The sequence below is a fragment of the Haematobia irritans genome, chromosome 2, assembly GCF_050003625.1.
Source record: "Haematobia irritans isolate KBUSLIRL chromosome 2, ASM5000362v1, whole genome shotgun sequence".
Classification (NCBI taxonomy): Eukaryota; Metazoa; Arthropoda; class Insecta; order Diptera; family Muscidae; genus Haematobia; species Haematobia irritans.
In genome coordinates, this window is record NC_134398.1 from 89,047,299 (window position 1) to 89,191,477 (window position 144,179).

At 35.8% G+C, this 144,179-nt stretch overlaps 4 protein-coding genes and 13 long non-coding RNA genes across 19 annotated transcripts; 9 read left to right on the forward strand and 8 right to left on the reverse strand.

Annotated features, from left to right (window-relative positions):
- Window positions 1-17,247: 17,247 nt before the first annotated feature.
- On the forward strand, window positions 17,248-18,523 carry LOC142223191 (uncharacterized). Its single transcript, XR_012718615.1, has 2 exons — window positions 17,248-18,254; window positions 18,323-18,523. It is a non-coding gene; the product is annotated as an uncharacterized LOC142223191 (long non-coding RNA).
- Window positions 18,524-21,161: 2,638 nt separating this feature from the next.
- Window positions 21,162-23,031, reverse strand: LOC142225710 (TBC1 domain family member 20). Its single transcript, XM_075295550.1, has 4 exons — window positions 22,860-23,031; window positions 22,014-22,795; window positions 21,847-21,956; window positions 21,162-21,790 (listed from the first exon to the last, which is right to left on the reverse strand). Exons 1-4 carry the CDS (start codon window positions 22,915-22,917, stop codon window positions 21,580-21,582), a joined length of 1,161 nt encoding a protein of 386 aa, XP_075151665.1. The 5' UTR covers window positions 22,918-23,031; the 3' UTR covers window positions 21,162-21,579.
- Window positions 23,032-23,758: 727 nt separating this feature from the next.
- On the reverse strand, window positions 23,759-25,019 carry LOC142225711 (uncharacterized). 2 transcript variants are annotated; one of them, XR_012719374.1, is made up of 4 exons: window positions 24,819-25,019; window positions 24,526-24,713; window positions 24,363-24,461; window positions 23,759-24,297 (listed from the first exon to the last, which is right to left on the reverse strand). It is a non-coding gene; the product is annotated as an uncharacterized LOC142225711 (long non-coding RNA). The 2 variants fall into 2 exon arrangements; XR_012719373.1 differs by having other exon boundaries at window positions 24,526-25,019.
- Window positions 25,020-28,831: 3,812 nt separating this feature from the next.
- LOC142223192 (uncharacterized) lies at window positions 28,832-29,306 on the reverse strand. Its single transcript, XR_012718616.1, has 2 exons — window positions 29,087-29,306; window positions 28,832-29,027 (listed from the first exon to the last, which is right to left on the reverse strand). It is a non-coding gene; the product is annotated as an uncharacterized LOC142223192 (long non-coding RNA).
- Window positions 29,307-37,797: 8,491 nt separating this feature from the next.
- Window positions 37,798-38,232, forward strand: LOC142223193 (uncharacterized). Its single transcript, XR_012718617.1, has 2 exons — window positions 37,798-37,982; window positions 38,039-38,232. It is a non-coding gene; the product is annotated as an uncharacterized LOC142223193 (long non-coding RNA).
- Window positions 38,233-38,846: 614 nt separating this feature from the next.
- On the reverse strand, window positions 38,847-40,857 carry LOC142223194 (uncharacterized). Its single transcript, XR_012718618.1, has 2 exons — window positions 39,629-40,857; window positions 38,847-39,542 (listed from the first exon to the last, which is right to left on the reverse strand). It is a non-coding gene; the product is annotated as an uncharacterized LOC142223194 (long non-coding RNA).
- A 6,821-nt stretch (window positions 40,858-47,678) lies between these two features.
- On the reverse strand, window positions 47,679-49,608 carry LOC142225712 (uncharacterized). 2 transcript variants are annotated; one of them, XR_012719376.1, is made up of 5 exons: window positions 49,327-49,608; window positions 48,674-49,093; window positions 48,516-48,612; window positions 48,141-48,398; window positions 47,679-47,886 (listed from the first exon to the last, which is right to left on the reverse strand). It is a non-coding gene; the product is annotated as an uncharacterized LOC142225712 (long non-coding RNA). The 2 variants fall into 2 exon arrangements; XR_012719375.1 differs by lacking the exon at window positions 47,679-47,886 and having other exon boundaries at window positions 48,371-48,612.
- A 6,968-nt stretch (window positions 49,609-56,576) lies between these two features.
- Window positions 56,577-57,409, forward strand: LOC142223196 (uncharacterized). Its single transcript, XR_012718619.1, has 2 exons — window positions 56,577-57,122; window positions 57,190-57,409. It is a non-coding gene; the product is annotated as an uncharacterized LOC142223196 (long non-coding RNA).
- A 2,896-nt stretch (window positions 57,410-60,305) lies between these two features.
- LOC142225713 (uncharacterized) lies at window positions 60,306-61,921 on the forward strand. The gene has a single exon (XM_075295551.1). The coding sequence runs from the start codon at window positions 60,423-60,425 to the stop codon at window positions 61,788-61,790; it is 1,368 nt and encodes a 455-aa protein (XP_075151666.1). The 5' UTR covers window positions 60,306-60,422; the 3' UTR covers window positions 61,791-61,921.
- Window positions 61,922-68,300: 6,379 nt separating this feature from the next.
- On the forward strand, window positions 68,301-69,239 carry LOC142224742 (uncharacterized). Its single transcript, XM_075294528.1, has one exon. The coding sequence runs from the start codon at window positions 68,301-68,303 to the stop codon at window positions 69,237-69,239; it is 939 nt and encodes a 312-aa protein (XP_075150643.1).
- Window positions 69,240-93,701: 24,462 nt separating this feature from the next.
- On the reverse strand, window positions 93,702-95,145 carry BckdhB (Branched chain keto acid dehydrogenase E1 subunit beta). Its single transcript, XM_075295552.1, has 3 exons — window positions 94,305-95,145; window positions 94,149-94,241; window positions 93,702-94,070 (listed from the first exon to the last, which is right to left on the reverse strand). The coding sequence occupies exons 1-3, from the start codon at window positions 95,082-95,084 to the stop codon at window positions 93,843-93,845; spliced, it is 1,101 nt and encodes a 366-aa protein (XP_075151667.1). The 5' UTR covers window positions 95,085-95,145; the 3' UTR covers window positions 93,702-93,842.
- Window positions 95,146-95,200: 55 nt separating this feature from the next.
- Window positions 95,201-96,188, forward strand: LOC142225715 (uncharacterized). Its single transcript, XR_012719377.1, has 3 exons — window positions 95,201-95,604; window positions 95,669-95,774; window positions 95,840-96,188. It is a non-coding gene; the product is annotated as an uncharacterized LOC142225715 (long non-coding RNA).
- Window positions 96,189-103,547: 7,359 nt separating this feature from the next.
- Window positions 103,548-103,984, reverse strand: LOC142225716 (uncharacterized). Its single transcript, XR_012719378.1, has 2 exons — window positions 103,825-103,984; window positions 103,548-103,757 (listed from the first exon to the last, which is right to left on the reverse strand). It is a non-coding gene; the product is annotated as an uncharacterized LOC142225716 (long non-coding RNA).
- Window positions 103,985-105,774: 1,790 nt separating this feature from the next.
- On the reverse strand, window positions 105,775-107,144 carry LOC142225717 (uncharacterized). The gene is made up of 4 exons (XR_012719379.1): window positions 106,814-107,144; window positions 106,531-106,696; window positions 106,361-106,466; window positions 105,775-106,295 (listed from the first exon to the last, which is right to left on the reverse strand). It is a non-coding gene; the product is annotated as an uncharacterized LOC142225717 (long non-coding RNA).
- A 1,495-nt stretch (window positions 107,145-108,639) lies between these two features.
- Window positions 108,640-108,990, forward strand: LOC142225719 (uncharacterized). The gene is made up of 2 exons (XR_012719380.1): window positions 108,640-108,734; window positions 108,802-108,990. It is a non-coding gene; the product is annotated as an uncharacterized LOC142225719 (long non-coding RNA).
- Window positions 108,991-138,223: 29,233 nt separating this feature from the next.
- LOC142223201 (uncharacterized) lies at window positions 138,224-139,253 on the forward strand. The gene is made up of 2 exons (XR_012718620.1): window positions 138,224-139,003; window positions 139,071-139,253. It is a non-coding gene; the product is annotated as an uncharacterized LOC142223201 (long non-coding RNA).
- Window positions 139,254-142,258: 3,005 nt separating this feature from the next.
- On the forward strand, window positions 142,259-143,301 carry LOC142223202 (uncharacterized). The gene is made up of 3 exons (XR_012718621.1): window positions 142,259-142,566; window positions 142,631-142,737; window positions 142,803-143,301. It is a non-coding gene; the product is annotated as an uncharacterized LOC142223202 (long non-coding RNA).
- Window positions 143,302-144,179: the final 878 nt, after the last annotated feature.

Below are 144,179 nucleotides of genomic sequence, written 5' to 3' on the forward strand. Positions count from 1 at the left end.
ACTTGAATCGACGCTTGTTCTAAGACAAATATCTATCATCCTCTCCAGAGTCTTAAGTAGGAATGATGATAAGCAGAAATCCTTCGCATTCGAGTAAGAGGCTTTTCCCGCTTTAGGTATGAAAACGACTTTTGATTCTCTCCACTTTCGTGGAATATATGCTAAGTTGATACATCCTATATATATCGCCGACAACCAGGGGATAATTCTGTCAGCCACCACTTTTAACTCCGCCAGAGTAATTCCATCAGGTCCGGGGGATTTGAATGATCCAAAGCTATTTAACGCCCATTTTATTCTAGATTCTGATACAATTTCCTCGATAGGAAACGACCGCTGAGCCACTGTGGCACCGCCAGTGCATGGTTCAACCGTCTGATTTCCGGGAAAATGTGTGTCCAATAGTACCTCCAGAGTCTTCTCACTGGACGTTGTCCAATTGCCCTCCGATGTTTTAATGAAACCTGGAAGCCTCGGACGTATTCTCAATGCTGCTGCAGTAATCATTCCAAGAGTTATGCTGAGCCTTTCTCAGTTCTCGCTTGTATCCTCTCAGATTCTTCTTGTAAGAGTCCCAATCCACAGGAGCTCTGGTGGACTTTGCTTTGTTAAAGAGCTTCCTGCACGATTTCCTCATATTACCTAACTCCGTAGACCACCATGGTGGTCGATTTTTCCCCCTTGGCTTCCCTTTAGGGCATGTTGCTTCCAGTGAAATGTTGAAGGCCTTAGTAATCCTCTCCACTGCGTGTTCGATAACTTGCACAGTGCTCATATTTGTATCTGGTATTTCCGGTATCATCATATTGAACGATTCCCTATACCTATTCCAGTCAGCTTTCCTAACATTTGGCGGAAATATGGTCTTGGTGGTATGAACATCAAATTTGAAACTGATGTAGCGATGATCTGAGAAGCTGTGTTCACTTAAAACATGCCACTCAGATATCATTTCATTCAGTTCTTGCGAGGCCAAGGTGATGTCCAAAACCTCTTGCCTGTTTTTAGTGACAAAGGTTGGGGCATCTCCCTTGTTGCAAACTACCAGATTAGTACGCAAAATAAACTATTAGCGACTCTCCCCTTGCATTAGTATCACTACTTCCCCATATACTATGATGCGCATTCGCATCGCATCCCATAATGAGTTTCGTCTTTGTTTTCAGTGACTCCTCAACTAAGGTCTTAACGGCACATGGAGGCATCTCCCTGTCATGTCCCATATAGACCGAAGATACCCAATATTTGCATTTGGCTATTTCTAAATTGGCAACGACAGTGTCTGCATTGCACATTGAAGGAAGCAGAAACATGTTATGCGCTTTACAGACTATCAGTTATTCCGAACGGAATGTCGGTGTTTGTAAAGAATCTTACAGTGTGTCGGATCGGTACGACATGTCGGCGATGACGAAATAATCGGTAAATGTGTTATCGATCCCATAAACATGCAGCAGTATCGATTATGCCTTCGGACCTGACTTATAATGTGCACAATATATGGGATATGTAAAGCGCATTAAGCTCGTTTTTAGCAATTATAAAGGCTCGAATTACATCATCACCAGTATACTGCAATAGTTTGATCCATATTTTGTTCCTATAAACATATGGTTCTTGAATAAGAACTATGTCTATGTCCCCTTTCATCAGAAGAACTTTTAAGGCAGCACATGCAGCCTTACAATGATGAAGATTTATCTGGAGGATCCGTAGGACCATCGAGATTTTCAACAACCTTCACATCAGCCGCTTCAATCGAGTCATCAAGAATGTCCTCTTCAGAGATATCGATGACTCTCGCAATAACCATAGGTTCAACTTTGGTGAGTTCTGAGGAAGTAGAAGCCTCCTCACGCATACGGTATCTATCCATGCCTTCAACCTTGGTATCTCCCTCGACTTCGCAAGAGGATCCGCTTACTTCTGATTCAGACAGAGGCTTGTCCATTTCTGAATCCTTTAGCTGATCGTTTTTATACACCTTTATTTGGATATAATGAAAGCCATGACATACACGGCCCTGAGACTTTGCTAGATGTGGCAAAGACTGAGTGTTCAATATAAACACTGCATGCCGTCTTGGCCCATCCACTTCATCCAAACGGCCAACCTTCCAATCAGCTTTTGGAAGTTCTGGATTGCATTGTTTCAGTCTATTTAAAATAGATTCAGGGTCAGGAGGGTTTGCAGGTATCCACGCATGTGCTCTTGGTCTAGCCGGTATGTCTTTCTTCTCGACTAACTCTAGAGCAGCTCCTTCCCAAACTTCACCAATTAGTATCAGAGCAGCTTTAAAACATTCTATAGACCTCTGGTCCTCAAATGCGACTAGCTTAAATCGTCCTTGATACCAACCAGCCTCTTGGTGTCGAGGTTCTGGGCCGGGAAACTTTTCCAGCACCTGTGAGTAGATGCCAGACAAAGCATTCTCAATTTCCCCCCATTTTTGCTTTGGAACCATACCGTCCAATGCTCCTTTATTTATGATAGCCATCACAAGGCTATCTTTAGCAACTGAGGCAAACGATCGTTGATCCCTTTTGGAGGATGGCAGCTCATCCGGTGATCGTTCCCTTTTTCCAGCCTCAAGAATTCCTTGAACCCATTTTAAGGAATCGCTTTGTTTAGCCGACAACGTGCTTGGGTCGACTGATCCTAATTTCTTTAGGATAAACAAAGCATTTCTGCGTTCCTTGAATCTCTTTCGTGAGGGATTACCTCCTTTTGATGCCGTTACCTTGGAAAAGGTTCGACTTGTCAAATTGTCGCCACCTGTCGACCCGTCTACAGGTCGCACATAAAACTCCTATTCCCCAAAAAAATAATTGTGTTCAAACTTGTCTATTTTATTTTTTTACTACTACTCGTCACTCTATATTCACTTATGCACAATTTCTGCCTTGTATGACAAAAATTCTTCTGGGTGTTCACTGCGAATGTTCGATTCAGAAAGACCAGGTATTCATGCTCTCACCGCATGGTCGGCCTACCTCCGTTTCTCTCAAATCAACGTCAATTATCAGACCATAATCGAAAATACAACACTGTTGTGTCATATCGATTTGCCAATCCTATTTTATAAGGGTCAGAGAATAAAAAGGCGTTCGATAATGCAAAAAGAAAAACAATAAGGAACGTTACTATCTTCGATTTGCGGAAAAAAAAAAATAAAACAATAAATAAAATAATAAGCTGGTAAATTTTCCAACAGTGGATGTCACAGGTATCCAGTGCTAAAAGAAAACGGCCCTATATTTTTGATTACAGAGTTGCTATAAACGATTGGGCAAAGTACGCAAGAGTCAGTCAATTATAATAAACTGCGTTAAAAGTTGTCGCCAACTGGAAAAAAATGTATGCCTCACAAAATTGTTTTTATTTATTTATAGAAACATAAAATAAAAAATTATTCAAATTTTTGGATTTTAAACACAATGAATATTTTCTAAAGGCGTTAAATATTTGCGTGCAGGCCTAGTTGATTATCATCTGGTACACACAAATATAATTTTTGTGTAGTGTCACACTTAAAAGATGTTCTGTGTTCTTACACCGTCACAGACCTGAAAAATTTACACGAACATTTGTTCTGTGTAGGCTTATTGTACGACGATCGTATGCAAATTTATAAGAATTTTATAGAAAATTCAATGTGTTTTGTATATATTTTGTACATTTTATTGAACAAAATCACTTATATATGGCACAAAACTCGATTTAAAAAATCCATTACTTGTGTATAAATTTAGGGGTTGTTTTTAGTCAGCTGTTTTTAGTGTGTTCGAAAATGTATTGTTTTATTTTTAAGGCCGGTACTATGTTCATTCTTGCGAAAAATTTTTATAGAAACCATTATTTCGCACATAGAAAGCGGTGTTTATTTAGGTAACTTGAAGCGCTATTTTACAGGGAGCGATATTGAATTAAGTTGGTGGTTGCTGTTTGTTATTACAAAATTAACATTTTATTTTCCTTGGGCAATTGATCTGCTGCTCCTTTGATCCTTTGTATAGTTTCGGAACAAAAATATAATCCGTGTTTGTGTTATAAACCCACACAAATAGTTTTAATAAATAAATTATTTCTTAATTCACATTACAAATGGCGCCATGCTATAAACGTCAGTTTTTCAACTCGAAAAAAACAAAGTACCACAAATGGAAAAATTTCGCTAGTTTTTCGCATTTTTTAATTTTCTATGGAGTTTCAACGCTAAAACCGAACAGAGTACCGGCCTTTAAGGCCGGTACTATGTTCATTCTTGCGAAAAATTTTTATAGAAACCATTATTTCGCACATAGAAAGCGGCGTTTTTTAGGTAGCTTGGAGCGCTATTTTACAGGGAGCGATATTGGATTAAGTTGGTGGTGTTGCTTGTTTTTACAAAATAACATTTTATTTTTCCTTGGGCAATTGATATGCTATTCCTTTGATCCTTTGTATAGTTTCGGAACAAAAATATGGTCCGTGTTTGATTTATAAACCCGCAGAAATAGTTTTTAATAAATAAGTTATTTCTTAATTCACATTGCAAATGGCGCCGTGCTATAAACGTCAGTTTTTCAACACGAAAAAATAAAGTATCACAAATGGAAAAAATTTCGCAAATTTTTCGCATTTTTTGGTTTTGTATGGAGTTTCAACGCGAAAACCGAACAGAGTACCGGCCTTTAGAAGTGAACAAAAAAGTTTAATGGACAACGGCTAACGCAGTCAAAATCTTTCTATCCCAATAAACACAAGATGAGCGTTTTTCAAATGCAACAACTTTTCAGTTTGAGGGTAAATATAATTTTCAACATAAATTCAACTTGACTTGAAATAGCTCATCTTCAATACATCTTCAAATTGTTTGCGAATTACTTCCAATTTGCCAAAATGTTAACGAAATCTTTGAAAAGGTGTTGAAGATAATATGAGAAAACTTTGACAAAACACTACCCTAAAATGCAACGAAAAAACCATGTGGTTTTCAATACTTCTTTGTGCAACGAAGTTCGTGGTCAATTGCAAGAAATAAAAAAAAATGGAAAATTTTAGACAAATAACCAAATAGTTTATAAAAATAGGTAAGTGAAAATAAAAAATGAAATAAAACCTTAAGGAAGTCACTAAATGTATATCTCTTTGCAGAAAACTAAAATTATGGATTCTACGTTCTTGAAAACATTAAAAAGCTGACCGATGAAAAAATGGTGGACAATTAACTGGAACTGCTTCAAATAGTTTATAATAATTGGTACGTCAATATGAAAAATTAAATCAATACTTTAGAGAAGTCACTAAATTTAAATCTCTTTGCAGAAAACTAAAATCTTTGGATGCTACATTCTTGCAAACATTAAGAAGCTGACCAATGAAAAATGAGTGGCTTATCGACATGAAAAATTTTCCAGAAACATTACAAGTGCAACCAATTAAAATGGTTAAAAACAACAAATTGTTGAAATCAACAACTTCTGGATGAAAATGTGCATCACATCGTCAGTTTAATTCATATGCTATTATCAGTTTAAAATGGATATTTTGTGAATTCCTTCTGCTGGAAATCAATTCTAACACGCGGTCCAGTACGTTCCTAATTTCAAATTACCCGCATGTTAATAAATTGTAATGCTGTTTTATGACACCAAAAGGAAGGAAATCGAATTATCAATGCATAAGTGTTTACTAATAATGTTTAAGATATTTAAAGTTTTGTTGTTTTTTTTTTTTTTTTTTTTTTTGTTCCTATTTGTTGATATGTTTAATAAGATTATTATTTAACAATTGGTATTGTAGTGTATTATGTAGTGTAGTGTATTATTATATATTTTATTTTGATAAAAATGAATAAATTATACAAAATTCATAGAATTTTGGCTTTGACTTTCAATTTGAAGTGGGGATATCATTCATACAAATTTAGGTTGAAAAGTATTTGCAACGATGTTAATTTTGAATTTGACTCGCATCGAAAAGTGTTTGACAAATTATTGAGTAGCGATGCATTTCAATTTGAGGATAACACTTGAGATATTATTGCTAATGTGTTGAATTTCACTGTTGAGGGTAATGTCTGTTTTTTGTTGAGAACGCGATTTTCTCAACAATTTCTCAACTTGAATATTACCCTAATCCTTTGAAAAAATGTTTGAAAAATTGTTGAAATTTAGCATTTTTCAAACGTTTGTGTTTATTGGGATTGATGATAATATTATTGCAAATATTTTAGAAGTAACAAGTATACAGCAGTAAGTTCGGCCGGCCGAATCTTAAATACCCACCATTTTCGGCACATCTCTTTATTTTCCTAGAATACCTCTACATTTCCAATTTCAGGCAAATTGGGTAAAAACTACGGATTCTAGAAGCCCAAGAAGTAAAATCGGGAAATCGGTTTATATGGGGGCTATATGAAAACATGGAACGGTACTCACCATTTTCGACGCACGTCTTTATGGTCCTAGAATACCTCTAGATCTCCAATTTTTTTATAAGCCCAAGACCCGAAATCGAAGTTCCATTTCATCCTCATCGCTACCACAGACTCGTAAGTGACACTGCCATAAATAACTAAGTAATAGATGACCCATCGGAGTCAAACGCAGTCTGACAGTTCCCAAAATGATGAATAAACGAAGAAAATAGGGGGAATTACAAATTCTCTCTTAGATTCGTTTTTACAATTTTCCTATTTTATCCACAATTTGGACATGTTTGATACACCAGATGATTTATAATCAAGTTAAATATTCAAAAGTTCATATTTGAACAAAAAATTGCGACTAAAACCGCGAAAATACAAAATTTAATTTTGAGCAAATTTTCTCTTTACGAAAAACACAAAACGAAATGTCAGAAAATTTATTTGGGCTTCTTCAACATTTTCTGGTCGGAGAGCGATGGGTCATCTATATTTTAAAGAGTCTATGGACACTGCAAGGCATATTAATTAAAGGTAAAGTCACGAGCAAACGTGTGTACACCCCATGATATTTAGAAAGTCAAACTAAAATGGCAGGTCACTTAAGTTGACATTTTGTGTATGTGTAGTGTTGTTGTATTGTAATATTTATGTACACAAAGAATGTAAACAAACATACTAAACGTAAACAAAGCCTTTGACAAGATGAATGTCGATAGTAGTCACCTGATTGCATGACTTTACCTCTTTAATATGCCTTGGGACACTGCAACAATCGCCAACTGTGATAGTATTTTGCCAACACTATTCGCATGAAAGTATTTTGCCATCACTAGGGCTGTTTTCTTTTTGCACTGGATAGAACTTTTGTATGGCAATCGTTGCACTGGTGTTCTATCCAGTGCAATTATCAGTGCAAGTCGCACCAGAGTCACCATTATATGCGAATTTTGTAGTTGTCAAAATATGAATTGGCAACTAACTAAAATACTGGGGAGGAACACATCTCAAGTGAATGTCACATACTGAAAAGAAGAAGAAACATAGGCAAATGTAAATAAACAAAACAGAAGTATTTGTTTAAATTTTGTTTCACTGCAACAAAAACAGGAATATGTATCGAATTATGTAGAAATATCTAGTGGCCCAACTTTAAATGTAGCGTCTCTAACAACTTCCAATAAAGGAACTCTCACGGAAGTGACGATTTCATTTGGACATTTCGTCAAAGGCCTTCTCTGTATTTCGTGAGACTCACAATAATTATGGAGTTCGAAAAAATTTAACCGCGACTTAAATTTTTACAAAAACACCTTAAATGGCATGAGAATCAGTGAAATGTGTTTTATTTTCCTACAAATCAAAGTTTAAATTGCATGGCTCGGGTGGTGGAAGTTTAGTACGAAGGTCCAAAGAAAAGTCTTAATCCAAGAAATAAAAACAGTTCCTTCAATAATGGTGGGGGTAATATTACGGTCTGGGGGTCGTTTTTTGGACATGTTATGGCTCCGATTTATAGAGTATAGAGGGCACTATGCTTTTGGAAATCTTCAAAAACAGTTTGTCCCATGTAATATTACCATAACAATCACGGGAAATACCGTCTACATGGATTATTCAGTGCGATCATTATCTCCAGCACTCGTATAGTGTGCTAAAACAACTTATTTCTAATGAAAAAGTGTGTGTACTTGTACTCTATGTTTCGAATTCAGGCCAATGTCGTTTCTATGTTTAATAAAAAAATAATGTATTATACTCTTCATTGTGGACTAAATTCATTGATACCATCGCAAGTTTGTTGCGAGCTATATAAAGGTTGATATTCCCATATGCATGAATTTGAATCTGCACCGATTTAGACAAAATTGTATACACTTCAACAAAATCTATGTACTTAATATTTGAATCTAACTTTATGGGACGAAACATAATTTTAGTAAAAAAAAAAAAATAATAATAATAAGAAAATCTGAAGTCTGGCGGGGCAGACTATAATATACACAACTTTGTATTTAGATCCACATTTTGATAAAATCTCAATCCTTCAATTTTGTTGAGTGCTTTGTATAAAGGTTTATGTTGCTATTTACCTCACTCGATTTGGACAATGTATATTGTAATACTTCTATAAAGAGTGCGACGCAGGGTATACATTTTTAGGCAATTTCGCAAAATTGAATTTATAATCGGTCGAAAGATTTATATTAGAGGTTTTTTAAGAATCAGTGACCATCAGCACGAAATAACATTATATGAAAATTTACTATAGAAATACATTTTCAATAAATATGCTAAATTTTGAGAAAATTTTCTATAGAAATAAAATTTTGACAAATTTTTTTATAGAAAAACAAGTAAGGAAAGTCTATAGTCGGACAGGGCCGACTATATTATACCCTGCACCACTTTGTGATCTACATTTTCGACACCATCTGAATTCCTTCAAATTTTTTGAGTGGTATATATAAAGATTTATGTTCCCATATACATGCATTTAAATCTGAACCGACAATATATTTAAGACCAAAATTCTATTGACTTAAAATTTATGTCGGCTAATGCCCTGGTGTGGAACACAATGTTAGTAAAAAACATGTAAGTAAAGTCTAAAGTCGAGCTGGGCCGACTATATTATACCCTTCACCACTATGTATACCAACATTTGTGTTACCACCTTAACTACTTCAAATTTGCTGGGAGCTATGCAAAGGTTTGCATTTCCAGATACAAATACTTATAATGAAGAGAATATTTGTACAAAAACACTAGAATTAAAATCGACTATCACCATGGGATGAAACACAATGTTAGTAAAAAATATGGGAAATATGAAGCGAGAGAAATTTTAATGCAAGTGTACAAAAGGACATTTATGATTTATCAGGCGATACATATGTATACCAAATATAGGAAAATTTTAGTAATATTTGCAATTTTTGCTACTTACCAGTGGCGATTTTAAAAGGATATTGGTAGATCTCGCCAAGATATGTGGTCAAGTGTGGGTTGTAACATATTATTTGGTCAAGTCGAGCGACTTGGAGCCTTATTTAAAAATCAACTGTTCTGTGGAAATTCTGGCACTACAGGATATGACTAAGATATGAGGAAATCATCACAGAGTTTTGTCTAAAGTGTGGGAATTTTGGTCATATTTGTAATAACTGGAAACACGAATATATGGGGGTTTTATCTAAATCTGAACCAAATCAGATCAAACTTAACACACTTAAATATCTAAAATATTAAAGATTTTAACCAAATTTAACACACATAACGACACCTAAATCTGAATCGATTTCAATCAAATTTACCAAGCATTGCTAGAATGTTAATTCTACTCTCTGTGCAAAACTTCACGAAAATCGGTAGTAAACTTTGGCCTCTGTTGTCATATGAGTCTAAATCGGACGAAAGATATATATGGGTGCTATATCTAAATTTGAACCGATTTCAATCAAATTTTGCACTCGTGACTATATGGCCAAACGTTATGTTTGAGCAAAATTTCAACCAAATCAGGGTAAAACTCAGGCTGAATCCATATAAGTGCATATCGGACGAAAGATATATATGGAAGCTATATCTAAATCTGAACCGATTTCAATAAAATTTGGCACATTTGACTATACTACCAATTGTACTCCTAGTGCAAAATTTCTACCAAATTTGGGTTAAAATCTGGCTTCTAGGGCCGTATAAGTGGACGAAAGATGTATATGGGAGCTATATCTAAATCTGAACCGATTTCTTCCAAAATCAATAGGGTTCTATTCTGACCCAAAACACATACTTGTGCCAAATTTGAAGTCGATTGGGCTTAAATTGCGACCTAGACTTTGATTACAAAAATGTGTTCACGGACAGACGGACATGGCTATATCGACTCAGGAGCCCACCCTAAGCATTTTTGCCAAAGACACCATGTGTCTATCTCGTCTCCTTCTGGGTGTTGCAAACATATGCACTAACTTATAATACCCTGTTCAACAGTGTGGCGCAGGGTATACAAATTTTATAAATTATTGTTCATTAGGCCGTGAACTACAAAAATATAACTGCAGACATCTACTGCTGTTTTTAGCAGACTTTTTCTATGAGTATACTGGAAGTCGTGTCTGAATTTGGAAAATAAAGTTGTTAACTCGTTTTAAAGGATTTTAATAGCATATGGAGAACAAAAGCTGAAAAAATGAAAACTTAAAATTCGCTTCCTAGAAAGAAGTACACAAAACCGAAATTTAAAAAAAAATGTGTCTTAAAAATATCCTTACTAGTATTCTCCGCTTCTTTGGCTCGGATTTAAAAAACAAAGGAAAAAAGGAAAGGGAAAAAGTAAATTTTTAAAGTAAAGACAAAATCTTTGTAACAGGACATGCCTTTTTTTGAGTGTATACTGCATAATTTTCATAAATAAGGAAATTCGGTTCATCTCCCAAACCTATACCAATGATACCCTTGCTTATGTTTACTAATTCGCATGGGGTGGTTTAGGGTATGATATAGTCGGCCCCGCCCAATACCGATATGGACCAATTTTTGTATGGTTGTTAGAAACCACATACTAACACCACGTACCAAATTTCAACCGGATCGGATGAATTTTGCCCCTCCAAGAGTCTCCGAAGGTCAAATCTGGGGATCGGTTTATATGGGGGCTATACGTAAAGTAATGCGATATGGCCCTTTTCCAATAAGATACGACCTATATCAATAACAACTTCTTGTGCCAAGTTTCAAGTCGATAGCTTGTTTCGAACGGAAGTTGGCGTGATTTCAACAGACGGACCGACCATCATCGGGTCGTACTTTTTCCAAAATGAGGCCGGTCAGGCAGTTACTGTGAATGGTGTTCGCTATCGTAAGATGATAACGAACTTTGTATGGCCCGAATTTGCCACACAGCTAACGAAACAATGGCTCTTTTGCGCAACAAATTTAATGTCCGTGTTATCTCACGTAATGGCAATGTCAATTGACAGCCAAGATCATGTGATTTGACACCGTTGGACTTTTTTCTTTGTGGTTATTTGAAAGAAAAGGTGTACGTCGATAAGCCAGCAACAATTCAATAGCTAAAGGACGAGATAATTCGGCACATTAACGGCATAGAACCTCAATTATGCCCCAGCGTCATCGAAAATTTGGACCATCGAGGTCGCGGCGTCTATTTGGCCTATAGTTTGTTCCATACATAATTGAGTAATACGAATATATCATAATAAAATAAAATTACAATAATGTCCTAAATAGTTTGTGTTTTATTCAAAATCAACATCAACCTTGAAAATTTAACCACCCTATTCTTTATGGGGTCTTAGAGCAATTTTTCGATCTGTTACAAAAGGAATGACAAACTTAAAAAACCACCATTTTATGGTGGAGGGTATAAAAATAGCATTTGGAATAGTATATAATAATAAAATTGCCTTCTTCATCATTATTTAGAAAATATTCACCAAGACAGTATGATTTTGGTTTGGATTTTGCGGTAAAATTTAAAATTTTCATGAATTTTTTAGATATTTACGCTTCATTTGTGTATAATTTTTCTATTCTTTAGTTAACCCTCTAATGCCCAATCCCGCCTTTAGGCGGGCTTCAATAAATAAGGAAGCTTTTAGTAAAACACACCTTAACACAATAAAAATGGGTAAAATAAAAAGAAAACAGTTGGAACTGTTCAAGAGGCTTTGCAGCATATACTGAATTTTACCTATAAAATTTTCTTGTTTAGTTTTCTTGCTTTTGTGTCGTTAACATTAAATATTTATTCAGATGGCCAAAAAATTGGGGCATGAATAAAGTTAAGTTAATTTGCTGAAGAAATAATAATTCCGATAACTAAAATAAACCTAATTTTTTTAATGGTTACATTTTCTTAATAAATTTTAAAATAATAAAAACTTTTGTCTTACACTTTTCGACATTTTTTATTTTCACGGCGAAAGCTTAGGGAAACCTTGAAAATAAAAAATGTAAAAACAAGTGTAATGAAACTTAGTTTTTATTGATGGAACCATGAACGCCTAAATGTCTTTTAACATATTTAAAAATTTTGAAAGAAAATCTTCACTCCAGCGCCTCTAAAATGGGATTTCGTGATAAAGACTCCTTGTTCCAACAAGCAAACACCTCAAACACACGGCCTGGGATGTGAAAATATGGCTCCTTCACAACACTAAATATCTCAAAACGCAACCACAAAGCCCAGGTAGCAACCCCATTGAAAACTAGGATCTCATTTGGAACCGTGGATCGGACAAAACCAAATTTCATCTTGGACAGCCCTTAAAAAAAGTTTTACAAGAAGAATGGGGCAAAATCTCTCAAGAAACGTGTCGATGCCAAGACGACTGGAAGCCATTTGCGCTAACAAAGGGTACTATTCCAAATACTAAGTGGACCAAAATAATGTATCATACAATGTGATTACTGATACGACGAATACTTTTGTGAGCTTTTTTTGTAGTTTTTTGATTTAATGATTAAAAATAATACAATAAAATTAATTTCACGATTTTTGTTTACGTTTTGCTGTTATGTATATCCATGGAAACATTTTAATAAAACTTTTTCATATAAATGTTAAGCGGTTTGCGATTTCAAGATATAAAAAAGAATATTTTTGTGAGTCACTGTATATGTTTGTCTAAAACAGCAAGAAATCCCTTTCTCAACTAAATATGCAAATAAACTAGCGATATTTGTTTGTGGCTGGTGGTGGTGATGTTTTTCTCTGCCTACAATTATTGGTATTTCGTTCCAAAGAAAAACTTATAAACCAAGGTGGCTATTAAACCCAAGACAAAAGGCATCAGCCATGACTTCATTACGATTCCTCGTTCTTTTGCTCAGTATTCCATGTGGGTTCGGATTTTTCTGGAACATTTGTACGCTCTTCAGCAACTAGTTAACCGATTTTGTATTGTTGCATCATTTCACGGGCATATGAACTGTGACCAACTTCTTCGAAATTTTCTGTAGCATATTTACCAGCTTGTTCGATCAAGACTTCTTCACCACCAGGATGCTCATTGAGAAAAGGGGTCACGTCATACACGTTGTTGGGGATTATGAACCAATTCTTTTCTTTTGTAATATTTTTGGCAACTTCGGCGTGGGTAAATTATATTACATTTTGCGATATGTGTTTAATTAAATAATTTGTGGTATTAAGTTGAATTATATTTCCTGTATATTCTCTCCCTCTTGTCTGTAATTCTACGTTAACTAGGCTTTTGTGATTTTGATGCAATTGGCATATCCATTTCTATACCACACATGCTTGTGGTATTAGCCACTTGTAAATCCACCACTTGAGCAAATTCCCATATTTCCACGCGTTTGGTTGATAAACATGACGCACTGAATCTGTTTCCACGCACGTAGCTGTTGCCAGCAGTCATTTGTTTTTGAAAGGCTAGCAGCAAATCCTTTAAAATTAATAATCACTCCTTCGTTTTTGGTACACTTATTTCTATAAATTGATTATTAAATGTATACCCCCTATTTTTATTTGTAAACAATAACTTTGATTTTGACATTTGACGACCAAGTGTTGCCAATCAAAATCGAAAATTGAACTGGTTGGACGTTTTGCGTTTTCTTTTTGCACTGGTTATCAGTGCAATAAGAAAACAGACCTACTATTGTTATAATTTATTTAAATAAAAATGATAATGAAGTGCTGAAAACAGTGAAAAAATCTCCTAGAGAAGCCGAAGGTGACATAAAAACTGCAGACTATGGCGAAAATCGTATGCGGGAAGTTTCTACAGGCTCAATCCTCACCAAAGCTGAACCGCGGATTGTTACGAGAGTCACCGAGATCTGTGAAGAGGAAGCCCTTGATGATTCAATTGAAGCGGCTGATGTGACGGTGGTTGAAAATTTGGATGGTTCTATGGTTCCTCCAGATAAATCTTCACCATTGTAAGGCCGCTTGTGCTGCCTTAAAAGTTCTCCTGATGAGGAGGAGAGAGAATATAGTTCTTATTCAAGAACCATACATATATAAGAACAAGATCTGTGAATTAAGCACTCCGGGTTTCAAACTTTTGCATAATACCGGTAACGATATAAATCGAGCATGTATAATTGCTAAAAACGAACTAAACTTGTTTCTGCTTCCTTCATTGAGCAATGCAGACACTGTCGTAGCCAGTCTAGAGATATCCAAATGCAAATACTGTGTATCTTCGGTCTACATGGGACATGATAGGGAGATGCCTACCTGTGCCGTTAAGACCTTAGTTGAGGAGTCACTAAAAACAAAGACAAAACTCATTATGGGATGTGATGCAAATCCATATCATATTATTTGGGGAAGTAGTGATACTAATGCAAGGGGAGAGTCGCTAATAAAGTTTATTTTGCATACTAACCTGGTAGTTTGCAATAAGGGAGATGCACCAACCTTCGTCACCAGAAACAGGCAAGAGGTTTTGGACGTCACGTTGACCTCTCCGGAACTGAATGATAAGATATCTGAGTGGCAAGTTTTGAGGGAACATAGCTTCTCAGATCATCGCTACATCAGTTTCAGATTGGCTGTTCGTGCTTCAAAGACCATATTTCCGCCAAATGTTAGGAAAGCTGATTGGAATAGGTATAGGGAATCGTTCAATTTGATGATACCGGAAATGCCAGAGACAAATATGAGCACTGTGCAAGATATCGAACACGCAGTGGAGCGGATTACTAAGGCCTTTAACATGTCACTGAAAGCTGCTTGCCCTAGAGGAAAGCCAAGGGGAAAAAATCGGCCGCGATGGTGGACTAAGGAGTTAAGTAATATGAGGAAATCCTGCAGGAAGCTCTTTAACAAAGCAAAGTCCACAAGAGCTCCGGAGGATTGGGACACTTACAAGATAAATCTGAGAGCATATAAACGAGAACTGAGAAGGTCTCAACAAAACTGTTGGGATGATTACTGTAGCAGTATTGAGAATACGTCAGAGGCTTCCAGACTACGGAAGGTTCTAGCATCCACCAACTCCGCTCCAGGTTTCATTAAAACATCGGAGGGCAATTGGACAACGTCCAGTGAGGAGACGCTGGAGGTACTATTGGACACACATTTTCCTGGAAATCAGACGGATGAACCAGGTTCTGGCGGTGCCACAGTGGCTCAGCGGTCGTTTCCTATCGAGGAAATTGTATCGGAATCTAGAATAAAATGGGCTTTAAATAGCTTTGGACCATTCAAATCCCCCGGACCTGATGGAATTACTCTGGAATTATCCCCTGTTTGACGGTGATATATAAACGATGTGTAAACTTATCATATATTCCAGAAAAGTGGAGAGAAACAAAAGTCGTTTTCATACCTAAAGCGGGAAAAGCCTCTCACTCGAGTACGAAGGATTTCCGACCAATCAACTTATCCTCATTCCTGCTTAAGACCCTGGAGAGGATGATAGACATGTATCTTAGAACTAGCGTGGATTCAAGATAGCTCTCGAAACGATAGCATGCATACTCGAAGGGCAGGTCTACTGAGAACGCATTGCATGAACTAGTCAGCTTTATTGAAAGCTCGCTATCTGTCAAAGAATACACAATCGTGGCGTTTGTAGACATCGAAGGGACGTTCAATAATGTCCATCCGAGCTCGATATTAAATGGACTGACAACTCTGAATGTTGATCCAGGTATACTTAGGCTGTTAGACGAACTTTTAATAAAGAGACGTATTTCAGCCACACTAGGACAAGCAAACATACAAAGGTATGTGAACAGAGGCACTCCCCAAGGAGGAGTTCTATCACCTCTTCTTTGGAATGTTGCTATAAACAACCTTCTGGTTTCCCTAGAAAAAGAAAGGATAAAAGTGGTGGCATACGCAGATTATGTGGCGCTAGCAGACAGGGGAAAATTCCCATCCACAATCAGAGATATTATTCACAGGGCCCTCCGGATGACTGAGAAATGGGCGAAAGATAATGGTCTTTGGGTAAATCCTGCAAAGACAGAACTAGTCATGTACTGCACAGATCGCAAAACTCCCACGGTTAGGCCCATTTCCTTTGGGGGTATTGAAATTCCCTTTGGTGAGTGTGCAAAATACCTTGGCGTTATTTTGGACAGGAAGCTGAACTTTAAGCTTAATGTTAAAGAAAGGGCGAGAAAAGCAACGGTACCTTTGTACTCGTGCAAAAAGGCAATAGGAAAAAAGTGGGGACTAAAACCAAAAATTGTACATTGGCTATACACGGCAGTGGTTAGACCTATAATGGTATATGGTGTTGTAGTATGTGGCCGGCACTTCAGAAACCGACTTGTTTAGATAAAGTTCAGCGTATGGCGAGCTTATGTATCTCAGGCGCATTTAGTAAGACAGGAACAGACTCCCTTAATGTCATGCTGCATCTATTGCCTTTAGACATTTTGGCCAAACAGTCAGCTGCAACAACGGCTGTGCGGTTGCGCGAGCTATCGCTATGGTCGGAAAAAATGTACGGTCACAGTTCGGTCCTCAAAGTAATGCCAGATGTGTCTACACCCTGGCAAAACCACTTTTCGACAAAAAAGTTTGAAACTCTAATTCCCAACAGTGAGGCGTGGTGTACACAGACCCCGGGGAATAAAAGATATATAGATTTCTATACTGATGGCTCCAAATTGAATGGACAAGTGGGGTTCGGAGTATATTCTAAAGATCTGGAAATTCGAATAGCGAAAAGATTACCTAATCACTGTAGTGTTTTTCACGCTGAAATATTGGCAATAAGAGAGGTGGTGAATTGGCTGAGAAGTAATGTTCCAACAAATATTGGCATTGATATATACTCAGACAGTCAACCTGCAATAAAATCCTTGGACTCTGTGTTCCTTAACTCGAAAACGGCCATAGACTGCCGCAAATCTCTCAACGAGATGGCTGAGCAGTACAATATTCACCTAATATGGGTGCCTGGCCATAGGAACATACCGGGGAACTGCGAAGCAGATGAGTTAGCAAGGCTAGGAACTACCTTACATATTCCAGGGGAACTAGAATCTGTTGGTATGCCTCTGGCCACCTGCAAGCTCTTACTGCGTGAGAAGGCCGTTATGATGGCCAATATTCGATGGAAGAATTGCAAGGTTGTAACGACACCAAGCAAATATGGCCCCATTTAAACTTAAACCGCGCAATAGATATGCTAGTGTTCTCAAGGCGTCAGATAGCACTCCTGATATCTGCTATAACGGGTCGCTGCCTGATAGGCGAATTTGCAAAAACTATAGGTGCTAAGTATAATGACTATTGTATAAGCTGTCATGATGTGGAGGAAAAGGAATCAATTAAACACCTCTTGTGTGAGTGTCCTGCTTTTTGTGTAAGGCGTAAGCGAATTTTAGGAGCATATAGCTTTAGATTACTGGCGGACCTGGAAAACGTTAACTTAAACAGTTTGTTAATGTTTTTGGAGCAATCTGGTTGGTTCAACAAAAGTAAATAATAGAGAAGGTTCAGTGGTTAAGACTAGAAGTGCCCATATGTAATAGGTACTTTTAGTTAAATGTGGTATCACAATGGACTGAATAGTCTAAGTGAGCCTGAAATTTAATCGGGCTGCCACTTTAACCTAACCTAACCTACCCTGCTAGCATTTCAAAGTTCCATTTCATCCTCATCGCTACCACAGACTCGTAAGTGACACTGCAACAATCGCCAACTGTGATAGTATTTTGTCATCATTATTCGCATGAAAGTATTTTGCCATCACTATTGTTACAAGAGCCACGTTATATTTTGTGAAACACCAAGCACAACTAGCTTCTTATAATTTATTTAAATAAAAATGATAATGAAGTGCTGAAAACATAGTTATTTCGCTTAAAATTGTGAAAGGTATATTGGTGAACATTTTTTGACTTTCCAAATGGAATAAAGTGATAGTTTTTCAAATATTTTTCCAGACACGCTGCCTCCATTGGGAATAAAAGCACTGGCTGATAGACGCTACAACATGTAACTTGCAACTTGTAACTCAACATCAATATTTTATTAATGCATAAAAATATGTAAAATGTGATGTGATAGTCGTATAAATGTTATATTTATGAGAATTTATAAATGATTAATAAACATCTAAACAATCGTGTTTTACTTGACCACAATGATTCTTTTACAACTATCTTAAATGCACTTTGTCTGATTGTTTGAAGGAGCTCTTATTGGCGCTTTTCCGAGGAGTTTTGGATATCGTACACGACTGTTTTCGACGTAGTGGGGATTCTCAGAAGCGCCTCCAAATTCAAAAAAATGTTGGCGGGGCTAAGAACTGTGTGTATAAATTTCATATTATATACACATAGCCCATAAAGTCTGCGTTCATCATATTATTTATACAATGTACAAAAAACATACCATAAATGCGAAAAAGTAGACACATTTTTCCATATATATTTCATTTGAACTCTTAAATACGAAAGCAAAACTTCTATATAAACGGGATAGCCTCGTTGGTTTAGAACTTCACTTAGTCTGTTTGGCATAGAATCTACCAATTTTTCTGTTTACTCTCCTGTTATTTGGGCCCGCTCCATTTACATTGTCCTGCGTAACGTTTTCTTGGTGGAAATATTGTGTTGCCGTATCCTTTTCTCCAGTGGATCACACAGGCCTTTTATTAGTATTTGTCCATCGTCAATTCAAAAAATATCAATTGACCCCCTCCAGAAGCCGCCATTCACCCCCACTCCATAACACTGCCTCCGCCATGCTTCACCGTGCCAACAAGGTTTTATTTTTCAAGCGCAGTTCCTGCGTCCTTTCACACAATTTGACGTCCCTTGATTCCAAATATACAAAACCTGCTTTCGTCTGAAAATACAACTTGTTTCCAGAATTTTGGGGCTTGTTTATGTATTTTTGAGCAAATTCTATGCGTTTTTGTCTGTTAACAAACGATATGTTTGGTTTTCGATAGTCAACCCAGCAGCGGTATCCAGCTTTTTGCAATACTTTTCTTGCTGTTTCTGCAGAAACACTTTTTTTAAATGGCACTTTAACATTTTCCACAATTTAGGAAGAGGTTATCCTGGGATTAGCCTTCACCATATTAAAAAATTGTACGCTCTTCCCGTATTGATAACACTTTCGGGCGACCAGACCTGGGTTTTGATGTTAAAATGCCGGCTTCTTTACATTTGTTTATAACTCTTTGTACAGATAAACATGATCTAACTACAGTTTTACTAATAATTCGAAAATTTTTATCTTTTTGGCATAATTTAATCATTATTTTGCTTTCGTCAATGCTAATTTTTTTACTCTTAAATTCCCTTTTTAATTTTTCTACTTTTGTGAATTAAATGAGGAAACGATCTCGCTAATCGATCAAATATAACAAAAATAAAAAATTAAAGAAAACTGAAAAGAAAACTCAAAAATGTAGCGGTACAATTTGAATAAATATAGTGAACGCAGACTTTATGGTAGCAGTTTGCAAACGTTCATTCGATTACATGGCGCTGTCATTAATATCAGAAGAAGAATCTTCATTTTGTTGCATATTTATGAAATAACGGATACAAATAATAAATTAACCATACAAATTTTTTGCTTTGTTATAACAATATTGTTTGTTTTTATACAAATAAATTACTGAATTGAAGTGAACGCAGACTTTGTGGGCTATGTGTATATTTGTGGTTCGGAAAATAGAGGTTGAGAAAAATTTTGCGTTTTGCGAATTCGTAAACCGGAACATGGGGATATATTCCATTTGAACGCCTCTATCAGCCGAAATCGTCCATTGAGCCTGCAAAAAGGTGACATTCTAACAGTGCACACCATTTCAAACCCATGTACTTACACCAATAACAATGTGCACTTTTATTCCTTATTTGTCGCCGAATTATTTTGTATTCATCTCATCCTCCAATTAGGAAGGAATTCGGAGGAATGTAAAAAGAGATAAGATATAATGCAATACAATTTACTTTTTACTTTGAAATCTTCAAAATCATATGTGTTTTTCTACATTCTATTTTTTGCCGCTAACTTCATTTTGTTCAGCTTCGTTTTTTGCTGTTGGCAATGTTAGAGAAATTGCATCAAATTTCGCTCAAATGCCGTGATCCAAACTTTTAATCGTATCAGCAATTTTCTCGATACGAATATGAATTCTATATCGAATGCCGCGATTAGCCCCCAGGCATGTATATGTTTACATTTTCATCTGCAAATTATATGATTTGCAGACTTTGATTTTCCAGCAAGCGATTTCAAAAAATCTTGTTTCACGGGAAATCAAGAACAAACTAAAAATTTCAAAGTGGAAGGTGAAATATGTGAAGGGAAATCCAGAACATACCCGAATAAAACTCGACTCCCGTGATTCTGATAATGTAGATTTCGATTTAAAAAAAATCGATATCGAATTCCCACAGGTCAAAACACACAAATGCCTTTAGAACAATAACAGAACAGCAGGAACTTAACAGCTGAAGTTTTTTAACTAAAGTTAAGCAGAGAAGATATCTGTAACTTACAATCTGTTAATTGACAATTAGAAACTAACGAAGCTACATCAAAATGGAATAAGTTATGCAAACCAAGTCATTCTTTATCGAAATAAACCGCATAAGGGCAACAAGAAAATCTTATATTTCGAAGTAGTGATTGAATTGTTTTGTTAATACTAATTTCCAATGTTAACAAAAAATAGAAAAATTATTTCCATCAAATTGAATGTAGAATATTGAATATATATGGATTTCGCGCCCCAGAAATAAGTTAACAAACACAGTCTTGAAATCTATTATAATATTTATGATGACCTTTTCATTGCAAAAATTAATGCTATTCTCAAAACGTGCTAGGTACGTACATAGACTTAAACAAAACTATCGAATTAAGATTCGTACTTAAGAGCCAACACAGATATTTATATCTACCACATAAAATTAGAGGATTAAACGGATCGGCTATTATTATATAAATTCTTAGTATTTTAAAACTAATATGGTAAGTTATTATACGCTTTCCGTTTAACAATTTAATCTTAAATGCTTATGATGGGAGTTTTTATAAGATGTGCAAAGAAAAAACGAGTTATTGTTGAACAGCTCTTCCAAATAAACTAAAACAATGAAAACCCAATAATCACACCGCAAAGAGGCGCATCAGCATGTCGAAGGGAAACTGAAGGCACCCGATTTAACATTTCTCAACTGATACCGGTAGATAAAGCTTGATTTTTGTAGCAGTAAGCACAAAATCCAACTAGAATTGAAAATGCAGTTGTAACTATGAACGCCTTCGGTGTTAACATTTGCCGAATCCAGTGATTAAGCAAAAAGTTCTCCTTACTATGCGATTGCGGAAATTGTTTTCGCCGTTTCATCGCAAGTTCTTCTTCACGTTTTCTTTGTTGTTTCCTAAATAGATGACAATTAATTTGATTTAAAATAGGTAAAGCTCTTTTTTTACTTACTCCAATTTAATTAATTTTTCTACTTCTTTCTCAATAACCGTAAGGGAATATTTGTCATAGAGATTACTCGATGTTTTCAAGAGATCTTCTATTGGCATATCGTCTGGCAGCTAAAATTATAAATCATTCCTGCATTTAATTTGCATAATATAAACTTCAAGGTTTACCTTTGAAAGAAGGCAATGTATTGAAGCCATATCACAATCCTCTGCGAGTATAGCTTGCTCTCTGTATAGTATTATAGCAGCGGTTACAAAAATTGGTGAATATATTGGTGATGCTAAGAAGTAATCATATAACCTAACCACAGATTTGTACGAGTTTAGGCTGTGACCGAACCAAGTCAAATACCATGGCAACGCGAAGAGTGTGCCCACAGAAGACCTTTGTAGGAACTGGAATAGCGCAGAATTTTCGAAATTTACTATGGGCCAAATAAACATAAGTCTCTTTTGTGTAGAATCCATGGTTTCCTGCATGCATTCACAAAAGTGAGTAGTTGAAAGTTCCTCCATTACGGCAAATGCAACCTCCTCACCAACAACTAAAAGGAAAGTCACAGCAACATCATGATATCCTTGGTAGTACCGTAAATATGGATATTTGTTTATAACTCTTAAGATTAAAACTGTCAACTGATCCTGTAGAGCAATACGTTGCTCATATGGTATACCAGGAGGGAATCTCTTCAGCGAGCGGTTGACATCTAGAACTACTTGATTATATTCTGGGTGGGTTTGAAGGTCGCTCAATTTAGGCGCTGGCTCCAAAGTGGAAACATCAACGCCCGCAAGGAGCGGCCATAAAGTTCTACGCAAGTCATCCGATACAAGACCATGATCATTCCTTGCAAGATTTCTTAAGACGTCTAACTGAATTTTTCCTTCCCCTTCATCAAGTAACTGTTGAATTTTTTCTCTTTTCCTTTTTTCTTCATAGCTTTCAGGATCTAGAAAAAACAGGGCGTATGATTCTGATACCATCCCAATAGCAATAGCTATTTATTTACATACGTTTTTCGAAACTCAATTCTTCAGGCTGATTGATTTTTATTACATCTTCATCAGACATGATTGAGCATTTATATTTGGATTTTTTAGTATGTTTCTACAATTGTTGGTATCTTAAACAAAAAACAATTATCAGCTCGTAATATAATGATTAATCAGCTGTAACGATAGGAGGTAGTTTAGGCTTTTACAATTCGATAACTGAAAAATGGGAATATCGCTGCCACCTATTCGGAGACGTGGCAACCCAATAAACACAAACGTTTGAAAAATGCTAAATTTCAACAATTTTTCAAATATTTTTTGAAAGGATTAGGGTAAGATTCAAGTTGAGAAATTGTTAAGAAAATCGCGTTCTCAACAAAAACAGACATTACCCTCAACAGTGAAATTCAACACATTAGCAATAATATCTCAAGTGTTATCCTCAAATTGAAATGCATCGCTACTCAATAATTTGTCAAACAATTCTCGATGCGAGTCAAATTCAAAATTAACATCAGGGCTGTTTTCTTTTTGCACCGATCATGCCAGATTATGCTTTGATATAGTGACGCTTCACAATAGCACTTTATTGTGACTAATTTATCGAAAAACATGAAATTCAAAGTGGTATAGTGTCACAAATAATCGCAGCAGTAAATATTTATTACTAATTGGAGCATTTCATACATTAAAAATGCAAGATTTGACTTCTTTTCTGTGATTGTTTTTGAACAGTTGATGACAGTGTTGCATATTTTTGGAGATGTCCTGGATAAACGAGTACTCTGTTTTCTTTTAGTCCTTCACGGCTTAGGGTATCCAGAGCTAAAAGAAAACAGCCCTATCGTTGCAAATACTTTTCAACCTAAATTTGTATGAATGATATCCCCACTTCAAATTGAAAGTCAAAGCCAAAATTCTATGAATTTTGTACAATTTATTCATTTTCATCAAAATAAAATATATAATAATACACTACACTACATAATACACTACAATACCAATTGATAAATAATAATCTTATTAAACATATCAACAAATAAGAAAAAAAAACAAGCAACAAAACTTTAAATATCTTAAACATTATTAGTAAACACTTTTGCATTGATAATTCGATTTCCTTCCTTTTGGTGTCATAAAACAGCATTAAAATTTATTAACATGCAGGCAATTTGAAATTAGGAATGTACTGGACCGCGTGTTAGAATTGATTTCCAGCAGAAGGAATTCACAAAATATCCATTTTAAACTGATAATAGCATATGAATTAAACTGACGATGTGATGCATATTTGCATCCAGAAGTTGTTGATTTCAACAATTTGTTGTTTTTAACAATTTTAATTGGTTGCACTTGTAATGTTTCTGGAAACTTTTTCTTGACGATAAGCCACTCATTTTTCATTGGTCAGCTTCTTAATGTTTGCAAGAATGTAGCATCCAAAGATTTTTGTTTTCTGTAAAGAGATTTAAATTTAGTGACTTCTCTAAAGTGTTGATTTAATTTTTCATATTGACGTACCAATTATTATAAACTATTTGAAACGGTTCAAGTCCACCATTTCTTCATCGGTCAGCTTTTTAATGTTTTCAAGAACGTAGAATCCATCATTTTAGTTTTCTGCAAAGAGATATACATTTAATGACTTCCTTAAAGTTTTATTTCATTTTTTATTTTCACTTACCTATTTTTATACACTATTTGCTTATTTGACTAAAATTTTCCATTTTTTTATTTCTTGCAATTGACCACAAACTTCGCTGCACAAATAAGTATTGAAAACCACATGGTTTTTTCGTTGCATTTTAATGTAGTGTTTTATCAAAGTTTTCTCATATTATCTTCAACACCTTTTCAAAGATTTCGTCAACACTTTGGCAAATTGGCAAATTGGAAGTAATTCGCAAACAATTTGAAGATGTATTGAAGATGAGCTATTTCAAGTCAAGTTGAATTTATGTTGAAAATTATATTTACCCTCAAACTGAAAAGTTGTTGCATTTGAAAAACGCTCATCCTGTGTTTATTGGGAATAGAGGCATGTTTTCTTTTTTTCTTGTCATTCAAATCTACCAACGTGACTACAACAATCGCGAACTGTGATGGGGTGAAACGTATTTTTTCACGATTACTTTTCTCTAATCATCTATTATAAAGAATATAAACATTGTGGGTGGTTCCATGATATCTGTCAGCACGACTAACATTTGGCAATTGTAACTGCATGGTAGTGTGTTGGACCAACCTTGCATTGGTTGTCTCAATCTCTTATTAATTGTTCGGTTTGTTGGTGCAACCGATGTTATTTATTATTACCCTAACAAATTGTTAGATATACTTACCAAATTCCAATAGTTCATGAAAAGCGCAGATTATATTGAGATTTTATGTATTTATCTTAATAAATTATGAAAATACAAAAAAGATTAGGTGTTGACAACAAAGGCTTTTGACCTAAATGAAATAATGTTGTCTATGAAATAATGTTTGTCTATTTTTATAGGGGTATTTTTGTATACCAATGGCAGATGGTTATTATGTGGCCAAAAAATAGGCAGGCATATTATTTCGCATGAACAAGTTAACATCCCTGAGTTTGAGACCCTATTTTAAGAGATAAGGCCGGTATGCACCTCTAGCGAAATTTTCGGTAGCAAAAATTTATTTAAGTCTACAACAAAAAAACAGGGCTGTGTACACAAATTTTAAACCATCTAATCGCTTTTAAAAATTGTTAATATATGTTCCAAATATTCCTCAAATAAATTGTTTATTATTAAAGACCTTTTAAAACTTTTACGCACACAATGATTGTAATAAATTAAATTTTTGCTGCCAAAATATGCTTTTGACAACCCTGTTATTTTCATTAGAGGTGCGTACCAGCTTACGAAATTGAACGCTACCAAAAATTTCGTTAGCATAAATAGCAAAATAATATGCGAAATAATATGCCTGCCTTTTTTTTCGTGCGAAAATTCCAGGGCTGTATAAATATGTGTCTGAAATTGCACAAAACAAAGATATCGCATTTATTCCGCGCTAACGTTGTTTGTATGGAGTATAAAATTTCTTCGTGCGAAAACGTGATCTTAGTACTAGGAGATAATAACACTAACCTATTTTTTGTAACAAGAACAATGTTTTAATTATTTCTCCCATTAATATCTAATACAACTGTAAAAAAGTTCACAAAATAAAATAGGAATTCTCATAACTATTCAATTGGTTACAATAACCAATGCGATCAATTTAGTTTTATGTTGTTGACCTAACCACCAGCATATTGCGACCAGAGAATGAAGCCGCCGAGTCGCGCCTCCGATTTCAGTCGCCGCCGTTCATTTTTGGACAGTCGACGCCGCCGCCGAATATGTCGACTCACCGTGACTCAAATTTAGCCGCCAATTAATCAAACATATCGATTTAAATCAGAAAAAAGTAATACTAATTGTCGAATTTTATCCAAAATTTTGAACCTTCCACCCACAATCAATCAATTTCACGCTGCTATAATAAATTTACAAAAAATTAGCTCAGAAAATTTAAATGTATTTTAAATGTGATTGTAAGATTGGTTGTACAACTAATCTCTAACCCGAATCTAATCCCAATCCGCCGCAGGATGGACTAATTTATATCGGCATATGCGCTTTACAGACTATCAGTTATTCCGGACGACAGTGCTCGTGTCGAACATATCCCATATATTGTGCACATTATAAGTTAAGTCCGAAGGCATAATCGATACTGCTGCATATTTATGGGATCGATAACACATTTACCGATTATTTAGTCATCGCCGACAAGTCGTATCGATCCGACACACTGTAAGATTCTTTACAAACACCGACATTCCGTCCGGAATAACTGATAGTCTGTAAAGCGCATAACACATTTACCGATTATTTAGTCATCGCCGACAAGTCGTATCGATCCGACACACTGTAAGATTCTTTACAAACACCGACATTCCGCACATTATAAGTTAAGTCCGAAGGCATAATCGATACTGCTACATGTTTATGGGATGGACAACACATTTACCGATTATTTAGTCATCGCCGAAAAGTCTTATCGATTCGACACACTGTAAGATTCTTTACAAACACCGACATTCCGTCCGGAATAACTGATAGTCTGTAAAGCGCATAACACATTTACCGATTATTTAGTCATCGCCGACAAGTCGTATCGATCCGACACACTGTAAGATTCTTTACTGTTATATATTGGGTACGATTTTTAGTTTATGTGGTCATCGATAATTCAATTTAGTACGATAAATTCGTTCATGTTAACTTTAAGCCATCTCTAACTACTTTGAATAAAACAGTCTCACAATAGCTCTCTAAGCGTGCGTTTCAATGACTCAAACATAACAGTTGGCGACGAGATAAAACAAAAAAAAAAGTTTTTTTTCGTGCGTGTGTGGTAGTAATTTGGATAAGTGACGAACAACCGTTCTTAAATTCATAATGCCGGTCGATGACAATAATATTAATATTCCCGTGCTTCTACAGCAACAACACGAATTTGCTACAAATTTACTGACACAACAACAACAGTGGATGCAATCAATGTTTGAAAAACTTTCAACTGACACCATTTCACGCATTCATCAAAGACAACCAATCGTGGGACTCATACTTGGAGCAATTAAATCAACATTTTGCAGCATATACTGTTTCACAGCCTATGAAACAAAAATCATTTTTTCTGTCGTGGATAGGACCAGAGTTATATGATTTGCTAAAAAACTTATTTGGTTCTTCAAACTTAGAAGACAAAACATTTCTCGATCTAACGGAAAAATTAACGGAGCATTTCAAAGTCTCTCATCATATTGTTGCAGCGAGGTATGCATTTTTTAAAAGCGAAATGAAATTTGGTCAAACCTATAAATAATGGGTTGCAGATCTCCGTGGTCTTGCTCGTGAGTGTGTGTTCGTTTGCAACTCCGATACATGTTCTTCAAGTTATGTCGACGACATGATACGCGACCAAATTATTGTTCATACTCCTCATGATGCAGTTCGCGCAGCAGCATTACAAAAGCAGCAAACATCGCTAGAAGATGTTTTGCTTATAGCAGATTCGTATGAAGCAACAACAAAAACAGTGGCAGCAATTACAAGTAATAATGAAAACAAACTTAACATAAACGCGATCGGGAAAAATACAAAGGAAAAAAATCAATATAAAAACAAATTAAAATCGTGTTCGGGATGTTTTCAATCTCACACAAGGGAACAATGTAAATTCAAGAATAGTATGTGTAATAAGTGCGGTAAAATTGGACACATAGCACCAGTATGTATGTCTGCAAAAATAAATAATAACAACGTATATATAAAACAAGTCAATAAGACACAGTGGTAAACAACATCATAACGTTGATAGTGTTGAAAATATTTTTGACGTAACCGGTTCAATATTAAACAATAATTCGAAAGCTTACATTTGTGGTAAATTTGTGAAATGTCAAATGGATTCAGGTGCATCAATATCATTAATTAATTTAAAAACCTATAAATTGTTGAATAACCCAAAATTAGTGAAAACTAAACGAATTTTATATGGATTCGGGAAAAAGATAATACCCATCCTTGGTGAACTACACCCAGAAAAAAGTGACCCCTTCTTTAAGTTAAAATGAACTTACTGTGAAGAAAGTTGAACTTCGTATAGCGCCAAAGACATTTTTATTTTTTTTGAACGATGTGATTTTCGTAGAAATTAGGTATAATGCATTCCATATATTAGTTAACATTTTCCTATATTTATTTACCACTATGCTACAGAATGAAAAAATTTAACTGATTTGAATTCATATATGGAATGAGTTTATTGAAATTTTTTCATTCATTTGGACAAATCTTACATATTTGTGGTAAAACTTTTACTTCATAATTAGAACTGCTTACCTTCGTTTTTAAATACAATTTTATTTATTTATATAAGCAATTTTATCTTCAATAAAAGACATGTTTTATTAATATATTGAATATATTTATTAAGAATCAACAGCATCGATTGGCCTTGAAATATTAGTTTATTATTCCACTATTTCCAATTTCCATGTAATGTCATCAACTGCAAAACGCATTTTTTCTTCTTCTTGTACCTTTCACTTTTAATAAGTTGCTGCCTAACGATTTTGTCCTCCTTTTACAATTTCAATACCTACAAATATAAAAAATCATAAACCATTTTTGTTACAAAAGGTTAGCGCTGAATATTACCTGATAATTGAAGATTCCAAAATGAAGACAAATGAAAGGGTTTTTATTCTGCTGGTGTTTTCTTTCTTTATACACCATCACGAACATTGATAGATTTATTTTCAAAAAAACGAACATTTTTCTCACTAATTTAAAATAATAAATCTTTTATATATTTTATTTGTTACTTATTATATTATTTTACCATATTATTTTTTAACAATCTCTCCGTATACCATAACAACGCGATTCCAACTAAAAAACAACCCACGCGCAAACATATCGATTACACCCACGCGCAAACACATCGATTACGATGACAGGTATCGATTACAGGTAAACAATAGAAATATAGGAAAATTTCCTATATTCTAACAAGTGTGTTTCCTTAAGTTTTGAAAGGATTGCATACTTCTTAGTACGAATGAACTAAAATATTTTTCTATGCCAAGGAAGTCGCAATTATCATTTTATAAGAAATTTTACTAATTTTGAGGAAACTTGGTTTTAGTTCGGATTTTGTTTATTTTTACGAATGCTTTGTTATCGGTGAATAAAATTTTCTTGTTCAGTAGTAAATTCTTATACCCAGCGAAGAAAACAGTATTAGTAAAATTCCATGCCTTATTCTAGTTAATGAACTATTCCTAACTGCTTACAGTTTAGGATTTTTTTACTGAAACGAGTAAATTTTATTATTTCTCACAAAAATTTACCTTAATGGAAATAAAATGGATAAACTATATTGATGAAGAATTTTTCCTTTAGTTTCGAAGGCACTTTTTTCTGGGTGTAATTACAAATGTCAAATGTGGAAATAAAGAAAAGGAAGTGACGATAATTGTAGTGAACACAGAACGGTTTTAAAATTCAACAAGTGAACACAATTAATGAAACATGCGAAAAAAATAGAAGAACTATGCCTTAAATACAAGGAAGTATTTGAGCCCGCTTTAGGTTCCGTAAAAAACTTTAAAGCAAGTATTAAACTAAAGCCGGATGTACAACTGCATTTTTTTCGTAGCAGACAAATACCATTTGCTCAAATGAAAGTGTTTAAAGAAGAAATGGACAGACTTGTAAATTTACAAATATTAAAGCCAATTAAATTCAGCCAGTGGGCATCACCCATTGTTTTAGCAAAAAAGCCAAATAATGCGATTCGAATTATTGGTGATTTCAAGGTAGCCATTAATCAACAGATCGAAATTGAACAATATCCATTACCAACTCGAGAAATTTTATTACATAAAATACGCGATGGCAAATTCTTTTCAACGATTGATTTGAAAGATGCTTATCTTCAAATGGAATTGGATGAAGAATCCAAAAGTATTATGGTAATCAACACGCCGCTTGGACTATTCCAATATCAACGACTTCCCTATGGCATCGCTAGCGCTCCAGCTATTTTTCAAAAATATATTGAACAACTTATTCATGGTATCGATGGATGTGCTAATTATATTGACGATATAATTATATCAGCTCCAACTTTAAGGCCGGTACTCTGTTCGGTTTTCGCGTTGAAACTCCATACAAAACCAAAAAATGCGAAAAAATTGCTAAATTTTTTTCATTTGTGATACTTTGTTTTTTCGTGTTGAAAAACTGACGTTTATAGCACGGCGCCATTTGCAATGTGAATTAAGAAATAATTTATTTATTAAAAACTATTTGTGCGGGTTTATAAATCAAACACGGACCATATTTTTGTTCCGAAACTATACAAAGGATCAAAGGAATAGCAGATCAATTGCCCAAGGAAAAATAAAATGTTATTTTGTAAAAACAATCAACAACCACCAACTTAATCCAATATCGCTCCCTGTAAAATAGCGCTCCAAGCTACCTAAAAAAACGCCGCTTTCTTTGTGCGAAATAATGGTTTCCATAAAAATTTTTCGCAAGAATGAACATAGCACCGGCCTTTAGCTGAACATTTTACAAGACTGGAGAACATTCTTAACATCCTTCAGAGTAATGGCATCAAGTGCAAAAAGGGAAAATGTCAGTTCTTACAACAAAAAATTACATATCTTGGTCGACAAATTAGTGCAGGAGGAATTTTACCAGACGAGTCAGGGGTTGCAGCCGTGAAAAATATGAAACCTCCTACAGACATTAAACAATTGGAAGCGTTTATGGGTAAAGCTAACTATTACCATAACTTCGTACCAAATTTTTCGACTATCGCCGCTTCAATCAACAATCTTCGAAAAAAGAATACCAAATTCAAAGGGGGTGCCTCCCAACAGCAAGCTTTTGAAGAACTTAAACAACATATTGTTAATGCAGCACAACTCGCACATTTTCAAGATGAGTTACCGTTGCATCTTGCAACAGATGCATCACCTTTCGGTATTGGTGCTGTAATTTCTCACGTTTATCCGGATGGTACTGAAAAGCCTATCGCATTTGCTTCTAAAACATTGGACCAACATCAAATAAAGTATAGCCAAATAGAGAAGGAAGGACTTGCTATTGTGTTTGGAGTTAATCGTTTTCATCAATATCTCTATGGAATAAAATTTGTTTTGATAACTGACCACAAGCCTTTAGTGAGTATTTTCGGTCCAAATAAGCATCTGCCGACGACGACCGCGCACAGATTGCAGCGCTGGGCCATAACCCTTATGGAATACAATTTTGATATTAAATATCGCAAAACGATTTAACATGGTAATGCCGACGCACTATCGCGCCTTCCATCTGGAGTTGATCACAAATTTGATCAAGAAGAAGCATGCTACAGCATTATCTTCGACGATTTTCCAATCAATCCAAATCAAATTCGTAAGTTTGCTAAACAGGACAAAATTTTAAGCCTAGTACGTAACTATGTGGAGAAAGGTTGGCCTGATCAATTAAAGTGCCACATTCAACATATTAAATGTTTTTTCAACAGAAGACATTCATTAACAATTCAAAATGATATGCTTTGTCTTCAAACCGATTATGTTCGAGTAATTATACCAAACGCCTTGAAGAGCCAAGCATTACGATTATTACACCAGAGACATTGGGGTGTAGTAAAAATGAAGCAGTTAGCCAGACAAAACATATGGTGGGAAAACATAGATAAAGACATCGAACTTATCGCTTCTAAATGTGATACTTGTAAAATAGAAAATCAATCTCCTCATAAGATTTATCAAAGTTTGCCAAACGCAACTAAACCTTGGCAACGTATACATATCGATTTTGCTGGGCCGATATTTAATTAAATGTGGCTCATGATTGTTGACGCATTTTCACAATTGTTCTTCAACCGTCGAACTGAACGGACGTGTTTTTTAATAGCGGAGTATTTCATCGTAATAAGTACTTATTACGAATTTCACGTGTGGTGGAAATAATAAACCACCATGCAGCGAAATTCAAAGTCATCCACTGGGTTGCTAACTTCAGGGCCCAGTGGACGGGTAACGACTGAAGTTATAAATTTGGGCATCGACCAAGAGTCAGGCCCAATTAGTCGACCTGTAGACGGGTCGACTGGCGGTGACACTTTGGCAAGTCGAACCTTTTCTAAGGTGACGACATCAAAAGGAGGCAATCCCTCTCGAAAGAGATTCAAGGAACGAAGAAATGCTTTGTTTATCCTAAAGAAATTAGGATCAGTCGACCCAAGCACGTTGTCGGCTAAGCAAAGCGATTCCTTAAAATGGGCTCAAGGAGTTCTTGAAGCTGGAAAAAGGGAACGATCACCGGATGAGCTGCCATCCTATAAACGGGATCAAAGATCGTTTGCCTCAGTTGCAAAAGACAGCCTTGTGATGGCTATTATTAATAAAGGAACATTGGACGGTACGATTCCAAGGCAAAAATGGGGGAAATTGTCTGGTGTCTACTCAGAGGTGCGAAAAAAGTTTCCCGGACCAAGTCCTCGACGGCAAGATGCTGGATGGTATCAAGGACGATATAAGTTAATAGCTTTTGCAGACCAGAGGTCTATGGATTGCTTTAAAGCTGCATTGATGCTAATTGGTGAAGTTTGGGAAGGAGCCGCTTTGGAGTTAGTCGATAAAAAAGACATACCGGCTAAACCTAGAGCACATGCATGGATACCGGCAAACCCTCCTGATCCTGAGTCAATACTAGAGAGACTAAAAGAATGTAACCCAGATCTTCCAACCGCCGATTGGAAGGTTGGTCATTTGGATGAGGTGGATGGACCAAGACGACATGCGGTGTTTATATTAAACATGGAGTCGCTGCCACATCTAGCCCAGACCCAAGGACGCGTAAGTTATGGCTTTCATGATATCCATATGAAGGTATACAAAAGCGATCAGCCAAAGGATACCGAAACGGACAAGCCTCCGGTAGAGTCAGCAGTGAAAAAATCTCCTAGCGAAGCCGAAGGAGACATAAAACCTGCAGACTATGGCGAAAATCATATGCGGGAAGTTTCTACAGGCTCAAGCCTCACCAAAACTGAACCGCGGATTGTTGCGAGAGTCACCGAGATCTGTGAAGAGGAAGCCCTTGATGACTCAATTGAAGCGGCTGATGTGACGGTGGTTGAAAATTTGGATGGTTCTACGGTTCCTCCAGATAAATCTTCACCATTGTAAGGCCGCTTGTGCTGCCTTAAAAGTTCTCCTGATGAAAGGAGACATAGATATAGTTCTTATTCAAGAACCATACATATATAAGAACAAGATCTGTGAATTAAGCACTCCGGGTTTCAAACTTTTGCATAATACCGGTACCGATATAAATCGAGCATGTATAATTGCTAAAAACGAACTAAACTTGTTTCTGCTTCCTTCATTGAGCAATGCAGACACTGTCGTAGCCAGTCTAGAGATATCCACATGCAAATATTGGGTATCTTCGGTCTACATGGGACATGATAGGGAGATGCCACCCTGTGCCGTTAAGACCTTAGTTGAGGAGTCACTAAAAACAAAGACAAAACTCATTATGGGATGCGATGCAAATGCACATCATAGTATTTGGGGAAGTAGTGATACTAATGCAAGGGGAGAGTCGCTAATAGAGTTTATTTTGCGTACTAACCTGGTAGTTTGCAATAAGGGAGATGCACCAACCTTCGTCACCAGGAACAGACAAGAGGTTTTGGACGTAACGTTGACCTCTCCGGAACTGAATGATAAGATATCTGAGTGGCAAGTTTTGAGGGAACATAGCTTCTCAGATCATCGCTACATCAGTTTCAGATTGGCTGTTCGTACTTCAAAGACCATATTTCCGCCAAATGTTAGGAAAGCTGATTGGAATAGGTATAGGGAATCGTTCAATTCGATGATACCGGAAATGCCGGAGACAAATATGAGCACTGTGCAAGATATCGAACACGCAGTGGAGCGGATTACTAAGGCCTTCAACATTTCACTGAAAGCTGCTTGCCCTAGAGGAATGCCAAGGGGAAAAAATCGGCCGCCATGGTGGACTACGGAGTTAAGTAATATGAGGAAATCCTGCAGGAAGCTCTTTAACAAAGCAAAGTCCACAAGAGCTCCGGAGGATTGGGACACTTACAAGATGAATCTGAGAGAATATAAACGAGAACTGAGAAGGTCTCAACAAAACTCTTGGGATGATTACTGTAGCAGTATTGAGAATACGTCAGAGGCTTCCAGACTACGGAAGGTACTAGCATCCACTAACACCGCTCCAGGTTTCATTAAAACATCGGAGGGAAATTGGACAACGTCCAGTGAGGAGACGTTGGAGGTACTTTTGGACACACACTTCCCTGGAAATCAGACGGTTGAACCATGTTCCGGCGGTGTAACAGAGGCTCAGCGATCATTTCCTATCGAGGAAATTGTGTCGGAATCTAGAATAAAATGGGCTTTAAATAGCTTTGGACCATTCAAATCCCCCGGACCTGATGGAATTACTCCGGCGGAGTTACAGGCAGTGGCTGAAAGAGTTATCCCCTGGTTGACGGTGATATATAAACGATGTGTAAACTTAGCATATATTCCAGAAAAGTGGAGGGAAACAAAAGTCGTCTTCATACCGAAAGCAGGAAAAGCCTCTCACTCGAGTGCGAAGGATTTCCGACCAATCAGCTTATCCTCATTCCTACTTAAGACCCTGGAGAGGATGATAGACATGTATCTTAGAACTAGCGTGGATTCAAGTTTGCTCTCGAAACGACAGCATGCATACTCGAAGGGCAGGTCTACTGAGACCGCATTGCATGAACTAGTCAGCTTTATTGAAAGCTCACTATCTTGCAAAGAATACACAATCGTGGCGTTTCTAGACATCGAAGGGGCGTTCAATAATGTCCATCCGAGCTCGATATTAAATGGACTGACAACTCTGAATGTTGATCCAGGTATACTTAGGCTGTTAGACGAACTTCTAATAAAAAGACGTATTTCAGCCACACTAGGGCAAGCAAACATACAAAGGTATGTGAACAGAGGCACTCCCCAAGGAGGAGTTCTATCACCTCTTCTTTGGAATGTTGCTATAAACAACCTTCTGGTTTCCCTAGAAAAAGAAAGGATAAAAGTGGTGGCATACGCAGATGATGTGGCGCTAGCAGTCAGGGGAAAATTCCCATCCACAATCAGAGATATTATACAGAGAGCTCTCCGGATGACTGAGAAATGGGCGAAAGATAATGGTCTTGGTGTAAATCCAGCAAAGACAGAACTAGTCATGTACTGCAAAGATCGTAAAACTCCCACGGTTAGGCCCATTTCCTTAGGGGGTACTGAAATTCCCTTTGGTGAGTGTGCAAAATACCTTGGCGTTATTTTGGACAGGAAGCTGAATTTTAGGCTTAATATTGAAGAGAGGGCGAGAAAAGCCACGGTAGCTTTGTACTCGTGCAAAAAGGCAATAGGGAAAAAGTGGGGACTAAAACCAAAAATTGTGCATTGGCTATACACTGCAGTAGTTAGACCTATAATGCTATATGGTGTTGTAGTCTGGTGGCCGGCACTTCAGAAACCGACTTGTTTAGATAAAGTTCAGCGTATGGCGAGCTTATGTATCTCAGGCGCATTTATTAAGACAGGAACAGACTCCCTTAATGTCATGCTACATCTATTGCCTTTAGACATTTTGGCCAAACAGTCAGCTGCAACAACGGCTGTGCGGTTGCGCGAGCTATCGCTGTGGTCGGAAAAAATGTACGGTCATAGTTCGGTCCTCAAAATAATGCCAGATGTGCCTAACGTAGTGGATTATACCCTGGCAAAACCACTTTTCGACAAAAAGTTTGAAACTCTAATTCCCAACAGTGAGGCGTGGTGTACACAGACCCCGGGGAATAAAAGATATATAGATTTCTATACTGATGGCTCCAAATTGAATGGACAAGTGGGGTTCGGAGTATATTCTAAAGGTCTGGAAATTCGAATAGCGAAAAGATTACCTAATCACTGTAGTGTTTTTCAGGCTGAAATATTAGCAATAAGAGAGGTGGCGAATTGGCTGAGAAGTAATGTTCCAACAAATATTGGCATTAATATATACTCAGACAGTCAACCTGCAATAAAATCCTTGGACTCTGTGTTCCTCAACTCGAAAACGGCCATCGACTGCCGCAAATCTCTCAATGAGATGGCTGAGCAGTACAATATTCACCTAATATGGGTGCCTGGCCATAGGAACATACCGGGGAACTGCGAAGCGGATGAGTTGGCAAGGCTAGGGACTACCTTACATATTCCAGGGGAACTGGAATTTGTTGGTATGCCCCTAGCTACCTGCAAGCTCATGCTGCGTGAGAAGGCTGTTAGGATGGCAAATGTTCGATGGGAGAATTGCAAGGGTTGTAACGACACCAAGCAAATATGGCCCCATTTCAACTTAAACTGCACACTAGATATGCTAATGTTCTCGAGACGTCAGATATCACTCCTGATATCTGCTATAACGGGTCGCTGCCTGATAGGCGATTTTGCAAAAACTATTGGCGCGAAGTATAATGACTATTGTATGAGCTGTCATGATGCGGAGGAAAAAGAATCAATTAAACACCTCTTGTGTGAGTGTCCTGCATTTTGTGTAAAGCGCAAGCAACTTTTAGGAGCATATAGCTTCAGATTACTGGCGGATCTGGAAAACGTTAACTTAAGCAGTCTGCTAATGTTTTTGGAACAATCTGGTTGGTTCAACAAAGAAAAATAATCAAGAAGGTTCAGCGGTTAAAACTAGAAGTGCCCATATGTAATAGGTACTTTTAGTTAATGTGGTATCACAATGGACTGAATAGTCTAAGTGAGCCTGAATCTTAATCGGGCTGCCACTTTAACCTAACCTAACCTAACCTTCACAATTTCCATACGTTTTATCGATGTCAAGTACAACAGCAAAGGACACCATATCAGCATTATCATCAATCTTTTCAATTGAGGGAATTCCAGACAGCATCGTAAGTGACAACGGTCCTCAGTTTTCGTCGGCTGAATTCAAAAAGTTTTGTGCAACTCTTGGAACACAACATATTACAACAGCACCGTTTCATCCAGCCTCCAATGGGTTAGCTGAAAGATTTGTAAGAAGTTTCAAAACAGCTGTTCGTAAAAACATGAATGACAACATATCATCCAAACAAGCAGTATTCAAATACTTATCAACTTATCGTTTTATGCCCAAAGAAGAAGGAAAGTCTCCTGCAGAACTAATGCGAGGCAGACCTGTCAAAACAAATTGGTCTCAATTATTGGAATCTACTACCCTGCCAGCATTTCAAAGTTCCATTTCAACCTCATCGTTACCACAGACTCGTAAATGTCACTTCAACCATCATGAAAAGGTACATCAAAAAGTACATGCAAGTAATTTGCCATCCCTACTGTTAAAAAAGCCAATTTTTTTGTGAAACGCCAAGCGCAACCAGCTTGTTATATTTTAATTAAATAAAAACGAAAATAAAGTTCTGAAAAAATAGATTATACGCTTAAAATTGTGAAAGGTATATGGTGAACAATTTGGTGATTTTCCAAATGGAATAAAGTGATTGTTTTTCAGATATTTTACAGACACGCTGCCTCCATGGAATAAAAACACAGGTTGATAGACGCAGCAACATGTAACTCGCTACTTGTAACTCAACATCATCATTAATGCCAAAAATTATGTTAAATGTAATGTGATAGTGGTATAAATGTTATATTTTTAAGAATTTGTAAATGTTTAATCAAATTAATAAATATCTAAACAAACGTGTTTTACTCGACCACAATGATTCTTTTACAACTATCTTAAAATGCACTTTTTCTGATTGTTTGGAGGGTCCCTTATTGGCGTCGTTCTAAATTGATCTATAAAGGCACCTAATAATTGCACTCATGCGAAACATTTTTGTAGTAACTTGGCGTGGTACAACTTCTCAATAGTGACGGCGCTTTTCCGACGAGTCCAAATAATTACCGCGCTCGCGGTAATTATTTGGACATAGGTTGTATATATGTGAATTTCGAGTAAATGTGAATTTATAGTTTCCATGGTAAAGGTAGGTACTATGTTCGGTTTCCGCAGCGAAATCCCATACAAAACCAAAAATGCGAAAAACTACCGAAATATTTTTTCATTTGAGGTACTTTGTTTTTGTTTCGAGTAGAAAAACTGACGTAAAGCGCACAGTCCCTAATTAGATCGTGTTTAATCCTTCCATATGTTGAGATTAGTTAGTTTCAAAACATGGCGCCATTTGCAATGTGAATTAAGTAATAATTTATTTATTCAAATGATTTGTGTGAAATTACAATACAAATGTGGTCCCATCTAGCGGCTCCCTACTACATGATAGAATAGAAATAATGTACATAACATGAAATTTATAGAAAAGTGTTAACAAAATAAAGTTCTATTTAGTGAATTTCATTTTACAATCGTTTCTTTTTACTGGGTATAGGGATAATAAACACAAATGCTGGCCGTGCATCGTAATTATAAAGAAGGCAGTGCGATTGATGTTGCAGTACTATGGTAGCTACGAATGGAATCACAAGAATAAATTGCTATGTTCCAAAAATAAAATGCAAAAATTAATTATGCATATATCTTGCATTTTATCGATTCAAAACACTGGTTGAATTTTATAACGTGACTGAAATAGTTATAAAATTATACATTGGGAGAGTATAACAAGAAACATTCTTCAGTAAACCAGCCACTTTGCATCTCAATGTATTAATTTCAGTCAACGAAGAGATCCTGGTATAGAACACTAACATCCCTTTGTGGCGAATTATCTTGCGAAATATAAGTCGGGAACAGTGACTTTTGCTTAGGACCCTGCCAGCATTTAAAAGTTCCATTTCATCCTCATCGCTACCACAGACTCGTAAGTGACACTGCAACAATCGCCAACTGTGATAGTATTTTGACATCACTATTCGCATGAAAGTATTTTGCCATCACTATGGTTACAAGAGCCATTTTATATTTTGTGAAACACCAAGCACAACTAGCTTCTTATAATTTATTTAAATAAAAACTATAATGAAGTGCTGAAAACATAGTTATTTCGCTTAAAATTGTGAAAGGTATATTAGTGAACAATTTTTGATTTTCCAAATGGAATAAAGTGATAGTTTTTCAAATATTTTTCCAGACCGCTGCCTCCATTGGGAATAAAAGCACTGGCTGATAGACGCTACAACATGTAACTTGCAACTTGTAACTCAACATCAATCTTTTATTAATGCATAAAAATATGTTAAATGTGATGTGATAGTCATATAAATGTTATATTTATGAGAATTTATAAATGTTTAATAAAATTAATAAACATCTAAACAATCGTGTTTTACTTGACCACAATGATTCTTTTACAACTATCTTAAAATGCACTATGTCTGATTGTTTGAAGGGGCTCGTATTGGCGTCCTTCTAAATGTATCCAGAAGGGCACCTAATAATTGCACTCATGCGATCCTTTTTTGTAGTAACTTGGCGTGGTACAACTTCTCAATAGTGACGGCGCTTTTCCGAGGAGTTTTGGATATCGTATACGACTGTTTTCGACGTAGTGGGGATTCTCAGAAGCGCCCCCAAATTCAAAAAATGTTGGCAGGGGAACTACCCTTGAACGTGAGTTATAGGCTTATGTTTATTGAACAAAAAGTTTCACTTTGACTATAGCTATTGTATGGTGTACGTGTTTTAACTGGTCACCCCATGATGTTGTTCCCCCCGAGGTAACAACATTGGCAAATGAAATGGCGTTATTATCCTTTGTGGGAACCTTGGTGGTGTCCACTGGATTTGAAATTGCTAGTGAGGCGGCAACAGCATGGGCTTAAGTACACTCTTGTCCGCTGGTATTGCAATGCGATTGTGTAGATATTGTGGACACCAACGAATTAAGTTTGTTGATGAATGAGTCCAATGCTGCGCATGATGTAAAAGTTAGCATAAAGGCCGGTACTCTGTTCGGTTTTCGCGTTGAAACTCCATACAAAACCAAAAAATGCGAAAAATTTGCGAAATTTTTTCCATTTGTGATACTTTGTTTTTTCGTGTTGAAAAACTGACGTTTATAGCACGGCGCCATTTGCAATGTGAATTAAGAAATAATTTATTTATTAAAAACTATTTGTGCGGGTTTATAAATCAAACACGGACCATATTTTTGTTCCGAAACTATACAAAGGATCAAAGGAATAGCAGATCAATTGCCCAAGGAAAAATAAAATGTTATTTTGTAAAAACAAGCAACACCACCAACTTAATCCAATATCGCTCCCTGTAAAATAGCGCTCCAAGCTACCTAAAAAAACGCCGCTTTCTATGTGCAAAATAATGGTTTCCATAAAAATTTTTCGCAAGAATGAACATAGTACCGGCCTTAACACCGGAATTATATGTTTGTTAGATGGGCGTTACAAATTGACGGTATCCATTTGGAAGAGCTGAAGAAGACGACAATGTACCACATGACGTTAAAGCTGTTGCCGAATGTGGTAAGACACCAAGAGTAGAGCGGCTGGCGTTTTATTCTTAACAATTATTAGTGTCCAGTGCTGTGTGAGGTTTGGTTGCAAAACAATTTAAAAACTGGTAGAAAAAAAAACTTTTCAAAACAATTATTATGAATGCGTGTGTGTAAACAATCTAATCAGCTGCTGCGTATACATATGTAATAATTTTATGACGTTTGGCGATGTTGTCAATTAAATTTCGGAGAAATAAAAGCGAAATATTTCCAAAATGGCTGCTTTCTTCCTTCGAAATCTATTGTCAACACTCTCATTTTTCAACGCGAAAGAATGATTTAGGGACTTTTTTCGTGCCAATAAACATAGTACCTACCTTAGGGCCGGTACTCTGTTTGTTGGTGCGAAAGAAGTTCCACTCAATCATTGTTTCGCGTTGAAAAATGATAGTGTTGACAATATATTTTGAAGGAAAAAAATAGCCATTTTTGAACTTTTTCGCGTTTATTTCATCGAAATGTATTGACAACATAGCAAAATGTCACGAAATGATTACATATACATAGGCAACTAGTGGCTCGACTTACACACACACACACGCATACATAATAATTAAATTGAAAAAGAAGAAGCAGAAGTTATTTTACAAATAACTTTGGATTTAAAAAATCTAATTTTACAATGCTGCATTTTATTTTTTGGAACATAGTAATTAATTCTTGTGATTCCATTCATTGCTACCCCGCTACTAAACATGTTGGTTGAAGTGCTAATGCTTGTTTTGCAACATCAGTTGCTGTGCTCCTTTTGTAAACATTTTGTTTTGTGTTTATTATCCCGATGCCCATTACAAATGAAACGATTGTAAAATATAATTCACCAAATAAAGCTTTTATTTTGTTAATATTTATGTTTAAATTTCATGTTTTATACATTATTTATGTTCTACAATATAGTAGCGAGCGGCTAGATGTTGGTCGCTAGTTTATTACGGAAATACAACTTCATGTTATACTTTGTTTTATCAATCGATCAGATTACATTTTTAAATAATAAACCGATCCACTTTTGCATTCTAAATTCACAAAAATCAGTTTAATAAATAAATTATTTCTTAATACACATTGCAAATGGCGCCATGTTATGAAAATACTGACTGATCGATTTACGTCAGTTTTTCAACTCGAAAAAAACAAAGTATCACAAATGGAAAACATTTCGCTAGTTTTTGGTTTTGTATGGAGTTTCAACGCGAAAACCGAACAGAGTACCGGCCTGTAACTGTCAAACTAAAACATCTCAACCCGGTGAAATGTTTTGGAAAAACGAATGAGGAAAACGGTCGGTGGGAACATAGCCTAACATATCTCAACCCGGTGTGAACGGTGAAATGTTTTGGAAAAACGAATGAGGAAAACGAGTCGGTGGGAACATAGCATAACTGATAGTCTGTAAAGCGCATAACAGACTATCAGTTATTCCGGACGGAATGTCGGTGTTTGTAAAGAATCTTACAGTGTGTCGGATCGATACGACTTGTCGGCGATGACTAAATAATCGGTAAATGTGTTATCGATCCCATAAGCATGCAGCAGTATTGATTATGCCTTCGGACTTTACTTATAATGTGCACAATATATGGGATATGTTTGACACGAACACTGTCGTACGGAATAACTGATAGTCTGTAAAGCGCATAAGTTAGTTGTTGCAAAAAGTAAATAGTAATATCAACATTAGGGCTGTTTTCTTTTAGCACTCGATGCAACATTTGTATGGGCTATACAAAACATCGTTAGGTTAGGTTAGGTGGCAGCCCGATGTATCAGGCTCACTGAGACTATTCAGTCCATTGTGATACCACATTGGTGAACTTCTCTCTTATAACTGAGTGCTGCCCGATTCCATGTTAAGCTCAATGACAAGGACCTCCTTTTTTTAGCCGAGTACGAACGGCGTTCCACATTGCAGTGAAACCACTGAGAGAAGCTTTGAAACCCTCAGAAATGTCACCAGCATTACTGAGGTTGGATAATCCACCGCTGAAAAACTTTTTGGTGTTCGGACGAAGCAGGAATCGAACCCACGACCTTGTGTTTGCAAGGCGGGCATGCTCCCACAGAACATCGTTGCACTGGTGTTCTATCCAGAACATCTCATCAGTGCAAGTCGCACCGATGTTGCCAGATTATATTTTGATAAAGTGACGCTTCTTCGCTTCACAATAGCAATTTATTGTGACTAATTTATCGACAAAAATTAATTTCAAACTGATAGATTCATAAATAATCGCAGCAGTAAATATTTATTACTAATTGGTGCATTTCATACATTAAAAATGCAAGATTTCACTTCTTTTCTGTGATTGTTTTTAAACAGCTGATGACAGTGTTGTATATTTTTGGAGCTGTCCTGGATAAACGAGTACTATGTTTTCTTTTAGTCCTTCACGGCTAAAGGCCGGTACTATGTTCATTCTTGCGAAAAATTTTTATAGCAACAATTATTTCGCACATAGAAAGCGGTATTTATTTAGGTAACTTGGAGCGCTATTTTACAGGAAGCGATATTGAATTAAGTTGGTGGTTGCTGTGTGTTATTACAAAATTAACATTTTATTTTCCTTGGGCAATTGATCTCCTTTGATCCTTTGTATAGTTTCGGAACAAAAATATAATCCGTGTTTGTGTTATAAACCCACACAAATATTTTTAATAAATAAATTATTTCTTAATTCACATTGCAAATGGCGCCATGATATAAACGTCAGTTTTCAGTAGTTTCATAACATGGCGCCAATTGCAATGTGAATAAGAAATAATTTATTTATTAAACTGATTTTTGTGAATTTATAACACAAAAGTGGATCTGATTATTATTTAAAAATGTAATCTGATGATTGATAAAACAAAGTATAACATGGAGTTGTATTTCCATAATAAACTAGCAACAATATCTAGCCGCTCCCTACTATATGGTAGAATATAAATAATGTACATATATAAAATGAAATTTAAACACAAATGTTAACAAAATAGTTGCGTATATATGTAATCTTTTCGTGACAGTCTGCGATGTTGTCAATACATTTCGACGAAATAAACGCAAAAAAGTCCCAAAATGGCTGTTTTTCCCCTCAAAATATTGTTACGAATTTGATAATTATAGATTTAAGTTTATTTAAATTAGTTTCCGTTAATTTAAAATTTCAAATTGTAACGATAAAAATTCGCTATCACTTGTTGGAATCATCTATTCATTTTCTAGTACTTTCCTTAATTTCTTTTATGTTCTTTTGTTTGCTTATTTTCATATCGAAATGTTAGTTCTTACTCTCTCATAGAATAACAACCCCTTTTCTTTGTTATTTTGCTTTCTCATTTCATCTCATTGTCTATTGTCATTGTTGTTGTAGTAATGCGAGCATATATCTATGTGAGTGTGTATGTGTTTGGCAGCCACCTGATGAATAACTTAATGGTCGTAGATCCTTCTAGCGTTGTCAAAGAATGTTCTGGCGTTGCCAGAATATTGTAGTGCTGCCAGAATGTTCTCGTATTGCCAGACCGTCATATATAAAAGCGCTCGCATGCTGCTAACGAGTCAGTCTTAATTAAAGGCCGGTACTATGTTCATTCTTGCGAAAATTTTTTATGGAAACCATTATTTCGCACATAGAAAGCGGCGTTTTTTTAGGTAGCTTGGAGCGCTATTTTACAGGGAGCGATATTGGATTAAGTTGGTGGTTGTTGCTTGTTTTTACAAAATAACATTTTGTTTTTCCTTGGGCAGAGGAAAAAGTTGGCAACACTGAGAACAAGCAGACGTATAACTTTATCGCGGAAAATATTTTTTTATTTTATTTATAAATATTTGATAATATTGCTGACCCAGGCAATTCTACTGCAAATATTGCAAAGAATATGCCTGGCCGTATCCCACAAGACATGGAGTTTGATGTAGCTGAGGTAGAAATACCACCAACAAATCATCATCAACAGGCTATCATTGCCGGTAACAATAACAACGATCAAATCAGCTTACAATCGAATGATCGCAAAAGACAAAGGCTTGAAAAAGCAATAACATCGCCAGATATCGACCTGTCAGAAAAATTAAAAAACTACAAACCCACTGACCAGAACAGGTTTGGCATTCTAGGAGTGTTAGCAGATGTCAATATTGGAAGTCCCAGTACAAGTGCACAAGCCCCCACCAAAAACAACATTAACAACAACACAAAAATACAAAAACCAAAATGGTGTCCACCCATTATCATTTATAATGTTAACATAAAAACTCTTGTTGACACTCTTCGTAACACAATACCGACATTTTCTTTCAAAATTAAAAATATCAACAAAAATAAAAGCAAGCTTTACTTTTCAGATGTGATTGTTCATGCATCAATGATGGCAATCCTAAGGGAGAAAAACATACATTCATATTCTTTCACACCGAAAGAACTGAAACAAATATCTCTAATAATTAGAGGCCTCACTCCAGATACTGACACTGGAGAAATTGTATCTGAACTGAATACTATTGTTCCCGACACTGTGGCAAGCGTAGTCAAATTCACTACCCCAAATTCCATAAAGAATAATATTGATACCGGACTTTTTCTTGTATCACTATTTCCAGGTAAAACATTGAGTGACGTTTCTAAAATAAACGCACTACAAAGTCAAATAATTGAATGGGAGAAACCAAAAAAAAAAGGGGAAGACATACAGTGTCGCCGATGTCAGAGATGGGGTCACACCTCAAAAAATTGCAATTCGGGGTACAGATGCGTGAAATGTAATCAAGATCATAACCCTGGTGAATGTCAACGAAAGAGAGAAGATAATAAAGAACCATTTTGCAATAATTGCAAAGAGTCGGGACACCCCGCAAACTGGCGAGGCTGCCCCACTTACAAAAAATATGCAGCAGCCAGAAAACAAAGGATTGCCAAAGCAATAGAAGAACGTTCCATTGCAAGAAGCAATGTACAAAAAGCAATTGGTGTATCAAATATCATTCCCGAGCAAAGTTTTGCAAGTCTTTTCAAGTCACATCCTGTGCAGAGTCAGACAACACAAAAACCCTCTATTATAGAGCAATTTATGAGACTGAGTTCACTTTTCCTTGAACCAGAAGAACTAACAATTGAGCAGGAGGTAAACATATTCATTTCTGAATACTCAAAAATGAATAAAGCGGAAGCCAAAACTGAATTTATTCGTATTCTTAACAAAATTAAAACTAAATATGGACCATAGATCCATACATTTTTTAACTTTTAATATAAGATCTCTGGTTGATACCAGTAGACAGATTGACCTTAAGAATACCCTACTGCACAACAATATTGACATTGGCTTCATCCAGGAATGCCATCTGAAAAGAAATAGAAGACCACAAATAAATGGATATAATTTAGTATACGATAACTCACCATTAGGTGTTGCTGTTGTTGTAAAAAATACATTTCATTATGAGAGAGTTTATTTAAATGATGTTGGTTTCAAAGCCTCCTTCATAAAAGTTGAATCGTCCTGTAATAATATAAGGAAAAGATATTTGCTTGGGTCTGTGTATATTCCTTGCAACCACCCAGTTCAGTCGTTAGAATCTGACTTGGAAAAATTACTGAATCTTTGTCAGAACTTTGATGTATTTATACTTGGCGGTGATCTTAATTCAAGAAATCCGGCTTGGGGCGATGTAGTCGAGAATTCAAATGGTAAAATTCTGTTCAATTGGCTGGAAAATCATACATTGGATGTCGCCAGGTTATGTGATTCTTCGCCATCATACCCGAATGGTCCATCCTATCTTGATCATTTTTTAGTTAGTTCTCATCTGATCAGTGGAAATGGAACAAATTATTCAATTTCAACTTTATCATCATTCTCAGATCATTTTCCACTTAAACTTACCCTATCATTTGAACATTCTGGTCTTTTATTGAGAGCTCCAATTACCATCACCTCTTATAAAAACACAAACTGGAACAATTTTCGCAGAGATATGGATCTTTCCTCTATTCAATTAATGCCTCAACACAACAACAATCTGAACAATACTGAAATCGATAACTTAATTGAAGAATTCAATGAAAGTTACAAAAGAATACATAATTCACACTCTCAACAAATTCAAATCACCAATAATAAATTCCCGCTGTCGGAAAGAACGAAAAAACTTTTCAAAATTAAACATAACTGGCAAAAACAACTGAAAAACATATTTCACCGTACCGGAAACAGATTGAGTAGTGAGTATACCATTCTCTCGAAACAAATCCAGCTATTAAAAATAATAATTAAGGAATCAGTTAACATTGAGCAAGCTGAAAAATTTAAACAAAAACTACAAAACATCAAACCTGGTCCGTCCGCATTCAAGGAAATTTACCAAATAACGGGGAAAATAAAATCCCCATTTTGCAGTCATATCAATATCAATGACAATATTTCCACAAATCACAATGAAATAGCAAATCATTTCCAGCAATATTACACTACTGTCTTCCGGAGCACAACCCCCCCTAATCCAATCTCGGATTTTTACACAAAAGTACCTGCTTATCTCAGGGCTACAACTCCGCATATTTACTCATTTGATAATAACCTAAATGCATCTCAAAATTCTGATAGCTTACATTTTACAAATATGGAGCAGATCGGGAATATAATACAACGCATAAATAATAAAAAGTCGACTGGTATTGATGAAATCTCAAACTTTATTATTAAAAAATTCCCCAGTACGACATTAAAAATACTTACATTTATATTTAATCACTGTATAAATAATGGATATTTTCCCTCAGTGTGGAAAATTGCAAAAATATTGCCGATCAAGAAAAAATCTGATAGCGCTGAACCAGCAGACTTCCGGCCAATCTCTCTCTTATCTAATATTGGAAAACTTTTTGAACATGTACTAAAAGAGAAAATTACAAATGATTACATAATTGATCCAATATCAAATTTCCAATTTGGCTTCAGAAAAAACCATTCCACCCAGCATGCACTTTTAAAATTCCATAATGATATCATTTCAAACCTCAATAGCAAAAAATGTACTGTTGCCATTGCACTTGACATTCAGAAAGCGTTCGACACAGTATGTCACATGGGAATTTTGTATAAACTTGCTGGACTGGATACTGATCCATTCATTGTGAAAATTCTTACCAGCTATCTCACGAACCGGAAATTCTTTGTAAATATTCAAGGTACATCCTCCAGTCTAGGCGAGGCAAACAGCGGGGTACCTCAAGGAAGCGTACTGGCTCCATATCTTTTCAACATCTTCCTGAATGATTTTCCGCACACTCATGCTGAATCACAGGCGATTCTTTATGCTGATGATTGTTTGATTTATGCCCACAGCTCCTCTCCGGCGGATGAATTGGATAAAGCATTTGACCATCTCAAACTCATCAATGAATACTACGAAAAATGGGGTATAACAATTAATGCATCAAAATCTGAAGCGATATGCATAAGAAATGCATCTGGTAAATGTCCCAGGTTTGTAGTCCCGGAAAGCAAAACACTCAAACTCACGCTAAATGGCATCGAAATTCCCTTCGAGACCGAAATAAAATATCTGGGAGTCACATTCGACAACTTGCTAAAGTTTAACACACATGCACGAGCAACACTGAAAAAGACAAAGCGTGTACTAGGATCATTCTCCTACATTCTGGGAAACAAATACTTACCTCAAAAAACAAAACTCCTACTTTATAAAGTAGCCATAAGACCAATCTTGATATACGGATTTCCAATCTGGTTCACTATCTCCCCGACAGTGGCTAATGAATTGGAGATCCTCGAACGGAAAGTCTTGAGAAAATGTGTCAAAAAGCATTATCAAAGCCGCGAAAAAAAATTCTCGAATTCCCATATTTAAGAAATATCTGGAATTCAACCTCTATGCAGATACGCATTCAACCTCCAGCGAACATTTATTGAGAGGCTTGCTACTCACGAAAATGAACTGTTGAGCACAATTTATAACATTGAAGAATACTCTAACTGGTCTGATTCTAAATATTTATCATCCGTTGCCATCATCAATGAAAACCTGGACAATGAATCAGCCAATCACACTTTGCCGCAGTTTTTCCAGCAAACAACACCTGGAACGCATAGAGGATAGTTAATAATTATGTTAATTTCTTTTTACTATAAACTAGTCATAGAAAGAAACATGCTCATATATATTTTATTTAGATCATTAGATCTATAAAAAAAAAACAAAAACAAAAACATGAATCGCCAAAATTCACTTACTTACCTTTAACACAAACGTACCTACATTATGCTTATGCATATTCGATTTAATATGTGATATTAATGTATAATTACTTACCTTTTCTATAAATGTTACTGTATTAGCGTTCGTAGCTAACACACAAATTGTTATCTCGTTTTAAGTGTTTTGTAGTTGTAGATTATTTATTATAAACGCAGACATTCATGCTCTGCAAGCAACAGTAAAGGTCTAGAGCAAGCCTTATTTTCATTCATCCAATGTGCAATATACGCACAATCGATATATTTACTATGAAGCAAGTTGCTGTATTACATTAAAAACCGTGTATTAGAACAAGACAAATATAGTTCTAAGTTTACTATAACTTATCGATAAGTCCACATCAACAATGTAATCGAAATGAATAAGTCTCAAATAAAAAATATATACTTACTTACTTTTTCCTTGGGCAATTGATCTGCTATTCCTTTGATCCTTTGTATAGTTTCGGAACAAAAATATGGTCCGTGTTTGATTTATAAACCCGCACAAATAGTTTTTAATAAATAAATTATTTCTTAATTCACATTTCAAATGGCGCCGTGCTATAAACGTCAGTTTTTCAACACGAAAAAACAAAGTATCACAAATGGAAAAAATTTAACAAATTTTTCGCATTTTTTGGTTTTGTATGGAGTTTCAACGCGAAAACCGAACAGAGTACCGGCCTTTAAGCGTCAAACGAATAACATCAGTGTGAACGAATTGTAAAGTGAAGTCATAGTAAATAAATTGTAGATTAACGTTATTTGAAACGAACAATGTTTTAATTGTCGGGTAATTAAAAACGCCTAAATATAAAAACGTAACAATTGGTATCGGAAGTGAAATAACAAAAAAAAATCTACAATGAAGTTTAATGAGCTTCGTGTGGAAGACTTAAAAAAGGAATTGAGCAAACTGGAGCTGCCGACAACAGGCAATAAGGCCCAGCTTCAAAAGCGTCTACTGGAAGAGTTTGAACGGCGTAATATGGACATTGCGACGCATGAGTTTGATTATAAGGAAGACATTGATGAATCAATACTCGTCAATACAAGCAGTGTAGAAACTCCATCTGTGGCTTCGAGTGTTGTGGATTACACATCAATGCTCAATGTTTTGAGCAAAATGATGGAAGAAAACTCTAAAAAAATCATGGATGAGAATTCTAGAAAAATGGAAGAAAATTCTAGAAAAATGGAAGAAAATTCTAGAAAATTGCTGAAAGAAAATGCCCTACAAATTGAAGCAAATTCTAGAAAAATGGAAGAAAATTCTAGAAAATTGCTTAAAGAAAATGCCCTACAAATGGAAGCAAGTTCTAGAAAATTGGAAGAAAAATTCGACGAAAATTCTAGAATTCTCAACGAAAAATTACAACAAATTTCTGAAGGCATGGAGAAACGTGTGGACCATATAGAAAATCAAATTGTGGAATTGGATAAGAAAGTTCTTTCCGTGGATGAGAAAATTATGGTTCATGATGAGAAGTTTCTGCACATCGAGAAAAAAATGTCAGAGCTGGAAATTAAAGGTGGTCCAGTGCGCGTCATCGAGGGCTCAAAAATCAAAACTACTGTTTTCGATGGCTCAACGTCATTTGATGTCTTCAAATTCCAATTCGAAATGGTTGCTTGTAGAAATTTGTGGAATGACGATGATAAAGCAATTGAACTTCTATTGGCATTAAAGGGCAATGCTGCTGATGTGATACAAAGCATTCCCGCTTCTTCTAGAAATAACTATAATGAAGTAATAGCGGCACTTCAACGCAAGTATGGTGGAGAGCACAAGCAGGACATCTTCAGAATGGAATTGAGAGGAAGAATCCAGAAATCGAATGAAACCCTACAAGATTTCGCAACAGAAGTTGAGCGGCTAGTGCTTTTGACATACCCAGGTGAGAGTCATCCTCTTGTGGACCGCATCAAGATTGAAACCTTCGTCAATGGAATTCGAGACCCAGATATAAAATGTGCAACATACGCGTCACAAAAGGCTACATTCGCTGAAACAGTAACATTCGCACTTGCACAGGAGACTGCGAGATTGCTAGCTCGGCTTCAAATTCACAAGGTACGTAAAGTAGAGACAGAGTGTGATGAATCAAAGTCCGTTATTGAGTCGATGAAAGAGGCCATGAAGCAGGCAATGCAAGAAATGAAGCAAGAGGCAAATAAATCCCGGATCAAATGCTATAACTGTGATAAGCCGGGACATCTAGCTCGAGAATGCAAAGCACGACGCAAACGGTCAAGATCCACATCACCATCTCCATTAAACAATAGCCATAAGAAGGTGACCCCACAGTCAAGTGAGTCACCTTTAAACTAAATCGAGCTAGTTCAGCGGGGCAAGAGCTGGCTCCCACAGACGATGGCCCCACCATCTCCATAGCAATAGTTCAACAGAAAAATAACAATTTAACTATTGCGGGTGTTATTAATAGCGACAAGCGTACTTTGACGTTGGATACTGGTGCATCAAAGTCTATTATTAGATTTGATTTAGTAAAAGGAAAAGTTACACCACTGATTGGAGTCAAGCTACGCACGGCTACAGGGGAACCCGCAACCGTATATGTAAATCTCGCCGTAAAATTAACTATTGCTAACAAATCCGTTACTTATGATTTCATTGTGGCCGATATAGTAGACGAAGTTATAATTGGAGCGGATTTCATGATTGCTTTTGGTCTCAATTTGGATATGAAGCGTCGTGTAATGACATGGTGCGATGCCGAAATAACGGTAAACGTGGGATACGACGAGAATACACCTGTCAGACGTTTGACAACGAGCCAGTCAGAGTCTATACCACCGAATGCCGAAGCAATTATATGGGTTTCTATGAATGGAGATTGTGAAGTCGGCCTATTGTGGGTTGTTGAACCAGCAGAAAACAAAAGAAATAACATCTTGATAGCAAATGCCCTGGTAAAAACGAACGAAGAGAGACTAATACCAGTTCGTGTCTTGAACTTGTCTGACAATCACGAGCAAATTGTAAAATTTTCTGACATTGGTAAATGTACACCAGCCGAGGCAATAGTCAATTTGGAAGGCAACTCATCAAAGACACATGGAGCAGTGAGAAAACATCTAGAAGGGTATGTCGACGCTTGGACACGTCATCTATCGCCGTCAGAGAGAAATAAAGCCAAGCAATTGTTGTGGAAAAACGCCTCTGTTTTTGCTTCTGAAAAGGGAAATCAAGGAAGAACATCTGTAGTGAAACATGAAATTAAAACCGCAGAAGAAAGGCCCATAAAACAGGCACCACGAAGTGTTCCCCTGGCAAAAAGAGACGAAGTTCAAAAGCTTATTAAGGAAATGGCGGAGAGTGGTGTGATCGAGCCATCATCAAGTCCTTGGTGTTCCCCAGGTGCTGGTCAAAAAGAAAGATGGAAGTACCCGATTCTGCGTAGACTACGGAAAACTGAATGATGTCACCAAAAAGGACAGTTATCCGCTTCCACGCATTGATGACACGTTGGACACACTAGCCGGAACAACATGGTTTTCTACGCATGATTTGCAGAGTGGATATTGGCAAGTAGAGATCGCCGAGAAAGACAAGGAAAAGACGGCTTTTGGCGTTAATGGCGGTCTCTGGCAATTCAATGTAATGCCGTTCGGGCTCTGCAACGCTCCGGCTACCTTCGAAAGATTGATGGAGCGGGTACTGAAGGGGTTGCACTGGAAATCGTGCTTGATATACTTGGATGACATCATAGTGATGGGCAAAACATTTGATGAGCACCTTAAGAACTTGAAAGATGTTATCCAGCAATTGTCAGCCGCTGGTCTACGCCTTAACGCAAAGAAATGCTCCCTTTTCCATCGGTGGATATGCAGAGGGCATATCCACCGATGAAGACAAAATCCACGCTGTCAGAGATTGGCCACGACCCCGAAATCTCCACGAATTAAGAAGTTTCCTTGGGTTATGAACATATTACCGACGATTCGTCCCAAACTTCGCCAGCATCGCTGCTAGTCTCCATAAATTGACGCAAAAAGGTCAGAAGTTCCAGTGGAGCGAGGAACAGGAGGATTCAATCCAACATTTAAAAGAACTTTTATGTCCAGCTCCTTTTCTAGCGTATCCCATTCCGGGCGAAAAATTTGTTTTGGATACAGATGCTAGCGCGTATGGTATTGGAGGTGTCCTATCTCAACAGATAGACGGCAAGGAGAAGGTCATCGGATATTTCAGCAGAACGTTGTCCAAGCCCGAAAAGAACTACTGTGTAACGCGACGAGAGCTGTTAGCCATCATATAGAGTGTAAAACATTATCATAAATATTTGTATGGATAACACTTCTTGCTCAGGACTGATCACTCAGCTCTACGATGGTTGCTCCAATTCAAGAATCCGGAAGTTCAACTGGCACGTTGGATCGAGAGGCTCCAAAGCTATGATTTCAGTATCGAGCATAGAAAAGGTGGAAAACACGGTAACGCTGACGCTTTGTCACGTCGACCTTGCAGTATAGAATGCAAGCACTGCTCGAAAGCTGAACCAGGAGCCCCGTTTGAAAGAATAGCAATGGACGTGGCAGGCCCTTTCCCAGTAAGTGATTCTGGAAACCGTTATGTCCTTGTGGTCATGGATTACTTCAGCAAATGGCCGGAGGTGTATGCAATTCCAAACCAAGAGGGAAACACGATTGTGGATGTGGTCAACAAAAACTGGATATGTCGCTACGGTGTGCCGTCCGAGATTCACTCAGACCAGGGAAGAAATTTTGAATCGGCCATATTCAAAGAGATGTGTGAATCCCTTGGTATCAAGAAAACGAGGACTACACCATTACATCCACAATCCGATGGCATGGTAGAAAGGTTTAATCGCACTCTGGAGGAACATCTTCGAAAAGTGGTGGACAACGGCCAGAGGGACTGGGACGAGCATATACCAAAGTTTTTGCTGTCCTATAGATCTGCCATTCACGATTCCACCTCTCGAACACCGGCCAATGTTCTATTCGGAACTGAGTTGAAGTTGCCTGGAGATCTGATATTCGGCGCTAAACCTAATGAGCTCGCCATGGAAGAAAACAGAAACGACATCCCAAACACTTTCGGTGAAGTTCACGAATCAGTGCGCAACAAAATAAAAATGGTCAGCAACAGAATGAAGGCGAGCTACGATCGTGCTGTAAATACTGAGGGCTTCCAAGAAGGAGAATTGGTTCTGCTATTTAACCCGCAACGAAAGAAAGGATTGTGTCCTAAACTGCAAACACAGTGGGAAGGCCCATACAAAGTCATCAAGAAGATCAATGATGTTGTATACCGGATTCAGAAGGACGACAGCCCTAGATCAAAGATGAAAGTTGTACATCTGGAACGATTGGCTCCTTACGGAACAGGTTCTGTGCCTGTTCGGTACGAACAGGCTTAAGCGGGAGGCAGTGTTACGAATTTGATAATTATCGATTTAAGTTTATTTAAATTAGTTTCCGTTAATTTAAAATTTCAAATTGTAACGATAAAAATTCGCTATCACTTGTTGGAATCATCTATTCATTTTCTAGTACTTTCCTTAATTTCTTTTATGTTCTTTTGTTTGCTTATTTTCATATCGAAATGTTAGTTCTTACTCTCTCATAGAATAACAATCCCTTTTCTTTGTTATTTTGCATTCTCATTTCATTTCATCTCATTTCATCTCATTGTCTATTGTCATTGTTGTTGTAGTAATGCGAGCATATATCTATGTGAGTGTGTATGTGTTTGGCAGCCACCAGATGAATAACTTAATGGTCGTAGATCCTTCTAGTGTTGTCAAAGAATGTTCTGGCGTTGCCAGAATATTGTAGTGCTGCCAGAATGTTCTCGTATTGCCAGACCGTCATATATAAAAGCGCTCGCATGCTGCTAACGAGTCATGCGCTTTACAGACTATCAGTTATTCCGGACGGAATGTCGGTGTTTGTAAAGAATCTTACAGTGTGTCGGATCGATACGACTTGTCGGCGATGACTAAATAATCGGTAAATGTGTTATCGATCCCATGAACATGCAGCAGTATCGATTATGCCTTCGGGCTTAACTTATATGTGCACAATATATGGGATATGTTCGACACGAGCACTGTCGTCCGGAATAACTGATAGTCTGTAAAGCGCATCAGTCTTAATTAAAGCGTCAAACGAATAACATCACTGTGAACGAATTGTAAAGTGAAGTTATAGTAAATAAATTGTAGATTAACGTTATTTGAAACGAACAGTGTTTTAATTGTCGGGTAATAAAAAACGCCTAAATATAAAAACGTAACAATATATTGTCAACACTATCATTTTTCAACGCGAAACAATGATTGAGTGGAACTTTTTTCGCACCAAAACAGAAAAAAAAACAGCCCCATTGACAATTTAGATGGTATGACGCTACAAAATTTGCAAAACGAGGAACAGTGTCACTAAATTTACTTTTTAATAGTCCGCAATAAATTGAATAAAAATGTTCGCAATACCAAGTGTAAACTAGAATTTGGCTAAAGGTAGGTACTATGTTTATTGGCACGAAAAAAAGTCCCTAAATCATTCTTTCGCGTTGAAAAATGAGAGTGTTGACAATTGATTTCGAAGGAAGAAAACAGCCATTTTTGAAATATTTCGCGTTTATTTAATTGACAACATCGCCAAACGTCATAAAATTATTACATATGTATACGCAGCAGCTGATTAGATTGTTTACACACACGCATTCATAATAATTGTTTTGAAAAGTTTTTTCTACCAGTTTTTAAATTGTTTTGCAACCAAACCTCACACAGCACTGGACACTAATAATTGTTAAGAATAAAACGCCAGCCGCTCTACTCCTGGTGTCTTACCACATTCGGCAACAGCTTTAAAGACATGCGGTACATTGTCGTCTTCTTCAGCTTTTCCAAATGGATACCGTCAATTTGTAACGCCCATCTAACAAACATATAATTCCGGTTTTAAGGCCGGTATGCACCTCTACCGAAAAATTTCATTCCCATAAGAAATGCATTGCTATTTATGCTAACGAAATTTTCGGTAGCGTTCAATTTCGCAAGCTGGTACGCACCTCTAATGAAAATAACAGGGTTGTTAAAAGCATATTTTGGCAGCAAACATTTAATTTATTACAATTATTGTGTGCGTAAAAGTTTTAAAAGGTCTGTAAATAATAAACAATTTATTTGAGGAATATTTGGAACATATATTAACAATTTTTAAAAACGATTAGCTGGTTTAAAATTTGTGTACACAGCCCTGTTTTTTTGTTGTAGACTTAAATAAATTTTTGCTACCGAAAATTTCGCTAGAGGTGCATACCGGCCTTTATGCTAAATTTTACATCATGCGCAGCAATGGACTCATTCATCAACAAACTTAATTCGTCGGTGTCCACAATATATACACAATCGCATTGCAATACCAGCGGACAAGAGTGTACTTATGCCCATGCTGTTGCCGCCTCACTAGCAATTTCAAATCCAGTGGTCACCACCACGGTTCCCACAAAGGATAATAACGCCATTTCATTTGCCAATGTTGTTACCTCGGGGGGAACAACATCATAGGGTGACCAGTTAAAACACGTACACCATACAATAGCTACCCTGCCAGCATTTCAAAGTTTCATTTCATCTTCATCGCTACCACAGACTCGTAAATGTCACTACAACCATCCTACTGTGATGGGGGGCAGCATATCATAAAGTACAAAATGTACTTCATACATGTATTTTGCCATCACTACTTTTACAAAAGCCATTTTATTTTTTGTGAAACGCCAAGCGCAACCAGCTTGTTATATTTTATTTAAATAAAAACGAAAATAAAGTTCTGAAAACATAGATTTTACGCTTAAAATTGTGAAAGGTATATTGGTGAACAATTTTTGATTTTCCAAATGGAATAAAGTGATTGTTCTTCACATATTTTACAGACACGCTGCCTCCATCGAATAAAAACACTGGCTGATAGACGCTGCAACATGTAACTCGCTACTTGTAACTCTACATCATCATTAATGCAAAAAATTATGTTAAATGTGATGTGATAGTGGTATAAATGTTATATTTTTAAGAATTTGTAAATGATTAATCAAATTAATAAATATCTAAACAAACGTGTTTTACTCGACCACAATGATTCTTTTACAACTATCTTAAAATGTGCTTTTTCTGATTGTTTGGAGGGTCTCTTATTGGCGTCGTTCTAAATTGATCTATAAAGGCACCTAATAATTGCACTCATGAGAAACCTTTTTGTAGTAACTTGGCGTGGTACAACTTCTCAATAGTGACGGCGCTTTTCCGACGAGTTTTTGATATCGTATATGATTGTTTTCGACGTACTGGGGATTCTCAAAAGCGCCCCCAAATTCAAAAAATGTTGGCAGGGTATAGTCAAAGTGAAACTTTTTGTTCAATCAAAATAAGCCTATAACTCACGTTGAAGGGTAGTTCCTAAGCAAAAGTCACTGTTCCCGACTTATATTTCGCAAGATAATTCGTCACAAAGGGATGTTAGTGTTCTATACCAGGAACACTTCGTTGACTGAAATTAATACATTGAGATGCAAAGTGGCTGGTTTACTGAAGAATGTTTCTTGTTATACTCTCCCAATGTATAATTTTATAACTATTTCAGTCACGTTATAAAATGCAACCAGTGTTTTGAATCGATAAAATGCAAGATATATGCATAATTAATTTTTGCATTTTATTTTTGGAACATAGCAATTTATTCTTGTGATTCCATTCGTAGCTACCATAGTACTGCAACATCAATCGCACTGCCTCCTTTATAATTACGATGCACGGCCAGCATTTGTGTTTATTATCCCTATACCCAGTAAAAAGAAACGATCGTAAAATGAAATTCACTAAATAGAACTTTATTTTGTTAACACTTTTCTATAAATTTCATGTTATATACATTATTTCTATTCAATCATGTAGTAGTTGGCGGCTTGATGGTGGTTGCTAGTTTATTACGAAAATACCACTCCATGTTATTTTTATTTAGTCAATCGATCGTATAACAATTTTAAATAACAACGCGAACCACTTTTGCATTATAATTTAACACAAATCATTTGAATAAATAAATTATTTCTTAATTCACATTACAAATGGCGCCATGTTTTCAAACTAACTAATCTCAACATATGGAAGGATTTAACACGACCTAATTAGGGACTATGCGCTTTATGTCAGTTTTTCAACTCGAAAAAAAACAAAGTACCACAAACGAAAAAATATTTCGGTAGTTTTTCGCATTTTTGGTTTTGTATGGGATTTCGCTGCGGAAACCGAACATAGTACCTACCTTAAGGTAAGTATCGTATCTACTTAGTAAAAATATAATATTATAAGTTTCCATACAAATTGCAGGCTTCATACACCAACAAACACAAATACTTTTTACGGCAAGCGAGCTTTTTTATTGTATTAAGCACATAGGACGAGTCAACGGCGGTTCTAAGTCGATCTATATTTATATATAGCGGCTTAGGAAGGAATTTTAAATTACGTGAAACTAGGGCTATGAATATTTGTAAACATTTACATTTTTTGTGTTTTAAATATATGGCTTGGGAGCCGCGTTATTTGTATATTGCTAAAGAAAATAATTGGATTAAAAACTACTTGTATACTATTTGTAATAATGTTTATTGGCCTTGAAGGCTTTATCCCTGCCAGCATTTCAAAGTTCCATTTCATCCTCATCGCTACCACAGACTCGTAAGTGACACTGCAACAATCGCCAACTGTGATAGTATTTTGCCATCACTATTCGCATGAAACTATTTTGCCATCACTATTGTTAGAAGAGCCATTTTATATTTTGTGAAACACCAAGCACAATGGAACTTTGAAATGCTGGCAGGGTAGTTATTTCGCTTAAAGGCCGGTACTCTGTTCGGTTTTTGCGTTGAAACTCCATACAAAACCAAAAAATGCGAAAAATTTGCGAAATTTTTTCCATTTGTGATACTTTGTTTTTTCGTGTTGAAAAACTGACGTTTATAGCACGGCGCCATTTGCAATGTGAATTAAGAAATAATTTATTTATTAAAAACTATTTGTGCGGGTTTATAAATCAAACACGGACCATATTTTTGTTCCGAAACTATACAAAGGATCAAAGGAATAGCAGATCAATTGCCAAAGGAAAAACAAAATGTTATTTGGTAAAAACAAGCAACAACCACCAACTTAATCCAATATCGCTCCCTGTAAAATAGCGCTCCAAGCTAGCTAAAAAACGCCGCTTTCTATGTGCGAAATAATGGTTTCCATAAAAAATTTTCGCAAGAATGAACATAGTACCGGCCTTAAAATAGTAAAAGGTATATTGGTGAACAATATTTGACTTTCCAAACTTTACAGACACGCTGCCTCCATCGAGTATAAAAACACTGGCTGATAGATGCTGCAACATATAACTTGCTACTTGTTACTCAACATCATTATTTTATTAATGCAAAAAATTATGTTAAATGTGTTGTGATAGTGGTATATATGTTATATTTATAAGAATTTATAAATGTTAAATCAAATTAATAAACATCTAAGCAATCGTGTTTTACTTGAACACAATGATTCTTTTATAACTATCTTAAAATGCACTTTTTCTGATTGTTTGAAGGGGCTCTTATTGGCGTCGTTCTAAATTTATTAAAAAAGGCACATAATAATTGCACTCATGCGATACTTTTTTTGTAACTTGGCGTGGTACAACTTCTCAATAGTGACGGCGCTTTTCCGACGAGTTTTGGATGTCGTATACGATTGTTTTCGACGTGGTGGGGATTCTCAGAAGCGCGGTCAAATCCAAAAAATTTTAGCAGAGATACGACTGTTTTCGTCGTGGTGGGGATTCTCAGAAGTGCCGTCAAATTAAAAAAAGTTGGCAGGGATTCTTGGAAACATTAAGGAGCAGAATGGAGTGTAAATTATGGTGGCTTATTGACACCCTGTGTTTATTGGTTGTGATCAGATGATTTGATTACAGTACCTGTAATAATAATAATCCGAGGAAGATAGTAAGACTAACTTTAAATTAGGTTGGAAATACTGGTTAGGGTTTACACTTAATGCAAATACCGTAATGTGAAATACAGTGAACTATACTAGTACAGAGACTTTAATATGGTTAATAAAAAATGAAATGGGCTGCATCAGTAGTAGCAATAAACAAATATTTTCGTTGAGAAGAGATGGTGTGTTTAACGTCGCCGTGCTCCGTGTTCAGTCAGAACAGTCGGTGACGTTGGCGGGTGAGGGGACGCTGGAATTAACCCCCAACGAAATCGTGTTTATTGCACCAAATCATGAGCCAGTTTCGTGGGCATTGCAACATCTACGCAGATATGGACTGAATGAAGATATATTTAGTTTCGAAGCCGGCAGACGGTGTACAACTGGGCCTGGAATTTATACGTTCCGCTGTTGCAACGCGGATCAATTATATTCCAAATTTCAAAGCTATATTAATTCTATGTCCGCATCTCTTGGTACTGACCGTGATCGTACCATCAATTCTACACACCGCATAAATCTGTTTGATAGATTGAATTTGCATCAGCAACATGCCAATCAGTACTTGGAGCCATCATCTGTTTTTGGAATTGGGGTTGACCAGAGAAATATTTTAGATGGACACAATGAGACGAATTTGAACTCACCCGATTCATTGATAAGTCCTTCCATTACGTCTGAAATTATCCATATTCCTTCTGTAACATCATACTCAAATGTCAATCCTATTAATAATAGTTTTAACATATACATGGATCCACCAATATCTACTGTAAATGAACGCAATAATAACAGTTCCGCTCCTGCTATCAACAATGTTATTAGTTCGGTTGACTTAATTTCGAAGCAAATTGCTAGAACATCTTCTCTAGATGAACCTCCTGACGAATGCGCTCCAATTTTATCTCCTGCTAGAAATGAGGCTGAAAGGATATACTCCAATATTGAACTCATACCACCCGCACCACATTCAGCAAATCGCACTACGCATTCTGGTATCGAATTAGTAGAGCCTTCATATGCCAACGTTGAGGTTAATATTTGTGGAAAAAATACAGAACCATCGCATTCAACACCAGAACGAATAAATTCTATTCCGAATGGGACTGTCGTAAATTACATAGTTTTGGATTTAGATCATCCTCGTAGTCCATCTCAGTGTTCACCAAAAACTAAATTTGGTAGTGGTCAATCATTAATTGAAAGCCAAACAAATGATATATTTAGGGTCAATGAACAACATACGGACGCATTGTCCTTGTCTTGCGGGTCATCAACTATGCCAAAGAGAACTAATATAAGCGACGTAAAGTCGAATTTCTCCGATACAAGGATCGAGTCATCAGGAAGTTATACAAGAATTGACTTTTTGAAAACGTTTGCTCTAATGAAGTCATCCACAAATTATAGTGATTTTGACCCAGAGAATGACGTCGATGAATGTCGTCTAACACGACATAGTAAATTTGTAAGAAAGGCATATTCAATCAGTGAGTGAATTATATATACTAGCAATAAGTACGTAACTTACTACGTAGTTGAATTATATACAATTGTAAAAAATACTTTAAAGTAATTTACAACTAATACATTATATACTGTTTGAAGATGTGGTCTTGCTAAATGAAATGTTCTCAATCACAACCCATACGATGGTAAGAAGAAAATATGCTTGTTGCTTGGGGTGTTAAGAAAAATTTTGAGGTATGCTGAAACCCGACTCTAAAATATATTGTTTGAAGATATAGTCCTGTTACATAAGGCTCGATATCTTTAAAAAATTGATTTGAAATCCCTTTTTATAAGGCAAATAACAATTGAAATCGAGTTGAAGTGGAATTCGGAAGCATAATTTGTATGAGGTTTTAAATATATTGTATGTTCTCAATCACATCCAAAACCTCATACGCATTACAATTTCAAAATCTACTTTAACTATATTTAAACTGTAATTTTCCTTATAAAAAAGGGATTTCAAATCCACTCTTAGTAGATTTCGAGCCTAATGGAAATGGTCTATAATACGATGGTAAGTATTAGAAATTTGCTTATTGCTTGTAGTCTTAACATCAATTTAAGCGTATTCTGAAATCCGATAGTTGTCTTCTCTGGTCAAAAATCAATCGCATTTCACGTACATGTTCATATCTTTGAATGATAGTTACATATATGATACGATTCTTTGATTAATCCCTGTTCCCGTAGTTTGCAATTGTAATAATTTCAAGGCATATTTAGTAAGGTAGTCTTAGGTTAGGTTAGGTGGCAGCCCGATGTATCAGGCTCACTTAGACTATTCAGTCCATTGTGATACCACATTGTTGAACTTCTCTCTTATCACTGACTGCTGCCCGATTCAATGTTAAGCTCAATGACAAGGAACCTCCTTTTTATAACCGAACCCGAACGGCGTTCCACATTGCAGTGGAACCACTTAGAGAAGCTTTGAATCCCTCAGAAATGTCACCAGCATTACTGAGGTGGGATAATCCAGCGCTGAAAAACTTTTTGGTGTTCGGTCGAGGCAGGAATCGAACCCACGACCCTGTGTATGGAAGGCGGACATGCTAACCATTGCACCACTGTGGCTCCCCTAAGGTAGTCTTAGTATTACAAAAACAAAAATGTCAGTCGCCATATTGAAACATTGATTGTCAGTCAAATTGATTTAATTTTCAAACTTGCTGAACAATGTGTTCAACAAGTGGGAATATAACAAATCAGCTAACGGCATCACCTAAAAGAGATAGAAGTTTTAAATCATTTAGAGAAAACATAGTAAATATACATATTTATTTATTTATTTAAATAAATAAATATACATCTCAAAATGATGCAACAAATTAAATACATGTTTAAATAGAGTGAAGAGAGCCTTATCACACAAATTAAACAAGTAAGGAAAGTCGGGCGGGGCCGATTATATTATACCCTGGACCACTTTGTAGATCCACATTTCCGATGCCATATAAAATCCGTCAAATGTGTTGGGTGCTATACATAAAGGTTTTCGTCCCAAATACATACACTTAAATTTATTTATTTAAATATACATCTCAAAATGATCAACAAATTAAATACATGTTTAAAGAGAGTGAAGAGAGCCTTATCACACACTTCCCTGGAAATCAGACGGTTGAACCATGTTCCGGCGGTGTAACAGAGGCTCAGCGATCATTTCTTATCGAGGAAATTGTGTCGGAATCTAGAATAAAATGGGCATTAAATAGCTTTGGACCATTCAAATCCCCCGGACCTGATGGAATTACTCCGGCGGAGTTACAGGCAGTGGCTGAAAGAATTATCCCCTGGTTGACGGTGATATATAAACAATGTGTAAACTTAGCATATATTCCAGAAAAGTGGAGGGAAACAAAAGTCGTCTTCATACCTAAAGCAGGAAAAGCCTCTCACTCGAGTGCGAAGGATTTCCGACCAATCAGCTTATCCTCATTCCTACTTAAGACCCTGGAGAGGATGATAGACATGTATCTTAGAACTAGCGTGGATTCAAGTTTGCTCTCGAAACGACAGCATGCATACTCGAAGGGCAGGTCTACTGAGACCGCATTGCATGAACTGGTCAGCTTTATTGAAAGCTCACTATCTGTCAAAGAATACACAATCGTGGCGTTTCTAGACATCGAAGGGGCGTTCAATAATGTCCATCCGAGCTCGATATTAAATGGACTGACAACTCTGAATGTTGATCCAGGTATACATAGGCTGTTAGACGAACTTCTAATAAAGAGACGTATTTCAGCCACACTAGGGCAAGCAAACATACAAAGGTATGTGAACAGAGGCACTCCCCAAGGAGGAGTTCTATCACCTCTTCTTTGGAATGTTGCTATAAACAACCTTCTGGTTTCTGTAGAAAAAGAAAGGATAAAAGTGGTGGCATACGCAGATGATGTGGCGCTAGCAGTCAGGGGAAAATTCCCATCCACAATCAGAGATATTATACAGAGAGCTCTCCGGATGACTGAAAAATGGGCGAAAGATAATGGTCTTGGTGTAAATCCAGCAAAGACAGAAATAGTCATGTACTGCAAAGATCGCAAAACTCCCACGGTTAGGCCCATTTCCTTAGGGGGTACTGAAATTCCCTTTGGTGAGTGTGCAAAATACCTTGGCGTTATTTTGGACAGGAAGCTGAATTTTAGGCTTAATATTGAAGAGAGGGCGAGAAAAGCCACGGTAGCTTTGTACTCGTGCAAAAAGGCAATAGGGAAAAAGTGGGGACTAAGACAAAAAATTGTGCATTGGCTATACACGGCAGTGGTTAGACCTATAATGCTATATGGTGTTGTAGTCTGGTGGCCGGCACTTCAGAAACCGACTTGTTTAGATAAAGTTCAGCGTATGGCGAGCTTATGTATCTCAGGCGCATTTAGTAAGACAGGAACAGACTCCCTTAATGTTATGCTACATCTATTGCCTTTAGACATTTTGGCTAAACAGTCAGCTGCAACAACGGCTGTGCGGTTGTGCGAGCTATCGCTGTGGTCGGAAATAGTTCGGTCCTCAAAGTAATGCCAGATGTGCCTAACGTAGTGGCTTTTCGACAAAAAGTTTGAAACTCTAATTCCCAACAGTGAGGCGTGGTGTACACAGACCCCGGGGAATAAAAGATATATAGATTTCTATATTGATGGCTCCAAATTGAATGGACAAGTGGGGTTCGGAGTATATTCTAAAGATCTAGAAATTCGAATAGCGAAAAGATTACCTAATCACTGTAGTGTTTTTCAGGCTGAAATATTGGCAATAAGAGAGGTGGTGAATTGGCTGAGAAGTAATGTTCCAACAAATATTGGCATTAATATATACTCAGACAGTCAACCTGCAATAAAATCCTTGGATTCTGTGTTCCTTAACTCAAAAACGGCCATAGACTGCCGCAAATCTCTCTACGAGATGGCCGAGCAGTACAATATTCACCTAATATGGGTGCCTGGCCATAGGAACATACCGGGGAACTGTGAAGCAGATGTGTTAGCAAGTTTAGGAGCTACCTTACATATTCCAGGGGAACTAGAATCTGTTGGTATGCCTCTGGCCACCTGCAAGCTCTTACTGCGTGAGAAGGCTGTTATGATGGCCAATATTCGATGGGAAAATTGCAAGGGTTGTAACGACACCAAGCAAATATGGCCCCATTTAAACTTAACCGCACACTAGATATGCTAGTATTCTCAAGGCGTCAGATAGCACCCCTAATATCTGCTATAACGGGTCGCTGCCTGATAGGCGAATTTGCAAAAACTATAGGTGCGAAGTATAATGACTATTGTATAAGCTGTCATGACGTGGAGGAAAAGGAATCAATTAAACACCTCTTGTGTGAGTGTCCTGCTTTTTGTGTAAGGTGTAAGCGAATTTTAGGAGCATATAGCTTTAGATTACTGGCTGACCTGGAAAACGTTAACTTAAGCAGTTTGTTAATGTTTTTGGAGCAATCTGGTTGGTTCCACAAAAGTAAATAATAGAGAAGGTTCAGTGGTTAAGACTAGAAGTGCCCATATGTAATAGGTACTTTTAGTTAAATGTGGTATCACAATGGACTGAATAGTCTAAGTGAGCCTGAAATTTAATCGGGCTGCCACTTTAACCTAACCTAACCTATCACACAAATTAAACAAGTAAGGAAAGTCGGGCGGGCCGATTATATTATACCCTGGACCACTTTGTAGATCCACATTTCCGATGCCATATAAAATCCGTCAAATGTGTTGGGTGCTATATATAAAGGTTTTCGTCCCAAATACATACACTTAAATTTATTTATTTAAATATACATCTCAAAATGATACAACAAATTAAATACATGTTTAAAGAGAGTGAAGAGAGCCTTATCACACAAATTAAACAAGTAAGGAAAGTCGGGCGGGGTCGATTATATTATACCCTGCACCACTTTGTAGATCCATATTTCCGATGCCATATAAAATCCGTCAACTGTGTTGGGTGCTATATATAAAGGTTTTCGTCCCAAATACATACACTTAAATCGGACACAATCTGGACAAAATTTGTTAGGCTTCTACAAAATTATTGACTTAAAATTTAAGTCGGCGAATGTCCTGGGGTGGAACACAATGATGGTAAAACATATGGGAAACTTTTAAATCTGAAGCAATTTTAGGCAGCTTTGGAAAAGTGTATTTATGATTTATCGATCGATAGATATGTAACAGGTTAGCTGATAAGTCCCTGGTCTAACAAAGAAAAACACATTTTTTTTGTCAAAATTCAATATTATTATTCAACATAGTTCCCTTCAAGAGCCCTACAACGATTATAACGACCTTCCAATTTTTTGATACCATTTTGGTAGTACTCCTTCGGTTTTGCCTCAAAATAGGCCTCAGTTTCGGCGATCACCTCTTCATTGCAGCGAAATTTTTTCCCTGCGAGCATCCTTTTTGAGTCTGAGAACAGAAAAAAATCGCTGGGGTCCAGATCTGGAGAATACGGTGGGTGGGGAAGCAATTCGAAGCCCAATTCATGAATTTTTGCCATCGTTCTCAATGACTTGTGGCATTGATATATATATATATATATATATATATATATATATATATATATATATATATATATATATATATATATATATATATATATATATATATATATATATATATATATATATATATATATATATATATATATATATATATATATATATATATATATATATATATATATATATATATATATATATATATATATATATATATATATATATATATATATATATATATATATATATATATATATATATATATATATATATATATATATATATATATATATATATATATATACATATATATATATATATATATATATATATATATGTATATATATATATATATATATATATATATATATATATATATATATAAAGTTGGGAGTTCGTTTGAGCTACAAAATCGTTGAGAAGTTTTTTCACTAGTAGAAGTTTTTGATTTGATTTCTTCGTTAACTACTTTTACAATATTAACGTCTGAGTCAGATTTACTTTTGTACTTGTAAATAAATAAGCAAATTAAAAATATTAATAGGATAAATAATCCGATATTAGTAGAAAGCATTACATTTCCTATGGTAGATATTAAATTTATTTTATCAATATTATTAGCTTGTAAACTTTTCATCAATTCTAAAGATAACACTTATTCGACTAGTGATTTATTAGAAGACATTTGTAAAAGAGGTGGAAGGGGTTTGAAATTTGAAATTTCTTTTGAAACGAGTGTTTGGTTGTCTATCTTTATTGATTCATTATGGAATTGTATTAAATATGTTCCCGATAGTTTATAACTTTTATCTTCGGATATTTCAATGACTCCGTCAAAAAAAAGAACTGCAACATTGTTACATTGTTGGACGTGTTTTCAAGTTGCTCCAATTAAAATTAAAATTTCATTGTGAATATCTCGCTTAACTTGTGCTAAAACCGGTGCTTAACGTGATCTAAAGCTTTTGCATTCTGTTCGACATATTTCGTTTGAGCTGTTTTGTGTTGAAAGCTGTATTTTTATAAAGTTTTATAAAACTGCAAACCATCGAAAGCAATACAAATATTTCAGTTTTTGTTGTTGTTTCGTGGTTTCTGTAAACAAAGAGAAAAGGCGCTTTGACCTGTGAGTACACAAATTAGAAACGTCAGCTTACTCCTCACTCAATAGTGTTGGCCAGCGAAACGCCATTCCACTGTTCTCCTTCTGTTTTGATTGATAAAAGCTCACTTCAAAAGTTTTTCTGTGGTTGTTGATCAGGCTAAGTACTAATCACTGGTTGTTGAAATAGCTAAGTACTGAATTTGCTAGCCTAAACTCAACTCTGATTTTTGTATATGCCTAGAAGTATACTTTGGATTTTACGTATTAAATTTCACATTTGATTTCAAGTCTGAATCATATATTTATTCATTGCGAAATTGTTGGAAATATATTTGCATCCACATTCTTGTCTTTGACATATTAAGAAAAATTGAAAAATGGCTTGCCCTATACCGTCGTGTCGTATCACTAAATTGGACGAACAAATGATTTCGTGCTGGATTTGTTCAACAAGTTACCATTCAAAATGTGCGCAATTAGCAGCACGCACAATTGACAACTTACGTGAAGATAAGGGTCTGCGGTGGTGCTGTGAAAAGTGCAAACATATTGATGGCGAGATTTTTACCTTTTTTAAAAACTGTAGAGCCAGACTCGATGATATTTCGAGGAATTTTGATTTGATCTCAGATCGCTTTAAAAAATATAAGAATCTTCTCGATAATTCTTCAAACTTGGACATAGTGTTACAATCACCAACTGAAAATTCCAGAAAAAGGAAGAAATCTAAATCTAACAAGAATTCATCTAACAATGAGATTGAAACAATTTCTCCGACACTAGTTAACGCCAATAATAATATTCAGGATTCAGAGACTGTTGTCATTCCTACTAACAACGCTGAAACTGCACCTTTACCTATTCCACCTATTATTATTACCCCGTCGCATTCGAATTCACTGAACACTGGAACAGTAGTGGCACCAGCTACTGTGTTAACTGATACTAATGCATTCTTTTCTCCTTTTAATACACCTACAAATCAATCGCCTGCTGGTTCAGCTCCAAAACCTTTAAGGGTCTTACCCCCAATGAAAACCATTTTTGCTGCCCGTTTTGCTCCAGAAACAACTGAGGATGATATTCATTTCTACATAAAATCAAAACTGAATGCAAATGTAGACATTAAGGTATCTAAACTGCAATTTGTAGAGAGGAGGAATAAGTCGTCATTCAAAATTTTCGTACCTGAGGACATTTTTGACACAGTGGTCAATCCGGAATTTTGGCCTTACAGAGCTGTGGTGCATGAATTTGTTTTTAGAGATAGAGTTGCCCGTTTACCTGCACGTCCCGTTGAGCAATCAAAAAACTGAAATAAAACCCTGTCTGATACGAATTTTACTTTAGTTTATCAGAATGTTATATACGGATAGTTTTGGCTTTGATTATGATTTGATTATATTTACTGAAACCTGGCTTCAAAGTAATATCTTAAATACTGAAATCTTATGCGACAAGTACCAAATTTATAGATGTGACCGCACAAATGGTTTGAAGAAATCTGGTGGCGGCGTCCTAATTGCTGTTTCTTCGAAATTTGCTTCATCAAAAATTGATATTCCAAATGAACTTCAAATTGAATATTTAGGAGTGAAAATAAGGTGCGGCCATAATTCATTGTTTGTGACTTGCTCCTATATTCCTCCTGGTTCTTGTAACGATGTTTATAATGCTCATTTGACTGCTATCCAATCGGTCCTATCTACTGCGAGATCCTCTGATTTGATTGTTTTGTCTGGTGATTTTAACATTCCATCTATTACATGGAAATATTGTGAGGAAATGAATTACTCCGTACCAATGCTAAGAAATGGATATCAATCTGAATTTGTTGAAAACTTGTTAAAAGATGGTCTTTTTCAAATTAGCAACATACAAAATTCGAAAAATAAATTACTTGATTTATTTTTACAAATGAACTAAAAGATGTGTTTTTATCTCGCGTCAACGCCGTTGTAAATCCTGAAGATGTTCATCATCCCACTGTCTGTATGAATATAAATATGTCTTTTTCGAGATCTATGCGAAAAAAACTCGTATTGAAAACTGATAAAATATTCTCTTTTAATAGAACTGATTACGAAAAACTGAACTCATTACTATTAAATGTGGATTGGAATAAAATCTTACCAGCGAGAAATCTTGATGAATCAATAAATACATTTTATGCAACTTTGAATTCATTCATTGCCCAATCTGTTCCATTAATTCAAATAACTTCTCACACTGGTCCACCTTGGAATGACAGTAAATTACGTAACTTGAAGAATAGAAAGAATAAACTTTATAAAAAGTATAAAAAATCTGGATCTGTGACTGACTATGCAAACTACTCAATTGCTCGTTCAGAATACAACCTGTGGAATAAACAATCCTATAACAATTATTTATCGAAAATTAAAAATGAACTGAAACTTAATCCAAAGTCATTTTACAGATTTGTTAATTCTAAACGACAATCAAATGTGTATCCAAGAACCCTTCACTATGGTGCTGTTGAAGGGGATGATAATGAATCTATATGTAATTTGTTTTCAAAGTTCTTTGCAACAACTTACTGCCATAAGGATTTCAAGCAATCTGATGCGTACCCATATAAGATACAGGAATATTCGACATTCACTACTCCATTTATTTCTCCTGATATTGTGATGAGTTATATGGAAAAGATAAAATGTTCATATCGCCCGGGCCCTGATGGGATTCCCAGTAACATCCTCAAATATTGTGCTCATTCTCTTTCGACTGCTCTTTCATTTCTGTTTAATGAATCTTTGCGCACAGGTCACTTTCCTACGTTGTGGAAGAATTCATTTATCATTCCGCTATTTAAAAATGGAAGCAAGTCAGATATTACGAATTATAGAGGCATTGCTAAATAAAGTGCTATTCCAAAACTGTTGGAGAAAATTATTTCTGATATTTTGAATCATCAAGTCTCCTCTCTTCTATCGCCTAAACAACACGGCTTCCGTAAATCTTGTTCGACCATAACAAATATCTTGGAATTGACTACAATGGTTAATGAAGGCTTTAGAGATCGTTTACAGACTGATGTCATTTCCCTGCCAACATTTTTTGAATTTGGGGACTCTTTTGAGAATCCCCACTACGTCGAAAACAATCATATACGACATCAAAAACTCGTCGGAAAAGCGCCGTCACTATTGAGAAGTTGTACCACGCCAAGTTACTACAAAAATGTTTCGCATGAGTGCAATTATTAGGTGCCTTTATAGATCAATTTAGAACGACGCCAATAAGGGACCCTCCAAACAATCAGAAAAAGTGCATTTTAAGATAGTTGTAAAAGAATCATTGTGGTCGAGTAAAACACGTTTGTTTAGATATTTATTAATTTGATTAAACATTTACAAATTCTTAAAAATATAACATTTATACCACTATCACATTACATTTAACATAATTTTTGGCATTAATGATGATGTTGAGTTACAAGTAGCGAGTTACATGTTGCTGCGTCTATCAACCAGTGTTTTTATTCCATGGAGGCAGCGTGTCTGTAAAATATCTGAAAAACAATCACTTTATTCCATTTGGAAAATCACCAAATTGTTCACCAATATACCTTTCACAATTTTAAGCGTATAATCTATGTTTTCAGAACTTTATTTTCGTTTTTATTTAATTAAAATATAACAAGCTGGTTGCGCTTGGCGTTTCACAAAAAAATGGCTTTTTTAACAGTAGGGATGGCAAATTACTTGCATGTACTTTTTGATGTACCTTTTCATGATGGTTGAAGTCACATTTACGAGTCTGTGGTAACGATGAGGTTGAAATGGAACTTTGAAATGCTGGCAGGGTTATACTGATTTTAGTAAGGCGTTTGACAAAGTAAACCATTCACTTTTACTGTACAAACTGCATCGCATGGGCTTCAGTGAATTAATGGTATCCTGGTTTGAAAGTTATCTAAAGAATCGTACACAATTTGTAGTATTTGATAACATTATTTCAAAATCAATACATGTGCCTTCTGGTGTTCCACAAGGCAGTCATCTTGGCCCTCTATTGTTCTGCTTATTTATAAATGACCTTCCATCAGCCATTAAATATGGTTACACTCTCATGTATGCTGACGATGTTAAAATTATAAAGGTTATTCGGAATAGTGATGACCAATCCTTACTCCAATCTGATCTGAATAGCATGTACAGATGGTGCTCATCAAATATGATGGAACTGAACATAAGGAAATGCAAGCATATCTCTTTTTATAGATTAAATTATATCGACACGAATTATAACTTGAATGGCACAACGCTTGAAACTGTTGAATCCTTTAAAGATCTTGGAATACTTTTGGATCGCAAGCTAAATTTTAGATCTCACATTTCTATGACAGTAAATAAGGCCTATGGATCATTTGGATTTGTCAAGCGCTGGAGTAAGGAATTTTCTGACCCATTTGTTACAATAAACTTATATACTTCACTTGTGCGTCCTATCCTGGAATATGGATCTGTAATTTGGGACCCACAGTACCAAATTCATTGCAATCGTATTGAATCTGTTCAGAAACAATTTTTACTGTTTTGTTTACGTCGGAATAACTGGACACCTCAAACCTTACCGTCTTACAAAGAAATACTATCGCTCATCAAATTACCAACACTGAAAAGTAGACGTACCATGCTGAATATCTGTTTTATGGTTGATTTAATTAACGGAAGATTTAAATCTGACTTCCTTATTAACAGCATATCATTCAATGTACCCTTTAGACCTACCCGCAACTTTGAACTGCTCCACATTGAATACTTTCGAACGAACTTTGAAAACAACGATCCACTTCGCCGTCTTTGTAAAGAATTCAATAAATTTTATTATTATCTTGATTTGTCAGAAGAGAAATACAATGTAAAGAAAAAGATAACATTATTATTAAATACTTGATATATTAACAAACGATATGTATATAATGTAATATATTACTGTTAGTCTGTAAGGGTTTAATCCATAGATGCTAATAATAAAAAAAAAGACTATATAGAAAAAAAAAAGTTAGAAATTTTAATCCTTCTGCATAAAAAATGTCAACATTAAGGTACTCCCCCTCCTTGTTAGGAATTGGAGCCTCTCCAATTGGAACTTTTTGTGGATGTCTATTATATTTATTTTTATTACATATAGAACAATGCCTGATATATTCCTTAAAGTGGTCTGCCATTTTTGGCCAATAGTACTGTTTATATACTTGTTTATGGTTTTCTTTACAACTACGATGAGCTCGCGAATGTGTTTCCTTTATTATACTTTGTTGGTCGTCTTCATTTATTACATCAATAGGAAATATGCGGGTAAATACAAACTTATTTGAAAATACGCCTTTTACAGTTTATTTAAAATCATAAAAATCTTCCGGTATACAGTGTATCGCTGTCACTAAATTTGGATTGATATATTGCAAAAGAATGGATTGTAGATTTTCCCTAGTATCGTATTCAATAATATGACGAGTCCTTCCGAAGTTTACTATCATTTGATGTAATGAAAAATTTGACTTGCTTAGCAAAATTTATTGCTTAAATTCATTTAAAGGTTTTGATGTTTCGGGAATGTTAAAATTATCACTACTTTCTGTAGAATGTTGGGTGTCCTGCAAAGAGTCTTCGTCCGAAATATTATTTAAATATTGTCGCGAAAGAGCGTCGGCTACAACGTTAGTGACACCTGGTTTGTAAATCATTTTTGGCGAAAATTCTTCAATAAAGGAACGCCATCTTTTTATTTTTGCATTGGGATTTCGAGTAGACACGGCAAAAGTTAATGGTTGATGATCTGTATGAATTTCTATATTTGAACTACCATATAAATAATTTCTTAAATTCTTTAAAGCCCAAACAATGGCATAAAGCTCTTTTTCATTAGTCGCATAGTTGCGTTCGGTTGAGTTTAAAGTTTTTGATATAAATGTAATCGGTTTACCGTCTTGGCTAACGGCCATTTTCATGTAGCTCCGTTAGGCTTTAACTGCCAGTTAACAGAAAGAAAAATGGAAATATCTTTTCTCCGGTTAACTTTAACTGAAAAATTTTCAGCAGTTAAGTTTCTAACTGGCATATGGAATATATACGCAAGATGACAGATATGTAGATATCACCGTTTAAAAGTTCGTTAGCTAACGTAGCACTAACGGAGCTTCATGAAAATGGGGGTAAGAATAGCACCTACTGCTTCATTAGAGGCATCGGTGGTAAGGACAAATGTTTTATTAAAATCAGGTTGCACTAATTCTACTTGTTCGGAAAGTATTTTTTCAATTTTTCAAAAGTTAACACACCTTGTTCATCTATATTGATTTCAATTCTTTTTGACATATGTTGGGATACCTTTCCATTTTCACCAGATAAATATTTTGTCAGCGGTTTTGCTATGTTCGCATAATTCTTTATAAGCTTTCGATAATATCCTATCATTCCAAGAAAACTTCGCAGTTGCCTTAGTGTTTTCGGCAAAGGATATTCATTTATTGTTTCTATTTTCTTTGAATCTGTTTTTATTACGTTCTGCGCAACAACATGGCCTAAAAATTCTACTTATTTCTCATAAAACTTCGATTTTTCCAACGAGATTTTCATGTTAGATTCCTTAAGTTTATTTATAATTATGTTCAAGTGTTCAAAATGTTCTTTTAGAGATGAGGAGTAAACAATTATGTCATCCAAGGCCGTATTCAGGGGGATGAGGGGGATCAAACCCCCCCCCCCGAAATGAATGAATATTTTTATATAAATAAATATATATTTTTAGCTGCATAGAAAAATTTTATCGAAGATGTTGAAGAAAAGCTGGAGGTTTTATTTTGAAAAACGCTTACCTATAAAACTTGTATAAATCATAGAATACTAGTTGAAAAGCCCGTCAAACGACGGTCGAAAAAAAAAAACAAATTATTTTTGTTCTCGCACCACAAATTTCATTTTTGGAAAATGTATTTCTGCTTTTTATGTGTGTTTGTTGTTCTTTTTGTGAACATGACTCGCTTTGTTTGGCCAATGCAACAACAACGAAACAGCCAAACACACATGTGTAAATGAAATGGAGCAAAACCTGCGAAAAGAACCTGCCTAATTCAGCGATGGAAGCAATAAAGAGATATTTCCAAACGTGCATATTCTTTTAAAAATTTTGGTCACTTTGCCAGTTACTTAGGGATGGAAAATACAATTTTTAAGAAAGTACAAAAAAGGTATTTTTTGAGGAAAGGTACTTTTTACTAAATTTCAACAAAAATTTCACTGGAAGATTATTGTCAAGAGACTGAAATTTAAAGAAAATAAAATTTTGACAAAGTTTTCTATATAAATAAAATTTTGCAAACATTTTCTATAGAAATAAAATTTTGCAAAAAAAAATCTATAGAAAACAAATTTTGCAAAATTTTTTCTATAGAAATAAAATTTTGCAAAAAATTCCTGTAGAAATAAAATTTTTACAAAATTTTCGATTGAAATAAAATTTTTACAAAATTTTCGATTGAAATAAAATGTTGTCAAAATTTTCTATAAAAATAAAATTTTGCAAAAATTCTATATAGAAATAAAATTTTGACAACATTTTCTACCGAAATAAAAAATCGATAATATAGAATCGCATTCTTTTTTCGACTAAAACATTCTTCAAGTTCAATAAAATCCTGTGTTTGACTATGTCTTTTACAAAATCGAGATTTTCTTCCCACATGAACATGTCTGTTTTGCCATATTTGTAAAAGACTATTAGCAAATAAGGTTGATAAAGACTTTCTCAAAATATTAAAATATTTTGTCAAAGCTATTGTACCATAAATCTGATATCGACTCTACACAAAAGGTACTAAATCATTCGCGGGGGTACTACGGTACTGACCGGGGTGAAAAAGTTTTGGAAAAGTACTATAGTACTGCATTTTCCATCCCTGCAGTTACTACGTGCTCATCCGAACGCTCATTTTCAACAATGAAGAGATTAAAGACGTATCTTAGAAATTCGACTAGCGAGAGTAGACTTAAAGGATTGGCATTAATGTCGGTTTATCGCCGAATAAATGTGCCGACTGAAGAAGTCATTGATTTATTTGCTGCCCAAAAAGCCCGTCGGATCAATTTAATATTATAACAATTAAGGAAAGTCTAAAGTCGGGCGGGGCCGACTATATTATACCCTGCACCACTTTGTAGATCTAAATTTTCGATACCATATCACATCCGTCAACTGTGTTGGGTGCTATATATATAAAAGTTTGTCCCAAATACATACATTTAAATATCACTCGATTTGGACAGAATTTAATGGACTTTTACAAAATCTATAGACTCAAAATTTAAGTTGGCTAATGCACTGCTCCACAGTGTGGAGCAGGGTATAAATATGGGAAACATTTAAATCTGAAGCAATTTTAAGGAAACTTCGCAAAAGTTTATTTATGATTTATCACTCGATATATATGTATTAAAAGTTTAGGAAAATTGGAGTCATTTTTACAACTTTTCGACTAAGCAGTGGCGATTTAACAAGGAAAATGTTGGTATTTTGACCATTTTTGTCGAAATCAGAAAAACATATACATGGGAGCTATATCTAAATCTGAACCGATTTCAATCAAATTTGGCACACATGACTATATATTACTAATTGTACTTCTAGTGCAAAATGTCAACCAAATTGGGCCAAAACTCTGGCTTCTGGAGCTATATAAGTCCATATCGGGCGAAAAACATATGTGGAAGCTATATCTAAATCTGAACCAATTTCAATCAAATTCGACACACATGACTATACTACCAATTGTACTCCTTGTGCAAAATTTCAAGCTAATCGGGATAAAAATCTGGCTTCTGGATCCATATAAGTGCATATCGCGCGAAAGATATATATGGGAGCTATATCTAAATCTGAATCGATTTCAACCAAATTTGGCACTCATAGCTACATTGCTAAATCTACTCCCTGTGCTAAATTTCAACCAAATTGGGCCAAAACTCTGGCTTTTAGGACCTTATTAGTCCATATCGGGCGAAAGATATATATGGGAGCTATATCTAAATCTAAACCGATTTCAATCAAATTTTGCACACTTTACTATACTACTACTTAAACTCCTAGTGCACAATTTCAACCAAATTCGGCCAAAAATCTGGCTTCTGGGGCCATATAAGTCCATATCGGGCGAAAGATATATATGGGAGCTATATCTAAATCTGAACCGATTTCAATCAAATTTTGCACACTTGACTATACGACTAAGTGTTATGTTTGTACAAAATCTGGCTGCTGGGTCCATATTAGTGCATATCGGGCGAAAGATATATATGGGAGCTATATCTAAATCTGAACCGATTTCTTCCAAAATCAATAGGGTTCTATTCTGACCCAAATTAGGAACATGTGCCAAATTTGTAGGCGATTGGACTTAAATTGCGCCCTAGACTTTGATTGTAGTTATATATATATCTGATATAGTTGCTATTTTGAAAATTATATATATATATATATATATATATATATATATATATATATATATATATATATATATATATATATATATATATATATATATATATATATATATATATATATATATATATATATATATATATACATTACTAAATTCCTAGTAACATTCGTGTAAATAATATTTATATAAATCTCGAGATATGAATTTACATATATTTATATATATATATATATATATATATATATATATATATATATATATATATATATATATATATATATATATATATATATATATATATATATATATATATATATATATATATATATATATATATATATATATATATATATATATATATATATATATATATATATATATATATATATATATAGTAATATATAATATATATAGTAATTAGTTAAAACATTATAATTCTTTTTAATCAATAAAAAATGAATGTTATGATGTGAAATTTAAAAAAAGAAAACTAATATGTGTTGAGTAATTTAGAAAAAGGCAGAAAAAATGTATCGGTCACTTAATTTGAAAAAGCGTTACAAATTTGGGGCATTTGCAAATTCTAATCGGCGACGAAGATGGAAAGGATGACAGTTGATGTCATATGGGGAGGGCAGCCATGAGGGACAACTAGATCATGTTCCTCAGGATTCGAACAACATTGGATGAATTTTGAAAGCATTATCTCTGTGTTACCGTTTCCGTTTTTGAATTTCATTTAGATTTTCTTACAGCCGTTATGCTTTGATGGCACATCAAAATGTCAAAATTTTAAATGTCACCCCTTAGAGGAAGAAGAATCCCCCCATCCGACGAGCTAAGCCGCAGCTATTAACACTGTGCCATTACCTCATGAATTGAGCAGGGGGTTGTGACATTCATGCCTGTTCTGGGTCACACCGCATTGTGCACCACACTATACACTTTCTACACACCACACACATTGTTAGTTGTTCTGAGTCACACGTGTGAACACTTTTTTCGGACTTTTAATCGAAAAATGTGACAGCTGATTTTTTCTGCGAGCCATATTATTTGCAGACAGAAATTATAAACAAAACATATTTTGCTGGTATAAACATAAAAAATTAAAAGTGCGTAATTCAAAGCCATAAAATGCCTGCCGGATTTTTGTTAGCAGTGAATAATGTAAGGACAAGAGCAATTTATCAAGAACAAATAAGAAGGCGACAATTGATTTCTACCTTTGTTTTGATTTGTTTTTTCTATCCCTCCTCAATGTTAATCATGAACAAACGATCGCCGTGTCGTTCTCGTTTTTGTTTTTGACAGCGGAGAAGTTTTTATTTTGGTTTTGGTCAAACAGTTTTTAACATCCATAAATTAAAGGAAATTTAATTATAGTGGGCATAATTAACTTTCTGTTAAGGTTCTTCTCATTTGTATTGCTTAAATATTTACAATAATATTGCAAACAAATTTTCTATCGTGGCGGCCTCCATGTGCAGAAAGATATTGGCGGCGTTAGTTTTTTTTTAATTTGCTCAGTGATTTGTGCACCAAGAACACTTTGCAGAATTGAAGATGCCATATTTTTCATGCAATAAATTTGGTAAAATTCACTTTTCTTAGCTCATTGATTTTGTAAAAGTTATAATTTAATTACCTTATATTTTCAAAAAGACCTTTGATTTGTTTAGGAAAGCGGATAGTATTCACAAAAATCAAAGATAATTTTGCTTACAACTTTTTTGTGTTAATTTTTAAAAATTGTGGCAACATTATACTTTCGAACACACTGAAAATCAGCTGATTAAAACAAACCCAAAATTTATACACCAATCAGAGGAAATTTCGGTTCAAATTTTAGATGGATTTTTAAAATCGTGGTTTCTGCCATATATAAGTGACTTTCCCAATAAAATTTGCAAATATTTATAAAATACATATTCAAGTTTCAGAATCTGTTATTTATTTGTTATAAAAACTTCTAACTTGGCATACGATGGCTGTACACTAAGCCTACACAAAAGAAATGTTCGTGTACATTTTTCAGGTCTATAACGGTGTGTAGTGTTGGCCAGAACACCTTTTAAGTGTGACGCCACACGAAAATTGTACATGTGTGTACCAGAACAGACACGATTATACATATCGAAAGAAAGATCAACTATTAATAAATATTGTGATTCGTGTTTAAAACTAATTTAAATATGTGTTAAATATTTCAAACAGGCTGAAAAAGTAACGGCCATGTAATGTGAAGAAATGGCAATTCGAATTTTGGGGTATTTTTAAACATGGCAGTAAAAATACCATGAATGACAAAATATGTCATATGGGGCGGGCGGCCAAGGAAAAGAAGATATAGGTTAAGTCAGATTAAGGCAAAATAAACAGGCAAACCTTTAAGACAAAAATGCCTTAAAAAGCTCTACAATAGCCCAGTTCTGGATATTCAACATCCCAGCCCTGCACCATCTGGTGAAGTGAGGAACACACACATCTATACATGACAGTAGATTCTCTCATAGAGAATACGAAAAACCCCAGGGCTGTATAATCATAATTGCTATTTTAGCCTTTTCGCCACTCCCAGCTCTAGTGTAACAAAACAACCGGTACATTCAAATAAATTTAAATGTGAAACCGATAAAGCGGAAAGAACCACCCCATCCGACGAGCTAAGCCGCAGCCTTGACCACCGTACCGGATCCACTTAGCATTGGACAAGAATTTAGCCGTTACGCCAAATTCAAAATCCTTGCGCAAGAGGTTGTCACACGACTGTTTATATATAAAATATCACATGGATCTTAAAAATAGTTGTTTCTGACTTGAATGATTTTTGTGTAAATATCATATTCTATCACTTCCGTGAAATAGAACAAAGGTTAGATTTGCATTAGAAGAAATAGAATACACTCAGAGAAATGGTTGGTTGCAATTCGATAATTACAATAAGAAAATGATGTCAGTAACTTATTTTTTGTTACAAGAACAATGTTTTGATTATTTTCCCCATTATACATCCAACACGGCCACAAAAAATTTCACGGGATCAAAACGAAATTCCCATAACCATTCAAATGGTTACAGTAACCAATGTCGATAAATTTGGTTTTATGCTGCATAAAATTATTGAGCTAACTACCGGCATAGTGAGACCTACATCATGGGGATCAACAAATGGCTGGTACAACCAAAAGTTGAGTATACTAATAGAATCTTAGTTCAATTATAGGACGGGCGTAAGGTAGTTGTTGCAACAAATAAATATTTATATCAACATCGACATGGTAAATTGTATGACGATACAAAATTTGCAAAACGGGGAACAGAATTTGCTTGATAATAGTCCGCAATACATTGAATAAAGTTTATCCCATAGAAATGAGGTTGCCTTCAGGTAAGTATCGCACCGATTTATAAAAAAGGAATATTACAAAAGTTTCCATAAAAATTGCAGGCTTCATACACCAACAAAGACAAATACTTTTTACGGCAAGCGAGATTTTTTTATTGTATTAAGAATACAGGACGAGTCCATGTCGATCTGTATTTATATCTAGAGGCTTAAGGAAGAAATTTCTGGCAAGTATATATTGAATTAGGTTCTGTAGTTTGACCACATACACTGAAAAAAAAGCATACTCGGTTCCAAAGATTTTGTCTTTACTTTAAAAAATATGGTATTGATTCCGAGCCAAAGAAGCGGAGAATACAAGCAAGGATACTTTTAAGACATAATTCTCTTTTAAATGTGGGTTTTGTGTACTTGCTTCTAGGAAGCAAATTTTAATTTTTCGCTTTCTCAGCTTTTTTTCTTCATATGCTATCAAAGTCCTTTAAAAACGAGTTAACGGCAACTTTATTTTCCAAATTAAGACTCGACTTCCAGCAGAAATTTGCTATGTTTGAAGCAAAAAACTTCTTTAAAATAAAGTTTTGAAAAACATGTCCTATATTTGAACGATTTTTTGCTTTGTAGTCAAGATGCAAAAAGACAACAAATTTAAAGACAATTTCATTAATTTTAAAGAATTTTTCTGAATCATTAAAGTCAACTTGACCTTAGCCCAACAATTTTTTCTTTCATGTTAAGATACCCATTTTTAAGTCAAATCACTTATTTATAAGGACAATACGACTTCATTGAAAAGTTTATCGACAAGGAAAATAACTTTATTTTAGAGAAATGCGTCTTCTATGCTAAGCAACATTTGTATTCGTATTTTAAAGACATGAAATCTTTGACCTCACGACAATATTTTTTTCAGTGTAATTGCAACCTAATAACCATCTGTCATTAGTAAACAAACATTACCTATAAAAAATTGTAAATTGTAATGTAAATTTATCTCACATATATGTAGATCAAAAGCCTTTGTTGTTAGGACCTTTTGTACACTCATAGAAAAAAGTCTGCAAATAACAGCAGTCGTTGTCTGCTGTTATATTTTTGTGCTTCAGAGCCTAATGAACAACAAATTATAAAATTTTTAGGTTATACATTTTTCCCTAAAGCATATTTAAGAACCAAATGTAATTTTTGGTATATTTTAGTACTGTAATATACTTAGAAGCTCATAAATACGATCAGCAAACTCAATTCGACAAATATTCAGATTTTTAATCAATTACTATAGATTTTCATAAAATATTGTTTTAATTATGATAGGATAGCTCCTAAGTTTATATTTTTATTTGTTTCAGCCAAAATAAAACATGATTTAGTGTAGTCGAGCTTAAAAAATAGCAGGAAATGTTTGCTATTTCAGCAAACAGTGACTGCTGTCCCTTTTTCAGCAGACTTTCTGCTGTTTTAGCAGACTTTTCTGCTGTCCCTGCTTACAAATTTCTTTGGGTGTATTTATTTTCGTAGTTTGTTACGATTGTAAATCTTGCAATAAATTAATAAAATCTCAATATAACCTGCCCTTTCATTTGATATTGGAATTTGGTTAGGATAATAATAAAGAAAATCGAGGGCGGTTGCACCAACAAACAAAACAATTAATATGAAATTGCGACAACCAATGCAAAGTTGATCCAACATACTACCATGTAGTTACAATTGCCAAATGTTAGTTGTGCTGACAGATATCATTGATAGTTGATGGAACCACCTGCTTTTGGTTGGCAAATAATTCGGGTCGTTCATTTAGTGTGGCATGGTGTAAGAAAAAGCGTGTTCACGTTATGCGGTGTTCACGTTACCGCGAGTGCACTGTATGTGGTTTAGGGTATAAAAATTGAGAACTACACTGAAAAAAATATTTACGTGATATTAAAGATTATGCAACCTAAATTTTAGGGTGCGCAATTTAAAAAATATTAAGGACAAATTTATTTAAAATAATGACACTTTAATTAAAATAAAGTTACTAATCATTACTTCATTTTTTTTTTTCATTAAATTAATGTCGCATGTCTTTGAACTAAAGAAACTCTTCCTTCAAATAAAGAAACATATTTTTGATTTAAAGAAATCGTCCTTAAAGTAACTGATATATTGAATCTTTAGATTTGAGATAAAAAGCTTCAAATATAGGCTATGACTTATTTTGAAGATTTAGCATTTTTGGTTTAAAGTTTTTTTTCTGGAATTAAGAAAACTTTTACTTTGCGGTATACGCTATAATTTGGATTTTTTGTACGTGAGTAGCTTTATTAATATACCGCGAAAATGAAATGAAAGATCTGAATCCTAATTTTAATTTTATTGATCTTTTATGTTAAAATTGAAAGTCTATGTAATTTATTTTCATTTTCAATCCCAAAAGTTCGACTCTAGAAATAAACAAAAAACAATATGACATAAAAAGACAATACGCAAAGCTAAACCAAGCTTCGTAGTTACTATATTGTACAAAAATTATTGAAGTAATTGCTGCTTAAGGCTTCTATATTTTTTCTCAAAATTAAATCACACCACTGTGCTGCTTGAGGTTCTGTAGAACATGCATAACCCACCCAAAACATTTATAACCCAAGTAACAACATGTTGGTTGGTCGGCTGTACTAAATGTGGAGAAGTAAAAATTGAGTTTTATGTCACAAAGTGGTTATAAATATATGTTATGAATGGACTGTTCGGAACTATCAAGAATAGTTATAGTAAAAGTTTATGTAAAGTCGAAATAAAATTGAAGATAAAGCAGCGAGTATGGTATGGTATAAAACTAACAAGTAAGAAAAGTCTAGTCAGGCGGGGCCGACTATATTATACCCTTCACCCCTATGTAGGCCAACATTTGTGTTACCACCTCAACTACTTCACATTTGCTGGAGGCTATTTAAATGAGACATTTTTTTACTTCTACAAAATCTCTACACGGATGAAAAAGACTGTTTTTCATATGTTTGGCTATAAACATTATATGTTTGGAACACAAATTTTTAAACACAATATTTTTGAGTGCAAGCATATACTGTTCATAAACTAGCATAACATGTTTGGGACATATATGTTAATATGTTAGAACATATTATGTTTGGGACATAAAATGTTTGTAAATATAATATGCTTGGATGCAAACATATATTAATTTAGAAATAGCCTATAAACATATATGTGTTTCGTAGCTTGGAGCGCTATTTAACAGGGAGCGATATTGAATTAAGTTGGTGGTTGTTGCTTGTTATTACAAAATTAACATTTTATTTTTCCTTGGGCAATTGATCAGCTACTTCTTTGATCCTTACAAACTGTGTGGTCCGCTGTTCGAATCCCCGTCCGGCAAAAGGTAAAATTAAAATAAAAAAAATCATAAAATTGAATAATTTCTTCTACAATGTTTGTATTACAGAAAAAGGTGCTAAGAACTAAAAAATCTCGTGGAAGTGAGAAAGATGTCGGGGAATATACAATTGGGCAGAAACAAAATTTTGAGCATTCAGGTCGAAAACCTATGTTGTTAGCACCTATATTACCTCTTTATTTTCATAATTCATTATGATTGTAAATATATAAATAAATAAATAAAATTTTGAGCACAATATTGTTTGGGAGAATTTTTTTAAGCATATAATATTTTTGGGTGCAAAATGCTTCCAAACATATTATATGGTCACATAATAACATATTGTTTTTTGGAAGACAACATTATTGAATTTGGATGCAAAAATACAAAATGTTTGGAACTTAGACTACCCAAACATATATTGTTTAGACCAATATGCTTTCAAACATATTATATATTGGTAGAGATCAAACATATAAATGTTTGGGCAATACCCAAAAATGTATATGCTTGAAGCAAAATATGTTTGGGAGTATATGTTACAGAAGCGATTTTTTGTAAGGGTGTAGAATTAAGATTTAAGATCTAACGCTATCCAGTTAATTGGAGGAAACTTCCATTGAAACTGGGTCTAAAATATGTAATAGTTTTCCATATTTCCCCAACTCTGGTGTACGTATATATGGGAGCTATATATAATCTGAACCGATTTTACCTAAATTTGACATGTATAGTTAGAATAAGAATTCTGCTATCTATGCGAAATTTCACGTAAATGGGAGTATAACTTTGGCCCCCTGGTCATATGAGTGCAAATCGGACGGAAGATATATATGGGAGCCATATCTAAATCTGAACCGATTTCAACCAAATTTGGCACAATTACCGATACTACTAAATGTACTCCTTGTGCGAAATTTGAAGCAAATCACGGCAAAACCCTGGATTTTGAGGCCATATAAGTTCAAATCGGACGAGAGATATATATGGGAGCTATATCTAAATCTGAACCGATTTTGACCATATTTGGCAAATACAATAGTATCGTTAAAAGTACCGCTTGTGCAAAATTTGAAGTAAGCCAGGGCAAAACTTTGGCTTTTGAGACCATATAAGTCCAAATCGGGTGAAAGATATATATGTGAGCTATATCTAAATCTGAACCGATTTTAACAAAATTTGACACACTTAACAATACTATTAGAAGTACCCCTTGTGCAAAATTTGAAGCAAATCACGGCAAAACTCAGGCTTTTGTGACCATATAAGTTCAAATCTGACGAATGATATATATGGGAGCTATATCTAAATTTGAACCGATTTCAATCAAATTTACCAAGCATTAGTAGAATGTCAAATCTACCCTCTGTGCAAAATTTCACGAGGATCGGTAGAAAACTTTGGCCTCTGTGGACATATGAGTCTAAATCGGATGAAAGATATATATGGGAGCTATATCTAATTCTGAACCGATTTGGCTGATATTTTGCAAGATTTTCGAAACTCATAAAATATTTGGATGTACGGTATTTCAAGAAAATCGGTTGATAAACACGCTAACTATGACCAAATCGGGGATAAATATATATGGCAGCTATATCTAAATCTGAACCGATTTTTTCCAAAACTAATAGCGATTGTCTCTGTCCCAAGAAACGGCCCTATGCCAAATTTGAGGACGATAGGACTTAAATTGCGAGCTGTACTTTGTGCACAAAATTACATATACAGACAGACGGACGGACAGACAGACGGACATCGCTAAATCGACTCAGAATTTAATTCTAAGCCGATCGGTATACTAAAAGATAGGTCTATGACCACTATTTCGTGGCGTTACATACAAATGCACAAACTTAGTATACCCTGTACCACAGTAGTGGTGAAGGGTATAAAAATGGCGACGACGCAGAGATCAATGGCCCAAGGATAAACGTGAAGGATAACAATTAGTTGATGTGGAAAAACGTATTAATTATTTGCGTTTAAAATGCTGTTTGTTTGTAATCCAATTTTGAATTGAAAATTCGAAATAAATAGTCAATTTGACGCGGGAAATGATTTAGATACCTACACAAGGACAACAACAACATCCAGCCTAAACTATTGGAAAGACGCTGACATTATGTGTCATTTTTTAATTGATTCAATTAATTTTGAATTGATTAAATTGTTGATTGCAAAACTCAATCATTTTTCAATTACAGTAGAATTCATTTATAGCGACCTCGGTTATAACGATCATCCGTTTATAACGACGGATTTTCAAAGCAAGTTTGGTTATTAATAGTTTGTACATGCGCAAGCATTCGCGCAATCATTCAACCGTCGAACGGAACGGACGGGTTTTTTTAATAGCGGATAAAATCATAGTAATAAGTACCAACTACGAATTTCAAGTGTGGTGGGATATTAGGCCACCATGCAGAGAAATTCAAAGACATCCACTGGGTTGCTAACTTCAGGGCCCAGTGGACGGGTATCGACTGGAGTTATAAATTTGGGCAATGACCAAGAGTTAGGCCCAATTAGTCGACATGTAGACGGGTCGACAGGTGGCGACACTTTGACAAGTCGAACCTTTTCAAAGGTAACGGCATCAAAAGGAGGTAATCCCTCACGAAAGAGATTCAAGGAACGCAGAAATGATTTGTTTATCCTAAAGAAATTAGGATCAGTCGACCCAAGCACGTTGTCGGCTACACAAAGCGATTCTTTAAAATGGGCTCAAGGAATTCTTGAGGCTGGAAAAAGGGAACGATCACCGGATGAGCTGCCATCCTCCAAAAGGGATCAACGATCGTTTGCCTCAGTTGCTAAAGACAGCCTTGTGATGGCTATCATTAATAAAGGAGCATTGGACGGTATGGTTCCAAAGCAAAAATGGGGGGAAATTGAGAATGCTTTGTCTGTCGTCTACTCACAGGTGCTGGAAAAGTTTGCCGGCCCAGATCCTCGACACCAAGAGGCTGGTTGGTATTAAGGACGATTTAATAAGATTTAAGCTTGAGGACCACAGGTCTATAGAAAGTTTTAAAGCTGCTCTGATACTAATTGGTGAAGTTTGGGAAGGATCTGCTCTAGACCCTGCCAACATTTTTTGAATTTGGGGGCGCTTCTGAGAATCCCCACTACGTCGAAAACAGTCGTATACGATATCCAAAACTCCTCGGAAAAGCGCCGTCGCTATTGAGAAGTTGTACCACGCCAAGTTACTACAAAAAAGTATCGCATGAGTGCAATTATTAGGTGCCTTTTTTAATAAATTTAGAACGACGCCAATAAGAGCCCCTTCAAACAATCAGAAAAAGAGAATTTTAAGATGTTTTTTTAAGTTGTAAAAGAATCATTGTGGTCAAGTAAAACCCGATTGTTTAGATGATTATTAATTTTATTAAACATTTATATATTCTCATAAATATAACATTTATACGACTATCACATCACATTTAACATATTTTTATGCATTAATAAAAGATTGATGTTGAGTTTTAAGTTGCAAGTTACATGTTGTAGCGTCTATCAGCCAGTGCTTTTATTTCCAATTGAGGCAGCGTGTCTGGAAAAATATTTGAAAAACTATCACTTTATTCCATTTGGAAAGTCAAAAATTGTTCACCAATATACCTTTCACAATTTTAAGCGAAATAACTATGTTTTTAGCACTTCATTATCATTTTTATTTAAATAAAATATAAGAAGCTAGTTGTGCTTGGTGTTTCACAAAATATAAAATGGCTCTTGTAACAATAGTGATGGCAAAATACTTCCATGTACATTTTGTACTTTTTGATATATTTACCCCATCACAGTTGGCGATAGTTGCAGTGTCACTTACGAGTCTGTGATAGCGATGAGGATGAAATGGAACGTTGAAATGCTGGCAGGGGAGTTAATCGAGAAGAAAGACATACCGGCTAGACCTATAGCACATTCGTGGATACCTGCAAACCCTCCTGACCCTGAGTCTATTTTAAATAGACTGAAACAATGCAATCCAGATCTTCCAACAGCTGATTGGAAGGTTGGCCGTTTGGATGAAGTGGATGGACCAAGACGGCATGCAGTGTTTATATTGAACACTCAGTCTTTGCCACATCTAGCAAAGTCTCAGGGCCGTGTATGTTATGGCTTTCATTATATACAAATGAAGGTATATAAAAACGATCAGCTAAAGGATTCGGAAATCGACAAGCCTCTGTCTGAATCAGAAATAAGCGGATCCTCTTGCGAAGTCGAGGGAGATACCAAAGATGCAGACTTGGATAGACACCGTATGCAAGAGCAGGTTTCTACTACCTCAAAACTCACCAAACTTGAACCTATGGTTATTGCGAGAGTCACCGAGATCTCTGAAGAGGACATTCTTGATGACTCGATTGAAACGGATGATGTGACGGTTGTTGAAAATCTCGATGGTCCTACGGATCCTCCAGATAAATCTTCACCATTGTAAGGCTGCATGTGCTGCCTTAAAAGTTCTCCTCCGGGGTTCAAACTATTGCAGTATACTGGTAGTGATGTAAATCGAGCCTGTATAATTGCTAAAAACGAGCTCAACTTGTTTCTGCTTCCTTCAATGTGCAATACAGACACTGTTGTTGCCAGTTTAGAAATAGCCAAATGCAAATATTGGGTATCTTCGACTACATGGGACATGATAGGGAGATGCCTCCATGTGCCGTTAACACCTTAGTTGAGGAGTCATTGAAAACAAAGACAAAACTCATTATGGGATGCGATGCAAGTGCACATCATAGTATATGGGGAAGTGGTGACATTAATACAAGAGGAGAGTCACTCCTAGAGTTTATTTTGCGTACTAATTTGGTAGTTTGCAATAAAGGAGATGCCCCAACCTTTGTTAATAAAAACAGGCAAGAGGTTTTGGACGTCACCTTGGCCTCGCAAGAACTGAATGAACTGATATCTGATTGGCAGGTTTTAAGTGAACATAGCTTCTCAGATCATCGCTACATCAGTTTCAAATTTGATGTTCATAACACCAAGACCATATTTCCGCCAAATGTTAGGAAAGCTGACTGGAATAGGTATAGGGAATCGTTCAATATGATGATACCGGAAATACCAGAGACAAATATGAGCACTGTGCAAATTATCGAACACGAAGTGGAGAGGATTACTAAGGCCTTCAATATTTCACTGAAAGTTGCATGCCCTAGAGGGAAGTCAAGGGGGAAGAATCGACCACCATGGTGGTCTACGGAGTTAGGTAATATGAGGAAATCGTGCAGGAAGCTCTTTAACAAAGCAAAGTCCACCAGAGCTCCTGTGGATTGGGACGCTTACAAGAAGAATCTGAGAGGATACAAGAGAGAATTGAGAAAGGCTCAGCATAACTCTTGGAATGATTACTGGAGCAGCATTGAGAATACGTCCGAGGCTTCCAGACTACGGAAGGTGCTAGCATCCTCGAGCTCCGCTCCAGGTTTCATTAAACCATCGGAGGGCAATTGGACAACGTCCAGTAAGGAGACGCTGTAGGTACTATTGGACACACATTTTCCCGGAAATCAGACGGTTGAACCATGTACTGGCCGTGCCACAGTGGCTCAGCGGTCGTTTCCTTTCGAGGAAATTGTATCGGAATCTAGAATAAAATGGGCGTTAAATAGCTTTGGATCATTCAAATCCCCCGGACCTGATGGAATTACTCCGGCGGAGTTACAAGCGGGGATGACAGAATTATCCCCTGGTTGTCGGCGATATATATAGGATGTATCAACTTAGCATATATTCCAGGAAAGTGGAGGGAATCAAAAGTCGTTTTCATACCTAAAGCGGGAAAAGCCTCTCACTCGAATGCGAAGGATTTCCGACCAATCAGCTTATCGTCATTCCTACTTAAGACTCTCGAAGGGCAGGTCTACTGATACCGCATTACATGAACTGATCAGCTTTATTGAAAGCTCACTATCTGTCAAAGAATACACAATCGTGGCGTTTCTAGACATCGAAGGGGCGTTCAATAATGTCCATCCGAGCTCGATATTAAATGGACTGACAACTCTGAATGTTGATCCAGGTATACTTAGGCTGTTAGACGAACTTCTAAGGAAGAGACGTATTTCAGCCACACTAGGGCAAGCAAACATACAAAGGTATGTGAACAGAGGCACTCCTCAAGGAGGAGTTTTATCACCTCTTCTTTGGAATGTTGCTATAAACGACCTTCTGGTTTCCCTAGAAAAAGAAAGGATACAAGTGGTGGCATACGCAGATGATGTGGCGCTAGCAGTCAGGGGAAAATTCCCATCAACAGTTAGAGATATTATACAGAGAGCCCTCCGGATGACTGAGAAATGGTCGAAAGATAATGGTCTTGGGGTAAATCCTGCAAAGACAGAACTAGTCATGTACTGCAAAGATCGCAAAACTACTACGGTTAGGCCCATTTCCTTAGGGGGTATTGAAATTCCCTTTAGTGAGTGTGCAAAATACCTTGGCGTTATTTTGGACAGGAAGCTGAACTTTAAGCTTAATATTGAAAAAAGGCCGAGGAAAGCAACGGTAGCTTTATACTCGTGCAAAAAGGCAATAGGGAAAAAGTGGGGACTAAAACCAAAAATTGTGCATTGGCTATACACGGCAGTGGTTAGACCTATAATGCTATATGGTGTTGTAGTCTGGTGGCCGGCACTTCACCAGCCAACAAGTTTAGACAAAGTTCAGCGTATGGCGTGTTTGTGTATCTCAGGTGCATTCAGCAAGACAGGAACAAATTCCCTTAATGTCATGCTGCATCTATTGCCTTTAGACATTTTGGCCAAACTGTCAGCTGCAACAACGGCTGTGCGGTTGCGCGAGCTATCGCTGTGGTCGGAAAAAAGTTACAGTCACAGTTCGGTCCTCAAAATAATGGCAGACTTTTCGACAAAAAGTTTTAGACTCTAATTCCCAACAGTGAGGCGTGGTGTACACGGACCCCGGGGAATAAAAGATATATAGATTTCTACACTGAAATCTATCCAAATTGGAGGGCCAAGTGGGTTTCGGAGTATATTCTAAAGATGTGGAACTTCGAATAGCGAAAAGATTACCTGATCACTGTAGTGTTTTTCAGGCTGAAATATTAGCAATAAGAGAAGTTGTGAATTGGCTGAGAAGTTATGCTCCAAGCAATATTGGCATTAATATATACTCAGACAGTCAACCTGCAATAAAATCCTTGGACTCTGTGTTCCTCAACTCGAAAACGGCCATCGACTGCCGCAAATCTCTCAATGAGATGGCTGAGCAGCACAATATTCACCTAATATGGGTGCCTGGCCATAGGAACATACCGGGGAACTGCGAAGCAGATGAGCTAGCAAGGCTAGGAACTACCTTACATATTCCAGGGGAACTAGAATCTGTTGGTATGCCTCTGGCTACCTGCAAGCTCTTACTGCGTGAGAAGGCTGTCATGATGGCAAATGTTCGATGGGAGAATTGCAAGGGTTGTAACGACATCAAGCAAATAAGGCCCCATTTAAACTTAAACCGCACACTAGATATGCTAGTGTTCTCGAGACGCCAGATATCACTCCTGATATCTGCTATAACGGGTCGCTGCCTGATAGGCGATTTGGAATGCTTTGGAATGGACATTCGCTTATAACGTTCTGTGTACTAATTTTTATTTTTTTCATTCCATTTTTTGTCACCAGCCAATACTAAATAAAGAAACATATACTGCGGGGAATCACAGAATCCCAAACAGAGGTGCAAATGACTAAGAAGAAATATTCAAACCAGTTTGAGTCGTAAAAGCTGATGGACGCATAAACATTCACTTTTTAATTACCAGCAGTGTTATAGAAATTTGTTATTTACATAAAAATCTGTAATCCAGCTCAACCAAACGCAGGTAAGGTTGCGTGCTGCACTTTTACTTGGATAAATACTGATATATCAGAGAGGGGGTTCTGATATACCAGAGAGTTTATATAGTTCCGTTGAAATTATTGAAAGTAAATTATTAAAAGAAATTCTCGTAAGTAGAAAACAAACCACAATTCTAAACTATTTCCAATCTCAATAAATATGAAAATACATGATAAAAAACTTAACAATATTGTGTACAATTATTTGGATACAACGACGTTCGGTTATAACGACGTATAATTTCGGTCCCTTGGCGGTCGCTATAACCGAATTCTACTGTACTTTCTTATCTGTCCTTGTGTTTTTAGTTTGATTAAAAAATTGATTGTTTGAAATACATTTTTATTTTAAAATTTTAAAAAATTTTCATCACTTTTTTAACTGACGTAGTCTGTCGAGTTTGATTAAAAAGTTAATTGTATCAATTAATTTTTTAATTAAAAATGTTCATTGATTGGCATAATTAAATGCTTCTGTCTTGATTAAAAAGTTAATTGTGTCAATTAATTTATTAGTTGAACATTTTTTAAACTTCAATAAAATTTTTAATTGGAAATAATTTGGAGATATTTTTTCTGTGTATGATGTAAATGCGATAACCATAACTACTATATATACAGATTTTTGTCAATTTTGGATAAATAACGCGTTTTATATCAAGAGATTTGTGATCGTTGTCAGCTCAGGACTCCTTGATATAAAAAATAGAGTGCATAGGGAGCCACCGTGGTGCAATGGTTAGCATGCCCGCCTTGCAAACAGAGGGTCGTGGGTTCAAACCCAGTTTCGACCAAACACCAAAAAGTTTTCAGCGGTGGATTATCCCACCTCAGCAATGGTAATGTCGTTTGGTCTAAGAATTCATTCAAATTTTAGAAATGTTCTTACTTTTTTCTTGATACATATTGTATACGTTCGAATCCTAATCAAAAATAAAAAATTAAGTGATTTGCCTTACCTACAATTTTCATTCGTTGTCTAACAAAATCAACTTTCCTTTGTTAGGAACGCGAAAGAAAGCTCTCGTATGAGATAGGATAACAGGGCATTATTATATTATATAAAACATATCGATGTCTCCATACCAAAAGTATAGTCTAAAAAGTAAATTTTATAGGAAAAAAGTTCAAAGTTTTTTTTTAATTTCTCAAAAACCGTATAAGATATAAATTCACTTTTTTCGGGTTTGAAATCATTTTTATTGTAGATTTAGTATTTAGTTTTTTAGTATGTAGTAGTAATAATAGAACATTGCTAAAAATGACTTAGACCACTTTAGACTGAACAAAGCTTTTTGCCCTTTTTGGATTGGAAATTTCAAAAATTTGGTCACAGTCTACGTACAATATTAACCATAACTTTTGATAGAAGTGCCCAATAAATTCGAACTTTTGACAGAATGCAAATTACTTCAATCCGAATAAAAAAGGAACTCCATCAAAAAACGCTAAGTCGACTTAGCGTACTCTGGAATGAGGACATCGATATTATTATTAAATTCTAATAAATTATAAAGCAAACTTTCTAATTGTAAATATTCGAAACTATTTATAAGATTTCAAATTGCTCTTATTTTCTTCGTTTATATAGACTATAAATATACATTTCATAAGCCGTGCTTCTTGGAAAGCTTTTTTTTTTTTTTTGAACCGTCCATCTATCATTACGTCTAACTATAGCCGAAAACCAAAGTTCAATTTCGCGTTTTCACTATACATAAAATTTTTATTCGTAGACTATGCTACAAAACAATTTTGATCTAATTTTAAACAAAAAATGTAAATAAATGCATCTGTTTCATTAATTTAATATCTAGATTGCTTTCACCAAAGGATTTTCTAGTAATTTATCAAGTCTTTGATTGCCGTCATGCATCTAAATTTGTTGGGCAAGTAAAATGGCTCAAACACATGAGGAAATGGTGTATCCCAACCAGTTACCCGTTTTACAGGAGCTTCTAAGTGGAGAAAACATTTTTCTTGTATATACGCAGCTATTTCGGAACCAAATCCTTGAGTAAGTGGAGCTTCGTGTGACACAATAACACGACCTGTTTTTTTGACAGACTGAAATTTGAAATAAGAACAGTATTATTAAAATCGTTAATTATTAAAATCAATTATAAAATCGTAAGGAAATATTACTTTTGAAACTGTTTCCCTGTCCCATGGCAAAATAGAAACCAAGTCGATAACTTCACAATCAATATTCAATTGCGACTTGGCCATTTCCGCAACCTGTAAATCAAAACAATGATCTTATCAGAGCTCCTATTTTGTGTAGAATGTGGAATACTATACTTCTAACAAAACGTGCACTTGCGTTCCCCACCCGATCAATGTTACGTCTTTGCCTTTGCGTAGTATATCTGCTTTGCCAATCTCTGAAAAGTAGACCCCATTTGGTACTTCTTCAACAGCTGCGCGATACAATGTTTTTGGCTCGAAAACTATGCAAGGATTCTTGTCTTTTATGCAAGACAGTAAAAGTCCTTTCGCTTTAATTGGTCCCCGTGGCACTACCACTTTTAAGCCGGGCGTATGAGCGAAATATGCTTCGGGGCTTTGACTGTGGTATAAAGCTCCATGACCCACAGCACCACAAGGAACGCGGAATGTTAGGGACCCGCAATCAAAAATTCCTCCGCTTCTGTAGCGATATTTTGCGGCTTCATTAACAATTTGATCAAAAGCAGGAAATATATAATCAGCAAACTGTATTTCTGCTATTGCTGTAGAGCCAGTATTAGCTACCCCGATGGCAAATCCGGCAATACCTTGTTCACATAGTGGAGTGTTGAATACACGATCCTTTCCATATTTATCACGAAGATTAATTGAACAACGAAAAACGCCTCCAAATCCCACATCTTCACCAAACAGCAAAGCGCTGTCATCCTGTTCTAAAGCCTTATCCATGGCATTGTTAATTGCTTGAAACATATTCATCTTCTGCGCACCATCCGCCATTGCATCTGCTGGTACATCTTTATCGGGATAATATGTAAAGTGAGAACGAGTAGACGAAATCGGTTTACTTCGTCTTAACACGTTTAACAGTAACATGGAATATTTATTCATACTTTGCTCTTTTTCCTAAACGGATCCCTAACTGATCGTATTGGTAGTTATGTAACAAACTAAAAGGTTGCCATGTCTAAGTAATTTGATATCCAGCTGTGTAGAAAACTTCGATCACAAAATTGTGTCGTATGTAGATACGTTCACAATAGGTCTGTTTGCGTACTTTTTCCAGTAAAAATACCCAATAAACACAGGATGAGCGTTTTTCAAATGCAACAACTTTTCAGTTTGAGGGTAAATATAATTTTCAACATAAATTCAACTTGACTTGAAATAGCTCATCTTCAATACATCTTCAAATTGTTTGCGAATTACTTCCAATTTGCCAAAATGTTGACGAAATCTTTGAAAAGGTGTTGAAGATAATATGAGAAAACTTTGACAAAACACTACCCTAAAATGCAACGAAAAACCATGTGGTTTTCAATACTTATTTGTGCAACGAAGTTCGTGGTCAATTGCAAGAAATAAAAAATGAAACATTTTAGACAAATAACCAAATAGTTTATAAAAATAGGTAAGTGAAAATAAAAAATGAAACAAAACTTTGAGGAAGTCACTAAATGTATATCTCTTTGCAGAAAACTAAAATTAAGGATTCTACGTTCTTGAAAACATAAAAAAGCAGACCAATGAAAAAATGGTGGACAATTAACTGGAACTGCTTCAAATAGTTTATAATAATTGGTACGTCAATATGAAAAATTAAATCAACACTTTAAAGAAGTCACTAAATTTAAATCTCTTTGCAGAAAACTAAAATCTTTGGATGCTACATTCTTGCAAACAATAAGAAGCTGACCAATGAAAAATGAGTGGCTCATCGACAAGAAAAAGTTTCCAGAAACATTACAAGTGCAACCAATTAAAATTGTTAAAAACAACAAATTGTAGAACTCAACAACTTCTGGATGAAAATGTGCATCACATCGTCAGTTTAATTCATATACTATTATCAGTTTAAAATGGATATTTTGTGAATTCCTTCTGCTGGAAATTAATTCTAACACGCGGTCCAGTACGTTCCTAATTTCAAATTGCCCGCATGTTAATAAAAGGAATGAACCAAAAGGAAGGAAATCGAATTATCAATGCAAAAGTGTTTACATATAATGTTTAAGATATTTAAAGTTTTGTTATTTGTTTTTTTGTTCTTATTTGTTGATATTGTTACGTTTTTATATTTAGGCGTTTTTAATTACCCGACAATTAAAACACAGTTCTTTTGAATAACGACAATCTACAATTTATTTACTTTGACTTCACACTTTACAATTCGTTCACACTGAAGTTATTCGTTTGACGCTTTAATTAAGACTGACTCGTTAGCAGCATGCGAGCGCTTTTATATATGACGGTGTGGCAATACGAGAACATTCTGGTAGCACTACAATATTCTGGCAACGCCAGAACATTCTTAGACAATGCTAGAAGGATCTACGACCATTAAGATGTTCATCTGGTGGCTGCCAAACACATACACACTCACATAGATATACGCTCGCATTACTACAAGAACAAAAACAATGACAATATACAATGAGATGAAATGAGAATGCAAAATAACAAAGCAAAGGGGTTGTTATCAAAGAGAGTGAGAACTTACATGAAAATAAGCAAACAAAAGAACATAAACGAAATTCAGGAAAATACTAGAAATGAATAGATGATTCCAACAAGTGATAGCGAAATTTTATCGTTACAATTTGAAATTTTAAATTAACGGAAACTAATTTAAATAAACTTATATCTATAATTATTAAATTCGTAACACTGCCTCCCGCTTAAGCCTGTTCGTCCCGAACAGGCACAGAACCTGTTCCGTAAGGAGCCAATCGTTCCAGATGTACAACTTTCATCTTTGATCTAGGGCTGTCGTCCTTCTGAATCCGGTATACAACATCATTGATCTTCTTGATGACTTTGTATGGGCCTTCCCACTGTGTTTGCAGTTTAGGACACAATCCTTTCTTTCGTTGCGGGTTAAATAGCAGAACCAATTCTTCTTCTTGGAAGCCCTCTGTATTTACAGAACGATCGTATCTCGCCTTCATTCTGTTGCTGACCATTTTTATTTTGTTGCGCACTGATTCGTGAACTTCACCGAAAGTGTTTGGGATGTCGTTTCTGTTTTCTTCCATGGCGAGCTCATTAGGTTTAGCGCCGAATATCAGATCGCCAGGCAACTTCAACTCAGTTCCGAATAGAACATTGGCCGGTGTTCGAGAGGTGGAATCATGAATGGCAGATCTATACGACAGCAAAAACTTTGGTATATGCTCGTCCCAGTCCCTCTGGCCGTTGTCCACTACTTTTCGAAGATGTTCCTCCAGAGTGCGATTAAACCTTTCTACCATGCCATCGGATTGTGGATGTAATGGCGTAGTCCTCGTTTTCTTGATACCAAGGGATTCACACATCTCTTTGAATATGGCCGATTCAAAATTTCTTCCCTGGTCTGAGTGAATCTCGGACGGCACACCGTAGCGACATATCCAGTTTTTGTTGACCACATCCACAATCGTTTTTGCCTCTTGGTTTGGAATTGCATACACCTCCGGCCATTTGCTGAAGTAATCCATGACCACAAGGACATAACGGTTTCCAGAATCACTTACTGGGAAAGGGCCTGCCACGTCCATTGCTATTCTTTCAAACGGGGCTCCTGGTCTATATTCTTGCATAGGACCTCGACTTTTCCTTGTTGGACCTTTCGCCTTCATGCACTTCTCGCAATTGGCTACCCATTCAGCAATTGATTTCTGGCATCCAACCCAGTAGAATCGTTGCTTCACTTTCTCGGCGGTTTTGGTTATTCCCAGATGACCTCCACTGGGACCATTATGGAACTCCGCCAAAACGTCTCTTATTTTGGAATCTGGTACGATGATCAAATTTCGGCTGCTCTTGCCATCTTCGCTTTCCCATTTACGTTGCAGGGATCCATTAACTAGAACTAAACTATCCCATTGAGCCCAGTATGATTTCATAAGTGGACTTTCGGCTGCGATGTCTTTCTTACTGGGCTTCTTGTTCTCTTCCTTTGCCGAAATAATTTTGTTCAAAATGGGATCTTTACGTTGTTCTGTAGGCCAGTCCACCCCAGATTCGATGTGTAACAGCCGAATATCAACAATCTCCTCCTTATGTTCAGCTTTCGAGCAGTGCTTGCATTCTATACTGCAAGGTCGACGTGACAAAGCGTCAGCGTTACCGTGTTTTCCACCTTTTCTATGCTCGATACTGAAATCATAGCTTTGGAGCCTCTCGATCCAGCGTGCCAGTTGAGCTTCCGGATTCTTGAATTGGAGCAACCATCGTAGAGCTGAGTGATCAGTCCTGAGCAAGAAGTGTTGTCCATACAAATATTTATGATAATGTTTTACACCCTCTATGACGGCTAGCAGCTCTCGTCGCGTTACACAGTAGTTCTTTTCGGGCTTGGACAACGTTCGGCTGAAATATCCGATGACCTTCTCCATGCCGTCTATCTGTTGGGATAGCACACCTCCAATACCATGCGCGCTAGCATCTGTATCCAAAACAAATTTTTCGCCCGGAATAGGATACGCTAGAACAGGAGCTGAACATAAAAGTTCTTTTAAATGTTGGAATGAATCCTCCTGTTCGTCGCTCCACTGGAACTTCTGACCTTTTTGCGTCAATTTGTGGAGACTAGCGGCGATGCTGGCGAAGTTTGGGACGAATCGTCGGTAATATGTACATAACCCAAGGAAACTTCTTAATTCGTGGAGATTTCGGGGTCGTGGCCAATCTCTGACAGCTTGGATTTTGTCTTCATCGGTGGATATGCCCTCTGCAGTCACATGATGACCCAGGTATTTAACTTCCCGCTGGAAAAGGGAGCATTTCTTTGCGTTAAGGCGTAGACCAGCGGCTGACAATTGCTGGATAACGTCTTTCAAGTTCTTAAGGTGCTCGTCAAATGTTTTGCCCATCACTATGATGTCGTCCAAGTATATCAAGCACGACTTCCAGTGCAACCCCTTCAGTACCCGCTCCATCAATCTTTCGAAGGTAGCCGGAGCGTTGCAGAGCCCGAACGGCATTACATTGAATTGCCAGAGACCGCCATTAACGCCAAAAGCTGTCTTTTCCTTGTCTTTCTCGGCGATCTCTACTTGCCAATATCCACTCTGCAAATCAAGCGTAGAAAACCATGTTGTTCCGGCTAGTGTGTCCAACGTGTCATCAATGCGTGGAAGCGGATAACTGTCCTTTTTGGTGACATCATTCAGTTTTCTGTAATCCACGCAGAATCGGGTACTTCCATCTTTCTTTTTGACCAGCACAACTGGGGAACACCAAGGACTTGATGATGGCTCGATCACTCCACTCTCCGCCATTTCCTTTATGAGCTTTTGAACTTCGTCTCTTTTTGCCAGGGGAACACTTCGTGGTGCCTGTTTTATGGGCCTTTCTTCTGCGGTTTTAATTTCATGTTTCACTACAGATGTTCTTCCTTGATTTCCCTTTTCAGAAGCAAAAGCAGAGGCGTTTTTCCACAACAATTGCTTGGCTTTATTTCTCTCTGACGGCGATAGATGACGTGTCCAAGCCTCGAAATACCCTTCTAGATGTTTTCTCACTGCTCCATGTGTCTTTGATGAGGTGCCTTCCAAATTGACTATTGCCTCGGCTGGTGTACATTTTCCAATATCAGAAAATTTTACGATTTGCTCATGATTGTCAGACAAGTTCAAGACACGAACTGGTATTAGTCTCTCTTCGTTCGTTGTTACCAGGGCACTTGCTATCAAGATGTTGTTGCTTTTGTTTTCTGCTGGTTCAACAACCCACAATTGGCCGACTTCACAATCTCCATTCATAGAAACCCATATAATTGCTTCGGCATTCGGTGGTATAGACTCCGACTGGCTCGTTGTCAAACGTCTGACAGGTGTATTCCCGTCGTATCCCACGTTTACCGTTATTTCGGCATCGCACCATGTCATTACACGACGCTTCATATCCAAATTGAGACCAAAAGCAATCATGAAATCCGCTCCAATTATAACTTCGTCTACTATATCTGCCACAATGAAATCATAAGTAACGGATTTGTTAGCAATAGTTAATTTTACGGTGACCTTTCCATATACGGTTGCGGGTTCCCCTGTAGCCGTGCGTAGCTTGACTCCAATCAGTGGTGTAACTTTTCCTTTTACTAAATCAGATCTAATGATAGACTTTGATGCACCAGTATCCAACGTCAAAGTACGCTTGTCGCCATTAATAACACCCGCAATAGTTAAATTGTTATTTTTCTGTTGAACTATTGCTATGGAGATGGTGGGGCCATCGACTGTGGGAGCCAGCTCTTGCCCCGCTGAACTAGCTCGATTTAGTTTAAAGGTGACTCACTTGACTGTGGGGTCACCTTCTTATGGCTATTGTTTAATGGAGATGGTGATGTGGACCTTGACCGTTTGCGTCGTGCTTTGCATTCTCGAGCTAGATGTCCCGGCTTATCACAGTTATAGCATTTGATCCGGGATTTATTTGCCTCTTGCTTCATTTCTTGCATTGCCTGCTTAACGGCTTCTTTCACTGAATCAATCACGGAATTTGATTCGTCATTCTCGGTCTCCACCTTACGTACTTTGTGAATTTGAGGACGTGCTAGTACCCTCGCTGTCTCTTGTGTAAGGGCAAATGTTACAGTTTCCACAAATGTAGCTTTTTGTGACGCATATGTTGCACATTTTATGTCTGGGTCTCGAATGCCATTCACAAAGGTCTCAATTTTGATGCGGTCCACAAGTGGGTGACTCTCTCCTGGGTATGCCAACAGCACCAACCGCTCAACTTCTGTTGCAAAATCTTGTAGAGTCTCATTTGATTTCTGGACCCTTCCTCTTAATTCCATTCTGAAGATGTCTTGCTTATGTTCTCCACCGTACTTGCGTTGTAGCGCAGCTATTACTTCCTTATAGTTATTTCTGGAAGTTGGGATACTTTGTATTACATCGGCAGCATTACCCTTCAATGCCAACAGAAGTTCAATAGCTCTGTCGTTGTCATTCCACATGTTTCTGGATGCCACCGTCTCAAATTGGAATTTGAAAACATCAAATGAAGATGAACCATCAAAAACAGGAGTTTTGATTTTTGGGCCCTCGATTACGCGCAGTGGACCACCTTTCATTTCTAGTTCTGACATTTTTTTCTCAAGGTGTAGAAATTTTTCATCGTGAACCACAAATTTCTTATCCAATTCCACAATTTGACTTTCAATGTGGTCTACGCGTTTCTCCATACCTTCCGAAAGATGTTGTAACTTTTCATTAAGAATTCTAGAATTTTCGTCAAATTTCTCCACCAAAAGAAGAGAATTTTCTTCCATCATTTTTCTAGAATTTTCTTGCATTTTTAGAGCGTTTTCTTCCAGCAATTTTCTAGAATTTTCTTCCATTTTTAGAGAATTTGCTTCCAGTTTTCTAGAATTCTCTTCCATCATTTTGCTCAAAACATTGAGCATTGAGGTGTAATCCACAACACTTGAAGCCACAGATGGATTTTCTACACTGCTGGTATTGACGAGTATTGATTCGTCAATGTCCTCCTTATAATCAAACTCATGCGTCGCAATGTCCATATTACGCCGTTCAAACTCTTCCAGTAGACGCTTTTGAAGCTGGGCCTTATTGCCTGTTGTCGGCAGCTCCAGTTTGCTCAATTCCTTTTTTAAGTCTTCCACACGAAGCTCATTAAACTTCATTGTAGATTTTTTTTTCGTTATTTCACTTCCGACACCAATTGTTACGTTTTTATATTTAGGCGTTTTTAATTACCCGACAATTAAAACACAGTTCTTTTGAATAACGACAATCTACAATTTATTTACTTTGACTTCACACTTTACAATTCGTTCACACTGAAGTTATTCGTTTGACGCTTTAATTAAGACTGACTCGTTAGCAGCATGCGAGCGCTTTTATATATGACGGTGTGGCAATACGAGAACATTCTGGTAGCACTACAATATTCTGGCAACGCCAGAACATTCTTAGACAATGCTAGAAGGATCTACGACCATTAAGATGTTCATCTGGTGGCTGCCAAACACATACACACTCACATAGATATACGCTCGCATTACTACAAGAACAAAAACAATGACAATATACAATGAGATGAAATGAGAATGCAAAATAACAAAGCAAAGGGGTTGTTATCAAAGAGAGTGAGAACTTACATGAAAATAAGCAAACAAAAGAACATAAACGAAATTCAGGAAAATACTAGAAATGAATAGATGATTCCAACAAGTGATAGCGAAATTTTATCGTTACAATTTGAAATTTTAAATTAACGGAAACTAATTTAAATAAACTTATATCTATAATTATTAAATTCGTAACAATATGTTTAATAAGATTATTATTTATCAATTGGTATTGTAGTGTATTATGTAGTGCAGTGTATTATTATATATTTTATTTTGATGAAAATGAATAAATTATACAAAATTCATAGAATTTTGGCTTTGACTTTCAGTGGGGATATCATTCATACAAATTTAGGTTGAAAAGTATTTGCAACGATGTTAATTTTGAATTTGACTCGCATCGAAAATTGTTTGACAAATTATTGAGTAGCGATGCATTTCAATTTGAGGATAACACTTGAGATATTATTGCTAATGTGTTGAATTTCACTGTTGAGGGTAATGTCTGTTTTTTGTTGAGAACGCGATTTTCTCAACAATTTCTCAACTTGAATATTACCCTAATCCTTTGAAAAAATGTTTGAAAAATTGTTGAAATTTAGCATTTTTCAAACGTTTGTGTTTATTGGGTACCCAATAAACACAAACGTTTGAAAAATGCTAAATTTCAACAATTTTTCAAACATTTTTTCAAAGGATTAGGGTAAAATTCAAGTTGAGAAATTGTTGAGAAAATCGCGTTCTCAACAAAAAACAGACATTACCCTCAACAGTGAAATTCAACACATTAGCAATAATATCTCAAGTGTTATCCTCAAATTGAAATGCATCGCTACTCAATGATTTGTCAAACAATTTTCGATCCGAGTCAAATTCAAAATTAACATCGTTGCAAATACTTTTCAGCCTATATTTGTATGAATGATATCCCCACTTCAAATTGAAAGTCAAAGCCAAAATTCTATGAATTTTGTATAATTTATTCATTTTCACCAAAATAAAATATATAATAACCCTGCCAACATTTTTTGAATTTGGGGGCGCTTCTGAGAATCCCCACTACGTCGAAAACAGTCGTATACGATATCCAAAACTCCTCGGAAAAGCGCCGTCACTATTGAGAAGTTGTACCACGCCAAGTTACTACAAAAAAGTATCGCATGAGTGCAATTATTAGGAGCCCTTATGGATACATTTAGAAGGACGCCAATAAGAGCCCCTTCAAACAATCAGACCAAGTGGATTTTAAGATAGTTGTAAAAGAATCATTGTGGTCAAGTAAAACACGATTGTTTAGATGTTTATTAATTTTATGAAACATTTATAAATTCTCATAAATATAACATTTATACGACTACCACATCACATTTAACACATTTTTATGCATTAATAAGAGATTGATGTTGAGTTACAAGTTGTAAGTTAAATGTTGTAGCGTCTATCAGCCAATACTTTTATTCCCAATGGATTCAGCGTGTCTGGAAAAATATTTGAAAAACTATCACTTTATTCCATTTGGAAAGTCAAAAATTGTTCACCATATACCTTTCACAATTTTAAGCGTAATATCTATGTTTTCAGAACTTTATTTTCGTTTTTATTTAAATAAAATATAACAAGCTGGTTGCGCTTGGCGTTTCACAAAAAATAAAATGGCTCTTCTAACAGTAGTGATGGCAAAATACTTTCATGTACATTTTGTACTTTTTGATATGCTTCCCCCATCACAGTTCGCGATGGTTGTGGTGACATTTACGAGTCTATGGTAGCGATGAGGATGAAATGGAACTTTGAAATGCTGGCAGGGAATACACTACACTACATAATACACTACAATACCAATTGATAAATAATAATCTTATTAAACATATCAACAAATAAGAACCAAAAACAAACAACAAAACTTTAACGGCCATTTTCATGTAGCTCCGTTAAGCTTTAACTGCCAGTTAACAGAAAGTAAATTGCAAATATCTTCTCTCCGGTTAACTTTAACGAACAAATTTTCAGTAGTTAAGTTCCTAACTGGCATATGGGAATATATAGACAAGATGACAGCTATGTCCATAATACGGTTTAAAAGTTCGTTAGTTAACGGAGCACTACCGGAGCTTCATGAAAATGAGGGTAAATATCTTAAACATTATTAGTAAACACTTTTGCATTGATAATTCGATTTCCTTCCTTTTGGTGTCATAAAACAGAATTAAAATTTGTTAACATGCGGGCAATTTGAAATTAGGAACGTACTGGACCGCGTGTTAGAATTGATTTCCAGCAGAAGGAATTCACAAAATATCCATTTTAAACTGATAATAGCATATGAATTAAACTGACGATGTGATACACATTTTCATCCAGAAGTTGTTGATTTCAACCATTTTATTGTTTTTAACAATTTTAATTGGTTGCACTTGTAATGTTTCTTGAAACTTTTTCTTGTCGATAAGCCACTCATTTTTCATTGGTCAGCTTCTTATTGTTTGCAAGAATGTAGCATCTAAAGATTTTAGTTTTCTGCAAAGAGATTTAAATTTAGTGACTTCTCTAAAGTGTTGATTTAATTTTTCATATTGACGTACCAGTTATTATAAACTATTTGAAGCAGTTCCAGTTAATTGTCCACCATTTTTTCATCGGTCAGCTTTTTAATGTTTTCAAGAACGTAGAATCCATAATTTTAGTTTTCTGCAAAGAGATATACATTTAGTGACTTCCTTAAAGTTTTATTTAATTTTTTTATTTTCACTTACCTATTTTTATAAACTATTTGGTTATTTGTCTAAAATTTTCCATTTTTTTATTTCTTGCAATTGACCACGAACTTCGTTGCACAAATAAGTATTGAAAACCACATGATTTTTTCGTTGCATTTTAGGGTAGTGTTTTGTCAAAGTTTTCTCATATTATCTTCAACACCTTTTCAAAGATTTCGTCAACATTTTGGCAAATTGGAAGTAATTCGCAAACAATTTGAAGATGTATTGAAGATGAGCTATTTCAAGTCAAGTTGAATTTATGTTGAAAATTATATTTACCCTCAAACTGAAAAGTTGTTTTATTTGAAAAACGCTCATCCTGTGTTTATTGGGTATCCATTAAAGTACGCGAAAGAAATCCAGCAAAAATTCGCATATTCCAAATTGAAGATTATAAAACATTAAAAACAGAAAACGAATACTGATTTTTAAACTTCCAAATGTAGTTGCGGAACATATACATTCCCAATAAACACAAACGTTAGAAAAATTCTAAATTTCAACAATGTTTCAAACATTTTTTCAAAGGATTAGGGTAATATTCAAGTTGAGAAATTGTTGAGAAAATCGCGTTCTCAACAAAAAACAGACATTACCCTCAACAGTGAAATTCAACACATTAGCAATAATATCTCAAGTGTTATCCTCAAATTGAAATGTATCGCTACTCAATAATTTGTCAAACAATTTTCGATGCGATGATATCCCCACATCAAATTGAAAGTCAAAGCCAAAATTCTATGAATTTTGTATAATTTATTCATTTTCATCAAAATAAAATATATAATAATACACTACACTACATAATACACTACAATACCAATTGATAAATAATAATCTTATTAAACATATCAACAAACAAGAACAAAAAAAAAACAAACAACAAAACTTTAAATATCTTAAACATTATTAGTAAACACTTTTGCATTGATAATTCGATTTCCTTCCTTTTGGTTCCTTCCTTTTATTAACATGCGGGCAATTTGAAATTAGGAACGTACTGGACCGCGTGTTATAATTGATTTCCAGCAGAAGGAATTCACAAAATATCCATTTAAACTATATGAATTAAACGGACGATGTGATGCATATTTTCATCCAGAAGTTGTTGATTTCAACAATTTGTTGTTTATAACAATTTTAATTGGTTGCACTTGTAATGTTTCTGGAAACTTTTTCTTGCCGACAAGCCACTCATTTTTCATTGGTCAGCTTCTTATTGTTTGCAAGAATGTAGCATCCAAAGATTTTAGTTTTCTGCAAAGAGATTTAAAGTTAGTGACTTCTTTAAAGTGTTGATTTAATTTTTCATATTGACGTACCAATTATTATAAACTATTTGAAGCAGTTCCAGTTAATTGTCCACCATTTTTTCATTGGTCAGCTTTTTAATGTTTTCAAGAACGTAGAATCCAAAATTTTAGTTTTCTGCAAAGAGATATACATTTAGTGACTTCCTTAAAGTTTTATTTCATTTTTTATTTTCACTTACCTATTTTTATAAACTATTTGGTTATTTGTCTAAAATTTTCCATTTTTTTATTTCTTGCAATTGACCACGAACTTCTTTGCACAAAGAAGTATTGAAAACCACATGGTTTTTTCGTTGCATTTTAGGGTAGTGTTTTGTCAAAGTTTTCTCATATTATCTTCAACACCTTTTCAAAGATTTCGTCAACATTTTGGCAGATTGGAAGTAATTCGCAAACAATTTAAAGATGTATTGAAGATGAGCTATTTCAAGTCAAGTTGAATTTGTTGAAAATTATATTTACCCTCAAACTGAAAAGTTGTTGCATTTGAAAAACGCTCATCCTGTGTTTATTGGGTTGGGATTGTACTGGTGCTTTGTTTGTTATCAACAACCAGCTGGCAACGTATGCTATGGTTTGAAACAGAGAGTATTAAGAAAACAAGAGAATGAAACTGTCAAGCGGAACTGCGACAGTAGGTGGCAGTCATGGGTGCATGTTTATGGGATCGATAACACATTTACCGATTATTTAGTCATCGCCGACAAGTCGTATCGATCCGTTATCATTTATCATTTCGATAATTCTGATGAATCCGGGTTTTCAACAGCACAGTTTCTTGTTCCTCTAGAGTTCGGTAAGACTTTACAGGAATATTTTTGTTTTCATTTATAATTATGATTATTTAACGAAAAGTAATCGCGAAAATAAAATGGATTTCAAGTTCAAAACGGAACATAGTACACACGTTTATATTGAACTGTGTTAATGAAGTAATCGCGAAAATTAACGCGGAAAGTTAACATAGTACTGACCTTTAGATGATTTCGATCCCACGGCGGCGTGTTCTGTGTACCGGATTGACCCAATTGACCCCATCCATTGGCCAGCGGCTGCCACATCAGTGTACGTGTTGTTTCGTCCATCTTTTTGTGTTGGAGAAGGTGCATCCCGAGGAGCCTTCTCCGTTTGCTGTTAGTCCGAGCCGGGATAGAGGAGAACCCCGAACCATGGTATTGTTCAGTCTGCCGAAACCTGATCCACCACCGTTCGGTTTCGGTCAGGTGTAACCGGTGCTTGGAGTGGGTGCATTACCGGAACTGCTCTGGCTTAAGGCCGGTACTATGTTCATTCTTGCGAAAAATTTTTATAGAAACCATTATTTCGCACATAAAAAGCGGTGTTTATTTAGGTAACTTGGAGCGCTATTTTACAGGGAGCGATATTGAATTAAGTTGGTGGTTGCTGCTTGTTATTACAAAATAAACATTTTATTTTCCTTGGGCAATTGATCTGCTACTCCTTTGATCCTTTGTATAGTTTCGGAACAAAAATATAATCCGTGTTTGTGTTATAAACCCACACAAATAGTTTTAATAAATAAATTATTTCTTAATTCACATTGCAAATGGCGCCATGCTATAAACGTCAGTTTTTCAACTCGACAAAAACAAAGTACCACAAATGGAAAAATTTCGCTAGTTTTTCGCATTTTTTAATTTTGTATGGAGTTTCAACGCGAAAACCGAACAGAGTACCGGCCTTTAAATATCGCTGGGGGAGTATAGTCATACTGACTACGTGGCAGGATGTTGTGCCAGCGATAGCAGCAGTGGGTCGTCTGACTATGCGACCCCCCGACATCTCCCGTACAACAATATTCTCCCAATATTGTTGTTCCAGTTCCGGATAGTGCATCGTTTTTGCCATTTAATTGCAATGGGCTCCGAGGTAAGATTAGCGAAATCGTGGACTTTATGAATCGGAAAAGAATAAGGATCGGGGCAATCCAGGAGACTAAGCTGAATTCCACCTGCAGCCTACGCCATTGTGATGGATACAATGTGCTTCGAAAGGATCGCACAAGAAGTGTAGGTGGTGGCCCGGCTTTCATAATACACCGTTCCGTGCAGTATAGATCTATCACACTTGTGTCAGACACTAGTGACCCATAAACGGAATGTACCCTGCCATCATTTCAAAGTTCCATTTCATCCTCATCGCTACCACAGACTCGTAAATGTTACCGCAACCATCGCAAACTGTGATGGGGGAAGCATATCAAAAAGTACAAAATGTACATGAAAGTATTTTGCCATCACTACTGTTAGAAGAGCCATTTTATTTTTTGTGAACCAAGCGCAACCAGCTTGTTATATTTTATTTAAATAAAAACGAAAATAAAGTTCTGAAAACATAGATATTACGCTTAAAATTGTGAAAGGTATATGGTGAACAATTTTTGACTTTCCAAATAGAATAAAGTGATCGTTTTTCAAATATTTTTCCAGGCACGCTGTCTCCATCGAAAATAAACAAACTGGCTGATAGACGCTGCAATATGTAACTTGCTACTTAAAACCCAACATCATTCTTTTATTAATGCAAAAAATTATGTTAAATGTGATGAGATAAACCGAAAAATGTTATATTTATAAGAAATTATAAATGTTTAATCAAATCAGTAATCATCTACACAATCGTGTTTTACTTGACCACAATTATTCTTCTACAAATACCTTAAAATTCACTTTTTCTGATAGTTTGCAGGGGTTCTTATTGGCGTCCTTCGAAATTGATCTAAATAGGCACCTAATAATTGCACTGATGATAAACTTTTTCGTAGTAACTTTGCGTGGTACAACTTCTCAATAGTGACGGCGCTTTTCCGACGAGTTTTTGATGTCGTATAGGATTGTTTTCGACGTAGTGGGGATTCTCAGAAGCGCCCGCAAATTCAAAAAATGTTGGCAGGGTATGGGGGTAGCAATCAAGTCTGGGGCTGCCGAGATAGAGCTATACAATGTGTATATACCGCCGGTTGGTATCTGTGCTCCAGGTTATTGCCCAAACATTGAGTGGCTATTGCGCGGGCATAACTGATTGGTTCCAGGAGACTTTAATGTCCACCATGAACTTTGGCATTCACTCCTAGGTAATGACCAGAGAGGCATAGCTTTGACAGAGCAGATAGATGACTCCACATTTTGCACGGTTAACGAAGAGGCCCTCACGAGAATTATGGGTGACTGCAGCAGTTCGCCAGATTTATCTTTAGCGTCGCCTGGTCTGATAAATGACGTTTCCTGGCAACCCGTCATTTCATTGGGATCGGACCACCTCCCCATAATTCTCACCATTAACCGACCCTCCGATTTCATAACCTCTGAGCGCCGGACGTTTATCAATCAAAAGAAAGCCAACTGGGAAGGCTTCAGAGAATACTCCGATCGCTTCAGTGAGCTCCCGTCCCCCTCTCATGTTTATGTTGCCAAGAGGGCGTTCCGGGACATCATCAACGCAGCAGCCGCTCGCTTCATACTCGCTGGTCGAATTGCCCAAGTGAGGCCCAACTCCTAGCCGAAGCGGCCAGACTCGCAGACGAGCGTGAGGAACGCCGTCGTGCTAACCCTGCTGATCCTAGAATCAGAGAACTAATTCTAGAGATTAGTAAGATAGTCGACGAGCACAAGAGGAACACTTGGTTAGAGCACCTGAAGCAATGTAACTTAGGTACAGGAACTGGTAAATTGTGGTCAACAGTGAGAGCCCTCTCGAACCCCGCTACAAGGGATGATGGGATTTCAGTCACCTTTGGCGACGTGACTGTGACTGATCCGAAGAGATGCGCCAAATACTTCAACCGACAGCTTGTCGAGCATCCCGAGAGTGATACAGCGAAAAGGAGAGCCACTCGTCGCATACGTGGTCTCCGAGCCGACGACACATCACAATTTACCGCAGCCGAAGTTACCAATGTCATAGCCAAGACACTTGAGGCACTATTCCTCCCCAGCCTTGTGGAGAATTTTCCAGCTTGTAGTGGAACGTTTTATACTCAATATAAATTTTATTTATTAGTTAATTTAAAATTATTCTTTTTCATTTATTTTCTATAATGCCATAAGCTCATCAAAAATATTACTGTGTAAACTTTGCACCTGAGCTTTACTTTGTGTTAATTCCTGGATAGGCCTTATACTCAATTCATTGATTTTCAATATTAGTTGTATTTTTACACAGCGACAGACATGGGCTAATCGTAAATTTGTCAATGAGAAAAAGAAACTAGAATTGTGCTATGCGTGAGAATTTTTGGAGACTATGTTTTCTTATTGATTCATTTCATTCATCCATTAATTTTGTTTTTGTTACGATGCATTTGCATTTTTTTTCTTTCTTTCCATTCATGAATGACACCGTTTCGTCGTCCGTCCGTGCAGCTGACTTTAGTTAATTTTTGATCGTCTCTTACATCAATTGCTCTAGTGAGAAGTTACTCTTAATAGATTTATTCAAAAATATTTTGTGGAAAAATATAATTAAAATAATAAATAAATCGGTCATCGTGTAACAAATTGAAGTTGATAATTTTTAATATAAAAGTGGGATTTTATGGTATTTTTAGTACCAAGTGGATTATATGTTGCCAGAGTGAATTAGCCAACTTAAAAACTATTCAAGCATATTTGACGTTTTGTCTTTACACGGATCGTCAAAAAATTTCATGCTTCAAGCTGAACCAAGAATAGCGAAAATTCTTCTTTCTTCAAACTTCCGGCAAACGAGATCAAATAGTTTATTCCAGTCAGCCTATAAAAATAATCGAAATAGTGATCCGATTTAAAAATCCCAATCCTGCGTCATACATTTTAAATTGAATATTTAAAAGAATCTGAAAAGCATATGTAAAAACTTGGCAATAACATTTTATAAGGTAAATTTCTAAATTATTTCGGTAATTATGAGATTTTGACGAGACCTTGTGATTTTAGATCCAACGTGATTATACCCTTTTTCGATAAGACTTCCCAAACGTTGAGTCTGTGGTGCTGTAGTCCAAGAGCACAAGGAAAATTCCCAAAAAGGTCCCACAACACGCGCCAGACTGAAAATATCCTTACTACACCAGAGACAATTTGAGATCTTCTTACCCACAGGGTAAGGAGCTTCAAGACAATCTATCTGCCACTAATCCAGAGTGAAAATATCCCTCCAGCATTGTTCGAGAAGTTGCGTAAAAAAGGGCACAGACAACATCAATCAAATCTCATCGTATTTGCAATTTTCTTTCAAGACTTCCATCGTGAACTCCACCTTGAATCATATGGTGCACATTATTTAATATTAATGAGTTAGCGGGTTTCGTGCTGATTTCATGAGTCCCGATAATCTCAAAATCACCCAAAACGTGATCGTTAAGGGCTTTGCAAGCAAAAATTAATCTTTAATAATACCATTTTTTTCTTCGGATATGAACTAAATTTAATGAAACGTAATGTTATTTTGTTTGCCGTACTTTAGTTCAATTAAATCAAAAGCAAAAGTTTGAAACAGAATTAACAATTTTTGGTTGAATCGCTATTGAAAAATGAAACCTTCATTTCTTTAAAATAGCAATTCAATTATGTACTTAAGATAATTTAGCTAAATACTAATTTTTAAAATAATTTTCCTAATGTTGGCATAACTACTGAATATGTCATCACAAATTTAATTTCATTTCTTTAAAATAAAAATTTAAACAATAATTTACCTAAATCGTAAATTTTTAAATAATTTTTCTAATGTTTACCAGATTCTAAATATTTGATCACAATTTCACTTCCATTTCCTTAAATCTACAATTTAATTATGTAACAAAAATAATTTATCTAAATCCTAAATTTTAAAATAATTTTTATAATGTTTGCCTATCTACTAAATATTTAATCACAAGTGTATATCCTATCCGAAGCAAAATTCAAAAACAAAAAAATCTCTCATGCTATAAAAACAGAAATTCTACTTCCTAAACAAAAACCATAAGCTAACATACATTGTTCCATAAAGCCAGCAACTACGCAGAGCATGCAGAAGGCCTTCATCATGACTGGACGCCGCTGGTAAGTGAAACACATGGTGATATTTTTACTATTTATACTATAAAGAAAAGAAAACAAAACGAGCTGAGTCAAGAGAGCCTATAGTGAGGAGAGTACATCACTCGTACATACTTATTTACATAAATATTTTTCATTGATGATTTAAGACTCTCATTTATTCGCGCATAATGTAAGTCACTCTTTGTTTACTATAGCCCTCACCTAAGTTCTTCTTCACTCTGCCTCATAGTATCTGAAATTTGGATAGATTTCTGTTGTTTTGATTATTTCCCTTGTTTTTGCTATGTCTTTTTTTTTATTGTAATGAAATCAATAACCCATTAAGGGCTATGCTATTTAGAATTGATTTGAATTTTGCTATATAGGAAACCTTTCAAAAAAAATTTCTTAATATATAATTCTTAAATAATGTTTAAAATAACTTAAATATTCGTATATAATTAATTTCTAAATATATTTTTGAGCTATGTATGAATTTTCTATAATGTGAATAAAACATAATTAATGATAATGAATTGGTAAATATTGATTTACGTTTTCTACTATAGGGATGTTCAAATAAATTTGGAGTGAAATTAGTTAGGGATCCTAAAAAATATTACCACTTAGGATTACGGATGGTGAGGGTTGTGAGTTTGATTTCTCAAAAACATCGGAGAAATCTTTTCCAATTTGTAAGTTTTCGAAAGTTAGTTTTATATCGCATGTTCATTAGTCTCTCGTTTTTATGAAATTAAAAATTTACCATCTTCCGGTCCATTTTTTTAAATTTATTTTTTTTCCATCATTTAAAATTGTGGGTACTTCGAACTAGGGAGTCTATAATAATAACTGTTTTGTGAACCCGGCTCGTAGGGAAAGGGACAAGAACCCCACCCAAGACTGTTGCTAGTTTCAATAATGGCTCCCGTGGTCCTCATTCCGTTCGAGTTCAATGATGCTTTAATCATATCGAAAATTTCAATTTCAATTTTGTTCGTGTACATTACAGTAATTGGCGCCCAACGTGGGGCCGGAAGAGTTTTATTACATAAATTTTCATTATTTTTCCATCTTTTTATTTCATATAAAAAAGGGAAATTTTGACTCTTTATCCTAGAGACTTTATGTGGTAAATACTTACAGGAACCCTTCTGGATATTTCAGGAGCTCGAAGTTTACTTCAACTTATCTGACCGTCGGTGTTAATGTGAGATTTTTCATTACATAATGTCCTAGTTTAATGAGAATCATAAATTTTCCTAGAACTTGGTATTCTAAAATCTAGTTGTAACAAGGCTTAGATATCAGCACCTGCTCAGCGACCGGATCTCATTAATTTAGCAGATGCATTTTAATGACTATTGTTGTGTAGACGGGAGATCTATGTCCGAAACAATGTAACGGATCGCTTGCATTTAGTTACACAATGGTCAGTGACACCGCAATAGTCAAACTATCGCATTTAGTTATGCGTCGTGATTATCCGATCAGCTTCAAAACGATCTGGCAACTCAACTAAAAATGTCCACCAACACATACAAACATTGTTGTCACACACATTCGAAAAAGAAAACGGCAGAAAAAAATTATTATTGGCAGTTGCATTGGTGATAGCAAAAAAACCCAAGATAGAATGTTCGAGATTTTTTTTCTTTCTGGAAAAAAAAAACGGTACTCTGTCTCGAAGACAGCAAAAAACGAAAAAATTTAAGGAATGGATATTCACGTGTGGAACATTGTAATAACAAGACGGAAACCTGTTATCAGAAAAGAAGTTTTTTTTTGAGACTTGCAAAAAAACTTTTGCAGAGTCCGCCGGTGTGATAAAACCAATATTGTCGTCAATAGTTATAACTGGACATGTCTATATAATAAGAAACAAAAATGAATTCTTTTTTTTAAAGAAAATAATATCCAGAAGTACTAATGTTATATTGAAAGAAAACACTTGTAAGATTCACACAAGTCTTTTGGGAAGTTGAACTGAAATAGATTGAAGTGATTCAAAAAAAAAGAAAAAGAAAAACTCTATAAAATTTCTCAAAAAAAAAAAAATAAAATAAAATAAAATAAAAAATTAAGAAAGTGTTATCCCAATTGAACATGGTGTTTAACAAAATAGTACGAGATTGGTTAAAAGAAAGGTCGTGTTAATCCCACTTGAAAAATTGAATTGAACTTTCAAGTAACCCCAAACGCTTCAAGGAAATCCGACAAATCATTTTAAATGTGCGCTTTAAACTGTGCATTTGAGACATTAGCGTTGTGGCAGAACGTCAACTTTTTGGTGCACCGCGAGTTCCAGCGGCACCCCTGGTAACAGTTTATTATCAATTAGCAATTCTTGACCACTGTGGCAGAACGTCAACTTTTCAGTGGATCATGTGTTCCAGCGGCACAACTGACAACATAGGCCCAGCAGCTCAAATACCACTACAATGAATGATTAGGCCAGAGATAGTCAACAACCATACAACATTTCGCAACCTCACCTACACTACAAAAAAGAAAGCAGAGACAACACCATCGCGGGAAAATCTGGTGATGTATACCACAAAGAAAAACCAAAGCTGTCCTATCATCTCGATCTTGTAGTTATTTACTTTCCACCCAATCTGTATTTATATAGCTCTATCCATTAGTTGCTATCTTAGAAAAATTATGGCTGTCTAAGTTTTAATGTCAGTCAACCTCTTTAGAAAACATATAATTTCTTTCCCCAACCCCAATAACGAGCTCGTCATTAGGCAGGGTAAAATAAAATAAAGAAAGAAATTGGTTCAATCAGCGTTGTTGACCAGTTCAAAAAAACAAAGATAGTTTGCTTCATGCTATAATTTTTCTACCCAATTCTTTGTTTTGACCAGACCGAAATCTAGATTTTTTTTGTATCATGTTACAATTTTTCCACAAGAAAAAAAAAGAACAATTTTTTTTCATGACATAATTTTTCGACACAAATTTGATATTTTGATGCTTCATACCTTGGAATAATACAATTAAATATTTGCTTGAGAATTAAATATTGAACATTTCTTGGACTAACTGATATTCAAATTCAGTAGATGTCGGACAGGTTATTATTCCAATCATATATTTGTTACTGAATTATTGTCATTATCCAATAAGCCCTTATGTACTTCTAAGTAGAATTAATTACTTTAAGTACCAAATTTCATTATCTTGTTTTTTTGATAAAGTGAATTTATAACCCGAATGTACACTCAAGTGCATTTACATGTATTATTGGCATTCTAATAGATTCAATCGTAGTTACACAAGTCTAGAAAGACTTGCTACATTTTTAAATTAATTTTTAAAATTCTTAAATGTATTTGAATGCACTTGGGTATTCTTAGAGAATAGTCACTAATGTGAATGCAGTTCAGATCTAAATTCAATTAACATCATTTATGAGTTCCTTTTCATTTCTCAACTTAACTCTAACTAAGCTAAGATCTTTTCATTTATACATTTTAATTTCAACTCTTTGAATATATCGTCTATACGTATGATACCCATAGATTTAAGATCGGAAGACTGTATATAATATTTACCCGAAATATACAAGATGAATTTTTGTGACTTTGAAATGAATCTCTAAATCTTTCTTCTCTCTGAGGGATGCTAAGTGCGATGGGTTCATAGATTGTAGTGTGGTCAAAAGGGACAGATAGAAAGGTTTGCACTAATCTGTCACAGGCGATGGGTGGGATATATGTGCAGCAACGACAGCAACATCTTGTCGTTGAACAGGGCTAAATTTTGAGGTCAAAGAGCAATGATTTAAACCAAAGGTGAGTGTAAAGTGGAATCATTAATATTTTTATTTCTAATCAATGGCATGGAGAAATATTTTTATATGCTACGCGTTAGGAAACCTGGGTCAAGAACCAGACTATCCGTCAGAGCTTGTCCGGGAACTATATCACACCATGCCAGATTGACTCCAACGGTTTTTATTCCTACAAATTGAATTTTAATATTTTTGCTTCCTTGTGGAACTAGCCAGCGCGTAACATATATGGCGCCCAACGAAAAGGCCAAGGTTTTCACAAACCTTGTAGCTCAGAGTTCATTTTTCACAACCACTTTATTATATAGTATCTCCTGATATTTTATTGTTGACGGACCAGAATCATTGCTCACAATTATACCCAGAATTTGGCCTCCAACTATTCACTACTGAGAACATAGTGTCATAAGATCTGAATTTTGGGGATTTCACCTCTTGTCCGGAATTCTATTGCTATGGCTACTGTGTCTTCAGTATGCGAATAGTAGATACAGGGAAGTTTGTGTTTTTTATGACGTTTACTTGTATTGTCATGATCCGAAAATTTGTTAGTCCAGACTGACGGCTAAGAGCAGGTCAGCTGCTGTTGCAGCAGATGTTCGCTTCAAGACATTACAAGGAATTATCCATCCACATTAACACAAGACATTCGTCAATAATGGAATCGACAATAGCGGTGTTTTTTTTCAGCTTTGGATATGAAAAATATAATTTGTAATTTAATGTCGCACCACTTTCCTTACATCTCTTCTTATTCACAGAAACAAATATCACCATTATTTATTCGATGAGAATATATATAAGTATATTCAATTTGAGAATTAATTGATTCTACCAAGTGTTTATTAAGCCAAACGAAAATCGATCGGATATAATATGAATCATTTAAAATCTGAAATGGTTAAATTGTTCTTTTTCGATTGGTTTGCCAGTGATTGATATTATCATTTTCGCGTTTAGAACAATTCCAATTGATCGTACGGTTGAATCAATTAATTTCGTTATTGAATTCATGGAGATATTTGGTTTTTCTGGATTATATATATGTTTTTTTTTTTTTTTACTTGAGACAGTGTAATTTTCCTCTCAATCTGTAGAGACGACACTTGCCAAGTAATAGGGGGAAGTCAGTGTACTTCGGTACCTAGTGTTCTCCAAATTTATACCACACACAATTTATTCGACCAACGTATTTAGCATCCTTCTAGGAAATTATATGATTATTATTTCTTTTGATTTTTTTGTTTGTTTTTTTTTTTTTTTTTATTATTATTTTTTCTTATTTTTTTCTTGTTGATATTTCTTATTTGACATAACTTTTCCTGCATTTGATAAAATTTTACGGATTTGGTATTGGTAAAATGGTAACAAACTGCACTCAGTGCACAATTTTTCTTTGGTATTTTGAGGAATGGAAACCCGTTCCAAAGTGCGATCTAACTCATATCCGTCTGCTTTAAGAGCATCTTCAAATACTTCAACCACGTCAGATAGGTCTAGTAAGGGAGTTCCAAAGGGGTTATCAGCTGCCGCGTCATCAGGTAACATTGTTGCTAAGAGAAATATATCCGCTGCAGCCTCTGCGAATAGCATCGCCGGCAGGGGGAAAGCCACCAAAGCGGAGCCATCGAATTTGTTGCCCAAGGGTCTGAAAACGACGTTGAAGCGAGGCAGAGGTAGAGGGATCACGCCTCGAAGTATCAGGGTAGATACTTCATCGTCCTTAGAGGCATTAAGAGGTTCGGCCCTAGATTTTTCTTTCAATAGCTCTGGGGATTCTGCAAGGACTGTTATAAACGTTGAGGTTACAGATAACGAATCAGTGTCGGATGTTCCACATTTGAGTATTTCTGGTAGTAGTGTGGAGCTGGATTCATTTATAAAAGATTGTGAATTTCAGTCCGGTGGCCCCATAAATTCACAACTCGTTCCCACAAATTCTGACCATAACTCGACTGACCACCAATTAATTTCCACCATGGACCCTCCTCCGCTAATCGGGAGGACTGATAGAGATAATATGGACATGGGTACTTTGCAATCTTTGATCATTAGCCTTCAGCAAACTGTAGCAAATAATCAGGCAGAGTTTCAGAGGGAATTAGTATCACTTCGTGAATCCATGAGTCAACCACGCGACAGTGATCGGTCATCCCCTTCTCACTCTGATAATTCAACACCTGCTTCTAACCAGCCGAATCAATTGAATACTATGCATCCTTCGCCTATAAAGTTGAAGGATTGGAATGTTTCTTTCAATGGTGAAGGCAGTGTGTCGGACTTTATTTTCAAAATCGACACACTTGCAAATAGGTCCCATTGTTCCCTGGACTATCTGATGGATAATTTTCAGATTTTCTTGACGAATAAGGCTGAGTCATGGTACTGGAGGTACATTAAGCATCATCCCGGATCTACATATGACCAACTCAAAAACGCATTGATTAAGGAATTCGGCTCTCTTGAGAGTGACAATGAGGTCCGACTCAAAATATCAACTCGCCGCCAGCATAGCAAGGAGTCATACGATGACTATCATACAGCAATTATGCAAATGAACCAGAGGCTTAGGTTTCCAATGTCAGATAGCACATTAGTAGAAATTATGAGGGAAAATGTTAATGGCGACCTCAAACTTATGCTTTTTGGGAGAAATTTCGGCGATGTTGATGAGTTGCGCGAAATTGCTCGTAGAGCAGAAAAAATTCTTAAGGAAAATAAATCTTTACCTATTCAGAATACGAACCGCCAACGGCAGGTTAACGAGGTTACTATTGAAGAACCTCCTGATGAATCCGATGGCGAAAGCGATCCGCAAATCGAAGCCTTGAGGATCAACCGAGTTAGTACCACCAGAAATGATTATTCACGTATAAAATGTTGGAATTGTCTCAACATGGGTCATAGTTTCATATACTGCCCTGAACGAGTCCGACACATTTTTTGTTACAAGTGCGGTGAACGGGATGTTACTACGCCACAATGTAGCAACACCCACAAGGGAAACATAGGCAGGAGCGAGATGGCCACCGGGGACTCTCGTTCCTCGAAATAAACCCCGAGACGAGCTCGAGGACAGGGGAAAGTTTTCCACAGGAAAATTTTCCTCCAATTCCCACATCTTCAACCGGCTACGACCTAAATACTCAGATTCAACCGAAATTTTATCCTTCGCGGAGAATTTTAAGATGCAGGGCTCGCTACAAGAAAAGAAGATGTTTTAGAAAGGCCATCGAATCAACATGTTTGTCTAATGCGGATGATGGGCGACCATATGCCAAGATTAAGATTTTTGACGATGAATTTTTGTGTCTTTTGGATTCCGGCGCAAATGTTTCGATTTTGGGTAAAGGCGGTTTGGATTTTATCGATAGACACCATATAGAACTGAAATGTTTCAAATGTAAGATATCGAATGCGAATGGTACGCAGAGCGAGATAGTGGGCTATTGTTCTTTACCAGTGACTTTCAAGGGTGTGACGAAAATTGTGACGTTTTATATAGTACCATCTCTAACACAACAGGGTTATCTAGGTGTCGACTTCTGGAGGCTATATGGTATAGCTCCTCAAATTATACCTCAAATTTCTAGCCTGGAGAAAATGTCTTCTCCTGACACATTGTTTCACGATCTTAGCCCTGAGGAAAAGTTACGCTTAGATATCACCGTTCAGAAATTTCCATCGTATGAAGAGTTAGGCCTTGGTTGCACACACCTTCTTGAACATCGGATAGATACTGGAGATGCCACGCCAGTGAAATCTCGTCACTATCCGCTATCTCCACCCAGGCAGGCAGAAGTTTACGAGGAGTTGGACCGATTGTTGGCTCTTGGAGTCGTTGAAGAATCCAACTCCCCGTGGTGCAGCCCAATTGTGACCATTCGCAAGCCAGGCAAAATCAGGCTTTGCCTTGACTGCCGTAAGGTAAACACTTTGACCAGAAAAGACTCCTACCCGCTGCCCCACATTAATGGACTCTTGAGCCGTCTGAAAGACACCCATTACATTACTGGCATCGATCTGAAGGATGCCTTCTTCCAGATCAAGCTCTCAGAAGACTCAAAGGAGAAGACAGCCTTTGCTGTACCGGGCAGACCCCTATATCAATATAGGGTTATGCCCTTCGGGCTCTGCAATGGTCCTCAGACCATGAGTCGTCTAATGGACAAGGCCATCCCGTCGAGATTAAGAGATACCGTCTTCGTTTATCTGGACGACTTACTCGTCTGCAGTCATGATTTCGATAGCCATATAAAACTACTTGAGGAAGTTGCCCATTGTCTCAAGACCGCGGGACTTACCATTAATGTTGGCAAGAGCCGTTTCTGCCAGAAGGAGATACCCTATCTGGGTTATATAATAGGAGGCGGGGAACTGAAAGTTAATCCCGAGAAGGTAAGGGCTATTGTACAGTTTCCTGTACCAAAAACACCCAGGCAGGTTAGGCGCTTTGTTGGCATGGCTAACTGGTATAGAAGCTTTATACCGAATTTTTCTGATTTGTCTGGGCCTCTTACTGACTGCCTCAGCAAAACAAATAAACCCTTTCGACTCAGCAGGGAGGCAATTGAATCCTTTTCTTCATTGAAGGACGCATTGGCCAATGCTCCGGTTCTAGCGGAACCAGATTTTTCGCGACCTTTTGTCATCCAGTGCGATGCCTCGCGAGTAGGGGTCGGTGGCGTTTTATATCAAGTGGACAGCGGTGGAAGGGAACGTCCAATAGCTTATGTGTCACAAAAGCTCAACAAGGCTCAACGCAACTATACTGTGACTGAGCTGGAGTGCCTTGCAGCTATTGTGAGCGTCGATCGTTTCAGGCAGTATATTGATGGAGTTCCCTTTAAAATTGTCACCGACCACTCAAGCCTCCGATGGCTCATGAGCCTCAAGAACCTTTCCGGTAGGTTGGCTCGATGGAGCCTAAGGCTCCAAGCTTTCGATTTCGTTATGGAGCACCGAAGGGGTTCTTTGAATGTGGTGCCAGACGCACTATCGAGATTTGATGTTGATGAATTGGAAGTGACTACTGCTTTACCCGAAATTGATTTTTCTTCTTCTGCTTTCCGTGAACCTGACTATATTGATTTGATTGCCAGGGCTAGTCAAAATAGAGAAGCCTTACCTGACTTACGAATTGCAGGCGACATTGTTTACAAACGGGTCAAGTTCCGAAACGGAATCGATAACGAGGAGGATCTATGGAAGGTATGGTTGCCTAAGTCTCTTGTGCGAGACGTCATCGAGAAATATCATGTTATTGGTTGCCATGGGGGTTTCCATAAAACAATATGTCGCATAAGGCAAAAATATTTCTGGCCCAACATGGCAAATGATATTCGCGACTACATTAAAAGGTGTGATGACTGCAAAGTCATTAAACCTCATAACCAGACTTCACGTCCGCCAATGGGAAACCAGTTCGTCACAGTCAGACCTTTCCAAAGACTGTACTGCGACTTTTTGGGTCCATACCCATTGAGCAAGTCAAAGAACACCCAGCTATTCATTGTCGTCGATCATCTTACCAAATTTGTCTTTTTGAAACCATTGCGAACTGCTACCTCGATTAATGTAGTCGACTTCCTGCGCAACGAAATCTTTTGCACCTTCGGGGTACCACAGTTTGTCCATACGGACAACGCCAAACAATTTACTTCTAAGGAGATGAAAGAGTTCTTCTCCGTCTACGGGATTACGCACATCACCACCGGGTTTTACTCTCCCCAAGCGAACTGTTCGGAGAGAGTAAACCGTGAGATTATTTCTAAGATTAGATATTTTTTGAAGGAGGAGAGCGACCATACGAACTGGGACAGGGACTTACCCAAGATATTATCGGTACTACGCAGCGATTTTCACTCGGCCATACAATGTTCCCCTTATTTTGCGGCCTTCGGGCAAAACATGATATTACACGCTTCCACTTACAATGTTCTGGGCAAGCTTAATATACTCATGGATGATACAATAGTTGAACACACTGACAGACTTCAGGGTATACGTGACAAGATTTGCCGAAATTTGGAAATTGCTCACGAAAAGGCAGCTAGGTCTTATAATACTAGGTCAAAACCCGTGTCGTTCATGGTGGGCCAGGAAGTCTTTCGAAAAAATCACTCACAGAGTGATTTTAAGAAAGCCATCAATGCAAAATTCAATCCGAAGTTTATCAAATGCAGAATAAGAGGTAAAATAGGAAACAGTCTTTATGATGTTGAGGACATGCAAGGGAAGTATGTAGGAAAATTCCATGCTTCAGATCTCCGACCATGATTTTTATATTTTTTTTGTTTTGTTGCCCGGCTTCGTGGGTCGAGCCACACGTTACATGGACTTCCGAGCTATCCTGCCTGTTCGTTCTTCAGCACGAGCCTCGATACGAAGCAGGTTTGTAACGGATCGCTTGCATTTAGTTACACAATGGTCAGTGACACCGCAATAGTCAAACTATCGCATTTAGTTATGCGTCGTGATTATCCGATCAGCTTCAAAACGATCTGGCAACTCAACTAAAAATGTCCACCAACACATACAAACATTGTTGTCACACACATTCGAAAAAGAAAACGGCAGAAAAAAATTATTATTGGCAGTTGCATTGGTGATAGCAAAAAAACCCAAGATAGAATGTTCGAGATTTTTTTTCTTTCTGGAAAAAAAAAAACGGTACTCTGTCTCGAAGACAGCAAAAAACGAAAAAATTTAAGGAATGGATATTCACGTGTGGAACATTGTAATAACAAGACGGAAACCTGTTATCAGAAAAGAAGTTTTTTTTTGAGACTTGCAAAAAAACTTTTGCAGAGTCCGCCGGTGTGATAAAACCAATATTGTCGTCAATAGTTATAACTGGACATGTCTATATAATAAGAAACAAAAATGAATTCTTTTTTTTTAAGAAAATAATATCCAGAAGTACTAATGTTATATTGAAAGAAAACACTTGTAAGATTCACACAAGTCTTTTGGGAAGTTGAACTGAAATAGATTGAAGTGATTCAAAAAAAAAGAAAAAGAAAAACTCTATAAAATTTCTCAAAAAAAAAAAAATAAAATAAAATAAAATAAAAAATTAAGAAAGTGTTATCCCAATTGAACATGGTGTTTAACAAAATAGTACGAGATTGGTTAAAAGAAAGGTCGTGTTAATCCCACTTGAAAAATTGAATTGAACTTTCAAGTAACCCCAAACGCTTCAAGGAAATCCGACAAATCATTTTAAATGTGCGCTTTAAACTGTGCATTTGAGACATTAGCGTTGTGGCAGAACGTCAACTTTTTGGTGCACCGCGAGTTCCAGCGGCACCCCTGGTAACAGTTTATTATCAATTAGCAATTCTTGACCACTGTGGCAGAACGTCAACTTTTCAGTGGATCATGTGTTCCAGCGGCACAACTGACAACATAGGCCCAGCAGCTCAAATACCACTACAATGAATGATTAGGCCAGAGATAGTCAACAACCATACAACATTTCGCAACCTCACCTACACTACAAAAAAGAAAGCAGAGACAACACCATCGCGGGAAAATCTGGTGATGTATACCACAAAGAAAAACCAAAGCTGTCCTATCATCTCGATCTTGTAGTTATTTACTTTCCACCCAATCTGTATTTATATAGCTCTATCCATTAGTTGCTATCTTAGAAAAATTATGGCTGTCTAAGTTTTAATGTCAGTCAACCTCTTTAGAAAACATATAATTTCTTTCCCCAACCCCAATAACGAGCTCGTCATTAGGCAGGGTAAAATAAAATAAAGAAAGAAATTGGTTCAATCAGCGTTGTTGACCAGTTCAAAAAAACAAAGATAGTTTGCTTCATGCTATAATTTTTCTACCCAATTCTTTGTTTTGACCAGACCGAAATCTAGATTTTTTTTGTATCATGTTACAATTTTTCCACAAGAAAAAAAAAGAACAATTTTTTTTCATGACATAATTTTTCGACACAAATTTGATATTTTGATGCTTCATACCTTGGAATAATACAATTAAATATTTGCTTGAGAATTAAATATTGAACATTTCTTGGACTAACTGATATTCAAATTCAGTAGATGTCGGACAGGTTATTATTCCAATCATATATTTGTTACTGAATTATTGTCATTATCCAATAAGCCCTTATGTACTTCTAAGTAGAATTAATTACTTTAAGTACCAAATTTCATTATCTTGTTTTTTTGATAAAGTGAATTTATAACCCGAATGTACACTCAAGTGCATTTACATGTATTATTGGCATTCTAATAGATTCAATCGTAGTTACACAAGTCTAGAAAGACTTGCTACATTTTTAAATTAATTTTTAAAATTCTTAAATGTATTTGAATGCACTTGGGTATTCTTAGAGAATAGTCACTAATGTGAATGCAGTTCAGATCTAAATTCAATTAACATCATTTATGAGTTCCTTTTCATTTCTCAACTTAACTCTAACTAAGCTAAGATCTTTTCATTTATACATTTTAATTTCAACTCTTTGAATATATCGTCTATACGTATGATACCCATAGATTTAAGATCGGAAGACTGTATATAATATTTACCCGAAATATACAAGATGAATTTTTGTGACTTTGAAATGAATCTCTAAATCTTTCTTCTCTCTGAGGGATGCTAAGTGCGATGGGTTCATAGATTGTAGTGTGGTCAAAAGGGACAGATAGAAAGGTTTGCACTAATCTGTCACAGGCGATGGGTGGGATATATGTGCAGCAACGACAGCAACATCTTGTCGTTGAACAGGGCTAAATTTTGAGGTCAAAGAGCAATGATTTAAACCAAAGGTGAGTGTAAAGTGGAATCATTAATATTTTTATTTCTAATCAATGGCATGGAGAAATATTTTTATATGCTACGCGTTAGGAAACCTGGGTCAAGAACCAGACTATCCGTCAGAGCTTGTCCGGGAACTATATCACACCATGCCAGATTGACTCCAACGGTTTTTATTCCTACAAATTGAATTTTAATATTTTTGCTTCCTTGTGGAACTAGCCAGCGCGTAACAACAATTTCCAAGCTGGTTTGTCTATTAGAATTAATTTTAGGATATCCGTACCTATAGACTAATAATTGATTCATTTGCATATTTTATTTTTCGAAAATCATACATTTCACTCCTATTTATGATCATCACCTGGTAGAAGACGTTGAATTTTTTATGATTTAGAAACACAAAGTCTCGAATATATATTGTTTTTTTTCGAAGATTTTTTTCTGGTTGTTTTGACATTGACACACTTTTTGTTGAATAACACGATTGTGTGAGCGGTACTTTATTTGAGTTGACATTTTGACTATAATTAAATGCTTTGATATGGCTTCTCAGGAGCAATCACAAGGCGTTGGTGATCTTCCTGTTCCTTCGCCGGAAGACACTAACATGACTTTTTCTATTTGTCGGATATGCAATGAGCCTTTAATTGAGGGTCAGGACTGCTTAGTGCTGAGCCAATGTTCGCATCCCTTTCATAGGCCATGCATCGAAACTCATTTAGCTTCAACAGCGGAATGTCCCATGTGCAAACGGGCATGCCAACTTAATGAGCTTAGAACCTTTACGGTTTCATCGAAACCGCCTCCAAAGGTTCATGCAAAGCGAGGTAAAGGTAGAGGGGCAATGTCTAAGAGTTATAACACTCGTAGTGCTATTAGAAATTTATTTCAAGCGCCAGAAAATCCTCCTTTAGATATAAGCACTAATGAGGCAGCGGACGCTATCCAAACGCCTAACAGAAATACCGGTACAAGAAATCAGAATTTTTCAATTTCCCCTTTTCAGCACCACGTTCGAGCCGCGAATCCACCAGGCGTTGACTATACAGAAATAAGTAGGTTGATTGAAACGAGTGTAACTCGTATACTACAAAATATGCAACTTTCGCCTCAACAGCCTGCACATGGCACAAATAATTCAGATATACCAGATTCTAATTTAAATGTTCCTACTCAAGGGCGTGAAAACAACGTCCTTGGAAACAATAATAATTTACCTATACACAATCCACCCAATAATTTTCCAAATGTTAACGTAAACCGCAACCGACCACCTGAGGCAAATTTTTCGAATTTACAATTCAACATAGGCCCAAATGAGGTACCACGTTCCTCTGGCTTTCAGAATGCTAATGGTTCACCCAATGGTTTTTCTAGCATATATAGCTCAAATGTACAGGCCGACAAGGTGACATCAATTATACAAAATTGGAACCTTAAGTTCGATGGTTCGTCAACCGGCCTTAATATAGACGAGTTTTTATACAGGATCAAAACCCTCACGAAAGAGACTTTTAACGACGACTTTTCAGTCATTTGTAGAAATTTGAACACCCTTTTAACTGGTAAAGCGCGCGACTGGTATTGGCGCTACCACAAGCAGGTACCAGCTATTACGTGGGATAATTTTTGTGTTGCCATTAAGGAACAATATAAAGATATGAAATCCTCTTTCGATATTATCGAAGAAGTTCGTAACCGTAGACAAAGACCAGGAGAGTCTTACGATAGTTTTTTCGATGCTATTTGCATCATAGCCGATAGATTGCCGAGACAAATGGCAGAGGAAGAATTTATTGAAATAATTGCCAGAAATTTGAGACCGGAAATTAGGCAAGATTTGCTATACGTGCCCATTCATTCCCTTTCACATTTACGAAAATTAGTGCAAATGCGAGAAAATTTGTGGAGCGATGAGCACGTACGGAAAACCTTGACCCCACGTAATCTTAATCAAACTTTTCCTACACGTCGTCATATTTCAGAATTAGACCATGAATCTCCTCCTGCCGAGGAACTTAAATATTCAGTTGATGCCCTTGTTAAAAAAGAATTTAATGGTAATTGCTGGAATTGTGACAGCGTTGGCCATCACTGGCAAGATTGTCTTGAGACAAGGACCATCTTTTGTTATGGTTGTGGCACAAAAAATGTGTACAAACCGAAATGTGCTAAATGCAATTCTAGTAGCCAACTTCCAAAAAACTTGTAATTGATGGGTCCGAAAACGGACCACCTCTAGATTGCAATGCCAGCGATATTGAGGAAAAAGAAAGCGTTGACTGTAACCCAATCGCGACAGATTCCGAATTGAAGAGTATTTCAATTTTAAAACGGACGGACAAATTACAGAATTTTTCACACGATGACACCAGTCCTTTAATATTTCCTAAATTACCTTATCATAAACGATGGGAATTGTATATGAAAAAACGAAACGAAATATTCAACGTATCTTCGATCACCAATCGGAAAAAGGCGAAGAGGTCTACGATTCGATTTAGAAATTTTTATAGAATGAAAAAAATTTCTAGGAAAATTCGTGTTTCTACAATAATATCGAACACAAAGGACATGAGATATTATGCCCAAGTTTCTTTTTTAGATTTTCGTGAATTTGGACTTTTAGATAGTGGGGCAAATGTAAGTTGTATAGGTGGCGATTTAGCCAGACAAGATTTTACTAAATTCCCTAATTATTTTATGATAAAATCCTATGTTAATACTGCCGATGGCAAGGGACAAAAAGTCCTTGGTTGGATTGATGCCAATATATCATTTAGAGATAAAGTCAAAAGTGTAAGACTTTATGTAGTCCCCACCATTTCTCAACGCCTAATCCTTGGCATTGATTTTTGGAAAACATTCGACCTAATTCAGGACGTTTTTAAATCTGCAGACATTCTTGCTATGAATAGTGAAGGCATTTGTACACCAGAAATTTCACCTAATGTTGGAAAAGAGATGGCAGAGATTGAAGACAGTTTTTATAAATTAACCCATTTAGAGCGTAGGCAATTGGATTCTGTAATCGCTCTTTTCCCCAATTTTGAAGTTCAAGGTTTGGGACGGACAGACTTAATCAAACATTCTATTGATGTTGGGGACTCCACACCAGTGAAACAGAGATTTTACCCTGTTTCACCGGCAGTGGAGAAACTAATGTTTAAAGAAATTGATAGAATGTTAGATTTGGGTGTCATCGAACCTTCAACTTCACCTTGGAGTTCGCCGATGCGCTTAGTGGTGAAACCTAACAAAGTCCGGCTATGTTTGGATGCGCGACGGTTAAATGCGGTAACAAAGAAAGACGCTTATCCGCTTCCAAACATAGAGGGGATATTTTCCAGGTTGCCTAAGGCCAACATCATCACTAAGCTTGACCTTAAAGATGCCTTCTGGCAAATTGGCCTAGATGAGCGGTCAAAGAGTCTCACGGCATTCACAGTCCCGGGCAGGCCACTGTACCAGTTTACAGTAATGCCGTTCGGGCTGTGTAATGCCCCGCAGACAATGTGCCGTCTCATGGACGCTTTGATTCCACCAGACCTCAGACATTCCGTCTTCGGCTACTTAGACGATCTTATTATTGTATCTGAAAATTTTGGTACCCATATTGAGATACTAATGAGATTGTCTAGCCAATTCCGCAAAGCAAATTTGACCCTAAATGTGTCAAAAAGTAAATTTTGCGTTACCCGCGTTAACTATTTGGGCTACGTTATAGGCGGAGGGGGCATAACAACCGATCCCGAAAAAATCACAGCTATAACCAACTGGCCAGTGCCCAAAAACTTGAAACAAGTTCGTGGATTCCTGGGCCTAGCTGGTTGGTATAGGCGGTTTATTCGGAACTTTTCGTCCGAAACATTCCCTATAACGGAGGTGATGTCTACAAAGCGGAAATTTAAGTGGACTGATGAGGCTCAAAGAGCTTTTGATCATGTCAAGTCACTGCTCACCTCTGCACCAGTGTTATGTAATCCGGATTTCACAAAGAAATTTTACTTACACTGTGATGCAAGTGACTTTGGCATTGGCGCGGTCCTAGTGCAACATGACGATGAGGGCAATGAACGCCCTATAGCCTTCATGAGCAAAAAACTGAACACCGCCCAACGTAACTATAGTGTTACTGAGCGGGAATGTTTGGCGGCTCTGGAGGCTATAAAGCGTTTCAGGTGTTATCTGGAATTACAAGAATTTGAGGTGGTGACTGATCATTCCAGCCTTCTGTGGCTGATGCGGCAAACAGATTTAAGTGGTCGACTTGCACGGTGGGTCTTTAAGCTACAACCATACAAGTTTACCATCAGTCACAGAAGGGGGAAAGACCACATAGTTCCAGATGCACTCTCCCGAATACCCGTTGATGAAATATCGGCCTTGGAACACATAAATCCTGGCATAGATTTGGATTCGCCACACTTCAATGATATTGACTACCAAGATTTGAGAAATAAAATTAGTATGAACCAGAATAAATATCCGGACATAAAAGTGGTTGACAAATTTGTTTATTGTCGAACGGAACATTATTCTGGGGATGAATCCCAAGAGGAGAATAGTTGGAAATTGTGGATTCCTACGAAATTACAAAACGAGACTATAGCGAGGGCTCACGACTTGCCGGAAACAGCCCATGGGGGTATGGGGAAAACCCTTGAATTATTACGACGGACCTTCTATTGGCCAGGAATGGTGCGAGACGTGAGGAATTATGTCCGCAATTGCGAAGTGTGTAAGACCACAAAAGCACCCAACATGGTATTGAAACCACCATTAAGTAACTTGCCGGAAACCGTCCGCCCATTCCAGAGGCTATATGTGGACATCCTTGGTCCATATCCAAGGAGTAAAGGGGGATATATAGGAATCCTTATTGTCCTGGACCATTTTTCAAAATTCCATTGGCTCTGTCCATTGCGAAGATTTACTTCCTCGCCCATCCAGGATTTCCTTTTGAAATACATATTTCATGTGTATGGTGTTCCCGAAACATTAGTTAGTGACAACGGGAGTCAGTTTCGATCGAACGACCTGAACGCTTTTCTTACGACCTATGGGGTGAAACATATTTATACGGCCCTATACTCGCCACAAGCCAATGCGTCCGAGCGGGTAAACCGTTCGTTGATTGCAGGTATAAGGGCGTATTTGAGAGACAGCCACAAAGAATGGGATGAGAAGTTAAGTCACATCAGTTGTGCGCTACGAAATTCGGTGCATCAATCGATTCAATGCTCGCCCTATCATGCTTTATTTGGGTTCAATATGGTGACCCATGCGTCATCATATCGACTTTTAAAGGATTTGAAAATATTAGATGAACCTAAAGTAGCTATCGATCATGGCGACCGTCTTCAACTTCTTCGAAACGATATAAAAGGATATATCAAAAAAGCATTTGACACGAATCGAAATAACTACGATCTTCGCACTAGACCTCAAGCATTTCAAGTTGGTCAAATGGTATATCGTAGAAATTTTGCACAGAGCAATTTTGAAAAGTCATTCAATGCAAAATTAGCTCCCGTGTTTATAAAGGCGAAGGTTAAAGAGAGACTAGGACGGCATTATTATATTCTTGAAGACGAAAATGGCAAGAACACTGGAACATACCACGCAAAAGATATTCGGAGTTAGCGTTCATTTTTCCATCTAATTAAGATGCGAATATCTTTCTTAATTATCCGGTTTGTAGTGGAACGTTTTATACTCAATATAAATTTTATTTATTAGTTAATTTAAAATTATTCTTTTTCATTTATTTTCTATAATGCCATAAGCTCATCAAAAATATTACTGTGTAAACTTTGCACCTGAGCTTTACTTTGTGTTAATTCCTGGATAGGCCTTATACTCAATTCATTGATTTTCAATATTAGTTGTATTTTTACACAGCGACAGACATGGGCTAATCGTAAATTTGTCAATGAGAAAAAGAAACTAGAATTGTGCTATGCGTGAGAATTTTTGGAGACTATGTTTTCTTATTGATTCATTTCATTCATCCATTAATTTTGTTTTTTTACGATGCATTTGCATTTTTTTTCTTTCTTTCCATTCATGAATGACACCGTTTCGTCGTCCGTCCGTGCAGCTGACTTTAGTTAATTTTTGATCGTCTCTTACATCAATTGCTCTAGTGAGAAGTTACTCTTAATAGATTTATTCAAAAATATTTTGTGGAAAAATATAATTAAAATAATAAATAAATCGGTCATCGTGTAACAAATTGAAGTTGATAATTTTTAATATAAAAGTGGGATTTTATGGTATTTTTAGTACCAAGTGGATTATATGTTGCCAGAGTGAATTAGCCAACTTAAAAACTATTCAAGCATATTTGACGTTTTGTCTTTACACGGATCGTCAAAAAATTTCATGCTTCAAGCTGAACCAAGAATAGCGAAAATTCTTCTTTCTTCAAACTTCCGGCAAACGAGATCAAATAGTTTATTCCAGTCAGCCTATAAAAATAATCGAAATAGTGATCCGATTTAAAAATCCCAATCCTGCGTCATACATTTTAAATTGAATATTTAAAAGAATCTGAAAAGCATATGTAAAAACTTGGCAATAACATTTTATAAGGTAAATTTCTAAATTATTTCGGTAATTATGAGATTTTGACGAGACCTTGTGATTTTAGATCCAACGTGATTATACCCTTTTTCGATAAGACTTCCCAAACGTTGAGTCTGTGGTGCTGTAGTCCAAGAGCACAAGGAAAATTCCCAAAAAGGTCCCACAACACGCGCCAGACTGAAAATATCCTTACTACACCAGAGACAATTTGAGATCTTCTTACCCACAGGGTAAGGAGCTTCAAGACAATCTATCTGCCACTAATCCAGAGTGAAAATATCCCTCCAGCATTGTTCGAGAAGTTGCGTAAAAAAGGGCACAGACAACATCAATCAAATCTCATCGTATTTGCAATTTTCTTTCAAGACTTCCATCGTGAACTCCACCTTGAATCATATGGTGCACATTATTTAATATTAATGAGTTAGCGGGTTTCGTGCTGATTTCATGAGTCCCGATAATCTCAAAATCACCCAAAACGTGATCGTTAAGGGCTTTGCAAGCAAAAATTAATCTTTAATAATACCATTTTTTTCTTCGGATATGAACTAAATTTAATGAAACGTAATGTTATTTTGTTTGCCGTACTTTAGTTCAATTAAATCAAAAGCAAAAGTTTGAAACAGAATTAACAATTTTTGGTTGAATCGCTATTGAAAAATGAAACCTTCATTTCTTTAAAATAGCAATTCAATTATGTACTTAAGATAATTTAGCTAAATACTAATTTTTAAAATAATTTTCCTAATGTTGGCATAACTACTGAATATGTCATCACAAATTTAATTTCATTTCTTTAAAATAAAAATTTAAACAATAATTTACCTAAATCGTAAATTTTTAAATAATTTTTCTAATGTTTACCAGATTCTAAATATTTGATCACAATTTCACTTCCATTTCCTTAAATCTACAATTTAATTATGTAACAAAAATAATTTATCTAAATCCTAAATTTTAAAATAATTTTTATAATGTTTGCCTATCTACTAAATATTTAATCACAAGTGTATATCCTATCCGAAGCAAAATTCAAAAACAAAAAAATCTCTCATGCTATAAAAACAGAAATTCTACTTCCTAAACAAAAACCATAAGCTAACATACATTGTTCCATAAAGCCAGCAACTACGCAGAGCATGCAGAAGGCCTTCATCATGACTGGACGCCGCTGGTAAGTGAAACACATGGTGATATTTTTACTATTTATACTATAAAGAAAAGAAAACAAAACGAGCTGAGTCAAGAGAGCCTATAGTGAGGAGAGTACATCACTCGTACATACTTATTTACATAAATATTTTTCATTGATGATTTAAGACTCTCATTTATTCGCGCATAATGTAAGTCACTCTTTGTTTACTATAGCCCTCACCTAAGTTCTTCTTCACTCTGCCTCATAGTATCTGAAATTTGGATAGATTTCTGTTGTTTTGATTATTTCCCTTGTTTTTGCTATGTCTTTTTTTTTATTGTAATGAAATCAATAACCCATTAAGGGCTATGCTATTTAGAATTGATTTGAATTTTGCTATATAGGAAACCTTTCAAAAAAAATTTCTTAATATATAATTCTTAAATAATGTTTAAAATAACTTAAATATTCGTATATAATTAATTTCTAAATATATTTTTGAGCTATGTATGAATTTTCTATAATGTGAATAAAACATAATTAATGATAATGAATTGGTAAATATTGATTTACGTTTTCTACTATAGGGATGTTCAAATAAATTTGGAGTGAAATTAGTTAGGGATCCTAAAAAATATTACCACTTAGGATTACGGATGGTGAGGGTTGTGAGTTTGATTTCTCAAAAACATCGGAGAAATCTTTTCCAATTTGTAAGTTTTCGAAAGTTAGTTTTATATCGCATGTTCATTAGTCTCTCGTTTTTATGAAATTAAAAATTTACCATCTTCCGGTCCATTTTTTTAAATTTATTTTTTTTCCATCATTTAAAATTGTGGGTACTTCGAACTAGGGAGTCTATAATAATAACTGTTTTGTGAACCCGGCTCGTAGGGAAAGGGACAAGAACCCCACCCAAGACTGTTGCTAGTTTCAATAATGGCTCCCGTGGTCCTCATTCCGTTCGAGTTCAATGATGCTTTAATCATATCGAAAATTTCAATTTCAATTTTGTTCGTGTACATTACAAGCTGCCCACCATCAACATGGATTCCGTAAGGTACGCAGTACGACGACAGCTTTACATGTCATTTCGACAATACTTAATCAGCCCAAGCCGTGTCATAGGACGGTCCTCGTGGCGCTTGACCTATCGAAAGCGTTCGATACGATCAACCATGTCACATTATTCGAGGACATCGAGAACACGTCCCTACCGGCAGGAACGAAGCGTTGGGTTCTGAATTATATGTGTGGACGCCAGTCGTACGTGGAATTCAGGGACAAGAAGTCGAAACCCCGTAGAGTTAAACAGGGTGTTCCCCAGGGCGGGATAATATCTCCGGCACTGTTTAACCTCTACCTGTCCTCGATTCCACCCCCTCCTGACGTCGTCGAGATTGTGTCTTAAGCTGAGTACTATGTTCAGTTTTCAAGCTGAAAACCAGCTTATTTTCACGGTTACTTTCTTTTATTAATTAATTTAGAAATATAAAATTATATGCAACCAATTCCTTGGATCTTTTCCATCCATTATTTGAAAAGACTTGAACAAAATATAATCGTCTTCATAAATATATTTGTACTTTTAATTAATAGTGTTTTGGTGAAAACCCCGAACATAGTACTCACCTTTAAAGGTAAGTACTATGTTCGCTTTTCGCGTTGAAATTTTCGCGGTTACTTTATTAAAAGGGTTCAATATAAAGCACATAATTTAACTCCATTGATGTGCAGTTTCTTGTTCCTCTAGATTTTGGCAAGACTTTACAGGAATATGTCTGTTTTCATTTATAATTTTGACTATTTCAGGAAAAGTAATCGCGAAAATAAAGTGATTTTCAACTCGAAAACCGAACATAGTACCCACCTTAAGGGCGGTACTCTGTTTGTTGGTGCGAAATAAGTTCCCCTCAATCATTGTTTCGCATTGAAAAATGATAGTACTGACAATATATTTTGAAGGAAAAAACAGCCATTTTGGAACTTTTTCGCCTTTAATTCATCGAAATAAATTGACAATATCGCAAAATGTCACGAAATGATTACATATACATATGCCTAAGTGGCTCGATTTACACACGCATACATAATAATTAAATTGAAAAAGAACAAGCAGAAGTTATTTTACAAATAACTTTGGATTTAAAAATCTAATTTTACAATGCTGCATTTTATTTTTTGGAACATAGCAATTAATTCTTGTGACTCCATTCATTGCTACCCCGGTACTATGTTATATACATGTTGGTTGAAGTGCTAATGCTTGTTGTGCAACATCAATTGCTGTCCTCCTTTTGTTAATATTTTGTTTTGTGTTTATTATCCCGATGCCCAGTACAAATGAAACGTTTGTAAAATATAATTCACCAAATAAAGCATTTATTTTGTGAACCTTTGTGTTTAAATTACATGTTTTATACATTATTTATGTTCTACAATAGGACTGTTTTCTTTTTCACTGATAACAACTGTATGGTATGGATGTATGGTAATCGTTGCACTGGTGTTCTATCCAGAACATCTATCAATGCAAGTCGCACCAGAGTCACCATGATATGCGAATTTTGTAGTTGTCAAAATATGAGTTGGCAACTAAAGTAATACTCGTAAAGGAACACATATCAAGTGAATGTCAAATACAGAAAAGAAGAAGAAACGAACATGGATAAATGGTAAAAAGTAATATAATTAACAAATACTGATTTGTTTGGATTTTGCTTACAGCCTATTTCTGCTATCCGAATTCTAGTCTTCGTTCGCATACAAAACGAAAAACAGCTGATTTTGGTTTCTCTAAGGGGTATCTAAACGAAAATCGAAACGAAAGTCAATGCGAACGAAGACGTAACGTAAGCTCTAAAATTAGGTTTCTCTAACTCGATTCGTTCGCATTTTGACGAACTGAAATGTCAAAACCACTCACTTGGTAAAGACCTTTCGTTTTGTGGAAAAGGGCATTTATAAATAGGAAAAACTTAATAATTGATAAATTGATTAAAGCTTTTATTATAAATATGTGATAAAAGTTAATTATATCGATCTATTTTTTCTTTATAACCGCCATAGAAACCGTTTAAGGGAAAGTCTAACACGAGCAAACACATACATTTCGAATGAAACACTCAATAAAAGGACAACTGAACTGTAATTATTGTAGAAATATGGAAATACAAATTCTTATCTCTCTACGCGGGTTAAAGGCCGGTACTCTGTTCGGTTTTCGCGTTGAAACTCCATACAAAACCAAAAAATGCGTAAAATTTGCGAAATTTTTTCCATTTGTGATACTTTGTTTTTTCGTGTTGAAAAACTGACGTTTATAGCACGGCGCCATTTGCAATGTGAATTAAGAAATAATTTATTTATTAAAAACTATTTGTGCGGGTTTATAAATCAAACACGGACCATATTTTTGTTCCGAAACTATACGAAAGATCAAAGGAATAGCAGATCAATTACCCAAGGAAAAATAAAATGTTATTTTGTAAAAACAAGCAACAACCACTAACTTAATCCAATATCGCTCCCTGTAAAAGAGCGCTCCAAGCTACCTAAAAAAACGCCGCTTTCTATGTGCGAAATAATGGTTTCCATAAAAATTTTTCGCAAGAATGAACATAGTACCGGCCTTAATTTGTTAAAAAAATTATTGAGCTAAACCAAATATCAAAAGCGGGAAATGTTTGCCAAATGAACGGCGATGCCAGATTGAATTTTATGGAAAATCATTTTTAAAATGTATGGGCCTTTTTCAGGAAATTGAAATAATGGAGATCTGGTAATGCTAGCATTGGACAGTAAAGGCCGGTACTCTGTTTGTTGGTGCGAAAAAAGTTCCCCTAAATCATTGTTTCGCGTTGAAAAATGATAGTGTTGACAATATATTTTGAGGGAAAAAAACAGCCATTTTGGGACTTTTTTGCGTTTATTTCGTAGAAATGTATTGACAACATCGCAGACTGTCACACAATGATTACATATACATACGCAACTAGTTGCTCGATTTACACACACACGCATACAAAATAAATAATTTGAAAAAGAAGAAGCAGGCGAAGTTATTTTACAAATATCTATTGAATTAAAAAACTAATTTTACAGTGCTGCATTTTATTTTTTGGAACATAGCAATTAATTCTTGTGATTCCATTCATTGCTACCTTGGTACTATACATGTTGCTTGAAGTGCTAATGCTTGTTTGGAACATCAATTGCTGTGCCTCCTTTTGTTTAAATTATGTTTTGTGTTTATTATCCCGATGCCCAGTACAAATGAAACGATTGTAAAATATAATTCACCAAATAAAGCTTTTATTTTGTTAACATTTGTGTTTAAATTTCATGTTATATGTGTACATTATTTATATTCTACCATATAGTAGGGAGCGGCTAGATATTGTTGCTAGTTTATTATGGAAATACAACTCCATGTTATACTTTGTTTTATCAATCATCAGATTACATTTTTAAATAATAATCAGATCCACTTTTGTGTTATAAATTCACAAAAATCAGTTTAATAAATAAATTATTTCTTAATTCACATTGCAAATGGCGCCATGTTATGAAAATACTGACTACGCGAGTTACGTCAGTTTTTCAACTCGAAAAAAACAAAGTACCACAAATGGAAAAAATTTCGCTAGTTTTTCGCATGTTTTGGTTTTGTATGGAGTTTCAACGCGAAAACCGAACAGAGTACCGGCCTTAACGTAAGCCATGCGAACGAACGAAAGGAAGTTAGAGAAACCCAAATCTAGACGAAAGTGAGGGACGCCGTTCGTTCGCAATTGTTTTCGTTCGGATATCAGAAATAGGCTGTTAAAGTTGGGTATTAAGTTCAAGTTTAGCCGCTAAATTCGTCGTTTTTTCACGATTACTTTCCTTTAATAATCCATTTTAAGGAATACAAACTTTGTGAAAATTTGCTTTGGGTTATTCTATGTATAATTGTATGCCTTTTTTGCTGATTTAGTTTTCACTTTAAGGCCGGTACTATGTTCATTCTTGCGAAAAATTTTTATGGAAACCATTATTTCGCACATAGAAAGCGGCGTTTTTTTTAGGTAGCTTGGAGCGCTATTTTACAGGGAGCGATATTGGATTAAGTTGGTGGTTGTTGCTTGTTTTTACAAAATAACATTTTATTTTTCCTTGGGCAATTAATCTGCTATTCCTTTGATCCTTTGTATAGTTTCGGAACAAAAATATGGTCCGTGTTTGATTTATAAACCCGCACAAATAGTTTTTAATAAATAAATTATTTCTTAATTCACATTGCAAATGGCGCCGTGCTATAAACGTCAGTTTTTCAACACGAAAAAACAAAGTATCACAAATGGAAAAAATTTCGCAAATTTTTCGCATTTTTTGGTTTTGTATGGAGTTTCAACGCGAAAACCGAACAGAGTACCGGCCTTTAGCGGCTAAACTCGAACGTAGTACTCACCTTTACTCTCGTGGAATGTGTAATATTCTAAGGAGACGATCCGGCCCCTGTCTGCGAACAAAATTTGTAATCAAAGGCAACGTCGCAATTTTAATCTAATCCATCCAAAAAGTTTCATCAATCATGGTGGGGGCAATATTATGGTCTGGGGGTCAGTTTCTGGACAAGTTATTGACCCGAGTCTTCAAAAACATTTGCCTCATATAATATTGCCATAACAATCCCGAGAAATCCGTCTGCATAGATTATTCAGCGCGATCACGATCCCTGTATCAAACGAAGTAATCAAACAAGATGACTATGGTATCAACTATTAACATTTATCGTTAAAAGTTACAAAAACTTTAAAGATTTTGAAATGTATGAGACACTTAATATCATGGTGTTTACTTTTCTTGTAAAAATGTGAACTTCTTTTGCATATTGCCCGGAAAATGTACTTTTAGGTTCATTTCTAAAAAAATAGGCAAAAGTGCGAAAATGCAAAATGCAGGCATTTTCAGCACTGCCGACAAACGAGAGTGCTGCGATTGCCCTGTTTGTTCCTTTGAATTTTTTTCTACCCGCTCACCCTCACAAAAAATCGCTTCTGTAACATCCCTGCCAGCATTTCAAAGTTCCATTTCATCTTCATCGCTACCGCAGACTCGTAAATGTCACTACAACCATCCTACTGTGATGGGGGGCAGCATATCATAAAGTACAAAATGTACTTCATACATGTATTTTGCCATCACTACTTTTACAAAAGCCATTTTATTTTTTGTGAAACGCCAAGCGCAACCAGCTTGTTATATTTTATTTAAATAAAAACGAAAATAAAGTTCTGAAAACATAGATTTTACGCTTAAAATTGTGAAAGGTATATTGGTGAACAATTTTTGATTTTCCAAATGGAATAAAGTGATTGTTTTTCAAATATTTTACAGACACGCTGCCTCCATCGAATAAAAACACTGGCTGATAGACGCTGCAACATGTAACTCGCTACTTGTAACTCTACCTCATCATTAATGCAAAAAATTATGTTAAATGTGATGTGATAGTGGTATAAATGTTATATTTTTAAGAATTTGTAAATAATTAATCAAATTATTAAATATCTAAACAAACGTGTTTTACTCGACCACAATGATTCTTTTACCACTATCTTAAAATGTGCTTTTTCTGATTGTTTGGAGGGTCTCTTATTGGCGTCGTTCTAAATTGATCTATAAAGGCACCTAATAATTGCACTCATGCGAAACCTTTTTGTAGTAACTTGGCGTGGTACAACTTCTCAATAGTGACGGCGCTTTTCCGACGAGTTTTTGATATCGTATATGATTGTTTTCAACGTACTGGGGATTCTCAGAAGCGCCCCCAAATTCAAAAAATGTTGGCAGGGATATACTCCCAAACATATTTTGCTTCAAGCATATACATTTTTGGGTATTGCCCAAACATTTATATGTTTGATCTCTACCAATATATAATATGTTTGAAAGCATATTGGTCTAAATAATATATGTTTGGGTAGTCTAAGTTCCAAATATTTTGTATTTTTGCATCCAAATTCAATTATGTTGTCTTCCAAAAAACAATATGTTATTATGTGACCATATAACATGTTTGGAAGCATTTTGCACCCAAAAATATTATATGCTTAAAAAAAATTCTCCCAAACAATATTGTGCTCAAAATTTTATTTATTTATTTATATATTTACAATCATAATGAATTATGAAAATAAACAGGTAATATAGGTGCTAACAACATAGGTTTTCGACCTGAATGCTCAAAATTTTGTTTCTGCTCAATTGTATATTCCCCGACTCTTTCTCACTTCCACGAGATTTTTTAGTTCTTAGCACCTTTTTCTGTAATACAAACATTGTAGAAGAAATTATTCAATTTTATGTTTTTTTTATTTTAATTTTACCTTTTGCCGGACGGGGATTCGAACAGCGGACCACACAGTTTGTAAGGATCAAAGAAGTAGCTGATCAATTGCCCAAGGAAAAATAAAATGTTAATTTTGTAATAACAAGCAACAACCACCAACTGAATTCAATATCGCTCTCTGTTAAATAGCGCTCCAAGCTACTAAACACATATATGTTTATAGGCTATTTCTAAATTAATATATGTTTGCATCCAAGCATATTATATTTACAAACATTTTATGTCCCAAACATAAATGTTCTAACATATTAACATATATGTCCCAAACATGTTATGCTAGTTTATGAACATTATATGTGTTTAAATATTGTGTTTAAAAATTTGTGTTCCAAACATATAATGTTTATAGCCAAACATATGAAAAACAGTCTTTTTTCATCCGTGCTGGAATTATTATTCTAGGTTGCTGGCAAAATTAAAAAAAATGCGCATTCTGTTCAGACAAAATAAAGACAAAGCCCTTTTTCAGAAAAGAAAACACCAGAAGTTGTAAATGTTTATTTTTAAATAATTTTGTTCCTTGATATCTTTAAAACGGACTTAATAAGCAGCAACTTTGGATTAAAATCTTAGTTTGAATATTTGTATTTTCATCATAATTTCGGTTTAAAGGTGGGTATTAAGTTCGAGTTTAGCCGCTAAAATCGCTGAAGTGAAAACTAAATCAGTAAGAAAAATGCATGAAATTATACGTATTTGTTGCAAATTTTATTATAACTTGATGGGGAAAAGACCAAAGCAGATTTTCACAAAGTTTGTATTCCTTAAAATGGATTATTAAAGAAAAGTAATCGTGAAAAAATGACGTTTTTAGCGGCTGAACTCAAACTTAGTACCCACCTTATGCGCTTTACAGATTATCAGTTATTCCGGACGGAATGTCGGTGTTTATAAAGGATCTTACAGTGTGTCGGATCGATACGACTTGTCGGCGATGACTAAATAATCGGTAAATGTGTTATCGATCCCATAAACATGCAGCAGTATCGATTATGCCTTCGGACTTAACTTATAATGTGCACAATATATGGGATATGTTCGACACAAGCACTGTCGGCCGGAATAACTGATAGTCTGTAAAGCTCATTAATGCCGGAAAAACACTTATATGACATCATTAATTTTAAAGAAATGTTTCTTTCTTGTAAAGATACCCATTTTGAAGTCGAATCACTTAATGCGCTTTACAGACTATCAGTTATTCCGGACGACAGTGCTCGTGTCGAACATATCCCATATATTGTGCACATTATAAGTTAAATCCGAAGGCATAATCGATACTGCTGCATGTTTATGGGATCGATAACACATTTACCGATTATTTAGTCATCGCCGACAAGTCGTATCGATGCGACACATTGCAAGATTCTTTACAAACACTGACATTACGTCCGGAATAACTGATATTCTGTAAAGCGCATTACAGACTATTAGTTATTCCGGACGGAATGTCGGTGTTTGTAAAGAATCATACAGTGTGTCGGATCGATACGATTTGTCGGCGATGACTAAATAATTGGGAAAATATGTTATCGATCCCATAAACATGCAGCAATATCGATTATGCCTTCGGACTTAACTTATAATGTGCACAATATATGGGATATGTTCGACACGAGCACTGTTGTCCGGAATAACTTATAATCTGTAAAGCGCATAACGTGTGTCCCATCTGTAATCAAGGACCACATGACACTCGTCACCTTTTTGCTTGCCCAGCTAAGCCTACCCGTCTCACTACCAGATCACTCTGGACACACCCCATCCTTGTCACAGAGTTCCTTGATCTGGCTACCAGCTGAACTACACAAGCAAAATGGATGAAACAACATTCAAAACTGTTACAACAACAACATGAATGATTCCCGAAAAATTTTTTCGGGAAGTCGTTTTCGAATGGAGCTATGATAATTATTTTAAAAAGAAGAAGCATGACAATTGAACAACTAATTTTAAAATGCTGCATTTTATTTTTTGGAACATACACCCAGAGAAATGGTTGGTTGCAATTCGATAATTACCCTGCCAGTATTTCAAAGTTCCATTTCATCCTCATCGCTACCACAGACACTGCAACAATCGCCAACTGTGATGGTATTTTGCCATCACTATCCGCCTGAAAGTATCTTGGCATCACTATTGTTACAACCCAATAAACACAGGATGAGCGTTTTTCAAATGCAACAACTTTTCAGTTTGAGGGTAAATATAATTTTCAACATAAATTCAACTTGACTTGAAATAGCTCATCTTCAATACATCTTCAAATTGTTTGCGAATTACTTCCAATTTGCCAAAACGACATCTTTGAAAAGGCGTTGATGATAATATGAGAAAACTTTGACAAAACACTACCCTAAAATGCAACGAAAAAACCATGTGGTTTTCAATACTTATTTGTGCAACGAAGTTCGTGGTCAATTGCAAGAAATAAAAAAATGGAAAATTTTAGACAAATAACCAAATAGTTTATAAAAATAGGTAAGTGAAAATAAAAAATGAAATAAAACTTTAAGGAAGTCACTAAATGTATATCTCTTTGCAGAAAACTAAAATTATGGATTCTACGTTCTTGAAAACATTAAAAAGCTGATCGACGAAAAAAATGGTGGACAATTAACTGGAACTGCTTCAAATAGTTTATAATAATTGGTACGTCAATATGAAAAATTAAATCAACACTTTAGAGAAGTCACTAAATTTAAATCTCTTTGCAGAAAACTAACATCTTTGGATGCTACATTCTTGCAAACATTAAGAAGCTGACCAATGAAAAATGAGTGGCTTATCGACAAGAAAAAGTTTCCAGAAACATTACAAGTGCAACCTATTAAAATTGTTAAAAACAACAAATTGATGAAATCAACAACTTCTGGATGAAAATGTGCATCACATCGTCAGTTTAATTCATATGCTATTATCAGTTTAAAATGGATATTTTGTGAAATCAATTCTAACACGCGGTCCAGTACGTTCCTAATTTCAAAATCGACACCAAGAGGAAGGAAATCGAATTATCAATGCAAAAGTGTTTACTAATAATGTTTAAGATATTTAAAGTTTTGTTGTTTGTTTTTTTTTTGTTTGTTCTTATTTGTTGATATGTTTAATAAGATTATTATTTATCAATTGGTATTGTAGTGTATTATGTCGTATAGTGTATTATTATATATTTCATTTTGATGAAAATGAATAAATTATACAAAATTCACAGAAGTTTGGCTTTGACTTTCAATTTGAAATGGGGATATTATTCATACAAATTTAGGTTGAAAAGTATTTGCAACGATGTTAATTTTGAATTTGACTCGCATCGAAAATTGTTTGACAAATTATTGAGTAGCGATGTATTTCAATTTTAAGATAACACTTGAGATATTATTGCTAATGTGTTGAATTTCAGTGTTGAGGGTAATGTCTGTTTTTTGTTGAGAACGCGATTTTCTCAACAATTTTTCAACTTGAATATTACACTTATCCTTTGAAAAAATGTTTGAAAAATTGTTGAAATTTAGCATTTTTCAAACGTTTGTGTTTATTGGGAAGAGCCATTTTATATTTTGTGAAACACCAAGCACAACTAGCTTCTTATAATTTATTTAAATAAAAACGGTAATGAATTGCTGAAAACATAGTTATTTCGCTTAAAATTGTGAAAGGTATATTGGTGAAAAATTTTTGACTTTCCAAATGGAATAAAGTGATAGTTTTCCAGACACGCTGCCTCCATTGGGAATAAAAGCATTGGCTGATAGACGCTATAACACGTAACTTGCAACTTCCCAATAAACACAAACGTTTGAAAAATGCTAAATTTCAACAATTTTTCAAACATTTATTCAAAGGATTAGGGTAATATTCAAGTTGAGAAATTGTTGAGAAAATCGCGTTCTCAACAAAAAACAGACATTACCCTCAACAGTGAAATTCAACACATTAGCAATAATATCTCAAGTGTTATCCTCAAATTGAAATGCATCGCTACTCAATAATTTGTCAAACAATTTTCGATGCAAGTCAAATTCAAAATTAACATCGTTGCAAATACTTTTCAACCTAAATTTGTATGAATGATATCCCCACTTCAAATTGAA

Excerpts from the sequence above, each read along its gene's own strand:
- LOC142225710 (XM_075295550.1), bottom strand. The coding sequence starts at position 22,917 with ATGTCTGATGAAGATGTAATAAAAATCAATCAGCCTGAAGAATTGAGT. Across the intron at positions 22,796-22,859 it reads AGAATTGAGTTTCGAAAAAC|ATCCTGAAAGCTATGAAGAA; the intron begins GTATGTAAATAA and ends TGTTTTTTCTAG. Across the intron at positions 21,791-21,846 it reads GAAAAATTAATTAAATTGGA|GAAACAACAAAGAAAACGTG; the intron begins GTAAGTAAAAAA and ends TCATCTATTTAG.
- LOC142225713 (XM_075295551.1), top strand. The coding sequence starts at position 60,423 with ATGGGCTGCATCAGTAGTAGCAATAAACAAATATTTTCGTTGAGAAGA.
- LOC142224742 (XM_075294528.1), top strand. The coding sequence starts at position 68,301 with ATGGCTTGCCCTATACCGTCGTGTCGTATCACTAAATTGGACGAACAA.
- BckdhB (XM_075295552.1), bottom strand. The coding sequence starts at position 95,084 with ATGAATAAATATTCCATGTTACTGTTAAACGTGTTAAGACGAAGTAAA. Across the intron at positions 94,242-94,304 it reads AAGTGCACGTTTTGTTAGAA|GTTGCGGAAATGGCCAAGTC; the intron begins GTATAGTATTCC and ends TTTGATTTACAG. Across the intron at positions 94,071-94,148 it reads ACAGGGAAACAGTTTCAAAA|TCTGTCAAAAAAACAGGTCG; the intron begins GTAATATTTCCT and ends TTCAAATTTCAG.